We start from the raw sequence: 101,856 nt of genomic DNA, 5'->3' as shown, positions 1-101,856 counted from the left end.
TTAAAAGTGTTTAAGTAAAAAAGTACAAAGTCTTTGTTAGGTTTTAAAATATGCTTAAAATTATTACAAGACCAAAAGCGATTGTGATTGTGTTGAATTGTGATTGGGAAATAAAGATAGAGATGGTTTTAAAACGGTAGTGATAATATTTCATTCAGTACAGACATTTGTAGAATGCTTAACATACCCAGTACTGCGGCTCAATTTACCCCATACCCGAGGTAAATTGTATAAAGAGACCCCTTTTTTTGGACAAACTATGTTTTCAAAACTAATGTTTACATTAATTCAGATTATTTACAGGGATATAAAACATCTTGAAATATATGTAGATATGATATTTCCCTTGACGGAGTGATGCTGAATGTAACAAATGGCTAAATTGACCCAACTCTCCCCTACCTATAGTGTAATATAAATACCCCACTCTCCCCTACCTATAGAGTAATATAAATACCCCACTCTCCCCTACCTATAGTGTAATATAAGCACCCCACTCTCCCCTACCTATAGTGTAATATAAATACCCCACTCTCCCCTACCTATGGTGTAATATAAATACCCCACTCTCCCCTACCTATAGTGTAATATAAATACCCCACTCTCCCCTACCTATAGTGTAATATAAATACCCCACTCTCCCCTACCTATAGTGTAATATAAATACCCCAATCTCCCCTACTTATAGTGTAATATAAATACCCCACTCTTCCCTACCTATAGTGTAATATAAATACCCCACTCTCCCCTACCTATAGTGTAATATAAATACCCCAATCTCCCCTACTTATAGTGTAATATAAATACCGCACTCTCCCCTACCTATAGTGTAATATAAATACCCCACTCTCCCCTACTTATAGTGTAATATAAATACCCCACTCTCCCCTACTTATAGTGTAATATAAATACCCCACTCTCCCCTACCTATAGTGTAAGTATAAATGCCTGTGCGAATCCTTCCTTCCTTATAAATGTGTATATATGTGTGTGAATAACCATCTGTGCCCTCCCAACCTCTGGGTTTACAATAATAACCATCTGTCCTCTCCCAGCCTCTGGGTTTACCATAATAACCATCTGTCCTCTCCCAGCCTCTGGGTTTACAATAATAACCATCTGTCCTCTCCCAGCCTCTGGGTTTACCATAATAACCATCTGTCCTCTCCCAGCCTCTAGGTTTACAATAATAACCATCTGTGCTCTCCCAGCCTCTGGGTTTACCATAATAAACATCTGTCCTCTCCCAGCCTCTGGGTTTACAATAATAACCATCTGTGCTCTCCCAGCCTCTGGGTTTACCATAATAACCATCTGTCCTCTCCCAGCCTCTAGGTTTACCATAATAACCATCTGTCCTCTCCCAGCCTCTAGGTTTACCATAATAACCATCTGTCCTCTCCCAGCCTCTGGGTTTACCATAATAACCATCTGTCCTCTCCCAGCCTCTGGGTTTACCATAATAACCATCTGTCCTCTCCCAGCCTCTAGGTTTACCATAATAACCATCTGTCCTCTCCCAGCCTCTAGGTTTACCATAATAACCATCTGTCCTCTCCCAGCCTCTGGGTTTACCATAATAACCATCTGTCCTCTCCCAGCCTCTAGGTTTACCATAATAACCATCTGTCCTCTCCCAGCCTCTAGGTTTACCATAATAACCATCTGTCCTCTCCCAGCCTCTAGGTTTACCATAATAACCATCTGTCCTCTCCCAGCCTCTAGGTTTACCATAATAACCATCTGTCCTCTCCCAGCCTCTAGGTTTACCATAATAACCATCTGTCCTCTCCCAGCCTCTAGGTTTACCATAATAACCATCTGTCCTCTCCCAGCCTCTGGGTTTACCATAATAACCATCTGTCCTCTCCCAGCCTCTGGGTTTACCATAATAACCATCTGTCCTCTCCCAGCCTCTGGGTTTACCATAATAACCATCTGTCCTCTCCCAGCCTCTGGGTTTACCATAATAACCATCTGTCCTCTCCCAGCCTCTGGGTTTACCATAATAACCATCTGTCCTCTCCCAGCCTCTGGGTTTACCATAATAACCATCCGTGCTCTCCCAGCCTCTGGGTTTACAATAATAACCATCTGTCCTCTCCCAGCCTCTGGGTTTACCATAATAACCATCTGTCCTTTCCCAGCCTCTAGGTTTACTATAATAACCATCTGTCCTCTCCCAGCCTCTGGGTTTACCATAATAACCATCTGTCCTCTCCCAGCCTCTGGGTTTACCATAATAACCATCCGTGCTCTCCCAGCCTCTGGGTTTACAATAATAACCATCTGTCCTCTCCCAGCCTCTAGGTTTACCATAATAACCATCTGTCCTCTCCCAGCCTCTGGGTTTACCATAATAACCATCTGTCCTTTCCCAGCCTCTAGGTTTACTATAATAACCATCTGTCCTCTCCCAGCCTCTGGGTTTACCATAATAACCATCTGTCCTCTCCCAGCCTCTGGGTTTACCATAATAACCATCCGTGCTCTCCCAGCCTCTGGGTTTACAATAATAACCATCTGTCCTCTCCCAGCCTCTAGGTTTACCATAATAACCATCTGTCCTTTCCCAGCCTCTAGGTTTACTATAATAACCATCTCAGCCTACTAATCCCTAATCTAATGACAGCTCCATATTCCACCAGGCGTGACATTATCAACCCCATGACAAATATCCAGCAGGTCACACACACATTCAAACGCACACACGTGTATATACTATAAATGACCAGTACCATTCATACCCCCGAACCCCCCCCCCCCCCCCCACCACCACCACCACACATACCAGCCCATGGGAAGAGTCCCATACAAAGCAGTTGATTAAAAATCACTTAGAGACACAGACATATAAATCTGTCAGTTTTATGGTTTACTCAGGGGACAGGAGAGAGGAGGAGAGGAGGAGGAGGAGAAGACAGGAGGAGAAGAGGAGAGGATGAGAGGAGGAGAGGAGAGAAGGAGAGGATGAGAGGAGGGGAGGAGAAGAGGAGTGGAGGAAGGGAGGTAGTGTTCACCACTAACTGTAGCCGTCATGCGTACTTGACCCTGACTATAAAACGTGGACTATAAAACGTGTGGACTCTGTAACGTGTGGACTCTGTAACGTGTGGACTCTGTAACGTGTGGACTCTGTAACGTGTGGACTCTGTAACGTGTGGACTCTGTAACGTGTGGACTCTGTAAGGCAGGGGTGTCAAACTCATTCCACGGAGGGCCTAGTGTCTGCAGGTTTTTGGTTTTTCCTTTCAATAAAGCCCTAGACAACCAGGTGTGGGGAGTTCCTAACTAATTAGTGATGTTAATTCATCAATCAAGTACAAGGGAGGAGCGAAAACCCGCAGACACTCGGCCCTCCGTGGAATGAGTTTGACACCTGTGCTGTAAGGTGTGGACTACGTAAGGTGTGGACTCGTAACGTGGACTCCGTAATGTGGACTCCGTAACGTGGACTCCGTAATGTGGACTACGTAACGTGGACTATGTAACGTGGACTCCGTAACATGGACTACGTAACGTGGACTATGTAACGTGGACTCCGTAACGTGGGCCCTGTAACGTGGACTCCGTAACATGGACTACGTAACATGGACTACGTAACGTGGGCTCCGTAACGTGGACTCCGTAACATGGACTACGTAACGTGGACTATGTAACGTGGACTATGTAACGTGGACTATGTAACGTGGACTCCGTAACGTGGACTCCGTAACGTGGACTCCGTAACGTGGACTATGTAACGTGGACTCCGTAACGTGGACTCCGTAACGTGGACTATGTAACGTGGACTCCGTAACATGGACTACGTAACGTGGACTATGTAACGTGGACTCCGTAACGTGGACTCCGTAACGTGGACTCCGTAACGTGGACTATGTAACGTGGACTCCGTAACGTGGACTCCGTAACGTGGACTATGTAACGTGGACTCCGTAACGTGGACTCCGTAACGTGGACTCCGTAACGTGGACTATGTAACGTGGACTACGTAACGTGGACTCCGTAACGTGGACTCCGTAACGTGGACTCCGTAACATGGTGTCACGTTCTGACCTTTATTTCCTTTGTTTTGTCTTTATTTAGTTGGTCAGAGTGTGAGTTGGGGTGGGCAGTCTATGTGTGTTTTTCTATGTTGGGGTTTTGAGTTCGGCCTGGTATGGTTCTCAATCAGAGGCAGCTGTCAATCGTTGCCCCTGATTGAGAATCATACTTAGGTAGCCTGGGTTTCACTTTTGGTTTGTGGGTGTTTGTTTCCGTGTGAGTGTTGGTTGCCACACGGTACTGTTTCAGTTTTGTTCGTTTCACGTTTATTGTTTTGTATTTTTGTAGTGTTCAGTTTATGTCTTAAAATAAACATTATGGACACTTACCACGCTGCATATTGGTCCTCCGATCCTTCTCGTTTCTCCTCGACAGAAGAGGAGGACGACAGCCGTTACACATGGACTATGTAACATGGTGTCAGAGTCTATCTAAAAGATAGCGAAGGAGTCAGGCGCAGGACACAGGTAAGAGTAACAATCACTGATTTACTCAATCCAAAACGTAACAAAATCCCGTTCCAAACAAGGACAAAACAGGACTCAAAATACAACACACCGGAATACACGAAAGACAATCACGCACAAAACAGAAAGGGAAACCAGAGGGTTAAATAAGGAACATAATTATGAGATGGGAACCAGGTGTGTAAACAGAAAAAACAAAAGGAAAAATGAAACATGGATCGGTGGCGGCTAGAAAGCCGGTGACGTCGACCGCCTAACAAGGAGAGGGAACAACTTCGGTGGAAGTCGTGACACGTGGACTTGACTTCATACCATTTCGAAACCTTTACCTAAATTAAATAAGCGAGAGAGAGGGTGATTAGAGTAATTAGAGTGGTTGGGAAGGAGTGAGGGAGAGAGAGAGAAGAAGAGGATGAGAGAATGAGAGAATAGAGAACTCAAAAGGAAGAGAAAGAGGAAGGGGGGGGTATAAATCAATTCGTTTTAAATGACATGTCACCACATGGTGGCAGTTACAGGGCTGAGCATGGCCCACTGAGACCTCTGACACAAACACACACAAACACACAGCAGCTGCCAGTGACAGAGGTGAGAAAGCATCCCTCTAACTGTCTCCTGTCTATCACAAACAGATGGTGACACACACACACAATGTAAAGAAGGGGTTGCCGTGAACTTGTCAGTAACATACAGGCAGCTAATTAATTAATCATTAATTATTACATTTCTGTAGCGCTTTTCGAAAGAATCTCAAAATACTTCAAAAGCAAAAAACTAAGAACCAATACATCGTCATGAGTAGCCTAGTTATAGTTAGCTATGTCAACCAATACATTATTATTAGTAGCTTAGCTATAGTTAGCTAGGTCAACCAATACATCGTCATGAGTAGCCTAGCTATAGTTAGCTAGGTCAACCAATACATCACCATGAGTAACCTAGTTATAGTTAGCTAGGTCAACCAATACATCATCATGAGTGGCCTAGCTATAGTTAGCTAGGTCAACCAATACATCATCATGAGTGGCCTAGCTATAGTTAGCTAGGTCAACCAATACATCGTCATGAGTAGCCTAGCTATAGTTAGCTAGGTCAACCAATACATCACCATGAGTAACCTAGTTATAGTTAGCTAAGTCAACCAATACATCACCATGAGTAACCTAGTTATAGTTAGCTAGGTCAACCAATACATCATCATGAGTGGCCTAGCTATAGTTAGCTAGGTCAACCAATACATCATCATGAGTGGCCTAGCTATAGTTAGCTAGGTCAACCAATACATCACCATGAGTAACCTAGTTATAGTTAGCTAGGTCAACCAATACATCATCATGAGTGGCCTAGCTATAGTTAGCTAGGTCAACCAATACATCATCATGAGTGGCCTAGCTATAGTTAGCTAGGTCAACCAATACATCGTCATGAGTAGCCTAGCTATAGTTAGCTAGGTCAACCAATACATCACCATGAGTAACCTAGTTATAGTTAGCTAAGTCAACCAATACATCACCATGAGTAACCTAGCTATAGTTAGCTAGGTCAACCAATACATCATCATGAGTAGCTTAGTTATAGTTAGCTAGGTCAACCAATACATCATCAAGAGTAGCCTAGCTATAGTTAGCTAGGTCAACCAATACATCACCATGAGTAACCTAGCTATAGTTAGCTAGGTCAACCAACACATCATCAAGAGTAGCCTAGCTATAGTTAGCTTGGTCAACCAATACATCATCATAAGTAGCCTAGCTATAGTTAGCTAGGTCAACCAAATACATCACCATGAGTAACCTAGCTATAGTTAGCTAGGTCAACCAATACATCATCATGAGTAGCCTAGCTATAGTTAGCTTGGTCAACCAATACATCTTCATGAGTAGCTTAGCTATAGTTAGCTTGGTCAACCAATACATCGTCATGAGTAGCCTAGCTATAGTTAGCTAGGTCAACCAAAACATCGTCATGAGTAGCTTAGCTATAGTTAGCTAGGTCAACCAATACATTATTATGAGTAGCTTAGCTATAGTTATCTAGGTCAACCAATACATTATCATGAGTAGCCTAGCTATAGTTAGCTAGGTCAACCAATACATCATCATGAGTAGCCTAGCTATAGTTAGCTAGGTCAACCAATACATTGTCATTAGTAGCTTAGCTATAGTTAGCTAGGTCAACCAATACATTATCATGAGTATCTTAGCTATAGTTAGCTCGTTCAACCAATAGAAGCCAAGTATTTGAGTGCATGCTTCCTCCAAAGCTGGACATGGTCAGCTCATTGATTGATCAGAGGAAGGTGGTCAGGGAGATAGAAAAATAGATAGAAAAATTGTCAAGAAGGTTATTGTATTTCGTATTGGTGTACACCTATTGTGATCTAAATACACTAGCAAAGCAAGTAGTGTTTAATGACACAGTTCAATACCTTACAACTGACCCTCATCTACAAATTGGGTCAGCAGAGACTGTGTTTTCTCAAAAAGATGGGATCTTTTCATGTGGACTGTACTATACTGACTGTTTTACAACTCTTTTATTGGGAGCATGTTAACCTTTTGTATTGTTTGTTGCTACTGTTAGTCAGAAGAACATGCCCAGAAGGATTTTCACCACAGCAAGCTAGGTACTCCGAGTCAGACAGTCAACTCCTGGCCCTCGATACAACAGAAGTGGGACAGAGACAGAGATTTCAGCAGCAAGTAGACTTTACCCTTAGGCACAGGGTTATACAAAACTGATCTTAGATCAGTGACTAGGGGCAATGCCACCTTCCTCTGATATATCACTGGGTTAATAATCCACAAGGCAGGCGGCCATATTGTGTGTCTGATCATCTGCTGTTTGAAGATAACTGACAGACCTTTTCAGACCCCTCAGATAATGATGAGCCTACAGACACTCAGTTAGACGAATCACACCTTAAAGGCCTCCTCTCCTTCTGTGACCTCTACCCTTTGATACGTGAGAGCCCCAACTCATCCTGCACCAACCACGTTCCCCCCTCACCTTCTCACTCTCCACCCGAGTCTTGCCTTGTTTGTGTTTGACTACCACAGTTGTACTTTTACTATACATAACAGTTTTACCTGTGACTTTCTCTGAAGTTACCAGTGGCACACTCTAGTATGTTCTCTGGTTCCAGTAGGACAGGACAGGCTATGGAAACCAAGACTGACAATCAATAACACAGCCACCTATAGACATGGTCTCAAGGTGAACCTTGCACCTGAGGGAACACAGTTTGGACGGTTAGAGAGAGAGAGAGACAGAGAGAGAAAGGGAGAGAGAAATTGTGATTGCAAAATGGAGAGGAGTGAGATAAAGTGAAAGAGGGATAGAGGAGAAAAGAAACAGAAAGACAGAGAACGAATGGGACAAAGGCAGAAAGAGAGGGTGAAAGAGAGAGAGAGAGAGAGCGAGAGATAGCACATTCTATTGTGAAACAAAAAGCAATGAACATGGATCTCCCCTGGGTCAGAGAGCAATGTCATCTCCCACACAGGGCCTTTCAGGGTCAGCAGAGACACACGGCTGGCCAACACACTGCCTGTCTACAAACCACACATAACAAGGTTACACCTCACTAGAGAGAAGGAGAGAGAGGAGGAAAGGGAAGGAGAGGAGGAAAAGGAAGGAGAGGAGGAAAGGGAGAGAGAGGAGGAAAGGGAGAGAGAGGAGGAAAGGGAGAGAGAGATAAAGGGAGAGAGTGAGAACGGGAGGGAGAGAGGCCAAATAGAATGCTATTTGGCCCTAAACAGAGAGTACACAGTGGCAGAATACCTGACCACTGTGACTGACCCAAACTTAAGGAAAGCTTTGACTATGTACAGACTCAGTGAGCATAGCCTTGCTATTGAGAAAGGCTGCCATAGGCAGACCTGGCTCTCAAGAGAAGACAGGCTATGTGCACACTGCCCACAAAATGAGGTGGAAACTGAGCTGCACTTACTAACCTCCTGCCCAATGTATGACCATATTAGAGACACATATTTCCCTCAGATTACACAGATCCACAAAGAATTCGAAAACAAACCCGATTTTGATAAACTCCCATATCTACTGGGTGAAATAGCACAGTGTGCCGTCACAGCAGTAAGATGTGTGACCTGTTGACACAAGAAAAAGGTGGCAACAGAAATGGAAGAGCTGATGTTGTTGTACTATTCTGGAGAAAAACCTTGACTTTGTTGGTTGACACCAGACCTGTGTGTGTGTGTGTGTGTGTGTGTGTGTGTGTGTGTGTGTGTGTGTGTGTGTGTGTGTGCGTGTGTGTGTGTGTGTGTGTGTGTGTGTGTGTGTACATATTTACCACAGATCACACAGACCCACAAAGTATAGAAAAATAATAATCAAACATTGGGTGAAATACCAGTGTGCCGTCACAGCAGCAAGATTTGTGGCCTGGGCAACCAGTGAAGAACAATTAACTCTTATTCATGTTTATTTATTTTCCCTATTTGCACATCATTACAACACTGTATATAGACATAATATGACATTTGAAATGTCTTTATTCTTTTGGAACTTCTGAGTGTAATGTTTACCGTTCATTTTTATTGTTTATTTCACGTTAGTTTATTATCTATTTCACTTGCTTTGGCAATGTAAACATATGTTTCCCATGCCAATAAATCCCCCATTGAATTGAGAGGAGATGGGTTGGAGAGGAAGAGTAGAGAGAAGCTGAAAGCCGATTGGATGAAGGAGAGACTTACACACAAGAACACAAACCCCAAAACGTAATCCAAAATGTATTCCATTTCCAAGAACACACACACACACACACACAGACACACACACACACACCAACAACCAGTATATTTGTCCCAGGTTATGATTCTCCATAGTATTGTGCTGACCTGTGTGTGGAGGGTTCAGCAGGACGTCAAGACAATCTCCCAGCGCCCAAACACACGGAATTGAATCACCTCTAAGATGACCTCGTCATGGCAACGCCCCCCATAGCCGTGCCCTCTCCTGTCGGGTGGGGACCATTCAGGGTGCACTATGACCCTCCCAGTTACCCCCCTCGATAACAGACGGGGTCTGTTGGTCAACATGACAGTCTATCCCACGTCCTGTCACTGACTTGATTGACAGGTCTCCGCCCACGTCGGCTCTCAAATTACCCCCACCCCAGACAGACAAACACCATCTCTACTCCCTCTGATCCTCTGCCACAATCACACACTTACGCATGCACACTGGCACGCAGAAAAACACACTCAATTCCCTGTTGTAATGAACAAGTTAATTATATAAAACGATGTCCTCTAATCCTAAAGTAACCCGAAGCAGAACAACAGAAAACACAGCTGATTGGTGGAGGTGTACAGGCGATGAGTCACTCATAATGTGTTAATCCTCTTTACTGAAGTTGAACGAGAACCAACTATCTTTAACTACTAAGACAACATTGTCAAAGGTTTTGATCATTTAGTTACTATTGTCTATTCTAGTATAGCCATTTAAATTCTGAGATACCCACGAGGATATCATTTAGGATTAAGACTACCATCCAATTAGGCTTTTACACAAGTAGTCCTGTCTCAGCTAACCAGTAGACCTGCCTCAGCTAACCAGTAGTCCTGTCTCAGCTAACCAGTAGACCTGCCTCAGCTAACCAGGATTGTGTTCAGTATATAGCAAAACTCGCACACATACAGACTCTCTCTCTCTCCCACACACACACGCACGCACTCACACACACATACACACACACACACACACACACACACACACACACACACACACACACTCTTTCACACAGACACACACACACACACACACACACTTTCACACAGACACACACACACACACACTCTTTCACACAGACAGACTCTCTCACACACATACACAGACAGCAGACTCTCTCACGCACACACACACGCTCAAACAACAAAATGCACACAAACAAAAAGACATGCCTACGTAAATACACATTCAACCAACCACAAACACACACATGCACGCACACATAGTCAAAAACACACAACCCAGACAGAAAAGCTGCCCTGCTGGGAGAAAGAGCCCAGTTCTCCGTGCATCAACAGTGGCCTAGATAAGCACAATAGACTGAACACGTCCATCTCAACCATCACTGCTGCATTTATCTGCTCATAAACAGAGACCAATCTATTCTCTGGGAACACACTCGTTTTCTCATGAAATTACTGCTCTTGGGCGAGACGCGACATGATAGGATAGGTCAAATACACAAACCTTTCCTCTCCATGGCAACAGTTTGTGGTTTGGGTTGGCAGTGTGCGTGTGTGTGTCCGTAACAGTCTGTGACAACCTGCTCTCAGAGTCTCTATTAGCATAGCAGCAGCACAGCTTTGTTTTACCACGACCTGTATAATCAGTGTCACATTAGCAACACAACAAATCAAATACTGGTGTCTGTCCCGTAACCCCCCTCACCTCTCACACACACACACAGGCACCCACTCCCGCGCACACACACACAATGTCCCCAGCTGTCTGCCATGCTGTGTCAATCTGATGCTAAATATGAACATCTATACCTATTACACCACAGAGAGTATAATATGATAACTAATACCTATTATACCACAGAGGTTCATATGTTAATATGATAAATAATACACATTACACCACAGAGAGGTCCATATGTTAATATGATAAATAATACCTATTATACCACAGAGAGGTTCATATGATAACTAGTACCCATTACACCACAGAGAGGTTCATATGTTAATATGATAAATAATACATATTACACCACAGAGAGGTTCATATGATAACTAATACCCATTACACCACAGAGAGGTTCATATGATAATGAATACCCATTACACCACAGAGAGGTTCATATGTTAACTAATACCCATTACACCACAGAGAGGTTCATATGATAATGAATACTCATTACACCACAGAGAGGTTCATATGTTAACTAATACCCATTACACCACAGAGAGGTTCATATGTTAACTAATACCCATTACACCACAGAGAGGTTCATATGAACATCTATACCTATTACACCACAGAGAGTATAATATGATAACTAATACCTATTATACCACAGAGGTTCATATGTTAATATGATAAATAATACACATTACACCACAGAGAGGTCCATATGTTAATATGATAAATAATACCTATTATACCACAGAGAGGTTCATATGATAACTAGTACCCATTACACCACAGAGAGGTTCATATGTTAATATGATAAATAATACCTATTACACCACAGAGAGGTGCATATGTTAGGAGGTGCTGTGAGCCAGGACTCAGCTGTAGGTTAGCTTCCCTGTTGCCTCTCGCTGGCCGTACCATCATGGCTTCCACCACAGATGTTTAGGATGAGGAGGTGCTGTGAGCCAGGACTCAGCTGTAGGTTAGCTTCCTTGTTGCCTCTCGCTGGCCGTACCATCATGACTTCCACCACAGATGTTTAGGATGAGGAGGTGCTGTGAGTCAGGACTCAGCTGTAGGTTAGCTTCCCTGTTGCCTCTCGCTGGCCGTACCATCATGACTTCCACCACAGATGTTTAGGATGAGGACTTATGGACAATACAGGAATATGGAATATGGACAAAACAGTATATGACAAACATGCATACACACACACACACACACACACACACACACACACACACACACACACACACACCTATCCTTTCTTCCATGTAGCATAACTAACTAGTGTAATGAAGGAAGTCATCATCATGAGCTTGTATTTCCTTCTCAACGCTGCATCTTCCTTCCTTCCTTGCTTCTTCCTTCCTTTCATCCGAGAGAGAGAGAAGAGGGAAGGAAGAGAGAGAAGACTGAGGGGCCAGACGGGAAAAGAAACAGAAAGGAATGACTGGAGAAGAGAGCGAGAGAGAGAGAGAGAGGGAGAGACAGAGAGAGAGAGGGAGAGTAAAAGAGGAGAGGTGTGCAGTGTAGAAGGGCCAGCTGAGTTTATGAGTTGTGGTGATTAGCCAGATCTTACTAATCAATGACACATTCACATGGCTGTCTGCTCCGTTGCTAACCCCCCAATACACACTAATTGGTCTATTCTGGGCTAAACATGGTGACGCTGCCTGCCACTTCAGAGTATGTTCACAAACACATCATCTGTGCATGTATACCTCATACATATCTGGTGAAGAGAATGCTGTGTACACTGAGTACACAAAACATTAAGAACACCTTCCAAATATTTAGTTGTACCCCCTCTTTCGCCCTCAGAACAGACTCAATTCATCAGGGCACGGACTCTACAAGGTGTCAAAAGCATTCGACAGGGATGCTGGCCCATGTTGACTCCAGTTGTGTCAAGTTGGCTGGATGTCCTTTGGGTTGTGGACCATTGTAGATGAACACAGGAAACACCTGGGCGGTCTATGTCATGGAAAGACATAGTACACTCTCTGTATATTATCTTTAAAAAAAAGGTCCAATTGAGTCTGATTCAATTTGTGCATGGATAAAGACCAATGGATACCGCCGCGTCTGTACTAACAATAATCAATAATCACATAACAGAATCTAGACGAGGAAAATTTCACAAATTCAATTTCAGTTTGTTTAGTGTTTAGTAGATGCAGCCAAACTGAATGCTGTGCTGTATGGATCCAACAGGCTGCACCACATAGCAACAGAGCCACCAACATCTCAGACCATTACTTACCGGAACATGCTTATGGTTCATATCTGCATGACATATTGGCCTAGTATTATCATTAGATTAGAAATATTATACATTTGAGATCATTTAATTATGTTGGTATTGTGGGGATATAAATAACATAAACCAGCATATTGTACTACTACAATGTAACAGTTGGGACAGGAAGTACTATAGGAGTATGAGAGTAGATAACTGGTAAAGTACTTTTGTGGTGGTAAAGTGTAAAGTCGTTTTGGGGGGGGTATCTGTACTTTACAATTTCAATTTGACAACTTTTACTTTTACTTCACGACATTCATGAAGAAAATAATGTTGTTTTTACTCCATACATTTTCCCTGACACCCAAAAGTACTTTAGAATGCTTAGCAGGTCAGGAAAATTGTCAAATTCACGCACTTGTCAAGAGAACATGCCTGGTAATCCCTACTGCTTCTGATCTGGGGGACTCACTGAACACAAATACTTTGTTTGTAAATGATGTCTGAGTGCTGAAATGTGCCTCTGGCTATCCATACATTTAAAAAACAAGAACATCGTGCTGTCTGGTTTACTTAATATAAGGAATTTGAAATGATTTACGCTTTTACTTTTGATACTTAAGTATATTTTAGCAATTACATTTACTTTTGATACATAAGTAAATATATACAACCAAATACTTTTAGATTTTACTCAAGTAGTATTTTACTGGGTGACTTTCACTTGAGATATTTTCTATTAAGGGATGTTTACTTTTACTGGAGTATTACAATTGGGTTCTTTTTCCACCACTGGAGTTGCTCATTGGAGCACACACACACACACACACACACACACACACACACACACACACACACACACACACACACACACACACACACACCACTTGTGTAGGGTCACCCACAGGGTAAGTTCTTCTCCCAGTGAGTGCTGAGAGTGAACAGCACTTCTAGCTGAGAGGAGGACACTTAAACACACGACCAATGCTACCCAAATATTAGTGTGTGTAGGGGTGTGTGTGTGTGTAGAGTTGTGTAGAGGTGTGTGTGTGTGTGTGTGTGTGTGTGTGTGTGTGTGTGTGTGTGTGTGTGTGTGTGTGTGTGTGTGTGTGTGTGTGTGTGTGTGTGTGTGTGTGTGTGTGTGTGTGTGTGTGTGTGTGTGTGTGTGTGTGTGTGTGTGTGTGTGTCTGTGAAGACATTTGTAGTAAACAACAATGCCATGACTCTTTTAACCAGTGTGTATGTAACAATGCTAGTCCATTCCATGGTAATAGATGTGACTAGTGGAGATCCTCACCCACTGCCTCTCCAGCCACTCTTGACACATATTTACTACATTCAGTGTACAAACAGCCCTGACAAACAAAGCCTAACTGGATCATTCAAATGGCAACGCAAATTGCAGGGTCTGTTATTCTGAATAGCTGGCGTTAGCTGCCCGTATTGGTGGCTAGCAGTGGGTGTTCTGAATAGCTGGCGTTAGCTGCCCGTATTGGTGGCTAGCAGTGGGTGTTCTGAATAGCTGGCGTTAGCTGCCCGTATTGGTGGCTAGCAGTGGGTGTTCTGAATAGCTGGCGTTAGCTGCCCGTATTTGTGGCTAGCAGTGGGTGTTCTGAATAGCTGGCGTTAGCTGCCCGTATTTGTGGCTAGCAGTGGGTGTTCTGAATAGCTGGCGTTAGCTGCCCGTATTTGTGGCTAGCAGTGGTTGTTCGAGAGGAACATTATTTCCTACAAAAAATCAACATTATAAATGTTGAAACAGTTAGTACTTAAAACACACAACAACCAATGCACTCAAACGCACAATATTATCATCCTGGATCACAAACTCAGCAGATCTCACCCATGATAACTCAACACACACACACACACCTGTGTGTGTGTCCTGTCAATAGAACGTGAAGGGTTTTGCCACTAATGACCAGTGTAGAGATAAGAGAGGAGAGGTTAATGTGTTACTGGGAAGAATCTAGATAAGAGCTATCCCTCTGAGGAAGAGACAGAGAGAGAGAGAGAGAGAGAGAGAGAGAGAGAGAGAGAGAGAGAGAGAGAGATGGAGGTGGAAACCGAGCTGCACTTCCTAACCTCCTGCCCAATGTATGACCATATTAGAGACACATATTTCCCTCAGATCACACAGATCCACAAAGAATTCGAAAACAAATCCAATTTTGATAAACTCCCATATCTACTGGGTGAAATTCCACAGTGTGCCATCACAGCAGCAATATTTGTGACCTGTTGCCACAAGAAAAGGGCAACCAGTGAAAAACAAACACCATTGTAAATACAACCCATATTTATGCTTACTTATTTTAACTTGTGTGCTTTAACCATTTGTACATTGTTACAACACTGTATATATTTAATATGACACTCGTAATGTCTTTATTGTTTTGAAACTTCTGTATGTGTAATGTTTACTGTTAATTCGTTTTGTTCGTTTCACTTTTGTGTATTGTCTACCTCATTTGCTTTGGCAATGTTAACACATGTTTCCCATGCCAATAAAGCCCCTTGAATTGAATTGAATTGAATTGAATTGAATTGAGAGAGAGAGAGAGACAGAGAGAGAGAGACAGAGCGAGAGAGACAGAGGCAGAGAGAGAGACAGAGACAGAGAGACAGAGAGAGACAGACAGAGAGAGAGAGACAGAGAGACAGAGACAGAGATAGACAGACAGAGATAGACAGAGAAAGATGGAGAGAGAAAGAGAGAGACAGACAGAGAGAGACATAGACAGAGAGAGAGACAGAGAGAGAGAGACAGAGAGAGACAGAGAGACAGAGAGACAGAGAGAGAGAGACAGAGACAGAGAGACAAAGACAGAGAGACAGAGAGAGACAGAGAGACAGAGACAGAGAAAGAGAGAGACAGAGAGAGGTTATTAATTTAATTAATTACTAAAACTGACAGTTTTGCCTCCTCTCCTTCCTCACAGCGATCACAGCCTCATTGCCTGCGTCCGTAATGGGTCCGCGGTCAAACGACCACCCCTCATCACTGTCAAACGCTCCCCTAAAACACGTCAGCGAGCAGGCCTTTCTAATCGACCTGGCCCGGGTATCCTGGAAGAATATTGAGCTCATCCCGTCAGTAGAGGATGCCTGGTTGTTCTTTAAAAGTGCTTTCCTCACAATCTTAAATAAGCATGCCCCATTCAAAAAATGCAGAACCAGGAACAGATATAGCCCTTGGTTCACTCCAAACCTGACTGCCCTTGACCAGCACAAAAACATCCTGTGGCGTATGGCATTAGCATCGAATAGCCCCCGCGATATGCAACTTTTCAGGAAGTCAGGAACCAATATTCACAGTCAGTTAAGAAAGCCAAGGCTAGCTTTATCAAACAGAAATGTGCATCCTGTAGCACTAATTCCAAAAAGTTTTGGGACACTGTAAAGTCCATGGAGAATAAGAGCACCTCCTCCCAGCTGCCCACTGCACTGAGGATAGGAAACACTGTCACCACCAATAAATCTACGATAATCGAGAATTTCAATAAGCATTTTTCTACGGCTGGCCATGCTTTCCACCTGGCTACCCCTACCCCGGCCAACAGCTCTGCACCCCCTGCAGCAACTTAACCCCCCCCCCCCCCCCCCCCCCCCCGTTTCTCCTTCACCCAAATCCAGACAGCTGATGTTCTGAAAGAGCTGCAAAATCTGGATCCCTACAAAACAGCTGGGCTAGACAATCTGGACCCTCTCTTTATAAAATTATCCGCCGAAATTGTTGCAACACTTCATTTGGCCGCCTTTCCTTCCAGTTCTCTGTTGCCAATGACTGGAACGAATTGCAAAACTTACTGAAGTTGGAGACGTATATATCCCTCACTAACTTTAACTTCTTATGGCTGGAAGGGCAGTATTGAGTAGCTTGGATGAAAGGTGCACAGAGGTGCCCAGAGTAAACGGCCTGCTCCTCAGTCATAGTTGCTAATATATGCATATTATTATTAGTATTGGATAGAAAACACTCTGAAGTTTCTAAAACTGTTTGAATTATGTCTGTGAGTATAACAGAACTCATATGGCAGGCAAAAACCTGAGGAAAAATCCAAACAGGAAGTGGACATTCTGAGGCTGGTCGATTTTCAACCAAGATCCTATTGAAATCACAGCGAGATATGGATGAGTTTGCACTTCCTACGGCTTCCACTAGATGTCAACAGTCTGTAGAACCTTGTCTGATGCTTCTACTGTGAAGGGGGGCCGAATGAGAGGGGAATTAGTCAGGTCTGCCATAACCTGACCATTCTTTGACCATGCGCGTTCACATGAGAGGGAGCTCTGTTCCATCGCTCATCTGAAGTCAATGTAATTCTCCGGTTGGAACGTTATTCAAGATTTATGTTAAAAACATTCTAAAGATTGATTCAATACATCGTTTGACATGTTTCTACTGACTGTTACAGAACTTTTGGACATTTCATCAGCTTTTAGTGAACGCGCTTCCTGACGTTGGATTTGTTTACTAAAAACACTACAAAAATAGCTATTTGGACATAAATAATGGACATCACCGAACAAAATGAACATTTCCTGTGGAAGTGGGAGTCCTGGGAGTGCATTCCGACGAAGATCAGCAAAGGTAAGTGAAGATTTATAATGCTTTTTATGAGTTTTGTTGACTGCACAATTTGGCGGGTAACTGCATGGCTTACTTTTGTGGCTGAATGCTGTTTTCTGATTATTGAATATTGTGTTTTGCCGTACAGCTTTTTGAAATCTGACACAGCATTAAGTTGCATTAAGAACAACAAGTGTATCTTTAATTCTATGTTAAACGTGTATCTTTCATCAAAGTTTATGATGAGTATTTCTGTTATTTGACGTGGCTCTGCAATTTCTCCGGATATTTTAGAGGCATTTCTGAACATGGCGCCATGTTTTTGGAGGTTTTTGGATATAAATATGAACTTAATCGAACAAGACATATATGTATTGTGTAACATGAAGTCCTATGAGTGTCATCTGATGACGATCATCAAAGGTTAGTGATTCATTTGATCTCTATTTGTGCTTTTTGTGACTCCTCTCTTTGGCTGGAAAAATGGCTGAATTTTTTTGTGAGTTGGTGGTGACCTAACATAATCGTTTGTGGTGCTTTCGCTGAAAAGCCTATTTGAAATCCGACACTTTGGTGGGATTAACAACAAGATTACCTTTAAAATTATATAAGATACATGTATGTTTGAGGAATTTTAATTATGAGATTTCTGTTGTTGGAATTTGGCGCCATGCACTTTCACTGGCTGTTGTCATATCGATCCCGTTAACTGGATTGCAGCCATAACAAGTTTTAAGCATCAGCTGTCAGAGCAGCTTACCGATCACTGTACCTGTACACAGCCCATCTGTAAATATCCCACCCAACTACCTCATCCCCATATTGTTTAATATTTGTTTTGCTCTTTTGCACCCAAGTATCTCTACTTGCACATCATCTTCTGCACATCTATCACTCCAGTGTTTAATTGCTAAATTGTAATTATTTTTGCCACTATAACCTATTTATTGCCTTACCTCCCTAATCTTACTACATTTGCACTCACTGTACATCGATTTTTCTATTGTGTTACTGTTTGTTTATTCCATGTGTAACTCTGTGTTGTTGCTTTATCTTGGCCAGGTCGCAGTTGTAAATGAGAACTTGCTCTCAACTGGCCTACCTGGTTAAATAAAGGTGAAATAAATAAATAAAACATCCCTCTCTCTCACCCAGGCAGTTTAGCCTCTTCTCCTTCTCCTCATCCCTCTTTCACTCTCTCATCAATTCTTGTCTCCATCCATCCATCTCTCCCCTCCCTCCGTCTCCATCCATCTATCCCTCCCTCCCTCATCCATCAATCTCCATCCATCCCTCCCTCCATCTCCATCCATCCATCTCCATCCATCAATCCTCCCCTCCCTCCATCTCCATCCATCTCCATCCATCCCTCCCTCCGTCTCCATCCATCCATCCTCCCCTCCCTCCGTCTCCATCCATCTCCATCCATCCCTCCCTCCGTCTCCATCCATCCATCCTCCCCTCCCTCCATCTCCATCCATCCATCCTCCCCTCCCTCCGTCTCCATCCATCCATTCATCCATCTCCATCCATCTATCCTCCCCTCCCTCCGTCTCCATCCATCTCCATCCATCCCTCCCTCCGTCTCCATCCATCCATCCATCTCCATCCATCTATCCTCCCCTCCCTCCGTCTCCATCCCTCCCTCCATCTCCATCCATCCCTCCCTCCGTCTCCATCCATCCATCTGCATCCATCCCTCCCTCCGTCTCCATCCATCCCTCCCTCCGTCTCCATCCATCCATCCATCTCCATCCATCTATCCTCCTCTCCCTCCGTCTCCATCCATCTGCAACCATCCCTCCCTCCGTCTCCATCCATCCATCTCCATCCATCTATCCTCCTCTCCCTCCGTCTCCATCCATCTGCATCCATCCCTCCCTCCGTCTCCATCCATCCCTCCATCCGTCTCCATCCATCCATCCATCTCCATCCATCTATCCTCCCCTCCCTCCGTCTCCAACCATCCCTCCCTCCGTCTCCATCCATCCATCCATCTATCCTCCCCTCCCTCCGTCTCCATCCCTCCCTCCGTCTCCATCCATCCATCCGTCTCCATCCATCTCCAACCATCCCTCCCTCCGTCTCCATCCCTCCCTCCGTCTCCATCCATCCATCCGTCTCCATCCATCTCCAACCATCCCTCCCTCCGTCTCCATCCCTCCCTCCGTCTCCATCCATCCATCTCCATCCATCTATCCTCCCCTCCCTCCATCTCCATCCATCCCTCCCTCCATCTCCATCCATCTCCATCCATCTATCCTCCCCTCCATCCGTCTCCATCCATCTCCATCCATCTATTCTCCCTCCCTCCGTCTCCATCCATCCCTCCCTCCGTCTCCATCCATCTCCATCCATCTATCCTCCCCTCCATCCGTCTCCATCCATCTCCATCCATCCCTCCCTCCCTCCGTCTCCATCATCCCTTCCACCCAACCTTACTCATCCTACAAAAAACAGACCAAGGAAGAAGAAGGACCTGCAGGAAGTCACAGCACCACGAAAGGTCCACTTAAGCCTCTGCTTCCTCCCTCCCTCCCTCCGTCTCCATCCATCACTCCTCCACAGTATTGGTCTGTCTCTAATTGTCATACAGTTCTCACAGGTTTCTCATTCCTCCCGTTTTCCTCTCTCCCTCTACCACCCCCTCTCTCCCTCTACCACCCCCTCTCTCCCCCTACCACCCCCTCTCTCCCTCTACCACCCCCTCTCTCCCTCTACCACCCCCTCTCTCCCTCTACCACCCCCCTCTCTCCCCCTACCACCCCCCTCTCTCCCTCTACCACCCCCTCTCTCCCCCTCTCTCCCTCTACCACCCCCCTCTCTCCCCCTACCACCCCCCTCTCTCCCTCTACCACCCCCTCTCTCCCTCTACCACCCCTCTCTCTCCCTCTACCCACCCCCCTCTCTCCCTCTCTCTCCCTCTACCACCCCCTCTCTCCCCCTACCACCCCCTCTCTCCCTCTACCACCCCCTCTCTCCCTCTACCACCCGCCTCTCTCCCTCTACCACCCCCCTCTCTCCCTCTACCACCCCCTCTCTCCCCCCTCTCTCCCTCTACCACCCCCTCTCTCCCCCTACCACCCCCCTCTCTCCCTCTACCACCCTCTCTCTCCCTCTACCACCCCCTCTCTCCCTCTCTCTCCCTCTACCACCCCCTCTCTCCCCCTACCACCCCCTCTCTCCCTCTACCCACCCCCTCTCTCCCTCTACCACCCCCTCTCTCCCCCTACCCACCCCCTCTCTCCCTCTACCACCCCCTCTCTCCCCCCTCTCTCCCTCTAACCACCCCCTCTCTCCCCCTACCACCACCCTCCCTCCCTCTACCACCCCCTCTCTCCCTCTACCACCCTCTCTCTCCCTCTACCACCCCCTCTCTCCCTCTCTCTCCCTCTACCACCCCCTCTCTCCCCCTACCACCCCCCTCTCTCCCCTCTACCACCCCCCTCTCTCCCTCTACCACCCCCTCTCTCCCTCTACCACCCCCTCTCTCCCCCTACCACCCCCTCTCTCCCTCTACCACCCTCTCTCTCCCTCTACCACCACCCCTCTCTCCCTCTCTCTCCCTCTACCACCCCCTCTCTCCCCCCTACCACCCCCTCTCTCCCTCTACCCACCCCCTCTCTCCCTCTACCACCCCCTCTCTCCCCCTACCACCCCCTCTCTCCCCCTACCACCCCCTCTCTCCCTCTACCACCCCTCTCTCTCTCCCCCTCTCTCCCTCTACCACCCCCCTCTCTCCCCCTACCACCCCCCTCTCTCCCTCTACCACCCCCTCTCTCCCCCTACCACCCCCTCTCTCCCTCTACACACCCCCTCTCCTCCCTCTACCACCCTCTCTCTCCCTCTACCACCCCCTCTCTCCCTCTACCACCCTCTCTCCCTCTACCACCCTCTCTCTCCCTCTCTCTCCCCTCTACCACCCCCTCTCTCCCTCTACCACCCTCTCTCTCCCTCTACCACCCCCTCTCTCCCTCTCTCTCCCTCTACCACCCCCTCTCTCTCCCCCCCTCTCCCTCTACCACCCCCCTCTGTCCCCCTACCACCCCCCTCTCTCTCCCTCTACCACCCCCTCTCTCCCTCTACCACCCCCTCTCTCCCTCTACCACCCCCTCTCTCCCTCTACCACCCCCTCTCTCCCCCTACCACCCCCTCTCTCCATCTACCACCCCCCTCTCTCCCTCTACCACCCCCTCTCTCTCCCTCTACCACCCCCTCTCTCCCTCCTACCACCCCTCTCTCTCCCTCTACCACCCCCTCTCTCCCTCTACCACCCCTCTCTCCCTCTACCACCCTCTCTCTCCCTCTACCACCCCTCTCTCCCTCTACCACCCCTCTCTCCCCTCTACCACCCCTCTCTCTCCCTCTACCTACCCCCTCTCTCCCCTCTCTCCCTCTACCCTCTAACCCACCCCCTCTCTCCCCTACCACCCCCTCTCTCCCTCTACCACCCACTCTCTCCACCCTACCACCCCTCTCTCCCTCTACCACCCTCTCTCCTCTACCACCCTCTCTCCTCACTCTACCACCCCCTCTCTCCCTCTCTCCCTCTACCACCCCCTCTCTCCCCTAACCACCCCTCTCTCCTCTAACCACACACCTCTCTCCCACTACCACCTCTCTCCCTCTACCACCCCCTCTCTCCCCCTCTAATAAGAAAGAACCTCTCAAGAGTTATAAAAAGAGAGAAGAGTACCCTCTACCACAAGCCTCTCAATAAAAGCGAAAGTATAAAAGAAGTATACCACTCACCGACTCTCGCCTTAATAAAAGAGAGAAGAGTATAAAAAGAGAGAAAGAGTAATCAAGCTACAGTAACAAGAAGCGAAAGTTAATAAAAAAAGAGAGATTGAAAGTAATAACAAGATTGAAAGAGTATAAAAACTACCACCCTCTCCGACTCTCCCTCTACCACCCCCTCTCTCTCCCTCTACCACCAAGACTAGAGAAAAAGAGAGAAGAGTAATAAAGAAGAGAAAGAGTAATAAAGAGAGAAAGCGTACCTACAAGAGAGAAGAGTAATAAAGAGAGAAGAGTATCAGACAGTATAAAAGAGAGAAGAGTAATAAAAAGAGAGAAAAGTACTAAAAGAGTCTCTACCACCCCCTCTCCCTCTACACCCCCTCTCTCCCTCTACCACCCCTCTCACCTACTCCAACCTACAAACCTCTCTCCTCTACCACCCCCTCTCTTCCCTCCTACCACCTCCTCTACCCACCCTCCTCTCTCCCTCTACCCAACCTCCTACTCCTCTACCTCCTCTACCCAACCTCCTCTCTCCCTCTACCACCCCCTCTCTCCTCCTCTACCCACCCTCCTCTCTCCCTCTACCCACCCTCCTCTCTCCCTCTACCCACCCTCCTCTCTCCCTCTACCCGACCTCCACTCTCTCCCTCTCTCTCCCTCTACCACCCTCTCTCTCCCCCTACCACCCCCTCTCTCCCTCTACCCAACCTCCTCCTCCTCCATCTCCTCTACCCAACCTCTCTCTCCCTCTACCACCCCCTCTACTCCAACTCTACCACCCCCTCTACCCAACCTCGACCTCCCCTCTCCTCCCTCTACCACCCCCTCTCTCCCCCTACCTCCCCTCTCTCCCTCTACCACCCCCTCTCTCCCTCCTACCGCCTCCTCTACCCAACCTCCTACCTCCCCCTCTCTCCCTCTACCCACCCTCCTCTCTCCCTCTACCCACCCTCCTCTCTCCCTCTACTCTCCCTCTACCCAACCTCCTCCTCCTCATCCCCCTACCACCCCCTCTATCCCAACCTACCTCCCCCTCTCCCCCTCCTCTACCCAACCCCCACCTCCTCTACCCTCCTCTACCCAACCTCCTCTCTCCCTCTACCACCCCCTCTCTCCTCCTCTACCCACCCTCCTCTCTCCCTCTACCCACCCTCCTCTCTCCCCCTCTCTCCCTCTACCCAACCTCCTCCTCGTCCTCCTCCTCTACCCACCCTCCTCTCTCCCTCTACCACCCCCTCCTACTCCCTCTACCTCCCTCTACTCTCAACCTCCTCTCTCCCTCTACCACCCCCTCTCTCCTCCTCTACCACCCCCTCCGTCTCCCTCTACCCACCCTCCTCTCTCCCTCTACCCACCCTCCTCTCTCCCTCTACCCGACCCCCTCTCTCCCCCTACCTCCCCCTACCCTCCCTCTACCCACCCTCCTCTCTCCCTCTACCCAACCTCCTCAACCTCCATCTCCTCTACCCAACCTCCTCCTCCTCCACCTCCTCTACCCACCCTCCTCTCTCCCTCTACCACCCACCCCTCTCTCCCCCTCTACCTCCCTCTACCCACCCTCCTCTCTCCCCCTACCTCCCCCCTCTCTCCCTCTACCCACCCTCCTCTCTCCCTCTACCACCCTCTCTCTCCCTCTACCACCCACCTCTCTCTACCCTCTCTCTCCCTCTACCTCCCCCTCCTCTCCCCCTACCTCCCCCTCCTCTCCCTCTACCACCCCCTCTCTCCCTCTACCACCCCCTCTCTCCCTCTATCCACCCCCCTCTACTCCAACTCTACCATCCTCCTCCTCCTCCCTCTACCCAACCTCCACCTCTCTCCCTCTCTCCCCTAGCCACCCTCCTCTCTCCCCCTACCACCCCCTCTCTCCCCCTACCACCCCCTCTACTCCACCCTCCTCCTCCCTCTACCCACCCTCCTCTCTCCCCTACCCACCCTCCTCTCTCCCTCTACCACCCCCTCTACTCAACCTCTACCACCCCCTCTCTCCCCCTACCTCCCCCTCCTCTCCCTCTACCTCCCTCCTCTCTCCACATCCTACCACCCAACCTCTCTCCTCCTCTACCCAACCTCCTCCTCGTCTACCCTCCTCTACCCAACCTCCTCTCTCCCTCTACCCACCCTCCTCTCTCCCTCTACCACCCTCTCTCTCCCTCTACCTCCCCCTCCTCTACCCTCTCTCTCCCTCCTACCTCCCCCTCCTCTACCCAACCTCCTCCTCCCTCTACCCACCCTCTCTCTCCCTCTCTCTCCCTCCTCTCTCCCTCCTACCACCCCCTCTCTCCCTCTACCACCCTCATCTCTCCCTCTACCACCCCCTCTCTCCCTCTCTCTCACCTCCTACCACCCCCTCTACTCCACCCTCCTCCTCCTCTACCCAACCTCCACCTCCTCCACCTCCTGTACCCAACCTCCTCCTCCTCTACCCAACCTCCTCCTGCTCTACCCAACCTCCTCCTCCTCTACCCTCCTCTACCCAACCTCCACCTCCTCCATCTCCTGTACCCAACCTCCACCTCCTCTACCCAACCTCCACCTCCTCCACCTCCTGTACCCACCCTCCTCTCTCCCTCTACCCACCCTCCTCTCTCCCTCTACCCACCCTCCTCCATCTCCCTCTACCCACCCTCTCTCCTCCCTCTACCACCACCCTCATCCTCCCTCTACTCTCCCTCTACCACCCCCTCATCCTCCCCCTCTCTCCCTCTACCACCCCCTCTCTCCCCCTACCACCCCCTCTACCCAACCTCTATCCTCCCCCTCTCTCCCCTACCACCCCCTCTCTCCTCTTCTACCACCTCCTCTACTCCAAACTCCAGCTCACCGCTCCTCCTCTACCCTCCTCTACCCACCCTCCTCTCTCCCTCTACCCACCCTCCTACTCATCCACTCCTACCACCCAACCTCATCCTCCCCCTCTCTCCCTCTACCACCCCCTCTCTCCCACTACCACCCCCTCGCTCCCCCTACCTCCCCCGCCTCTACCCAACCTACCACCCCCTCTCTCCCTCTACCACCCTCTCTCTCCCTCTACCACCCCCCTCTCTCCCTCTACCACCCCCTCTCTCCCTCTCTCTCCCTCTACCACCCCCTCTCTCCCCCTACCACCCCCTCTCTCCCTCTACCACCCCCTCTCTCCCTCTACCACCCCCTCTCTCCCTCTACCACCCCCTCTCTCCCCCTACCACCCCCTCTCTCCCTCTACCACCCCCTCTCTCCCCCTCTCTCCCTCTACCACCCCCTCTCTCCCCCTACCACCCCCTCTCTCCCTCTACCACCCCCTCTCTCCCCCTACCACCCCCTCTCTCCCCCTACCACCCCCTCTCTCCCTCTACCACCCCCTCTCTCCCTCTACCACCCTCTCTCTCCCTCTACCACCCTCTCTCTCCCTCTACCACCCCCTCTCTCCCTCTACCACCCTCTCTCTCCCCCTACCACCCCCTCTCTCCCCCTACCACCCCCTCTGTCCCTCTACCACCCCCTCTGTCCCTCTACCACCCCCTCTCTCCCTCTACCACCCCCTCTCTCCCCCTACCACCCCCCTCTCTCCCTCTACCACCCTCTCTCTCCCTCTACCACCCTCTCTCTCCCTCTACCACCCCCTCTCTCCCTCTACCACCCCCTCTCTCCCTCTACCACCCCCTCTCTCCCTCTCTCTCCCTCTACCACCCCCTCTCTCCCTCTACCACCCTCTCTCTCCCTCTACCACCCCCTCTCTCCCTCTACCACCCCCTCTCTCCCCCTACCACCCCTTCTCTCCCTCTACCACCCCCTCTCTCCCTCACTGTAATTGTGCTTAAAAGAAAAAACTAGTTGTTAGAAGGGTATTGTGTACATTGTACTGTGTGTGTGCACTAAAATATGGTGGTGTGGTGTGGGGGGGGGGGGGGGGGGGGGGGGTAATACCATTGGGGAAGTGCCCCAATTATCCCACACTGGGGTTCACATGGATAACATGCACTCAACCACACACACACACACACACACAAACACACACCATAACCCGGTAAGTACAGCCTACACTGTTGGTAGAACCATTTACAATATGAACAGAACAGAAATGTTGTATTCTCAGGCAGTTAGGGTGTGTGTGTGTGTGTGTGTGTGTGTGTGTGTGTGTGTGTGTGTGTGTGTGTGTGTGTGTGTGTGTGTGTGTGTGTGTGTGTGTGCGTGCGTGCGTGCGTGCGTGCGTGCGTGCGTGCGTGCGTGCGTGCGTGCGTGCGTGCGTGCGTGCGTGCGTGCGTGCGTGCGTGCGTGCGTGTGTGTGTGTGTTGGAGGCCTTCATTGAGAGATAAGTGGCATAGAGCTACTCTGTGATAAGTGTTCAGTCAACACGTCAGGGGAGACAGGTAGCCTAGAGGTTAAGAGCGTTGGGCAAGTAACCGAAAGGTCACTGGTTCAAATCCCTGACCCGGCAAGTGGGAAAATCTGTCGTTCTACCCTTGAACATGGCAGTTAAAAACCAACAACTGTTCCCCGGGCGCCGTGGATGACCATTAAGGCAGCCCCCCCCACCTCTCTGATTCAGAGGGGTTGGGTTAAATGCGGAAGACACATTTCAGTTGAATGCATTCAGTTGTACAATTGACTAGGTATCCCCTTTGTTTGTAGCTCACAGCATTCTGTCACACACAGTTAGCTTGGATACTCAGTCCCTATAGGTAGTCCTCTAACCATATATCCACTGCTTGGAGTCAAATCTGCTGCTTATGGCTGTTTGATTTGGATTAACATGGTTCATTAACCCAATGTACCAACACTGTCAGACTCATTACACCCACTCCTCCGTCCAATGTTCTCTCCCTCCTTCTATCCCCATCCGTGGACAAGACCTCTCTCTCTCTCCGGCTGGGTTGGAGTAATTCTAGAGATAATTTTAGGATAATCTCCCATCAAACGTCTCGGAGTGCTGCCACCCTGTTTTCCCACTGCCTGATTACCAGCCTCACTGTGCCAGCCACTTCTGCTGACTGTTGTCACACACACATGCTTCCATGCACAAACACACACACTGGGTTTAACTGTGTTACACACACAAACATTGGGTTTAACTGTGTTACACACAGAATTCCAAGCCTGCCAACCATTGGCATTACTGCTACTGCCAACACTCACTCAACTGCATACAAATAAATAAACACACACACATTTTGCTGGGAGGAGTCACTACTGGGATGTTTGTTTGCCACCTAGTGGTAGAATTTACAACATGCATTTTACAACTCATTCTACACTCCTAGAAGGATTTAATTTATTGACCAACACTGCCACCTGGTGCCAAGATATCAGCGTTACTACATGAGTGGCTTCAGATAGCGCTGTAGCTTCATCCTACCCTCCTCCAGTCCTAATCATAGCCGTTAGAGGGAGACAGATGTCCTCTAACTCCAACATGCACATGGAGTGTCTCATGGCTGTTTAAAGACGTACTCAGAAATGTCACATCTCACTCACACAGAACTCTCAGAGATGCTTTCTTCTGGACCACGATACAATGTTCACTCCCTCTTCTCTCCTCCTTTTCTCTCTTCTCCTCTTCCTTCTTGTCTCTCCTCATCTTTTCTCTTCTTCTCTCCTCTCTTCTTCTCTCCTCTTCTCTAGTAATGAAAGGTACAGTCACTGGGGTCTCTCTTTCTTTCAGCTGCATTACACGTTCAACAACACTTTCTTCTGTCCATCCATTGAGAATAGGTCAAGTGAATATTCTCTCTAACTCCCCTGAGTTTAAAGTATGCACATCCAACAAAGTGAAAGCACAACCACAGGTGAAGGGAACACTAAATACCCCATGGGAAGAGAAAAGACATACCGTACCTGCAGACTCTGACTGCTCCGCTCCCATTTCAATCAAAATATATTTTTCAGATTTAATTCCACCTGATATTCTCAGTGAGGGAAGTATCCCATCAGAAGTATCCCGTCATTCAGAAGTATCCCGTCATTCAGAAGTATCCCGTCATTCAGAAGTATCCCATCATTCAGAGGAATCCCATCGGTCAGGGCTGAAGCTTTTTGAATTGAGTGATTCTCTTAACTTTCCAAAGCAGGGAGAAACAGTAACACATGATCAGCTCTATTTCTCTATCTTCAGCCCTGTGTCTGCTCTGACAGAATACACTCAGCCATAGAGCTCACTCTGACCTAAAGTTTAGCTGGAGAGAGTAATGGCAAAGAGAGAGAGAGGAGAGAAAATAACACTGGCAGCAGCTTCTGACCAACCACCAGCTCACGAATCTGTAAGTCTGTCCTTCTGTTATGCCCTGACTCCTTTAATGAAGTCACACATTGTCTTCCCGAGCCCTGTCTGCTCTACACTACATATCATCCAATCATATTTTACTTCTCTCAACTCCTGACTAAGACACTGTCTGCTGTTGTCCAGAGCTACTCACTCGCTATACCTCTGCTGTCCCTGTCTTTCATATCACTCCTCCTATCATCTCTCTTCTTCTCTCCCCATTCTCATATACGCTCCACCAGTGGTCTACTGCCTTCTCTGCCTCTCTCTGTCTCCAGCAGACTGCATATGTTATTATTAATGGCCTCCCTGCCTATTGTTTCTGAATTACCAGCGCTGTCGACCAAACAAAGACTAGTTTCATAAGAAACCTCCATTTCATTTCAGCTCCAATTAGATAGGAGGCTAAAGAATAGAGGTGGACCGGCCGCGGCCTCTAAGGATGGCAGGGCCCATTCAGAGCCATTCAATGGAGCCTTATTGCTTTCCTTGACAAAGGGAGCACGTGGATGGGCTTTTCAGACTAGAAGACACAGAACAGAAGTGACTAAGAAGAGAAGACAGTGTCCGGTACAATAACAAACCTTTAAAGGGAAATACAGTGTGTTCTCTTATCCTTCCATCCATCAATTCATCCTTCACTTCTTCTCTCTCTTTCATTCTTTCTGGTGTGTGTATTGTAAGGACTAGAAATTAATGACAGACCGTTGAAAGAGAGGAAGAGAAAGGAGAAGAGGAAGAGAAAGGACAGCTCAGGTCTTCACAATACATGTAATCTCTAAATGATCAATGGCCGTTTAATACACAGAGAGGAGAATGTGTGTGTGTGTGTGTGTGTTGTGTGTGTGCGTCCACAGCTGATTGATTTACGGCTTTGAAAAGAGAGAAAAAGAAAGAAAGAAAGGAGAGAGTGAGATGCTTTTACAGAACTTCACAATAGTCCAGAGCACATTGTGAAGCTGCCAGTGACTGGCTGGTACTTTCTCTCTGAGTAAAAGGAGGGAGATTGCTAAAAGAGAGAGAGGGAGAAAGAGAGAAAGAGGGAGAGTATTCCAGATCAAATTAAAACACTGTGACTAAGAATGACCCTTTCCAGTCTCTCCTACTGTTAATAAAACTAAAACAAAGAAAACATTTGAGTCCTGGCTAGAATCGATCTGTGTTAGATCTGGGTGTTTCTTTGTATTTATGCAGGAATATTGAACAGAAGACAAAGGATGACTTTAGCCAATCAGGGAACACGGTGATGGAGGTACGTTGATAAAATATGACATCAAAGCCACTGAGGCGACAACAGCAGAATTACAGCATTTCCCTTAGACACCAAAACAGGAGAGTCCGACCACACAAAGGGCTTTGATAGGCTTGTTGCGTGTGTGTGTGTGTGTGCCAACCTTCATTCCTTTGACAGGTAAGAGAGGAAGGATCATCAACATCATCGTTACCAGCCTGCTCCCAAGCCTTCATATCATGTTGCCTCATAAATACCTGTAGAATGCAACTCTTACCTTTCAACCAGACAGACAGTCTACACAACATGATCACATCTCCTGCACTCCCTTAGTACCCAGTCTGTACTCCCTTAGTACCCAGTCTGCACTCCCTTAGTACCCAGTCTGCACTCCCTTAGTACCCAGTCCGTACTCCCTTAGTACCCAGTCTGTACTCCCTTAGTACCCAGTCTGCACTCCCTTAGTACCCAGTCCGTACTCCCTTAGTACCCAGTACGTACTCCCTTAGTACCCAGTCTGTACCCCCTTAGTAACCAGTCTGTACTCCCTTAGTACCCAGTCTGCACTCCCTTAGTACCCAGTCTGTACTCCCTTAGTACCCAGTCTGTACTCCCTTAGTACCCAGTCTGTACTCCCTTAGTACCCAGTCTGTACTCCCTTAGTACCCAGTCTGTACTCCCTTAGTAACCAGTCTGTACTCCCTTAGTACCCAGTCTGTACTCCCTTAGTACCCAGTATACTCCCTTAGTACCCAGTCTGTACTCCCTTAGTAACCAGTCTGTACTCCCTTAGTACCCAGTCTGTACTCCCTTAGTACCCAGTCCGCACTCCCTTAGTACCCAGTCCGTACTCCCTTAGTACCCAGTACGTACTCCCTTAGTACCCAGTCTGTACTCCCTTAGTAACCAGTCTGTACTCCCTTAGTACCCAGTCTGCACTCCCTTAGTACCCAGTCTGTACTCCCTTAGTACCCAGTCTGCACTCCCTTAGTACCCAGTCTGTACTCCCTTAGTACCCAGTCTGTACTCCCTTAGTACCCAGTCTGTACTCCCTTAGGAACCAGCCTGTACTCCCTTAGTACCCAGTCTGTACTCCCTTAGTACCCAGTATACTCCCTTAGTACCCAGTCTGTACTCCCTTAGTAACCAGTCTGTACTCCCTTAGTACCCAGTCTGCACTCCCTTAGTACCCAGTCTGTACTCCCTTAGTACCCAGTCTGTACTCCCTTAGTACCCAGTCTGTACTCCCTTAGTACCCAGTATACTCCCTTAGTACCCAGTCTGTACTCCCTTAGTAACCAGTCTGTACTCCCTTAGTACCCAGTCTGCACTCCCTTAGTACCCAGTCTGTACTCCCTTAGTACCCAGTCTGTACTCCCTTAGTACCCAGTCTGTACTCCCTTAGTACCCAGTCTGTACTCCCTTAGTACCCAGTCTGTACTCCCTTAGTACCCAGTTTGTACTCCACTAGCACCCAGTCTGTACTCCCCTAGAGAGACATACAGAGACAGATAGAGAGATACAGAGACAGAGTCCTAGAGAGTCATACAGAGACAGATAGAGAGACATGCAGAGACAGATAGAGAGATACAGAGACAGAGTCCTAGAGAGTCATACAGAGACATATAGAGAGATACAGAGACAGAGTCCTAGAGAGACATACAGAGACAGATAGAGAGATACAGAGACAGATAGAGAGACATACAGAGACAGATAGAGAGACATACAGAGACAGATAGAGAGACATACAGAGACAGATAGAGAGACAGATAGAGAGACATACAGAGACATACAGAGACAGATAGAGAGACATACAGAGACAGATAGAGAGACATACAGAGACAGATAGAGAGACATACAGAGACAGATAGAGAGACATACAGAGACAGACAGAGAGAGATACAGAGACAGATAGAGAGTCATACAGAGACAGATAGAGAGTCATACAGAGACAGATAGAGAGACATACAGAGACAGATAGAGAGACATACAGAGACAGATAGAGAGATACAGAGACAGATAGAGAGACATACAGAGACAGATAGAGAGAGATACAGAGACAGATAGAGAGTCATACAGAGACAGATAGAGAGTCATACAGAGACAGATAGAGAGTCATACAGAGACAGATAGAGAGACAGATAGAGAGACATACAGAGACATACAGAGACAGATAGAGAGACATACAGAGACAGATAGAGAGACATACAGAGACAGATAGAGAGACATACAGAGACAGATAGAGAGACATACAGAGACAGACAGAGAGAGATACAGAGACAGATAGAGAGTCATACAGAGACAGATAGAGAGTCATACAGAGACAGATAGAGAGACATACAGAGACAGATAGAGAGACATACAGAGACAGATAGAGAGATACAGAGACAGATAGAGAGACATACAGAGACAGATAGAGAGAGATACAGAGACAGATAGAGAGTCATACAGAGACAGATAGAGAGTCATACAGAGACAGATAGAGAGTCATACAGAGACAGATAGAGAGACATACAGAGACAGATAGAGTCATACAGAGACAGATAGAGAGACATACAGAGACAGATAGAGAGTCATACAGAGACAGATAGAGAGATACAGAGACAGAGTGACATACAGAGACAGATAGAGAGACATACAGAGACAGATAGAAAGATACAGAGACAGAGTGACATACAGAGACAGATAGAGAGATACAGAGACAGATAGAGAGATACAGAGACAGATAGAGAGACATACAGAGACAGAGTGACATACAGAGACAGATAGAGAGATACAGAGACAGAGTCCTAGAGAGACAGATAGAGAGATACAGAGACAGATAGAGAGACATACAGAGACAGATAGAGACATACAGAGACAGATTGAGAGACATACAGAGACAGATAGAGATACAGAGACAGATAGAGAGATACAGAGACAGATACAGAGACAGATAGAGAGATACAGAGACAGATAGAGAGACATACAGAGACAGATAGAGAGACATACAGAGACAGATAGAGAGACATACAGAGACGGATAGAGAGACATACAGAGACAGACAGAGAGAGATACAGAGACAGATAGAGAGTCATACAGAGACAGATAGAGAGTCATACAGAGACAGATAGAGAGATACAGAGACAGATAGAGACATACAGAGACAGATAGAAAGATACAGAGACAGAGTGACATACAGAGACAGATAGAGAGATACAGAGACAGATAGAGAGATACAGAGACAGATAGAGATACATACAGAGACAGAGTGACATACAGAGACAGATAGAGAGATACAGAGACAGAGTCCTAGAGAGATACAGAGACAGAGTCCTAGAGAGACAGATAGAGAGATACAGAGACAGATAGAGAGACATACAGAGACAGATAGGGACATACAGAGACAGATTGAGAGACATACAGAGACAGATAGAGAGATACAGAGACAGATAGAGATACAGAGACAGATACAGAGACAGATAGAGAGTCATACAGAGACAGATAGAGAGTCATACAGAGACAGATAGAGAGACATACAGAGACAGATAGAGAGATACAGAGACAGATAGAGAGACATACAGAGACAGATAGAGAGAGATACAGAGACAGATAGAGAGTCATACAGAGACAGATAGAGAGACATACAGAGACAGATAGAGAGTCATACAGAGACAGATAGAGAGACATACAGAGACAGATAGAGTCATACAGAGACAGATAGAGAGACATACAGAGACAGATAGAGAGTCATACAGAGACAGATAGAGAGTCATACAGAGACAGATAGAGAGATACAGAGACAGAGTGACATACAGAGACAGATAGAGAGACATACAGAGACAGATAGAAAGATACAGAGACAGAGTGACATACAGAGACAGATAGAGAGATACAGAGACAGATAGAGAGATACAGAGACAGATAGAGAGACATACAGAGACAGAGTGACATACAGAGACAGATAGAGAGATACAGAGACAGAGTCCTAGAGAGACAGATAGAGAGATACAGAGACAGATAGAGAGACATACAGAGACAGATAGAGACATACAGAGACAGATTGAGAGACATACAGAGACAGATAGAGATACAGAGACAGATAGAGAGATACAGAGACAGATACAGAGACAGATAGAGAGATACAGAGACAGATAGAGAGACATACAGAGACAGATATAGAGACATACATAGACAGATAGAGACAGATAGACATAGTAACTGATGTGTGGTGAGCTTTCTGCTGCAAAACGGATACCAGCAAAACAGATACCATGGCATCACCTAGGTGGGTGTTGCACATCCGTGGTGGATGAGTTGTGAATGTAAAGAGCTTTGAGCACCTGGAAAAGGGCTACATCATCATCATCATCATCATCAGAATCATCAGCATCCCTTTCAGAGTCTTCCTGCAGTACAAACATGAGGGTTGGAGTTGCTCTCCTAAAAACACATGTATTTCTCCAAAGGCACATTCCTAGCAGTGCTCATATTTACATCAATACCGTACCAAAACCAGTCAGTACCAATCAATACCATACCAATACCAGTAGGTACCAATACCAGTCAATACCAATACCAGTCAATACCAATACCAGTCAGTCCATTTCTGTACAAATCCCTTCTGACCCACCGGTCAGTGACAACACAAGGTTTAATAGGCAGGCTGTCAGGGGTCCAGGCCTTACACAGAAGACCACAACACATTACACAATGGCAATACATCCAAATGGGTGGACTTCATAGTAATGAATAACAGTAGACAAGAGGTGAAATGATGAGTTGTTTTTGTACAGTACCATTAGAGCTGTATTGCATTTATAAACAGAGAGAGAGAGAGAGAGAGAGAGAGAGAGAGAGAGAGAGAGAGAGAGAGAGAGAGAGAGAGAGAGAGAGAGAGAGAGAGAGAGAGAGAGAGGAGAGAGAGAGAGAGAGAGAGAGAGAGAGAGAGAGAGAGAGAGAGAGAGAGAGAGAGAGGGAGAGAGAGAGAGAGAGAGAGAGAGAGGGAGGGAGGGAGGGAGGGAGGGAGGGAGGGATACAGTACCTAGTCAGTTTACAACTGAAATGTGTCTTCCACATTTAACCCCTATGAATCAGAGAGGTGCGGGGAGCTGCCTTCATCAACATCCAGTTCATCTGGGCCCAGGAAGCAGTTGTTGTTGGGGGTTAACTGCCTTGCTCAAGAGCAGAACGGCTCAGCGATTCAAATCAGCAACCTTTCGGTTACTGGCCAGACACTCTTAAACGCTTGGCGCCAATCCAGGTCCATGTTAGTTCACGGATGGAACCAAAGACATTCCTCATTAATATAGGTGAGGCTAGGAGTATTTCCTAGCCACATGACCTGAGTGGAAAAAACTTGGGGCCCTAGCTCAACACACACACACACATAACCATGTATCTGCACTCAATCATAAGTTAGTCTCGTCCCAGGTGTGGTTATTCATACTCTGTGACACCCTCCGGACAACCTTATCCAGCTCTTTCCGTGCCCTCTGCTCCTCCTCCAGCGACCTCTTCATCTTCTTATTGTCCTGTTGAGGGGTCAAAGGTCAGCTTAATATGCCACAAAGCATTCGTTTGGTAGTTTTACTACTTCATCTGTCATAACAGTGTAATGTCAAGTGTCGCATGCCGTAATGAGTTGTCATAGGGCTGTCTTAAGCCAGCATAATGGGGACACAGAGGGGACATTCACCTGTTGGAGCTCCTGTACCTCGTCCCTCAGGGCGTACACTACATCCTCCAGGCTCCTTCAACACAACACAGACGGTTAACACCATCCTAGAGAAAAATACATTATCATATACAGTAGGGCTGGGCGATAAATCAATATCAATAATTACCGAGGTAATTACTTCCCTCAACAACAATATAAAAACGTTTAGATTCATTTTGGATAATGTGGATATAGAATAATTAGGTACAGCAGTCCATTTGACCTCTTTGACGCAGCAGGAACGTGCGGAGAAGTGACAATATGCACGTGGAGAGGTAGACGCCCACTAAAAACCACTCAGCACCTCGAGTGATCGAGGAGCCACTATTAACCACGAAAACAGGGGCAGTGATAGCCATGGAGAAGGAGCAGCTTCCAACGAAGAAATGATTGATGAAAAGGGTTCAACTGTTTCAGTTATTTGGAAGTGGTTTGGTTTTTGAAGTCCGACAAAGAGCAGAGCAATGTTCTGTGCAAATTGTGCCGTAGACAGGTGGCTACCAAGTCTGGTAATACGACAAACCTTTTTCAACATCTGAAGCAAAATCACTCTTTGGAACATGCAGGAAGTTTGAGTTTGCGCCACGGTATTGATAAACGCCCCTCAAGCACCAGCCGATCTAGGGATGTTCGCTCGAAGCAGTCTACAGTGACAGTGTTTATGTCCTACAAGCAAACATCGAAAACACAAAGACATCACAAATGCTATTATGCATTGTATTGCTAAGGACATGCTACCAACTAGCACAGTCGAAAAGGAAGGTTTCAAGAGGCTTATCTATGTAATTGACCCCAGGAACGTGCTCCCTGGCCACAAACATTTCTCTCACCACACTGCCTAAACTCTACGCAGAGTGTAGGTGTCACGTTCCTGACCTGTTTTCTGTTGTTTTGTATGTGTTTAGTTGGTCAGGACGTGAGCTGGGTGGGAATTCTATGTTGTGTGTCTAGTTTGTCTGTTTCTATGTCAGCCTAGTGTGGGTTCTCAATCAGAGACAGATGGTAGTCGTTGTCTCTGATTGAGACTCATATATAGGAGGCTTGTTTTGTGTTGGGATTTTGTGGGTGTTTGTTACCTGTCTCTGTGTTTGTGTTCTGCACCAGATAGGTCTGTATCGGTTTTGCACATTTGTTATTTTGTATGTTGTTTGTAGTGTTTCACTTGTGTTTGTATTAAACATGTTTAACACTAGCCGCGCTGCACTTTGGTCCTCTCCTTCACCCCTGGAAGAAAACCTTTACAGAAACACCCACCAAACCCGGACCAAGCAGCGTGGCAACGGGCAGCAGCAACAGCAGCAGCAGTACAAGGAGGAATGGACATGGGAGGAGATTCTGGACGGAGAAGGACCCTGGGCAGAGCCAGAGGAGTGTCGTCGTCCCAAAGCGGAGCTGGAGGCATCTAAAGCAGAGAGGCGGCATTATGAGGCGCTAGCAAGGCAGAGTGGCTGGAAACCCGAGAGGCTCACCCAAAAATTTCTTGGGGGGGGGGGGCTAAAGGGGAGTGTGGCGAAGCCGGGTTGAATACCTGAGCCAACTCCCCGGGGTTACCGTGGAGTGAGAGGGCGTCGTACTGGTCAGACACCGTGTTATGCGGTAAAGCGCACGGTGTCCCCAGTACGCGTGCTTAGCCCAGTGCGGGCTATTCCACCTTGCCGCACTGGGAGGGCTAGGTTGGGCATCGAGCTGGATGTCATGAAGCCGGCCCAACGTATCTGGCCTCCAGTACGTCTCCTCGGGCCGGCGTACATGGCACCAGCCTTACAGGTGGTGTCCCCGGTTCGCCTGCATAGCCCAGTGCGGGTTGTTCCACCTCGCAGCACTGGCAGGGCTACGGGGACCATTCAACCTGGTAAGGTTGGAGAGGCTCGGTGCTCAAGAGCGCGTGTCCTCCTTCACGGTCCGGTATATCCGGCGCCACCTTCCCGCCCCAGCCCAGTACCACCAGTGCCTACACCACGCACCAGGCTTCCAGTGCATCGCCAGAGCCCTGTTCCTCCTCCCCGCACTCGCCCTGAGGTGCGTGCCCTCAGCCCGGTACCTCCAGTTCCGGCACCACGCATCAGGCCTATAGTGCGTCTCAGCCGGCCAGAGTCTGCCGTCTGCCCAGCGGCGCCTGAACTGCCCGTCTGCCCAGCGGCGCCTGAACTGCGCGTCTGCCCAGCGGCGTCTGAACTGCGCGTCTGCCCAGCGCCGTCTGAGCCGTCCGTCTGCCCAGCGCCGTCTGAGCCGTCCGTCTGCCCAGCGCCGTCTGAGCCGTCCGTCTGCCCAGCGCCGTCTGAGCCGTCCGTCTGCCCAGCGCCGTCTGAGCCGTCCGTCTGCCCAGCGCCGTCTGAGCCGTCCGTCTGCCCAGCGCCGTCTGAGCCGTCCGTCTGCCCAGCGCCGTCTGAGCCGTCCGTCTGCCCAGCGCCGTCTGAGCCGTCCGTCTGCCCAGCGCCGTCTGAGCCGTCCGTCTGCCCAGCGCCGTCTGAGCCGTCCGTCTGCCCAGCGCCGTCTGAGTCGTCCGTCTGCCACGAGCCATTAGAGCCGCTCGTCTGTTCCGAGCCATTAGAGCCGTCCGTCAGTCAGGAGCCGCTAGAGCCGTCCGTCAGTCAGGAGCCGCCAGAGCCGCCAGCCAGTCAGGAGCTGCCAGAGACGCCAGCCAGTCAGGAGCTGCCAGAGACGCCAGCCAGTCAGGAGCTGCCAGAGACGCCAGCCAGTCAGGAGCTGCCAGAGACGCCAGCCAGTCAGGAGCTGCCAGAGACGCCAGCCAGTCAGGAGCTGCCAGAGACGCCCTACAGTCATGAGCTGCCCTACAGTCATGAGCTGCCCTACAGTCATGAGCTGCCCTCCAGTCATGAGCTGCCCTACAGTCATGAGCTGCCCTTCAGTCATGAGCTGCCCTCCAGTCATGAGCTGCCCTACAGTCATGAGCTGCCCTACAGTCATGAGCTGCCCTACAGTCATGAGCTGCCCTACAGTCATGAGCTGCCTTCCAGTCATGAGCTGCCTTCCAGTCATGAGCTGCCTTCCAGTCATGAGCTGCCTTCCAGTCATGAGCTGCCTTCCAGTCATGAGCTGCCTTCCAGTCATGAGCTGCCTTCCAGTCATGAGCTGCCTTCCAGTCATGAGCTGCCACTCAGTCATGAGCTGCCACTCAGTCCGGAGCTTCCACTCAGTCCGGAGCTGCCACTCAGTCCGGAGCTGCCACTCAGTCCGGAGCTGCCACTCAGTCCGGAGCTGCCACTCAGTCCGGAGCTGCCACTCAGTCCGGAGCTGCCACTAGTCCGGAGTTGTCCCTCTGTCCTGAGCTACCTCTCTGTCCTGATCTACCTCTTTGTCCTGAACTACCTCTCTGTCCTGAGTTGTCTCCTCTATTGTAGAGGGGAGTTGGTGAAGGTTCCTGGACCATGGTCGGGGGCGAGGGTCGCCACTCAAGGGACGCTAAGGAGGTGGACAAAGACAATGGTGGAGTGGTGCCCTCGTCCACCGCCGGAGCCGCCACCGCGGACAGATGCCCACCCAGACCCTCCCCTTGAGTTTTTAGGGGTGCGCCCGGAGTTCGCACCTTGAGGGGGGGGTTCTGTCACGTTCCTGACCTGTTTCCTGTTGTTTTGTATTTGTGTTTAGTTGGTCAGGACGTGAGCTGGGTGGGAATTCTATGTTGTGTGTCTAGTTTGTCTGTTTCTATGTCAGCCTAGTGTGGGTTCTCAATCAGAGACAGATGGTAGTCGTTGTCTCTGATTGAGACTCATATATAGGAGGCTTGTTTTGTGTTGGGATTTTGTGGGTGTTTGTTACCTGTCTCTGTGTTTGTGTTCTGCACCAGATAGGTCTGTATCGGTTTTGCACATTTGTTATTTTGTATGTTGTTTGTAGTGTTTCACTTGTGTTTGTATTAAACATGTTTAACACTAGCCGCGCTGCACTTTGGTCCTCTCCTTCACCCCTGGAAGAAAACCTTTACAGTAGGGGAAAGTTGAGGAACAGCTCAAGACAGATTTGATGTATTTTGCTACTACTACCGATCTGTGGTCTAGTCACACGTCAGAGCCTTACATTAGACTCACTATCCACTATATTGACAAAGAGTGAAATCTTCTAAATAAATGCCTTCAAACATCATACTTTCCCGACGACCACCCCGGTGAAGCTACAGCGGAGGGGCTCATTGATGCTCTCGCCTCCTGGAGACTCAGTCAAGACAGACAGGTCTGCATTACAACAGATAGTGGTGCGAACGTGGTGAAGGCCGCTCAAATCAACAAATGGACCCGACTGCAATGTTTTGGACATCGTCTGCACTTGGCCATTGGTAAGTAACCTTGTCAATTGTGTATATTGAAGTGATTGGTTAGATGAAACTAAATGTGCATTTTTTTCCATTAACTGATTAAGTTAAATATTACATTTGTACACAATTAAAGGGATTATTGTGATTGTAACATTTTCTTAATTTCTCTTAGAGAAAGGGTAGAGACAAACGGGTGGATTGAGCAATTGGAGTGTGTAAGAAAGTGGTAGGTGCTTTTTCCTATTGGTGGACAAAGAAGAGACCTGGCAGTTGGTCAGAAAGAACACAACCTACCCCAGGACAAGTTGGTGACAGAGTCGCCTACCAGGTGGGATCACTTCGAAAGATGGTGCAAAGAGTACTGGAGCAGAAAGCCATTTCACAGGTCTGGTCCAGTGACAAGAAGACCCGGCACATCCTCCCACCTACACAGATATAGATGTTCTTGAGTCCTTCAACCAGGCATTCACCCCACTCCTAGAATTCACAGATGCTCTGTCTGGTGAGTCTTATGTCTTACATGAAGCCAGTACTACACCTGTTTAATACAGAGGTCATGAAACCTGATGGTGAAACAGAGGTCACACAAACCATCAAAACGGTAGTCTTGGACTTTCTGAATGAGAAAGGTCTTACTGAAATCCAGCTGGTAGACAAGGAACTCAGCTGCTACCTTCAGTCTCCTGATGCTCACAGTGAAACCAATCAAAACACTTTCCCAAAGTCATCCACCTGGCAAAGCGCTGTGCATTCCTGCCACCAGCCCCCCCTAAGAGCGTGTTTTTAGCACCGGTGGCAACATGGTGACCTGCCATAGGGCAGCTTTAAAGCCAGAGACCGTAGACAGACTTGTCTTTCTTGCTTGTAACTTGTAAGACAACAACTACCCCAACTTCAACTGTGATGTACCATTAGTCTAACAGTTATAAACATCTACCCAACATCAACTGTGATGTACCATTAGTCTAACAGTTATAAACATCTACCCAACATCCACTGTGATGTACCATTAGTCTAACAGTTATAAACATCTACCCAACATCAACTGTGATGTACCATTAGTCTAACAGTTATAAACATCTACCCAACATCAACTGTGATGTACCATTAGTCTAACAGTTATAAACATCTACCCAACATCAACTGTGATGTACCATTAGTCTAACAGTTATAAACATCTACCCAACATCAACTGTGATGTACCATTAGTCTAACAGTTATAAACATCTACCCAACATCAACTGTGATGTACCATTAGTCTAACAGTTATAAACATCTACCCAACATCAACTGTGATGTACCATTAGTCTAACAGTTATAAACATCTACCCAACATCAACTGTGATGTACCATTAGTCTAACAGTTATAAACATCTACCCAACATCAACTGTGATGTACCATTAGTCTAACAGTTATAAACATCTACCCAACATCAACTGTGATGTACCATTAGTCTAACAGTTATAAACATCTACCCAACATCAACTGTGATGTACCATTAGTCTAACAGTTATAAACATCTACCCAACATCAACTGTGATGTACCATTAGTCTAACAGTTATAAACATCTACCCAACATCAACTGTGATGTACCATTAGTCTAACAGTTATAAACATCTACCCAACATCCACTGTGATGTACCATTAGTCTAACAGTTATAAACATCTACCCAACATCCACTGTGATGTACCATTAGTCTAACAGTTATAAACATCTACCCAACATCAACTGTGATGTACCATTAGTCTAACAGTTATAAACATCTACCCAACATCAACTGTGATGTACCATTAGTCTAACAGTTATAAACATCTACCCAACATCAACTGTGATGTACCATTAGTCTAACAGTTATAAACATCTACCCAACATCAACTGTGATGTACCATTAGTCTAACAGTTATAAACATCTACCCAACATCAACTGTGATGTACCATTAGTCTAACAGTTATAAACATCTACCCAACATCAACTGTGATGTACCATTAGTCTAACAGTTATAAACATCTACCCAACATCAACTGTGATGTACCATTAGTCTAACAGTTATAAACATCTACCCAACATCAACTGTGATGTACCATTAGTCTAACAGTTATAAACATCTACCCAACATCAACTGTGATGTACCATTAGTCTAACAGTTATAAACATCTACCCAACATCAACTGTGATGTACCATTAGTCTAACAGTTATAAACATCTACCCAACATCAACTGTGATGTACCATTAGTCTAACAGTTATAAACATCTACCCAACATCAACTGTGATGTACCATTAGTCTAACAGTTATAAACATCTACCCAACATCCACTGTGATGTACCATTAGTCTAACAGTTATAAACATCTACCCAACATCCACTGTGATGTACCATTAGTCTAACAGTTATAAACATCTACCCAACATCAACTGTGATGTACCATTAGTCTAACAGTTATAAACATCTACCCAACATCAACTGTGATGTACCATTAGTCTAACAGTTATAAACATCTACCCAACATCAACTGTGATGTACCATTAGTCTAACAGTTATAAACATCTACCCAACATCAACTGTGATGTACCATTAGTCTAACAGTTATAAACATCTACCCAACATCAACTGTGATGTACCATTAGTCTAACAGTTATAAACATCTACCCAACATCAACTGTGATGTACCATTAGTCTAACAGTTATAAACATCTACCCAACATCAACTGTGATGTACCATTAGTCTAACAGTTATAAACATCTACCCAACATCAACTGTGATGTACCATTAGTCTAACAGTTATAAACATCTACCCAACATCCACTGTGATGTACCATTAGTCTAACAGTTATAAACATCTACCCAACATCCACTGTGATGTACCATTAGTCTAACAGTTATAAACATCTACCCAACATCAACTGTGATGTACCATTAGTCTAACAGTTATAAACATCTACCCAACATCCACTGTGATGTACCATTAGTCTAACAGTTATAAACATCTACCCAACATCAACTGTGATGTACCATTAGTCTAACAGTTATAAACATCTACCCAACATCCACTGTGATGTACCATTAGTCTAACAGTTATAAACATCTACCCAACATCCACTGTGATGTACCATTAGTCTAACAGTTATAAACATCTACCCAACATCAACTGTGATGTACCATTAGTCTAACAGTTATAAACATCTACCCAACATCCACTGTGATGTACCATTAGTCTAACAGTTATAAACATCTACCCAACATCAACTGTGATGTACCATTAGTCTAACAGTTATAAACATCTACCCAACATCAACTGTGATGTACCATTAGTCTAACAGTTATAAACATCTACCCAACATCAACTGTGATGTACCATTAGTCTAACAGTTATAAACATCTACCCAACATCAACTGTGATGTACCATTAGTCTAACAGTTATAAACATCTACCCAACATCAACTGTGATGTACCATTAGTCTAACAGTTATAAACATCTACCCAACATCAACTGTGATGTACCATTAGTCTAACAGTTATAAACATCTACCCAACATCCACTGTGATGTACCATTAGTCTAACAGTTATAAACATCTACCCAACATCCACTGTGATGTACCATTAGTCTAACAGTTATAAACATCTACCCAACATCCACTGTGATGTACCATTAGTCTAACAGTTATAAACATCTACCCAACATCAACTGTGATGTACCATTAGTCTAACAGTTATAAACATCTACCCAACATCAACTGTGATGTACCATTAGTCTAACAGTTATAAACATCTACCCAACATCAACTGTGATGTACCATTAGTCTAACAGTTATAAACATCTACCCAACATCAACTGTGATGTACCATTAGTCTAACAGTTATAAACATCTACCCAACATCAACTGTGATGTACCATTAGTCTAACAGTTATAAACATCTACCCAACATCAACTGTGATGTACCATTAGTCTAACAGTTATAAACATCTACCCAACATCAACTGTGATGTACCATTAGTCTAACAGTTATAAACATCTACCCAACATCCACTGTGATGTACCATTAGTCTAACAGTTATAAACATCTACCCAACATCCACTGTGATGTACCATTAGTCTAACAGTTATAAACATCTACCCAACATCAACTGTGATGTACCATTAGTCTAACAGTTATAAACATCTACCCAACATCAACTGTGATGTACCATTAGTCTAACAGTTATAAACATCTACCCAACATCAACTGTGATGTACCATTAGTCTAACAGTTATAAACATCTACCCAACATCAACTGTGATGTACCATTAGTCTAACAGTTATAAACATCTACCCAACATCAACTGTGATGTACCATTAGTCTAACAGTTATAAACATCTACCCAACATCCACTGTGATGTACCATTAGTCTAACAGTTATAAACATCTACCCAACATCAACTGTGATGTACCATTAGTCTAACAGTTATAAACATCTACCCAACATCAACTGTGATGTACCATTAGTCTAACAGTTATAAACATCTACCCAACATCAACTGTGATGTACCATTAGTCTAACAGTTATAAACATCTACCCAACATCAACTGTGATGTACCATTAGTCTAACAGTTATAAACATCTACCCAACATCAACTGTGATGTACCATTAGTCTAACAGTTATAAACATCTACCCAACATCAACTGTGATGTACCATTAGTCTAACAGTTATAAACATCTACCCAACATCAACTGTGATGTACCATTAGTCTAACAGTTATAAACATCTACCCAACATCAACTGTGATGTACCATTAGTCTAACAGTTATAAACATCTACCCAACATCAACTGTGATGTACCATTAGTCTAACAGTTATAAACATCTACCCAACATCCACTGTGATGTACCATTAGTCTAACAGTTATAAACATCTACCCAACATCCACTGTGATGTACCATTAGTCTAACAGTTATAAACATCTACCCAACATCAACTGTGATGTACCATTAGTCTAACAGTTATAAACATCTACCCAACATCCACTGTGATGTACCATTAGTCTAACAGTTATAAACATCTACCCAACATCAACTGTGATGTACCATTAGTCTAACAGTTATAAACATCTACCCAACATCCACTGTGATGTACCATTAGTCTAACAGTTATAAACATCTACCCAACATCAACTGTGATGTACCATTAGTCTAACAGTTATAAACATCTACCCAACATCCACTGTGATGTACCATTAGTCTAACAGTTATAAACATCTACCCAACATCAACTGTGATGTACCATTAGTCTAACAGTTATAAACATCTACCCAACATCCACTGTGATGTACCATTAGTCTAACAGTTATAAACATCTACCCAACATCAACTGTGATGTACCATTAGTCTAACAGTTATAAACATCTACCCAACATCAACTGTGATGTACCATTAGTCTAACAGTTATAAACATCTACCCAACATCAACTGTGATGTACCATTAGTCTAACAGTTATAAACATCTACCCAACATCAACTGTGATGTACCATTAGTCTAACAGTTATAAACATCTACCCAACATCCACTGTGATGTACCATTAGTCTAACAGTTATAAACATCTACCCAACATCAACTGTGATGTACCATTAGTCTAACAGTTATAAACATCTACCCAACATCAACTGTGATGTACCATTAGTCTAACAGTTATAAACATCTACCCAACATCCACTGTGATGTACCATTAGTCTAACAGTTATAAACATCTACCCAACATCCACTGTGATGTACCATTAGTCTAACAGTTATAAACATCTACCCAACATCCACTGTGATGTACCATTAGTCTAACAGTTATAAACATCTACCCAACATCCACTGTGATGTACCATTAGTCTAACAGTTATAAACATCTACCCAACATCAACTGTGATGTACCATTAGTCTAACAGTTATAAACATCTACCCAACATCAACTGTGATGTACCATTAGTCTAACAGTTATAAACATCTACCCAACATCAACTGTGATGTACCATTAGTCTAACAGTTATAAACATCTACCCAACATCAACTGTGATGTACCATTAGTCTAACAGTTATAAACATCTACCCAACATCAACTGTGATGTACCATTAGTCTAACAGTTATAAACATCTACCCAACATCAACTGTGATGTACCATTAGTCTAACAGTTATAAACATCTACCCAACATCAACTGTGATGTACCATTAGTCTAACAGTTATAAACATCTACCCAACATCAACTGTGATGTACCATTAGTCTAACAGTTATAAACATCTACCCAACATCCACTGTGATGTACCATTAGTCTAACAGTTATAAACATCTACCCAACATCCACTGTGATGTACCATTAGTCTAACAGTTATAAACATCTACCCAACATCAACTGTGATGTACCATTAGTCTAACAGTTATAAACATCTACCCAACATCAACTGTGATGTACCATTAGTCTAACAGTTATAAACATCTACCCAACATCCACTGTGATGTACCATTAGTCTAACAGTTATAAACATCTACCCAACATCAACTGTGATGTACCATTAGTCTAACAGTTATAAACATCTACCCAACATCAACTGTGATGTACCATTAGTCTAACAGTTATAAACATCTACCCAACATCAACTGTGATGTACCATTAGTCTAACAGTTATAAACATCTACCCAACATCCACTGTGATGTACCATTAGTCTAACAGTTATAAACATCTACCCAACATCCACTGTGATGTACCATTAGTCTAACAGTTATAAACATCTACCCAACATCCACTGTGATGTACCATTAGTCTAACAGTTATAAACATCTACCCAACATCAACTGTGATGTACCATTAGTCTAACAGTTATAAACATCTACCCAACATCAACTGTGATGTACCATTAGTCTAACAGTTATAAACATCTACCCAACATCAACTGTGATGTACCATTAGTCTAACAGTTATAAACATCTACCCAACATCAACTGTGATGTACCATTAGTCTAACAGTTATAAACATCTACCCAACATCAACTGTGATGTACCATTAGTCTAACAGTTATAAACATCTACCCAACATCAACTGTGATGTACCATTAGTCTAACAGTTATAAACATCTACCCAACATCCACTGTGATGTACCATTAGTCTAACAGTTATAAACATCTACCCAACATCAACTGTGATGTACCATTAGTCTAACAGTTATAAACATCTACCCAACATCAACTGTGATGTACCATTAGTCTAACAGTTATAAACATCTACCCAACATCCACTGTGATGTACCATTAGTCTAACAGTTATAAACATCTACCCAACATCAACTGTGATGTACCATTAGTCTAACAGTTATAAACATCTACCCAACATCAACTGTGATGTACCATTAGTCTAACAGTTATAAACATCTACCCAACATCAACTGTGATGTACCATTAGTCTAACAGTTATAAACATCTACCCAACATCAACTGTGATGTACCATTAGTCTAACAGTTATAAACATCTACCCAACATCAACTGTGATGTACCATTAGTCTAACAGTTATAAACATCTACCCAACATCCACTGTGATGTACCATTAGTCTAACAGTTATAAACATCTACCCAACATCAACTGTGATGTACCATTAGTCTAACAGTTATAAACATCTACCCAACATCAACTGTGATGTACCATTAGTCTAACAGTTATAAGGCATATTGACTTGCACGATTTGTTTTTGTCTTTTTTATTTCTTGTTCATGACTTGTCAGGGTTTACAGCTTTAATAAAAAGTGGAGTTAATGTTATTTGTGAGTTCTTCTACTTCTGACAATAAATAAGAAACATTAAAGTCTTTGGGTTGTCCAGGCAGGCTTGAGTCTGAAGCAGAAATGACCCCTTTAAACATTATTGGATTAATATCGTGATAATTATCATTATCGAATGAAAAGAAAAATGTGATCATGTATTTGCCATATCGCCCAGCCCTAATATACAGTGCATTGGGAAAGTATTCAGACTCCTTAACTTTTTCCACAGTCTGTGACGTTACAGCCTTATTATAAAATTGATTAAATTGTTTTTCCCCCCACTTCAATCTACACACAATACCCCATAATGACAAAGCAAAAACAGGTTTTTAGAGTTTTTTGCTGATTTATAAAAAATAAAGAACTTAAAATATCACATTTACATGAGTCTTCAGACCCTTTACTCAGTACTTTGTTGAAGCACCTTTGGCAGCGATTACAGCCTTGAGTCTTCTTGGGTATGTAGCTACAAGCTTGGCACACCTGTATTTGGGGAGTTTCTCCCATTCTTCTCTGCAGATCCTCTCAAGCTCTGTCAGGTAGGATGGGGACTGTCGCTAAATAGCTATCTTCAGGTCTCTCCAGAGATGGATGTAAGTCTGGGCTCTGGCTGGGCCACTCAAGGACAAGCTCGAGACTTGTCCCTAAGCCCCTCCTGCATTGTCTTGGCTGTGTGCTTAGCGTCATTGTCCTGTTGGAAGGTGAACCTTCGCCCCAGTCTGAGGTCCTGGGCTGGTATCCATCGAGGATCTCTCTGAACTTTGCTATGTTCATCTGCCGCTGAAAAACATCCCCACAGCATGATGCTGCCACCACCATGCTTCACCGTAGGGATGGTAACAGGTCTCCTCCAGACGTGACGCTTGGTATTTAGGCCAAAGAGTTCAATCTTGGTTTCATCAGACCAGAGAATCTTGTTTCTCATAGTCTGAGAGTCTTTAGGTGCATTTTGGCAAACTCCTGTGCCTTTTACTGAGGAGCGGCTTCCGTCTGGTCACTACCATAAAGGCCTGATTGGTGGAGTGTTGTAGAGATGGTTGTCCTTCTGGAATGTTTTCCCATCTCCACAGAGGAACTCTAGAGCTCTGTCAGAGTGACCATCGGGTTCTGGGTTCGAGTCCAGGCTCTGTCGCAGCCGGCCGTGACCGGGAGACCCATGGGGTGGCGCACAATTGGCCCAGCGTCGCCCGGGTTAGGCCTGCAGGGATGTCCTTGTCCCATCGCACACTAGCGACTCCGGTGGCGGGCCAGGTGCAGTGCATGCTGACACGGTCACCAGGTGTACAGTATTTCCTCCTCCACATTGGTGTGGCTGGCTTCCGGGTTAAGTGGGCATTGTGTCAAGAAGCAGTGCAGCTTGGTTGGGTTGTGTTTCGGGGGACGCACGGCTCTCGACCTTCACCTCTTCCGAGTCCGTACGAGAGTTTCCGCAATGAGACAAGACTGTAACTACCAATTGGAAACCATGAAATTGGGGAGAAAAAGGGAAAAAATAAATAAATAGTTTAATAAATAAAAAGACTGACCATTGGGTACTTGCTCCTCCCTGACCAAGGACCATCTCCCCCCGATTGGTCAGTTTGGCCGGGCAGCCAGCTCTAGGATGGGTCTTGGTGGTTCCAAACTTCTTCCATTTAAAAATGATGGAGGTCACTGTGTTCTTGGGGACCTTCAATGCTGCAGAAATGTTTGGTACCCTTTCCTAGACCTGTCTCGGTGCTCTATGGACAATTCCTTCAACCTCATGGCTTGGTTTTTGCTCTGACATTCACTGTCAACTGTGGGACCTTATATAGACAGGTGTGTGCCTTTCCAAATCATGTCCAATCAATTGAATTTACCACAGTTGGATTCCAATCAAGTTGTCGAAACATCTGAAGAATGATCAATGGAAACAGGATGCACCTGAGCTCAATTTTGAGTCTCATAGAAAAGGTTCTGAATAGTTATGTAAATAAGGTATTTCTGTTTTTCATTTTTAATACATTTGCCAAATTTTCTGAAAACCTGTTTATTCGCTTTGTCATTATGGGGTATTGTGTGCTAAACATTTTTATTTATTTAATTAATTCTAGAAAAAGGCTGTAACGTAACAAAATGTGGAAAAAGTCAATGAGTCTGAATACTTTCTGAAGGCACTGTATGTATGCACACAGTACTGCACTAGTCTACACACTAACTAACACACTTAACCATCCAGAAACAGAAGCCTTGTGATGAGAACACCATCTCACTGCAGAACATGATGACTGAAACTGTGAGGGGTTACCAAGATATTCAGCCCTGACCAAAACAAAGAAGGGGGGAGGAGGAGGAGGAAGGGGATGATGAGGTGGAAAGGAGATGGGAGAGGTGGGGAGTAGGAGAAGATGGAAAAGGGAGGAAGAAGAGGAGGAAGTGAGGTGGGGAGTAGGAGAAGGAGGAAGAGGAGAAGGAGGAGGAGGAGGAAGACAAGGAGGAGGACGAAAAGTAGGAGGGAGAAGAGGAGGGTGAAGAAGAGGAAGAGGAGGGAAGGAGAAGGTCTTACTTCTCTCCAAACACAGAATGTCTGTTGCTCATCGTCTCCTCCATGATGATCTCCTCTCCAGGGATGATGACCTGCAGTCCTGTGTCACTCCGCGTCGCCCCTGTTCCAGACAAACACAACACACTAGATACACTGATCTAAGGTCTGTTTGGACTTCCAACCCCTAATGGCTGGTTAGAATTGTGGGAGAGTAAGCTGATCCTAGATCTGTGCCTGAGGTCAACTTCCACCCACAGCAGTTTAGCTAACATAAGTGACTGAGTTCCTGGTTGGTGATTGATTACATGATAAGAAAAGCAAAACGAGGACACAAACACATGAGACTGGAGAGGCCGTGGGTTAGTTAGTCATGCACAGAACGACGAGACACAATGACAGAAGGACAGAGGAGCCATGTTGGAGAGGAAGAACAGCAGGAGGATGAGAGAGAGGCGTATTACTTCTTCATCATCCTGATCCATTCACCCCTCATTGGTTTTACCTCACCACACCCCTGGCTGTTGCAGACACAAATAAAACAACAACAAGAATACAGCGTATACTCATGAGAGAAAAGATACCATTTTGTTTTCACATTTCCTGTTCTAATAGTTTAGCCTGGAGTCTTGTTGACAGTGACATCCAACACAGTGAAATAAGGTTCTGACAAACACCCCAAATACCAACCGCTAACAAAAGACAGATTTATTCACAACTCAATGATACAGTGTTTGGGACCTCTTGTCATATACAGTACCAGTCAAAAGTTTGGACACACCCACTCATTCAATGGTTTTTCTTTATTTTTACTATTTTCTACATTGTAGAATAATAGTGAAGACATCAAAACTATGAAATAACACATATGGAATCATGTAGTAACCAAAAAAGTGTTAAACGAATCACAATATATTTTAGATTCTTCAAAGTAGCCACCCTTTGCCTTGATGACAGCTTTGCACACTCTTGGCATTCTCTCAACCAGCTTAATCTGGAATGCTTTTCCAACAGTCTTGAAGGAGTTCACACATATGCTGAGCACTTGTTGGCTGCTTTTCCTTCCCTCTGCAGTCCAAATCATCCCAAACCAACTCAATTGGGTTGAGGTCGGTGATTGTGGAAGCCAGGTCATCTGATGCAGCACTCCATAACTCTCCTTCTTGGTCAAATAGTCTTTACACAGCCTGGAGCTGTGTTTTGGGTTATTGTCCTGTTGAAAAACAAATGATAGTGGGACTAAGTGCAAACCAGATGGGATGCTGGTGAAGTGTGCCTTTAATTCAAATAAATCACCAGTGTCGCCTGAAAAGCACCCCCACACAATCACACCTCCTCCTCCATGCTTCACAATGGGAACCACACACGTGGAGATCATCCGTTCACCTACTCTGCATCTCACAAAGACACAATGGTTGGTAACAAAAATCTCAAATTTGGGCTCATCAGTCCAAAAGGACAGATTTCCACCGGTCTAATGTCCATTGCTCGTCTTTCTTGGCCCAAGCAAGTCTCATCTTCTTATTTGTGTCCTTTAGTAGTGGTTTCTTTGCAGCAATTCAACCGTGAAAGCCTGATTCATGCCGTCTCCTCTGAACAGTTGATGTTGAGATGTGTCTGTTACTTGAACTCTGCTAAGCATTTATTTGGGCTGCAATTTCTGAGGCCGGTAACTCTAATGAACTAATCCTCTGCAGCAGAGCTAACTCTGGGTCTTCCTTTCCTGTGGCGATCCTCATGAGAGCCAGTTTCATCATAGCGCTTGATGGTTTTTGTGACTTCACTTGAAGAAACTTTTCTTTAAATTTTCCAGATTGACTGACCTTCATGTCTTAAAGTGATGATGGACTGTCATTTCTCTTTGCTTATTTGAGGTGTTCTTGCCATAATATGGACTTGGTCGTTAAGAAGGAAATAAGTTCCACAAATTAATATTAAGAAGGCACAACTGTTAATTGAAATGCATTCCAGGTGACAACCTCATGAAGCTGGTTGAGAAAATGCCAAGAGTTTGCAAAGCTGTCATCAAGGCAAAGGGTGGCTACTTTGAAGACTCTCAAATATAACATATCTTTTGATTTGTTTAAAACTTTTTTGGTTACTACATGATTCCATATGTGTTATTTCATAGTTTTGATGTCTTCACTATTATTCTACAATGTAGAAGATAGTAAAAATAAAGAAAAACCCTGGAATGAGTAGGTGTGTCTAAACTTTTGACTGGTAGTATACATCAGTCTGTATATATTGTAGGTTTCTAGGTAGGTACAGTAGGTATGTAGATAAGATAGGTAGGTAGGACATTTTGATCACAGGTGTGGGATAGGTCCTATACATCATTGGAGCATACAGAGGACACAGTTGGACAAAGCAGTCACTTCACCCTGCCTCTCACTTTTTGCATTTCTTTAGTTTTTTTCCAACCACAGAATACACTGCAGTCACATGACCTGACCAACCACAGAATACACTGCAGTCACATGACCTGACCAACCACAGAATACACTGCAGTCACATGACCTGACCAACCACAGAATACACTGCAGTCACATGACCTGACCAACCACAGAATACACTGCAGTCACAAAGTAGAAGACACAACACGAGGACAGTCATATTCTTAGCTCAAATACTGATAGAACCACTGTTTGGTTTATTATTTTGTTCTATTGACATCCACTATGTACAAAAAGGAGATCATTTGTTCTAGTTCATGTTGATCTGTGTTGATGAATAAGTATGTGACATATGACCTCTCCCACAAGACTAAGTTCTATTTTGGTTGACACTTCCTCAACACTGACATTTTAGATTTACAGTATGGATGAGCTGTACTGTACAGGGGCACTCAATATCTATGGCAAGCGTAGTTACTAGGCTACAGCATCCACAGTTTGATGTTATACACACACTGGGGTGGTTGGCTGGTAAGAGGAGGTACAGAAACTGTTCATAGTTAACACATTTCAATGCTCTACCACAGAGGTGGTGCACAAATGAATCCCAACCTCACATGCTCAATGCCCAGTATAAACGCTGATACCATTTCACCATCATGTAGACAGAGGTTAACTGTATGTTCCTACTAATCGGTTGTAGACATTGACATACACGATGAAATTAAAATAATACTAATCACATATGTTATACAAAATAATTTAGGTAAAATAAAAACCAATGATTTGTAGAAATATATAAATAACAAAGCCATTTATTCCATATATTGTTAGAATAACTGTGGAGAGAGAGGGCTAATCTGCAGAGAGAGAAGACTGAACTGCGGAGAGAGAGAAGACTGATCTGCAGAGAGAGAAGACTGATCTGCAGAGAGAGAGAAGACTGATCTGCAGAGAGAGAAGACTGATCTGCGGAGAGAGAAGACTGATCTGCAGAGAGAGAGAAGACTGATCTGCGGAGAGAAGACTGATCTGCGGAGAGAGAGAAGACTGATATGCAGAGAGAGAGAAGACTGATCTGCAGAGAGAGAGAAGACTGATCTGCGGAGAGAGAGAAGACTGATTTGCGGAGAGAGAGAAGACTGATCTGCGGAGAGAGAGAAGACTGATCTGCGGAGAGAAGACTGATCTGCGGAGAGAGAGAAGGCTGATCTGCAGAGAGAGAGAAGACTGATCTGCGGAGAGAGAAGACTGATCTGCAGAGAGAGAAGACTGATATGCGGAGAGAGAGAAGACTGATCTGCGGAGAGAGAAGACTGATCTGCAGAGAGAGAAGACTGATCTGCAGAGAGAGAGAAGACTGATCTGCGGAGAGAAGACTGATCTGCGGAGAGAGAAAACTGATCTGCAGAGAGAGAGAAGACTGATCTGCGGAGAGAGAAGACTGATCTGTAGAGAGAGAAAAGACTGATCTGCAGAGAGAAGATTGATCTGCAGAGAGAGAAGACTGATCTGCGGAGAGAGAAGACTAATTTGAAGTGGACAGTAAACTGGGCCCAGTTTTTCAAAAGTTATCTATCTGGAATTCGGCTATCGGATAGGATTAAATGCATAGGAATAGAATAAATTGAACGGGTGTCCCCATTCAAGTCAATGATCTGTCCGTTCTATATCTATGCATTTAATCCTATCCAATATCGGATCCAATAGCCGGAATCCAGATAACTTTTGAAAAACTGTTCCCGGGGAATTCTTACCATGGCATAAGGAAATCCTTTCTCAGGAAAAGAGTTCTTACTAATGCCTGGAAGAGCATGGTAATGTGGTGAAGGACACAAACCAATGTTTCCTACTTGGGATATAGAAACTGGACCTGCCAGGCTTGTGGCTCTGCTTAGGGCCTAGAGTTGTACTGCTTTTGAGAATATCATTGTTTGCCGGTTGAAGGAATATTGAGTTCAAAAGTACTGCATCTTGGATTGGGGTAAAATCTGATAAGAGTGTAAATCGTCACCCTGGGAATGAAGCATGCATGCTGTTTATAGGGGAACTTTGATCTCATATCCTATATAATATCCTATTAATACCAATATCGTAGAAATACTACTGTCGATGCTGTGTCCTGTGTGTGAAATACTGCAGGGGGTACTGCAACAGGGGTAAGAGCCTTAAGGCAGTCCTAGTAATAACAAAAGTATATTGATTCATTGGATGTCCTAAGGAAATGTCACAGGTCAGCACAACATTTGCTACTGTAATATATGTGGAAGCAGGAGCTAGGTCAGAGAACATGGTCAATAGAATGCCTTCCTCCCTGAATCACATCTGAATATCAGACACACAGAACCACAGACGATGCCCAACACAAGCTACCTGACAAATACGGAAAGAGAGAGGTCAAGGTAACATGGTAGATTTTCAAACAAAGAGAGTACAATCTCCCAAAATTTACAAACACAAATAAAAATAAAATGAACACAATAATAATTACAAATAAATTAAATAAATAAACTTAAAAACGGGTTGGTTTTCCTCTAGACCACAGGTGAAGAGGTAAACGCGCTGTACTGTGCTGTGTGGTATCGCGCTGTACGGTAGGGTACGACCACCGTGGTTTTAGGGGTTTAGTTCTGGTGAGAGATGCAGCTCTTACGCGACACTGAGCCCATCCTGTAACTGTGGGTCGTCCACACAGAGTCGTAGTCAGAGTCCTCCGACAGGTCTGAGCCAGTCAAGTCAGGTCGCGACATGCTGCTACGATGGCCCGGAGAGTCCACACTGGACCGCTCCATGTTCCCCAGTACGTGGTTGTGCATCAGGTCAGTACCCTGCCAGGCTGATGGGGAATGGTGCAAACGCATGGGGAGGGGAAAGGGGGGTGTAGATGGTGCAAACAATGTGGATGACGAGGGCAAACCATAACCAATGAGGAGTGGATGACGAGGGCAAACCATAACCAATGAGGAGTGGATGACGAGGGCAAACCATAACCAATGAGGAGTGGATGACGAGGGCAAACCATAACCAATGAGGAGTGGATGACGAGGGCAAACCATAACCAATGAGGAGTGGATGACGAGGGCAAACCATAACCAATGAGGAGTGGATGACGAGGGCAAACCATAACCAATGAGGAGTGGATGACGAGGGCAAACCATAACCAATGAGGAGTGGATGACGAGGGCAAACCATAACCAATGAGGAGTGGATGACGAGGGCAAACCATAACCAATGAGGAGAGGATGACGAGGGCAAACCATAACCAATGAGGAGTGGATGACGAGGGCAAACCATAACCAATGAGGAGTGGATGACGAGGGCAAACCATAACCAATGAGGAGTGGATGACGAGGGCAAACCATAACCAATGAGGAGTGGATGACGAGGACAAACCATAACCAATGAGGAGTGGATGACGAGGGCAAACCATAACCAATGAGGAGTGGATGACGAGGGCAAACCATAACCAATGAGGAGTGGATGACGAGGGCAAACCATAACCAATGAGGAGTGGATGACGAGGGCAAACCATAACCAATGAGGAGTGGATGACGAGGGCAAACCATAACCAATGAGGAGTGGATGACGAGGGCAAACCATAACCAATGAGGAGTGGATGACGAGGGCAAACCATAACCAATGAGGAGTGGATGACGAGGGCAAACCATAACCAATGAGGAGTGGATGAACGAGGGATTAAATCAGAAAGGTAAGATGTAATCATAGTAATAGAACAACCCCAAAAAACAAATGAGGAAATAAAGGGAAAATGAGGAACAAACGTCAACAGAAGATTGAAGGAGTGGTGAGGAGCGAAGAGAGAAACAGAACAGAGACTGTTAAAAAGACAATTAATAACTAACAGCAGAGTAAACAATACTGATCCTAGAATGACAACATGACCTGACATCAACAAGTGTGTGTGTGTGTCTCTCTCTGTGTGTGTGTGTGTGTGTGTGTGTGTGTGTGTGTGTGTGTGTGTGTGTGTGTGTGTGTGTGTGTGTGTGTGTGTGTGTGTGTGTGTGTGTGTGTGTGTGTGTGTGTGTGTGTGTTCTTACTGGAGTTGAGGGTCTGTCTGGTCTTGGCGCTGGTACAGTAAGCTTCTATCACCTTCAGGATCTGAGCATCTTCCTCTAGAGCAGCTGTACCTGGAGACGAGAGGAGAGAGGTTAGAACACACACATGCACACGCACACACACACACACACACACACACACACACACACACACACACACACACACACACACACACACACACACACACACACACACACACACACACACACACACACACACACACACACACACACAGAGACACAAACAGAATGAACATACTCTTCCTCAGGGCAGACTCCTCTTCTGACGGTTTCCTCTCAGGCTTTCGTTTAGGAAGAAGCTTCTTTACACTCTTAGGACTCTTACTGAGGTCCTGGAGACAGAGATAGGGAGAGAGAGAGAAATGAGAGAGAGAGAAGGGTAAGAGAGAGAGGGGTAAGAGAGAGAGAGGTGAGAGAGAGAGAGGGGTAAGAGAGAGAGGGGTAAGAGAGAGAGAGGTGAGAGAGAGAGAGGGGTAAGAGAGAGAGAGGTAAGAGAGAGAGAGAGGGGTAAGAAAGAGAGAGGTAAGAGAGAGAGAGAGGTAAGAGAGAGAGAGGTAAGCGAGAGAGTGGTAAGAGAGAGAGAGGTAAGAAAGAGAGAGGTAAGAGAGAGAGAGAGGTAAGAGAGAGAGGGGTAAGAGAGAGAGAGGTAAGCGAGAGAGTGGTAAGAGAGAGAGAGAGGTAAGCGAGAGAGTGGTAAGAGAGAGAGTGGTAAGAGAGAGAGTGGTAAGAGAGAGAGGGGTACGAGAGAGAGAGGGGTAAGAGAGAGAGGGGTAAGAGAGAGAGTGGTAAGAGAGAGAGAGGTGAGAGAGAGAGGTAAGAGAGAGAGAGGGGTAAGCGAGAGAGTGGTAATAGAGAGAGAGGCGTAAGAGAGAGAGAGGTAAGAGAGAGAGTGGTAAGAGAGAGAGAGGTAAGAGAGAGAGAGGTAAGAGAGAGAGAGGTAAGAGAGAGAGTGGTAAGAGAGAGAGGTAAGAGAGAGAGAGGGGTAAGAGAGAGAGAGGTAAGAGAGAGAGTGGTAAGAGAGAGAGTGGTAAGAGAGAGAGGTAAGAGAGAGAGAGGGGTAAGAGAGAGAGAGGTAAGAGAGAGAGAGGGGTAAGAGAGAGAGTGGTAAGAGAGAGAGTGGTAAGAGAGAGAGAGAGAGAGAGGTAAGAGAGAGAGTGGTAAGAGAGAGAGAGAAGGGAAGGGTAGACACAGGAAAACCTGGCTCCCTGTAGAGGAAAGGCTGTGCAACCACTGCACAACAGCAGAACCTGAGACAGAGCTGCATTTCCTGACAAAATGTCAAAAATATAAAACAATTAGAGAGTGTCATTTTCCCAAATTTGAAACCCTTATTCAAGGTTTCAAAGACCTCTCTGATGAGAATAGGCTACCAGTCCTGTTGGGGGAGGACGCAGAGAGCTGTGGGTTGGCAGCGCACTACATTGCTGTCTGCCATAAGATGAGGGACAGTGTCTGACAGACCAATCAACCTGCACATGTCCTCTACTGTATGCTTAGTTATTGTGCAATGTATGGTTATTTTGACACTTGGTTATTGTTGTTACTGTTGTCCCGTTGACAATTTTGATTCTCTTTTTTTATTTTTATATTGTAAATATCCAAAATAAGCTTTGGCAGTATGTACATTGTTACGTCATGCCAATAAAGCAAATTGAATTGAATTGAAATTGAGAGGTAAGAGAGAGAGAGTTGTAAGAGAGAGAGAAAGCACACATCCTCCCTCCCCATCACACACATCCTCCCTCCCCATCACACACATCCTCCCACCCCACCCCATCACAAACATCCTCCCTCCCCATCACACACACATCCTCCCACCCATCACACACATCCTCCCTCCCCATCACACACATCCTCCCACCCCATCACACACATCCACCCACCCCATCACACACACAACTCTCCCCATCACACACATCCTCCCTCCCCATCACACACATCCTCCCTCCCCATCACACACACAACTCTCCCCATCACACACATCCTCCCTCCCCATCACACACATCCTCCCTCCCCATCACACACATCCTCCCTCCCCATCACACACATCCTCCCTCCCCATCACACACATCCTCCCACCCCATCACACACATCCTCCCTCCCCACCACACACATCCTCCCTCCCCATCACACACATCCTCCCTCCCCATCACACACATCCTCCCTCCCCATCACACACATCCTCCCACCCCATCACACACATCCTCCCTCCCCATCACACACATCCTCCCTCCCCATCACACACATCCTCCCTCCCCATCACACACATCCTCCCTCCCCATCACACACATCCTCCCTCCCTATCACACACATCCTCCCTCCCCATCACACACATCCTCCCACCCCATCACACACAACTCTCCCCATCACACACAACTCTCCCCATCACACACATCCTCCCTCCCCATCACACACATCCTCCCTCCCCATCACACACATCCTCCCACCCCATCACACACATCCTCCCTCCCCATCACACACATCCTCCCTCCCCATCACACACACAACTCTCCCCATCACACACATCCTCCCTCCCCATCACACACACAACTCTCCCCATCACACACACAACTCTCCCCATCACACACATCCTCCCTCCCCATCACACACATCCTCCCTCCCCATCACACACATCCTCCCACCCCATCACACACATCCTCCCTCCCCATCACACACATCCTCCCTCCCCATCACACACATCCTCCCTCCCCATCACACACATCCTCCCACCCCATCACACACATCCTCCCTCCCCATCACACACATCCTCCCTCCCCATCACACACATCCTCCCTCCCCATCACACACATCCTCCCTCCCCATCACACACATCCTCCCTCCCTATCACACACATCCTCCCTCCCCATCACACACATCCTCCCACCCCATCACACACAACTCTCCCCATCACACACAACTCTCCCCATCACACACATCCTCCCTCCCCATCACACACATCCTCCCTCCCCATCACACACATCCTCCCACCCCATCACACACATCCTCCCTCCCCATCACACACATCCTCCCTCCCCATCACACACACAACTCTCCCCATCACACACATCCTCCCTCCCCATCACACACACAACTCTCCCCATCACACACACAACTCTCCCCATCACACACATCCTCCCTCCCCATCACACACATCCTCCCTCCCCATCACACACATCCTCCCACCCCATCACACACATCCTCCCTCCCCATCACACACATCCTCCCTCCCCATCACACACACAACTCTCCCCATCACACACATCCTCCCTCCCCATCACACACACAACTCTCCCCATCACACACACAACTCTCCCCATCACACACATCCTCCCTCCCCATCACACACATCCTCCCTCCCCATCACACACATCCTCCCTCCCCATCACACACACATCCTCCCTCCCCATCACACACACATCCTCCCTCCCCATCACACACAACTCTCCCCATCACACACATCCTCCCACCCCATCACACACACAACTCTCCCCATCACACACATCCTCCCTCCCTATCACACACATCCTCCCTCCCCATCACACACATCCTCCCACCCCATCACACACACAACTCTCCCCATCACACACATCCTCCCTCCCCATCACACACACAACTCTCCCCATCACACACATCCTCCCTCCCCATCACACACATCCTCCCTCCCCATCACACACATCCTCCCTCCCCATCACACACATCCTCCCTCCCCATCACACACACAACTCTCCCCATCACACACATCCTCCCTCCCCATCACACACATCCTCCCTCCCCATCACACACATCCTCCCTCCCCATCACACACATCCTCCCTCCCCATCACACACATCCTCCCTCCCCATCACACACATCCTCCCACCCCATCACACACACAACTCTCCCCATCACACACACCCTCCCTCCCCATCACACACATCCTCCCTCTCCATCACACACATCCTCCCACCCCATCACACACACAACTCTCCCCATCACACACACCCTCCCTCCCCATCACACACATCCTCCCTCCCCATCACACACATCCTCCCTCCCCATCACACACATCCTCCCTCCCCATCACACACATCCTCCCACCCCATCACACACACAACTCTCCCCATCACACACACCCTCCCTCCCCATCACACACATCCTCCCTCTCCATCACACACACAACTCTCCCCATCACACACATCCTCCCCATCACACACATCCTCCCTCCCCATCACACACACAACTCTCCCCATCACACACATCCTCCCTCCCCATCACACACACAACTCTCCCCATCACACACATCCTCCCTCCCCATCACACACACCCTCCCTCCCCATCACACACATCCTCCCTCCCCATCACACACATCCTCCCTCCCCATCACACACACAACTCTCCCCATCACACACATCCTCCCTCCCCATCACACACACAACTCTCCCCATCACACACATCCTCCCTCCCCATCACACACACCCTCCCTCCACATCACACACATCCTCCCTCCCCATCACACACACAACTCTCCCCATCACACACATCCTCCCTCCCCATCACACACACAACTCTCCCCATCACACACATCCTCCCTCCCCATCACACACACAACTCTCCCCATCACACACATCCTCCCTCCCCATCACACACATCCTCCCTCCCCATCACACACATCCTCCCTCCCCATCACACACACAACTCTCCCCATCACACACATCCTCCCACCCCATCACACACATCCTCCCTCCCCATCACACACATCCTCCCACCCCATCACACACATCCTCCCTCCCCATCACACACACAACTCTCCCCATCACACACATCCTCCCACCCCATCACACACATCCTCCCTCCCCATCACACACATCCTCCCACCCCATCACACACATCCTCCCACCCCATCACACACATCCTCCCTCCCCATCACACACACAACTCTCCCCATCACACATATCCTCCCTCCTCATCACACACACAACTCTCCCCTACCTCCTTGTAGCAGAGTGCTGCAGAGGGCCTGAGGGGGGGTGCAGGGCGGAGGCAGCTGAGGCTCCAGGGTTTGGGGGTGTTGGGGGGCTCCAGTGGCCCCCACATCATGGTGCTGTGTGGAGCCCCGTGTGATGAGGGGTGGGGCAGGGTGTGGTAGGCTGGGGCCACAGTCATCGCACGGCCCTCTGCATGACGGGACGGAGTCAAAGGGTGGGAGGGCAACTGATGGAGGGAGGAGAGGAGAGAACGAGAGAACGAGAGAACGAGAGGAGAGAGAAGTTTTATGAAATTCAAATGTATTTCCCAGAGCTTGGAGATTACACACATGACCAATTCACTCGAAGTTTGCATGCTTGTGTGTTACTGACCGTGTGACAGGGGACCGTGAGGGGTTTGTGGCTGGGGGCGGTGGCTTGTCTAGTCTGACGGGTCAGATGGTCCACCCAGTCCTGCAGGTCCTGCTGACTGTTACACACCACCTGTAGACACTCAAATAGACTGCCTGGAAACAAACACACATTACACACATTAAACACACATTATACACAACACACATTATACACACAACACATAGCCTCCAAAACTCTACTCAGCAAACTGGATGCAGTCTATCACAGTGCCATCCGTTTTGTCACCAAAGCCCCATATACAACCCACCACTGCGACCTGTACGCTCTCGTTGGCTGGTCCTCACTACACATTCGTTGCCAAACCCACTGGCTACAGGTCATCTATAAGTCTTTTCTAGGTAAAGCTCTGCCTTATCTCAGCTCACTGGTCACTATAGCAGCACCCACCCGTAGCACGCGCTCCAGCAGGTATATCTCACTGGTCACTATAGCAGCACCCACCCGTAGCACGCGCTCCAGCAGGTATATCTCATTGGTCATCCCCAAAGCCAACTCCTCCTTTTCTTCCAGTTCTCAGCCAATGACTGGAACACATTTTTTTAAATCACTGAAGTTGGAGACTCATATCTCCCTCTCTAACTTTAAGCATCAGCTGTCAGAGCAGCTCACAGATCACTGCAGCTGTACACAGCCCATCTGTAAATAGCCCAACCAACCAACTACCTACCTCATCCCCATATTTGTTTTTGTTTTTCTGCTCTTCTGCACACCAGTATTTCTACTTGCACATCCTCATCTGCACATCTATTACTCCAGTGTTAATTTGCTAAATTGTAATTACTTCGCCACCATGGCCTATTTATTGCCTTACCTCTCTTATCCTACCTCATTTGCACATGCTGTATATAGACTTTCCTACTGTATTATTGATTGTATGTTTGTTTATTCCATGTGTAACTCTGTGTTGTTGCTTTATCTTGGCCAGGTCGCAGTTGTAAATGAGAACTTGTTCTCAACTGGCCTACCTGGTTAAATAAAGGTGAAATAAAAATAATACACACATCACACACACATTATACACACACACGATACACACATCAAACACACACACATTATACACAGAACACACATTATACACACATCACACACACACATCATACACAAAACACACATTATACACACACACAATACACACATCAAACACACACACATCATACACACACACACATTATACACACACACGATACACACATCAAACACACACACATTATACACACACATTATACACAAAACACACACATCAAACACACACACACATATTATACACACATCACACACACACACACATATTATACACACACACCACAGTAGTCTTACCAGAAAGCTGAAAGGAGTTTTTGTGGGCCTCACTGTCCTCTAGTGTGGTCACAGTCATACCAGACAGCGGCAGCTTCCCCTGTAGACAAGAAGCCATCAACACCATCTGACTCCACACTAAACATGGTGGTCCATCATCACCATCTGACTCCACACTAAACATGGTGGTCCATCATCACCATCCGACTCCACACTAAACATGGTGGTCCATCAACACCATCTGACTCCACACTAAACATGGTGGTCCATCATCACCATCTGACTCCACACTAAACATGGTGGTCCATCAACACCATCTGACTCCACACTAAACATGGTGGTCCATCAACACCATCTGACTCCACACTAAACATGGTGGTCCATCATCACCATCTGACTCCACACTAAACATGGTGGTCCATCAACACCATCTGACTCCACACTAAACATGGTGGTCCATCAACACCATCTGACTCCACACTAAACATGGTGGTCCATCAACACCATCTGACTCCACACTAAACATGGTGGTCCATCAACACCATCTGACTCCACACTAAACATGGTGGTCCATCAACACCATCTGACTCCACACTAAACATGGTGGTCCATCAACACCATCTGACTCCACACTAAACATGGTGGTCCATCAACACCATCTGACTCCACACTAAACATGGTGGTCCATCATCACCATCTGACTCCACACTAAACATGGTGGTCCATCAACACCATCTGACTCCACACTAAACATGGTGGTCCATCAACACCATCTGACTCCACACTAAACATGGTGGTCCATCAACACCATCTGACTCCACACTAAACATGGTGGTCCATCAACACCATCTGACTCCACACTAAACATGGTGGTCCATCATCACCATCTGACTCCACACTAAACATGGTGGTCCATCAACACCATCCGACTCCACACTAAACATGGTGGTCCATCAACACCATCTGACTCCACACTAAACATGGTGGTCCATCAACACCATCCGACTCCACACTAAACATGGTGGTCCATCAACACCATCTGACTCCACACTAAACATGGTGGTCCATCAACACCATCTGACTCCACACTAAACATGGTGGTCCGTCATCACCTTCTGACTCCACACTAAACATGGTGGTCCATCAACACCATCTGACTCCACACTAAACATGGTGGTCCATCAACACCATCTGACTCCACACTAAACATGGTGGTCCATCAACACCATCTGACTCCACACTAAACATGGTGGTCCATCATCACCATCTGACTCCACACTAAACATGGTGGTCCATCAACACCATCTGACTCCACACTACACATGGTGGTCCATCAACACCATCCGACTCCACACTAAACATAGTGGTCCATCAACGCTGGGTCTTAGTCACTAAGGAACGCCGTAGCAAAAATGTGTGTTTCTTATTGGACAAGTTCATGTTGTCCCTTCCGTGTTTCAGTCCATTTTATTCCATTTGGTGCCAAATGAATATGACCCTGGTAATAGACTAGGGGGTTAGGGGTCAGGGGTCATACCTGGAATATAAAGCCACTCATCCTTGGAGTGGCAGACAGCATGAGGAGGACATGAGGGAAGAGCATGAGGTAACGCTCCCACTTCTCCTAGAGAGAGAGAAAGAGAGAGAGACAGAGAGAGAGCGAGGTAAGAGAAGAGAGAGAGAGAGGTAAGAGGAGAGAGAGGTAAGAGAAGAGAGAGAAACAGAGAGAGAGAGAGACAGAGAGAGAGAGAGATAGAGGTAAGAGAAGAGGGAGAGGGGTAAGAGAAGAGAGAGATAGAGAGAGAGGAAAGAGAAGAGAGAGAGAGGTAAGGGGAGAGAGAGGTAAGATAAGAGAGAGGTAAGAGAAAAGAGAGAGACAGGAGAGAGAGAGAGAGAGAGAGAGAGAGAGAGAGAGAGAGAGAGAGAGAGAGAGAGAGAGAGAGAGAGAGAGAGAGAGAGAGAGAAAAGAGAGAGAGTGAGGTAAGATAAGAGAGAGAGAGACAGAGAGAGAGAGGTAAGAGAAAAGGGAGAGGGGTAAGAGAAGAGAGAGATAGAGAGAGAGGTAAGAGAAGAGAGAGAGAGGTAAGAGGAGAGAGAGGTAAGAGAAGAGAGAGAGACATAGAGAGAGGGGTGAGAGAAGAGAGAGAGAGGTAAGAGAAGAGAGAGAGAGAGAGGTAAGAGAAGAGAGAGAGAGGTAAGAGAAGAGAGAGAGACAGAGAGAGAGAGGTAAGAGAAGAGAGAGAGGGGTAAGAGAAGAGAGAGAGAGCGAGGTAAGAGAAGAGAGAGAGAGACAGAGAGAGAGAGAGAGAGGTAAGAGAAGAGGGAGAGGGGTAAGAGGAGAGAGAGAGGTAAGAGAAGAGAGCGAGACAGAGAGAGAGAGAGGTAAGAGAAGAGAGAGAGGGGTAAGAGAAGAGAGAGAGAGCGAGGTAATAGAAGAGAGAGAGCGAGGTAAGAGAAGAGAGAGAGAGACAGAGATAGAGAGAGGTAAGAGAAGAGGGAGAGGGGTAAGAGGAGAGAGAGAGAGCGAGGTAAGATAAGAGAGAGAGAGACAGAGAGAGAGAGAGAGAGGTAGGAGAAGAGGGAGAGGGGTAAGAGAAGAGAGAGAGAGCGAGGTAAGAGAAGAGAGAGAGAGACAGAGAGAGAGAGAGAGAGAGGTAGGAGAAGAGGGAGAGGGGTAAGAGAAGAGAGAGAGAGCGAGGTAAGAGAAGAGAGAGAGAGACAGAGAGAGAGAGGTAAGAGAAGAGAGAGAGAGGTAAGAGGAGAGAGAGGTAAGATAAGAGAGAGGTAAGAGAAGAGAGAGAGACAGAGAGAGAGAGGTAAGACAAGAGAGAGAGAGGAAAGAGAAGAGAGAGAGAGGTAAGAGAAGAGAGAGAGGGGAAAGAGAAGAGAGAGAGAGGTAAGAGAAGAGAGAGAGGTAAGAGAAGAGAGGGGTAAAAGAGAGAGAGAGGTAAGAGAAGAGAGAGAGAGAGAGAGAGGTAAGAGAAGAGAGAGAGAGGTAAGAGAAGAGAGAGAGACAGAGAGAGAGAGGTAAGAGAAGAGAGAGAGGGGTAAGAGAAGAGAGAGAGAGCGAGGTAAGAGAAGAGAGAGAGAGACAGAGAGAGAGAGAGAGAGGTAGGAGAAGAGGGAGAGGGGTAAGAGAAGAGAGAGAGAGCGAGGTAAGAGAAGAGAGAGAGAGACAGAGAGAGAGAGAGAGAGAGGTAGGAGAAGAGGGAGAGGGGTAAGAGAAGAGAGAGAGAGCGAGGTAAGAGAAGAGAGAGAGAGACAGAGAGAGAGAGGTAAGAGAAGAGAGAGAGAGGTAAGAGGAGAGAGAGGTAAGATAAGAGAGAGGTAAGAGAAGAGAGAGAGACAGAGAGAGAGAGGTAAGACAAGAGAGAGAGAGGAAGAGAAGAGAGAGAGAGGTAAGAGAAGAGAGAGAGGGGAAAGAGAAGAGAGAGAGAGGTAAGAGAAGAGAGAGAGGTAAGAGAAGAGAGGGGTAAAAGAGAGAGAGAGGTAAGAGAAGAGAGAGAGAGAGAGAGAGGTAAGAGAAGAGAGAGAGAGGTAAGAGAAGAGAGAGAGACAGAGAGAGAGAGGTAAGAGAAGAGAGAGAGGGGTAAGAGAAGAGAGAGAGAGCGAGGTAAGAGAAGAGAGAGAGAGACAGAGAGAGAGAGAGAGAGGTAAGAGAAGAGGGAGAGGGGTAAGAGGAGAGAGAGAGGTAAGAGAAGAGAGCGAGACAGAGAGAGAGAGAGGTAAGAGAAGAGAGAGAGGGGTAAGAGAAGAGAGAGAGAGCGAGGTAATAGAAGAGAGAGAGCGAGGTAAGAGAAGAGAGAGAGAGACAGAGATAGAGAGAGGTAAGAGAAGAGGGAGAGGGGTAAGAGGAGAGAGAGAGAGCGAGGTAAGATAAGAGAGAGAGAGACAGAGAGAGAGAGAGAGAGAGAGGTAGGAGAAGAGGGAGAGGGGTAAGAGAAGAGAGAGAGAGCGAGGTAAGAGAAGAGAGAGAGAGACAGAGAGAGAGAGAGAGAGAGGTAGGAGAAGAGGGAGAGGGGTAAGAGAAGAGAGAGAGAGCGAGGTAAGAGAAGAGAGAGAGACAGAGAGAGAGAGGTAAGAGAAGAGAGAGAGAGGTAAGAGGAGAGAGAGGTAAGATAAGAGAGAGGTAAGAGAAGAGAGAGAGACAGAGAGAGAGAGGTAAGACAAGAGAGAGAGAGGAAAGAGAAGAGAGAGAGAGGTAAGAGAAGAGAGAGAGGTAAGAGAAGAGAGGGGTAAAAGAGAGAGAGAGGTAAGAGAAGAGAGAGAGAAGAGAAAGAGGTAAGAGAAGAGAGAGAGAGGAAAGAGAAGAGAGAGAGAGGTAAGAGAAGAGAGAGAGAGGTAAGAGAAGAGAGAGACAGGTAAGAGAAGAGAGAGATAGAGAGAGAGGAAAGAGAAGAGAGAGAGAGGTAAGGGGAGAGAGAGGTAAGATAAGAGACAGGAGAGAGAGAGAGAGAGAGAGAGAGAGAGAGAGAGAGAGAGAGAGAGAGAGAGAGAGAGAGAGAGAAAAGAGAGAGAGCGAGGTAAGATAAGAGAGAGAGAGACAGAGAGAGAGAGGTAAGAGAAGAGGGAGAGGGGTAAGAGAAGAGAGAGATAGAGAGAGAGGTAAGAGAAGAGAGAGAGAGGTAAGAGGAGAGAGAGGTAAGAGAAGAGAGAGAGACATAGAGAGAGGGGTGAGAGAAGAGAGAGAGAGGTAAGAGAAGAGAGAGAGAGAGAGAGAGGTAAGAGAAGAGAGAGAGAGGTAAGAGAAGAGAGAGAGACAGAGAGAGAGAGGTAAGAGAAGAGAGAGAGGGGTAAGAGAAGAGAGAGAGAGCGAGGTAAGAGAAGAGAGAGAGAGACAGAGAGAGAGAGAGAGAGGTAAGAGAAGAGGGAGAGGGGTAAGAGGAGAGAGAGAGGTAAGAGAAGAGAGCGAGACAGAGAGAGAGAGAGGTAAGAGAAGAGGGAGAGGGGTAAGAGAAGAGAGAGAGAGCGAGGTAATAGAAGAGAGAGAGCGAGGTAAGAGAAGAGAGAGAGAGACAGAGATAGAGAGAGGTAAGAGAAGAGGGAGAGGGGTAAGAGGAGAGAGAGAGAGCGAGGTAAGATAAGAGAGAGAGAGACAGAGAGAGAGAGAGAGAGAGAGGTAGGAGAAGAGGGAGAGGGGTAAGAGAAGAGAGAGAGAGCGAGGTAAGAGAAGAGAGAGAGAGACAGAGAGAGAGAGAGAGAGGTAGGAGAAGAGGGAGAGGGGTAAGAGAAGAGAGAGAGAGCGAGGTAAGAGAAGAGAGAGAGAGACAGAGAGAGAGAGGTAAGAGAAGAGAGAGAGAGGTAAGAGGAGAGAGAGGTAAGATAAGAGAGAGGTAAGAGAAGAGAGAGAGACAGAGAGAGAGAGGTAAGACAAGAGAGAGAGAGGAAAGAGAAGAGAGAGAGAGGTAAGAGAAGAGAGAGAGGGGAAAGAGAAGAGAGAGAGAGGTAAGAGAAGAGAGAGAGGTAAGAGAAGAGAGGGGTAAGAGAAGAGAGAGAGAGGTAAGAGAAGAGAGAGAGAAGAGAAAGAGGTAAGAGAAGAGAGAGAGAGGAAAGAGAAGAGAGAGAGAGGTAAGAGAAGAGAGAGAGAGGTAAGAGAAGAGAGAGACAGGTAAGAGAAGAGAGAGAGAGGTAAGAGAAGAGAGAGAGAGGTAAGAGAAGAAAGAGAGAGGTAAGAGAGAGAGAGGTAAGAAAAGAGAGAGAGAGGTAAGAGAAGAGAGAGAGAGGTAAGAGAAGAGAGAGAGAAGAGAGAGAGAGAGAGGTGAGAGAGAGGTAAGAAAAGAGAGAGAGAGGTAAGAGAGAGAGAGGTAAGAAAAGAGAGAGAGAGGTAAGAGAAGAGAGAGAGAGGTAAGAGAAGAGAGAGAGAAGAGAGAGAGAGAGGTGAGAGAGAGGTAAGAAAAGAGAGAGAGAGGTAAGAGAAGAGAGAGAGAGGTAAGAGAAGAGAGAGAGAAGAGAGAGAGAGAGAGGTAAGAGAGAGAGAGGTAAGAGAAGAGAGAGAGGTAAGTGAGAGAGGTAAGAGAAGAGAGAGAGGAGAGAGAGAGAGGGGTAAGAGAGAGAGAGGTAAGAGAAGAGAGATAGAGGTAAGAGAAGAGAGAGAGAGGTAAGAGAAGAGAGAGAGAAGAGAGAGAGAGAGAGGTAAGAGAAGAGAGAGAGAGGTAAGTGAGAGAGGTAAGAGAAGAGAGAGAGAGAGGTAAGAGAAGAGAGAGACGTAAGAGAAGAGAGAGAGAAGAGAGAGAGAGAGAGGTAAGAGAGAGAGAGGTAAGAGAAGAGAGAGAGAGGTAAGAGAGAGAGAGAGGTAAGAGAAGAGAGAGAGAGAGGTAAGTGAGAGAGGTAAGAGAAGAGAGAGAGGTAAGAGAGAGAGGTAAGAGAAGAGAGAGAGAAGAGAGAGAGAAGAGAGAGAGAGAGAGGTAAGAGAGAGAGAGGTAAGAGAAGAGAGAGAGAGGTAAGAGAGAGAGGTAAGAGAAGAGAGAGCGAGGTAAGAGAGAGAGGAAAGAGAGAGAGAGGTAAGAGAAGAGAGAGAGAGGTAAGAGAGAGAGGTAAGAGAGAGAGGTAAGAGAGAGAGGTAAGAGAAGAGAGAGAGAGGTAAGAGAGAGAGAGGTAAGAGAAGAGAGAGAGAGGTAAGAGAGAGAGGTAAGAGAGAGAGAGGTAAGAGAAGAGAGAGAGAGGTAAGAGAGAGAGAGGTAAGAGAAGAGAGAGAGAGGTAAGAGAGAGAGGTAAGAGAAGAGAGAGAGAGGTAAGAGAGAGAGGTAAGAGAGAGAAGCCACTGTTAACAGTGTTTCCTCATCAGGAAAACAACAGTTATTATTCTAATGTTACTGTGAGGTTGTTGTTAGGTTTTCCTCTGACCTCTGCTCCAGGGCTGTTAACCAGAGCCTGACTCATGTAGAGAACGGAGCCTAGTGTTCTGATGTCCTCTCCCTCCCACAGCCTGATGGACTCAGTCACTATCTGCAGCTCCAGCTCCTTCCTCTTCCTCACCTCCTGGCACTGGGCCTGTCGCCACGGAAACCCCATCAGCCCCACACCACGGGTTGCCATTGGAACAGCATCAGCACCATGACCACAGAAACAATGTAACAATGTGCATCCATAGATACATAATGACTGTGTGTGTACAAGTGATACATCCTGATATTACAGTATAATATGTTGACTCATGACTCATGACACTGCTAATGAAGTAACCATGGAAACAAGAGGCCATGTTGGTGTGTGTGTGACTCACCGAAAGACTGTTGAATGTTGTCATACACTTCTGGATGTCTGGCCGGTCGGGGTGACTCTCCTACAGTTATACACACACACACGCACACACACACACACACACACGCACACGCACACGCACACGCACACGCACACGCACACGCACACGCACACACACACACACACACACACACACACACACCTCATCAGTGATTGAGGTCATTCTATTACGAACACACACCTACACGTGTCACACACACACACACCTCCATGTGTCTCTCCAGTTCCTTCGTTAGTGTGGGGTATGTGTCCAGCCTCATGAAGGGTTTACTGAGACCTGTGGTCAGGGTCAGGATACCTGGACTACTGGCTCCCTTCCCCTCCATAAACTCCCCCAGCTCCTCACTGGAGAGAGAGAGCAAGAGAGAGAGAGAAAGGGGGGGGCAGGAGAGAGAGGGGGAGAGGAGAAAGGGGGAGAGGAGAGAGAGGGGGAGAGAGGAGAGAGAGAGGGGGGAGAGGAGAGAGAGAGGGGGAAGAGGGGAGAGAGGGGGGGCAGGAGAGAGAGGGGGGAGAGGAGAGAGAGGGGGGCAGGAGAGAGAGGGAAGAGGAGAGAGAGAGGGGGAAGAGGAGAGAGAGGGGGGCAGGAGAGAGAGGGGGAGAGGAGGGGGGGCAGGAGAGAGAGAGGGGGGAGAGGAGAGAGAGAGGGGCGAGGAGAGAGAGGGGGGAGCGGAGAGAGAGAGGGGAGAGGAGAGAGAGGGGGGAGCGGAGAGAGATAGGGGAGAGGAGAGAGAGGGGAGAGAGAGAGAGGGGGAGAGGCGAGAGAGGGGGAGAGGAGAGAGAGAGGGGGAGAGGAGCGAGAGAGGGGGGCAGGAGAGAGAGAGGGGGAGAGGAGAGAGTGAGGAGAGGAGAGAGAGGGGGGAGAGGAGAGAGAGAGGGGGAGAGGAGAGAGAGGGGGAGAGGAGAGAGAGAGGGGAGGAGAGAGAGGGGGAGCAGAGAGAGAGAGGGGAGAGGAGAGAGAGGGGGGAGCGGAGAGAGAGGGGGAGAGAGAGAGGAGAGAGAGAGAGAGGGGGAGAGGAGAAAGAGAGGGAGAGGAGAGAGAGAGGGGGAGAGGAGAGAGAGGGGGAGAGGAGAGAGAGAGGGGTGGAGAGAGAGGGGGGAGCAGAGAGAGAGAGGGGAGAGGAGAGAGAGGGGGGAGCGGAGAGAGAGGGGAGAGGAGAGAGAGGAGAGAGAGAGGGGGAGAGGAGAGAGAGGGAGAGGAGAGAGAGGGGGGGACAGGAGAGAGAGAGAGGAGGAGAGGAGAGAGAGGGGGAGATGAGAGAGAGAGGGGGAGAGGAGAGAGGGGGGGCAGGAGAGAGAGGGGGAGAGGAAAGAGAGAGGGGGACAGGAGAGAGAGAGGAGGAGAGGAGAGAGAGAGAGAGGGGGAGATGAGAGAGAGAGAGGGGGAGAGGAGAGAGGGGGGCAGGAGAGAGAGGGGGCAGGAGAGAGAGAGGGGGAGATGAGAGAGAGAGGGGGAGATGAGAGAGAGAGAGGGGGAGAGGAGAGAGGGGGGGAGGAGAGAGAGGGGGGATAATTGAATTGACAGGTCTAATTATAGCCTCTACACTAGCTGCTTGTGTAACAATACATCCTTGTTATATTGTAGGGATGCTATAACATCAGGTTCATGCTGCATAGGGTCTAGGTTACCTGTGCTGGGTGAGCACGTTGACTGCCGAGGGGTGGTTGGAGCAGTAACCCATATAGAGAGCCTTCATCTGGGGCATGAGGTTCAGGAAGAAGCTCCCTACCTTCTGCTGGCTCTCCGGAAGTCTGCACATGGGAAAACACACACAAGATGTATGTATGACAAGCTGACTGAATTAAGGACCACTGTAGTACCACAACTGACCACTGGATGTCCCTATATCCTTTATTTACCTCAAAGGGAAACTTGAAATTTCCCAAGTAGCAGCAGGACAGGTCTGATTGGATTAGACCAGCAGTGACAGGCTCTTTCTCTGATCCCTGTGATGCTGATTGGTGGAAAGGTATGTGAGGGGGCAGGACTTACTTGGTGCACTCCTCCAGTGATTGGACGAGCATCTGCTGGAAGGTGCTGATCTCCTCCAGGTTCCCCAGGATCAGATACACATCTGTACTGCTCAGTCTGGAGAGAGAGGATCAGATACACATCTGTACTGCTCAGTCTGGAGAGAGAGGATCAGATACACATCTGTACTGCTCAGTCTGGAGAGAGAGGATCAGATACACATCTGTACTGCTCAGTCTGGAGAGAGAGGATCAGATACACATCTGTACTGCTCAGTCTGGAGAGAGAGGATCAGATACACATCTGTACTGCTCAGTCTGGAGAGAGAGGATCAGATACACATCTGTACTGCTCAGTCTGGAGAGAGAGGATCAGATACACATCTGTACTGCTCAGTCTGGAGAGAGAGGATCAGATACACATCTGTACTGCTCAGTCTGGAGAGAGAGGATCAGATACACATCTGTACTGCTCAGTCTGGAGAGAGAGGATCAGATACACATCTGTACTGCTCAGTCTGGAGAGAGAGGATCAGATACACATCTGTACTGCTCAGTCTGGAGAGAGAGGAGAGGGGAGGGGAGAGGAGAGATGAATAGGAGAGGGGGAGAGGAGGATGAGAGGGGGAAAAGAGAGGGGGAGAGGAGGAGGAGACGGGGAAAATAGAGGGGGAAAGGAGGAGGAGAGGGGGAAAGGAGAGGGGGAAAGGAGGATGAGAGGGGGAAAGGAGAGGGGGAAAGGAGGAGGAGAGGGGGAAAGGAGAGGGGAAGAGGAGGAGGAGAGGGGGAAAAGAGAGGGGGAAAGGAGGAGGAGAGGGGGAAAAGAGAGGGGGAAAGGAGGAGGAGAGGGGGAAAAGAGAGGGGGAAAGGAGGAGGAGAGGGGGAAAAGAGAGGGGGAAAGGAGGAGGAGAGGGGGAAAGGACAGGGGGAAAGGAGGATGAGAGGGGGAAAGGAGAGGGGAAGAGGAGGAGGAGAGGGGGAAAAGAGAGGGGAAGAGGAGGAGGAGAGGGGGAAAAGAGAGGGGGAAAGGAGGAGGAGAGGGGGAAAAGAGAGGGGGAAAGGAGGAGGAGAGGGGGAAAGGGCAGGGGGAAAGGAGGATGAGAGGGGGAAAGGAGAGGAGGAGAGGAGGAGGAGAGGGGGAGAGGAGGAGGGGAGGGGGCAGAGGGGAGAGAGAGCAGGAGTTTTGGAATGAGGCCAGTAGATCCAATCCAACCAGTGTCCATATGTCATCATAGACAGACAGACATAGTAAGGTTGGTTGACTACAGTACTACTAGTGGACCTTACTTCTCTGTGCTCTGGAGAGATCGCAGGTAGTTAGTCAGAAGGCTCTGGAGGTCCTTGGAATATTCTGTCTCTGTTTCTAGAATGTTCTGCAGCACCTGGTGGAGAAAGAGAGAGAGAGACAGAGTGTCTTTGTAACTCTGAACACTTTCACTCCCTCTGACTCCTAACCCCTCACCCTTGTCCTCCCATTGGCCCAGGGCCTCTAAACAGTATCTCTGACAGGGAGATACTCCAGGACTAGACAGGTCTCTCTGACAGGGAGATACTCCAGGACTAGACAGGTCTCTCTGACAGGGAGATACTCCAGGACTAGACAGGTCTCTCTGACAGGGAGATACTCCAGGACTAGACAGGTCTCTCTGACAGGGAGATACTCCAGGACTAGACAGGTCTCTCTGACAGGGAGATACTCCAGGACTAGACAGGTCTCTCTGACAGGGAGATACTCCAGGACTAGACAGGTCAGGGAGATACTCCAGGACTAGACAGGTCTCTCTGACAGGGAGATACTCCTGGACTAGACAGGTCTCTCTGACAGGGAGATACTCCAGGACTAGACAGGTCTCTCTGACAGGGAGATACTCCAGGACTAGACAGGTCTCTCTGACAGGGAGATACTCCAGCACTAGACAGGTCTCTCTGACAGGGAGATACTCCAGGACTAGACAGGTCTCTCTGACAGGGAGATACTCCAGGACTAGACAGGTCAGGGAGATACTCCAGGACTAGACAGGTCTCTCTGACAGGGAGATACTCCAGGACTAGACAGGTCAGGGAGATACTCCAGCACTATACAGGTCAGGAAGTTACTCCAGGACTAGACAGGTCAGGGAGTTACTCCAGGACTATACAGGTCAGGGAGATACTCCAGGACTAGACAGGTCAGGGAGTTACTCCAGGACTATACAGGTCAGGGAGATACTCCAGGACTAGACAGGTCTCTCTGACAGGGAGATACTCCAGGACTAGACAGGTGTTGTGAGAGGTGTTGTGTACAGAGGAGAAATAGAGAGGTGTAGTGAACAGAGGAGAAATAGAGAGGTGTCGTGAACAGAGGAGAAATAGAGAGGTGTTGTGTACAGAGGAGAAATAGAGAGGTGTTGTGTACAGAGGAGAAATAGAGAGGTGTAGTGTACAGAGGAGAAATAGAGAGGTGTAGTGAACAGAGGAGAAATAGAGAGGTGTTGTGTACAGAGGAGAAATAGAGAGGTGTTGTGTACAGAGGAGAAATAGAGAGGTGTTGTGTACAGAGGAGAAATAGAGAGGTGTAGTGTACAGAGGAGAAATAGAGAGGTGTTGTGTACAGAGGAGAAATAGAGAGGTGTTGTGTACAGAGGAGAAATAGAGAGGTGTAGTGTACAGAGGAGAAATAGAGAGGTGTTGTGTACAGAGGAGAAATAGAGAGGTGTAGTGTACAGAGGAGAAATAGAGAGGTGCTGTGTACAGAGGAGAAATAGAGAGGTGTAGTGTACAGAGGAGAAATAGAGAGGTGTTGTGTACAGAGGAGAAATAGAGAGGTGTAGTGTACAGAGGAGAAATAGAGAGGTGTTGTGTACAGAGGAGAAATAGAGAGGTGTAGTGTACAGAGGAGAAATAGAGAGGTGTTGTGTACAGAGGAGAAATAGAGAGGTGTTGTGTACAGAGGAGAAATAGAGAGGTGTAGTGTACAGAGGAGAAATAGAGAGGTGTTGTGTACAGAGGAGAAATAGAGAGGTGTAGTGTACAGAGGAGAAATAGAGAGGTGTTGTGTACAGAGGAGAAATAGAGAGGTGTAGTGTACAGAGGAGAAATAGAGAGGTGTTGTGTACAGAGGAGAAATAGAGAGGTGTTGTGTACAGAGGAGAAATAGAGAGGTGTTGTGTACAGAGGAGAAATAGAGAGGTGTTGTGTACAGAGGAGAAATAGAGAGGTGTAGTGTACAGAGGAGAAATAGAGAGGTGTTGTGTACAGAGGAGAAATAGAGAGGTGTTGTGTACAGAGGAGAAATAGAGAGGTGTAGTGTACAGAGGAGAAATAGAGAGGTGTTGTGTACAGAGGAGAAATAGAGAGGTGTAGTGTACAGAGGAGAAATAGAGAGGTGTTGTGTACAGAGGAGAAATAGAGAGGTGTAGTGTACAGAGGAGAAATAGAGAGGTGTTGTGTACAGAGGAGAAATAGAGAGGTGTTGTGTACAGAGGAGAAATAGAGAGGTGTAGTGTACAGAGGAGAAATAGAGAGGTGTTGTGTACAGAGGATAAATAGAGAGGTGTTGTGAACAGAGGAGAAATAGAGAGGTGTTGTGAACAGAGGAGAAATAGAGAGGTGTAGTGTACAGAGGAGAAATAGAGAGGTGTTGTGTACAGAGGAGAAATAGAGAGGTGTAGTGTACAGAGGAGAAATAGAGAGGTGTAGTGAACAGAGGAGAAATAGAGAGGTGTAGTGTACAGAGGAGAAATAGAGTGGTGTTGCGTACAGAGGAGAAATAGAGAGGTGTAGTGAACAGAGGAGAAATAGAGAGGTGTAGTGTACAGAGGAGAAATAGAGAGGTGTTGTGAACAGAGGAGAAATAGAGAGGTGTTGTGAACAGAGGAGAAATAGAGAGGTGTTGTGAACAGAGGAGAAATAGAGAGGTGTAGTGAACAGAGGAGAAATAGAGAGGTGTAGTATACAGAGGAGAAATAGAGAGGTGTAGTGAACAGAGGAGAAATAGAGAGGTGTAGTGAACAGATGAGAAATAGAGAGGTGTAGTGTACAGAGGAGAAATAGAGAGGTGTTGTGAACAGAGGAGAAATAGAGAGATGTAGTGAACAGAGGAGAAATAGAGAGGTGTTGTGTACAGAGGAGAAATAGAGAGGTGTAGTGTACAGAGGAGAAATAGAGAGGTGTAGTGTACAGAGGAGAAATAGAGAGGTGTTGTGTACAGAGGAGAAATAGAGAGGTGTAGTGTACAGAGGAGAAATAGAGAGGTGTAGTGTACAGAGGAGAAATAGAGAGGTGTTGTGAACAGAGGAGAAATAGAGAGGTGTAGTGTACAGAGGATAAATAGAGAGGTGTTGTGAACAGAGGAGAAATAGAGAGGTGTTGTGTACAGAGGAGAAATAGAGAGGTGTTGTGAACAGAGGAGAAATAGAGAGGTGTAGTGTACAGAGGAGAAATAGAGAGGTGTAGTGTACAGAGGAGAAATAGAGAGGTGTTGTGAACAGAGGAGAAATAGAGAAGTGTTGTGTACAGAGGAGAAATAGAGAGGTGTTGTGAACAGAGGAGAAATAGAGAGGTGTAGTGTACAGAGGAGAAATAGAGAGGTGTTGTGAACAGAGGATAAATAAAGAGGTGTTGTGAACAGAGGAGAAATAGAGAGGTGTAGTGTACAGAGGAGAAATAGAGAGGTGTAGTGTACAGAGGAGAAATAGAGAGGTGTAGTGTACAGAGGAGAAATAGAGAGGTGTAGTGTACAGAGGAGAAATAGAGAGGTGTAGTGTACAGAGGAGAAATAGAGAGGTGTTGTGTATAGACTCCCTCTCTGTCTAGTATAGTATGTATTTCCGTGTTCTTTCATCTCCATAACCCAGAGCATGGACAGATTAATGTCAGGGAAACACACACATACAGAGAACTAGGTCAAGCTACAGCATTAAGAGTAATGTCCATCGAGCCAGAAGGAAAGAGAGACATGATGATCAGGTCGTACCAGGTTGTAGTAGGTCTTGCTGATGGCTGTAGTGTCAAAGCCTTTTGGGGGACTCTTCAGGGTCCCAGATTTGGGAGACACTTGTTTGTCTGAGAGGGAGAGGGGGAGAAAGAAAGAGAGTAGAGAGAGAGAGAAAGGGAGAAATGAGTTATCCCTCCACATCAGACACCATCCTTTTGTTTCTGATACTATGTGAGATCCAGTTGCAGAAATACAGACGGGACACCTACCACAGCCTTTAATCTCACGGACATAGTTGCTAGGGAACCATCCGGTCTTGCCGTTGAGGTTCCCCTCCCACCAGCCGCCCTCCTCCTGGCGTGTCACGTTGATGACATCACTCTTGTTGAAGGACAGCTCGTCCTCATTGGTCTGCTCAAAGTTGAAGCGAGCCTTGACCAATAGCTGTGTCCGGCTGCCCTCAGACATGTCCTATAGGGGAGGTAGGGAGCGGAGCAGAGGGGTAGAGAGGGGAGGAGGGGAGAGGGGTAGAGAGGGGAGGAGGGGAGAGGGGTAGAGAGGGGAGGAGGGGAGAGGGGTAGAGAGGGGAGGAGGGGTAGAGAGGGGTAGAGAGGGGAGGAAGAGGTAGGGAGGGAGGAGGGGGATAGAGGGGAGGAGAGAGTTAGAAAGGGTGGGTCGAAGCTTCAGTAAGGGCTGAAGAAGGGCCTGAATCCTGAAGCTTCACTAAGGGCTGAAGAAGGGACTGAATCCTGAAGCTTCAGTAAGGGCTGAAGAAGGGCCTGAATCCTGAAGCTTCAGTAAGGGCTGAAGAAGGGCCTGAATCCTGAAGCTTCAGTAAGGGCTGAAGAAGGGCCTGAATCCTGAAGCTTCATTAGGGGCTGAAGAAGGGCCTGAATCCTGAAGTTTCAGTAAGGGCTGAAGAAGGGCCTGAATCCTGAAGCTTCAGTAAGGGCTGAAGAAGGGCCTGAATCCTGAAGCTTCAGTAAAGGCTGAAGAAGGGCCTGAATCCTGAAGCTTCAGTAAGGGCTGAAGAAGGGCCTGAATCCTGAAGCTTCAGTAAGGGCTGAAGAAGGGCCTGAATCCTGAAGCTTCAGTAAGGGCTGAAGAGGGGCCTGAATCCTGAAGCTTCAGTAAGGGCTGAAGAAGGGCCTGAATCCTGAAGCTTCAGTAAGGGCTGAAGAAGGGCCTGAATCCTGAAGCTTCAGTAAGGGCTGAAGAAGGGCCTGAATCCTGAAGCTTCAGTAAGGGCTGAAGAAGGGCCTGAATCCTGAAGCTTCAGTAAGGGCTGAAGAAGGGCCTGAATCCTGAAGACAAGCCCACATAATCTCCATTTGACAAAGATACATACCTTTTAGAAGTTGGGAACTAAGGCCGGTGTGTGTGTGTGTGTGTGTGTGTGTGTGTGTGTGTGTGTGTGTGTGTGTGTGTGTGTGTGTGTGTGTGTGTGTGTGTGTGTGTGTGTGTGTGTGTGTGTGTGTGTGTGTGCTTGTGTGTGTCTGTGTGTGGTGTATGCGTGTCTCACCAGGCTGCGGTTCTGAAGCAGCTTGGAGGAACGGCCCAATGATGACTGGGAGGCCAGAGACTCAAACGACTTGATCCGATGGGCCGCCGAGTGACGGGCGCAGACACTGTCACTGCCCACTCCAATGTCTAGGGATAACGAATAGAGCAGTTACACACACACACACACACACACACACACACACACACACACACACACACACACACACACACACACACACACACACACACACACACACACACACACACACACACACACACACACACACCTTTAGACTAACCTGCAGTCACTTTGTTCAGAGCCACCAGACTGCTGAGTATCTTGGAGAAGTTCAGTCCTAGGAGCAGATCACTGGGCTCAAACGGCTGGGGGACAAGAGAAAGACAGGTCGTCAGTGTGTGTGTGTGTGTGTGTGTGTATGCACATCATTCCTGTGTGTGACATGGTGTTAGTGCCAAAGCTAAAATACGTGGAGACATGCCAAAAAGTAAGCGGAAAACCCATTTCCCCAAATACTGGAGCTGGGTCACACTGCCTGCCAAGCCCATCAATAAAACTCACTAACACAGCAGTTAGGACAAAACCCAGCAGCATACAGACAGCTCTCTTCACAAACTACTGTCAACTACTGTCAAGGGTACTGTGTACTGTGTACTGTGTACTGTGGAAAGTGGCAGGCGAGCACAAGAAGAAGTAGTTGACTGGAGTTGATAGATTGGAGTTACTGGGCCTGTGGAGTCAATGTGATTACTGTAGTTTTATTTTCTCCCTGTTAATGTGCATCATTCTCACCCTTTCCCTCCCTCCAACTCTACCTCCCTCCCCCCATCTCTACCTCCCTCCATCTCTACCTCCCTCCATCTCTACCTCCCTCCATCTCCACCTCTGGGATATGCTTAACACCCCGGCAGTCCTACAATCTAAGCTTGATGCCCTCAATCTCACACAAATCATCAAGGAACCCACCAGGTACAACCCTAAATCCGTAAACATGGGCACCCTAATAGACATTATCCTGACCAACTTGCCCTCCAAATACACCTCTGCTGTCTTCAATCAAGATCTCAGCGATCACTGCCTCATTGCCTGTATCCGCCACGGGTCCACGGTCAAACGACCACCCCTCATCACTGTCAAACGCTCCCTAAAACACTTCTGCGAGCAGGCCTTTCTAATCGACCTGGCCCGGGTACCCTGGAAGGATATTGACCTCATCCCGTCAGTTGAGGATGCCTGGTCATTCTTTAAAAGTTACTTCCTCACCATATTAGACAAGCATGCTCCGTTCAAAAAATGCAGAACCAAGAACAGATATAGCCCTTGGTTCACTCCAGACCTGACTGCCCTCGACCAGCACAAAAACATCCTGTGGCGAACTGCAATAGCATCGAAGAGACCCCGCGATATGCAACTGTTCAGGGAAGTCAGGAACCAATACACGCAGTCAGTCAGAAAAGCAAAGGCCAGCTTTTTCAAGCAGAAATTTGCATCCTGTAGCTCTAACTCCAAAAAGTTCTGGGATACTGTAAAGTCCATGGAAAACAAGAGCACCTCCTCCCAGCTGCCCACTGCACTGAGGCTAGATAACACGGTCACCACTGATAAGTCCGTGATAATCGAAAACTTCAACTAACATTTCTCAATGGCTGGCCATGCCTTCCACCTGGCGACTCCAACCTTGGCCAACAGCCCCCCCCCCCCCCCCCCCCCGCTGCTACTCGCCCAAGCCTCCCCAGCTTCTCCTTTACCCATATCCAGACAGCAGATGTTCTGAAAGAGCTGGAAAACCTGGACCCATACAAATCAGCTGGGCTTGACAATCTGGACCCCCTATTTCTGAAACTGTCCGCCGCCATTGTCGCACCCCCTATTACCAGCCTGTTCAACCTCTCCTTCGTATCATCTGAGATCCCCAAGGATTGGAAAGCTGCCGCTGTCATCCCATCCCCCTCTTCTAAGCTTCTAAGGGGGAGACACCCTGGACCCAAACTGTTACAGACCTATATCCATCCTGCCCTGCCTAGCTAAGGTCTTCGAAAGCCAAGTCAACAAACAGATCACTGACCATCTCGAATCCCACCGTACCTTCTCCGCTGTGCAATCCGGTTTCCGAGCCGGTCACGGGTGCACCTCAGCCACGCTCAAGGTACTAAACGATATCATAACCGCCATCGATAAAAGACATTACTGTGCAGCCGTCTTCATCGACCTGGCCAAGGCTTTCGACTCTGTCAATCACCATATTCTTATCGGCAGACTCAATAGCCTCGGTTTTTCTAATGACTGCCTTGCCTGGTTCACCAACTACTTTGCAGACAGAGTTCAGTGTGTCAAATCGGAGGGCATGTTGTCCGGTCCTCTGGCAGTCTCTATGGGGGTACCACAGGGTTCAATTCTCGGGCCGACTCTTTTCTCTGTATACATCAATGATGTTGCTCTTGCTGCGGGCGATTCTCTGATCCACCTCTACGCAGACGACACCATTCTGTATACTTCCGGCCCTTCCCTGGACACTGTGCTATCTAACCTCCAAACGAGCTTCAATGCCATACAACACTCCTTCCGTGGCCTCCAACTGCTATTAAACGCTAGTAAAACCAAATGCATGCTTTTCAACCGTTCGCTGCCTGCACCCGCACGCCCGACTAGCATCACCACCCTGGACGGTTCCGACCTAGAATATGTGGACAACAATAAGTACCTAGGTGTCTGGCTAGACTGCAAACTTTCCTTCCAGACTCATATCAAACATCTCCAATCCAAAATCAAATCTAGAGTCGGCTTTCTATTCCGGAACAAAGCCTCCTTCACTCACGCCGCCAAACTTACCCTAGTAAAACTGACTATCCTACCGATCCTCGACTTCGGCGATGTCATCTACAAAATAGCTTCCAATACTCTACTCAGCAAACTGGATGCAGTTTATCACAGTGCCATCCGTTTTGTTACTAAAGCACCTTATACGACCCACCACTGCGACCTGTATGCCCTAGTCGGCTGGCCCTCGCTACATGTTCGTCGTCAGACCCACTGGCTCCAGGTCATCTACAAGGCTATGCTAGGTAAAGTGCCGCCTTATCTCAGTTCACTGGTCACGATGGCTACACCCACCCGTAGCACGCGCTCCAGCAGGTGTATCTCACTGATCATCCCTAAAGCCAAAACCTCATTTGGACGCCTTTCCTTCCAGTTCTCTGCTGCCTGCGACTGGAACGAATTGCAAAAATCTCTGAAGTTGGAGACTTTTATCTCCCTCAACAACTTTAAAAATCTGCTATCCGAGCAGCTAACCGATCGCTGCAGCTGTACATAGTCCATCTGTAAACTACCCACCCAATTTACCTACCTCACCCCAATACTGCTTTTATTTATTTACTTTTCTGCTCTTTTGCACACCAGTATCTCTTCTTGCACATGATCATCTGATGATTTATCACTCCAGTGTTAATCTGCTAAATTGTAATTATTCGATTTATTGCCTACCTCATGCCTTTTGCACACATTGTATATAGATTCTCTTCTTTCTACCATGTTATTGACTTGTTTATTGTTTACTCCATGTGTAACTCTGTGTTGTTGTCTGTTCACACTGCTATGCTTTATCTTGGCCAGGTCGCAGTTGCAAATGAGAACTTGTTCTCAACTAGCCTACCTCTAGCTCCATCTCTCCCTTCATCTCTCCCTCCAGCTCCATCTCTCCCTCTAGCTCCATCTCTCCCTCCATCTCTCCCTCCATCTCTCCCTCCATCTCTCCCTCCAGCTCCATCTCTCCCTCTAGCTCCATCTCTCCCTCTAGCTCCATCTCTCCCTTCATCTCTCCCTCCAGCTCCATCTCTCCCTCTAGCTCCATCTCTCCCTCCATCTCTCCCTCTAGCTCCATCTCTCCCTCCATCTCTCCCTCTAGCACAATCTCTCCCTCCATCTCTCCCTCTAGCTCCATCTCTCCCATCCTCCCTCCATCTCTCCCTCTAGCTCCATCTCTCCCATCCTCCCTCCATCTCTACCATCCTCCCTCCATCTCTCCCATCCTCCCTCCATCTCTCCCATCATCCCTCCATCTCTACCATCCTCCCTCCATCTCTCCCTCCAGCTCCATCTCTCCCTCTAGCTCCATCTCTCCCTCCATCTCTCCCTCCATCTCTCCCTCCATCTCTCCCTCCATCTCTCCCTCCAGCTCCATCTCTCCCTCTAGCTCCATCTCTCCCTCCATCTCTCCCTCCAGCTCCATCTCTCCCTCTAGCTCCATCTCTCCCTCCATCTCTTCCTCCAGCTCCATCTCTCCCTCCATCTCTCCCTCTAGCTCCATCTCTCCCTCCATCTCTCCCTCCATCTCTCCCTCCAGCTCCATCTCTCCCTCTAGCTCCATCTCTCCCTCCATCTCTCCCTCCAGCTCCATCTCTCCCTCCATCTCTCCCTCCAGCTCCATCTCTCACTCCAGCTCCATCTCTCCCTCCATCTCTCCCTCTAGCTCCATCTCTCCCTCCAGCTCCATCTCTCCCTCCATCTCTCCCTCTAGCTCCATCTCTCCCTCCAGCTCCATCTCTCCCTCCATCTCTCCCTCCAGCTCCATCTCTCCCTCCATCTCTCCCTCCAATTCCATCTCTCCCTCCATCTCTCCCTCCAGCTCCATCTCTCCCTCCAGCTCCATCTCTCCCTCTAGCTCCATCTCTCCCTCCATCTCTCCCTCCAGCTCCATCTCTCCCTCCATCTCTCCCTCCAGCTCCATCTCTCCCTCCATCTCTCCCTCCAGCTCCATCTCTCCCTCCAGCTCCATCTCTCCCTCAAGCTCCATCTCTCCCTCCAGCTCCATCTCTCCCTCCAGCTCCATCTCTCCCTCCATCTCTCCCTCCATCTCTCCCTCCAGCTTCATCTCTCCCTCTAGCTCCATCTCTCCCTCCATCTCTCCCTCCAGCTCCATCTCTCCCTCCATCTCTCCCTCCAGCTCCATCTCTCACTCCAGCTCCATCTCTCCCTCCATCTCTCCCTCTAGCTCCATCTCTCCCTCCAGCTCCATCTCTCCCTCCATCTCTCCCTCCAGCTCCATCTCTCCCTCCATCTCTCCCTCCATCTCTCCCTCCATCTCTCCCTCCAGCTCCATCTCTCCCTCCATCTCTCCCTCCAGCTCCATCTCTCCCTCCAGCTCCATCTCTCCCTCTAGCTCCATCTCTCCCTCCATCTCTCCCTCCAGCTCTATCTCTCCCTCCATCTCTCCCTCCAGCTCCATCTCTCCCTCCAGCTCCATCTCTCCCTCCATCTCTCCCTCCAGCTCCATCTCTCCCTCCAGCTCCATCTCTCCCTCCATCTCTCCCTCCAGCTCCATCTCTCCCTCCAGCTCCATCTCTCCCTCCAGCTCCATCTCTCCCTCCAGCTCCATCTCTCCCTCTAGCTCCATCTCTCCCTCTAGCTCCATCTCTCCCTCCAGCTCCATCTCTCCCTCCATCTCTCCCTCCAGCTCCATCTCTCCCTCCAGCTCCATCTCTCCCTCCAGCTCCATCTCTCCCTCCAGCTCCATCTCTCCCTCCATCTCAATCTCTCCCTCCAGCTCCATCTCTCCCTCCAGCTCCATCTCTCCCTCCAGCTCCATCTCTCCGCCTAGCTCCATCTCTCCCTCCAGCTCCATCTCTCCGCCTAGCTCCATCTCTCCCTCCAGCTCCATCTCTCCCTCCAGCTCCATCTCTCCCTCCAGCTCCATCTCTCCGCCTAGCTCCATCTCTCCCTCCAGCTCCATCTCTCCCTCCATCTCTCCCTCTAGCTCCATCTCTCCCTCCATCTCTCCCTCTAGCTCCATCTCTCCCTATAGGTCCATCTCTCCCTCCAGCTCCATCTCTCCCTCCAGCTCCATCTCTCCCTCCAGCTCCATCTCTCCGTCTAGCTCCATCTCTCCCTCCAGCTCCATCTCTCCCTCCAGCTCCATCTCTCCCTCCATCTCTCCCTCTAGCTCCATCTCTCCCTCCATCTCTCCCTCTAGCTCCATCTCTCCCTATAGCTCCATCTCTCCCTCCAGCTCCATCTCTCCCTCCAGCTCCATCTCTCCCTCCAGCTCCATCTCTCCCTCCAGCTCCATCTCTCCCTCTAGCTCCATCTCTCCCTCTAGCTCCATCTCTCCCTCCATCTCTCCCTCCAGCTCCATCTCTCCCTATAGCTCCATCTCTCCCTCCAGCTCCATCTCTCCCTCTAGCTCCATCTCTCCCTCCATCTCTCCCTCCAGCTCCATCTCTCCCTCCAGCTCCATCTCTCCCTCCAGCTCCATCTCTCCCTCCATCTCTCCCTCTAGCTCCATCTCTCCCTCTAGCTCCATCTCTCCCTCTAGCTCCATATCTCCCTCTGGCTCCATCTCTCCCATCCTCCCTCCATCTCTCCCTCCAGCTCCATCTCTCCCTCTAGCTCCATCTCTCCCTCTAGCTCCATCTCTCCCTCCATCTCTCCCTCCAGCTCCATCTCTCCCTCCATCTCTCCCTCCAGCTCCATCTCTCCCTCCATCTCTCCCTCCAGCTCCATCTCTCCCTCCATCTCTCCCTCCAGCTCCATCTCTCCCTCCATCTCTCCCTCCAGCTCCATCTCTCCCTCCATCTCTCCCTCCAGCTCCATCTCTCCCTCCATCTCTCCCTCCAGCTCCATCTCTCCCTCCAGCTCCATCTCTCCCTCCAGCTCCATCTCTCCCTCCAGCTCCATCTCTCCCTCCAGCTCCATCTCTTCCTCTAGCTCCATCTCTCCCTCCATCTCTCCCTCTAGCTCCATCTCTCCCTCCACCTCTCCCTCCATCTCTCCCTCTAGCTCCATCTCTCCCTCCATCTCTCCCTCTAGCTCCATCTCTCCCATCCTCCCTCCATCTCTCCCTCCAGCTCCATCTCTCCCTCTAGCTCCATCTCTCCCTCTAGCTCCATCTCTCCCATCCTCCCTCCATCTCTCCCTCCAGCTCCATCTCTCCCTCTAGCTCCATCTCTCCCTCTAGCTCCATCTCTCCCTCCAGCTCCATCTCTCCCTCCAGCTCCATCTTTCCCTCTAGCTCCATCTCTCCCTCCAGCTCCATCTCTCCCTCTAGCTCCATCTCTCCCTCCATCTCTCCCTCTAGCTCCATCTCTCCCATCCTCCCTCCATCTCTCCCTCCAGCTCCATCTCTCCCTCTAGCTCCATCTCTTCCTCCAGCTCCATCTCTCCCTCCAGCTCCATCTCTCCCTCCAGCTCCATCTCTCCCATCCTCCCTCCATCTCTCCCTCTAGCTCCATCTCTTCCTCCAGCTCCATCTCTCCCTCCAGCTCCATCTCTCCATCTAGCTCCATCTCTCCCTCCAGCTCCATCTCTCCCTCCAGCTCCATCTCTCCCTCTAGCTCCATCTCTCCCTCTAGCTCCATCTCTCCCTCCAGCTCCATCTCTCCCTCCAGCTCCATCTCTCCCTCCAGCTCCATCTCTCCCTCTAACTCCATCTCTCCCTCCAGCTCCATCTCTCCCTCCAGCTCCATCTCTCCCTCTAGCTCCATCTCTCCCTCCATCTCTCCCTCTAGCTCCATCTCTCCCTCTAGCTCCATCTCTCCCATCCTCCCTCCATCTCTCCCATCCTCCCTCCATCTCTCCCTCCAGCTCCATCTCTCCCTATAGCTCCATCTCTCCCATCCTACCTCCCTCCCTCCGTCTCCATCTCATACACACATTCAATGGTTGAGGTTTAGGAGGTCAAATAATACATAGAGAAAAAAGTGAAAGTGACATCACATAAAAAGTGACATCACAATGTGATCTATGCTCCAAAGTGGTTCATGAAACAACATGTTGACCGTTAGGGTTTAATAAGAACTGAAAGCCTAAGGACTAGATTCTCCGTGGCCCTTCCTTCCTGCCTTACGGAAGGCAATCCCAGACCTGACATGGTAGATGAAGGCAGGGTCCCACTACATGGCTTTCACTTATCCAGAAAATCACATCAGATCGGTGAGAGAGGAAGATCCAGTTCAAATCCACTATTCTATCTGGATCGATGACTAGAGGGGGCATGGGAACTCTTAGGGTCACTTCCTGAGGTCAACAGGTCAGGGGTCAGCTAACAGCTGCACAGAGTAGAGTGTGTGTGACATGTTTCCAACCAGTCTGACTGACCTCTGTAAGGGCTGTCGTTCTCCTCATCCTCGGATGAGGAGAGGAGAGAAGGATCAGTGGACCAATACGCAGCATTTGGGAAATAAGCCATCTCTTTATTTGTAACGACGATGGCAACACGAAAAAATCATCAAGCCTTTGTTTATTGGAATGAGGTGTGTTAGTGCTAGGGCAAAACACGAACCTGTATCAGGACCAGCATTGACAAACGCTTAGCATCTCTATTCCAGTGTTATTCTGTCTCAATGTATACAGTCATAATGCGTCAGTGATAAGCCAATTCAAATGATTACTTTTTAAAATCAATAAGACCTATTCCAAAAGGAGTGGCTTGGTCTTTAGGCGAGGGATGAATGTGCGGGTAAATTCAAGTTACAACCCATCCCATAGCCATTCTTTTGCACTGATGATCATTAGAAAACTGTTATCTGAGGGGAGAAGGCTTGTATTGACAGTCAACACCAAGCACAAGTAAGCCATTAACAAAATGATACTACCCCCCTGTGTTCCACAGTGCCCTCTCTTTCTCTCTCTTCTCTCTCTCTCTCTTCTCTCTTCTCTCTCTCTCTCTTCTCTCTCCTCTCTCTCTCTCCTCTCTCTCTCTCTCTCTCCTCTCTCTCTCTCTCTCTCTCTCTCTCTCTCTCTCTCTCTCTCTCTCTCTCTCTCCTCCTCTCTCTCTCTCTCTCTCTCTCTCTCTCTCTCTCTCTCTCTCTCTCTCTCTCTCTCTCTCTCTCTCTCTAATTCTTTCCCTCTCTAATTCTTTCCCTCTGCTCCTGCAGTGTTAGTGGGGAAAGTAAATGGTGAAGATGAACACTGAGCTGTTTTGTCCAGACTGGGGGGGTTCAATGACTCCTCTATGCAATGACACAGTACCAAACTCTCTCTGTGTGTGTGTGTGTGTGTGTGTGTGTGTGTGTGTGTGTGTGTGTGTGTGTGTGTGTGTGTGTGTGTGTGTGTGTGTGTGTGTGTGTGTGTGTGTGTGTGTGTGTGTGTGTGTGTGTGTCCTCAGCTCACTCTAGATAAGCTTTAAGCTCCCGAGTGGTGCAGCGATCTAAGGCACTGCATCTCAGTGCTAGAGGCGTCACTACAGACCCTGGTTCGGTCCCGAGCTGTATCACAACCGGCCGTGATCGGGAGTCCTATAGAGCGGCGCACAATTGGCCCAGCGTCGACCAGGTTAGGGGAGGGTTTGGCAGGGGGTGCTTTACAAGTAGGCCGTCATTGTAATTAAGAATTTGTTCTTAACTGACTTGCCTAGTTAAATAAAGGTTAAATAAGAAATAATTGTCCTCAAACCACAGATTTAGTATCAGATCTTCAACCCTAATCAATGTTGTCAAAGTCTCTGTGATATAATTGACAGCATCGGTGCTGATGTAAGAAAGAAACACCAAAACATCCCAATAACAATTCATGAGGGAGACTGAAGACTTCCTATATAGTGAGTTTGAAGACCACACATTCTGACAACAACTAGAAGAATCCTCGGGGTGGATTCATTGACCAAGCATAGGTATCTGGATACCTAGCTCGAGTTTCAAAATCAAGAATGGGGGACAAAAGAGCAACGCCACGCACTACTGGGACAGAGAGGAAAGACAACGATTTACATCATGTCAAGGCATCAGTCTGATAGCCCGATTATCAAAATGTATCACATAACTACAAACTATCTGTGCTTGAAGCCTACTTACAAGAATGTTACATTGACTGTTACTGTTTTAAACGATGGCGTCAGAGAAATGCTAAATGATTGTTACATTGTTACGATCGTGGATGGCGACAAGCAAGGCAGCTTCACAGCCGGCGGTAGGTGATTGTTCTCGGCTCGCAGTCCAGCCTCCCCCACGTTGTCTTTGTCTCACACTGGATATTAAATAACATTTAACGTAATTTCTGTCGCATATCTTTCGTATTAATGTTGTGTTTGTGGGGTTATTTTACGGAGAACTTACCTCGACGCGAAACGAAGTGCAACCTTTGAGAAACTCCTTTATGTTGTACAAGCGGTCGCCGTCGTTCTTCGGTTCTTGGTAGATCTGGCAGAACAGAAATGCACATGAGAAACACGAATTTCGATATATATTTTTTTTATTCTTCTCTTTGAAGCTCTAGAGTCTTGTGCGCTTTTTGATTTGGATGAGAAGCCCACATCCCCTCTTCTTGACTTGCTTCTACAATAGGCCAGCTACAAAATACAAATCCTCTAGCAGGGAAGAAGGCATTGGATTGAGAGAAAAGACGTTGGCGAATGGGAGCTCAGTGAGCCTTCAACAACACACAGCATGAGTGAGGGGATGACGCTGGCGACTCCTCTGTGAACATAGAGGCGGAATGGATAAAATGTGTCTCTCCCACCAACAACAAAACAGCCTATAAAAGAACGGGTGGGAAATAAATAGGTGAAACTAACCACACTGCCAATGTGAATGGATGTAATCCAGCCGATGAATCTTGAATTAGATCTGACGTTTATCTCCCAGTCTATAACCATATGGCTACATGACTGTCATGAGATATCATCCCAGAGAAAATATAGCACTGCTGAAACATTGGAAGTATAGATCTAATACCAGAGTAATGACCTAGGCCTGTAACAGTCTAGTCCATGCAGTTACAGAATATAATAGTACACAAATTAATAGAATATAACAGAACATAATATAATTTAACCAAACAGAACAGAATAGAATATAACCAAACAGAATATAATAGATTATAACCAAACAGAATATAATAGATTATAACCAAACAGAATATAATAGATTATAACCAAACAGAACAGAATAGATTATAACCAAACAGAATATAATAGATTATAACCAAACAGAACAGAATAGATTATAACCAAACAGAATATAATAGATTATAACCAAACAGAACATAATAAATTATAACCAAACAGAACAGAATAGATTATAACCAAACAGAATATAATAGATTATAACCAAACAGAACAAAATAGATTATAACCAAACAGATTATAATAGATTATAACCAAACAGAATAGAATAGATTATAACCAAACAGAACAGAATAGATTATAACCAAACAGAATATAATAGATTATAACCAAACAGAACAAAATAGATTATAACCAAACAGATTATAATAGATTATAACCAAACAGAATAGAATAGATTATAACCAAACAGAACAGAATAGATTATAACCAAACAGAATATAATAGATTATAACCAAACAGAATATAATAGATTATAACCAAACAGAACAGAATAGATTATAACCAAACAGAATATAATAGATTATAACCAAACAGAACAGAATAAAAAATAATAGATAATAGTAAGTACATTTTTTCCAAGAGGGTGGACTTAATAATAATAATAATAACACATGGGACTTATATAGCTCTTTTCAAGGACCCAACGTTGCTTTACAATTATAGAAATTAACAAGAAAAACAACAAAACAAGAGTCAAAACAAAATATCAGACTAAACAAGACATGAATAAAGCGAGGTGTGGGCTCAACAAAGGGAAAGAGTGTGAGGTATCAGTGTATGGGGAAGGGAGGATTGGGATTTGGATATGAACCCGGTTTAGTGTAAGAGGTAGAGGAAGAGGTAGGGTAAGAGGTAGGATAAGGTTTAGGGTAAGAGGTAGGGTAAGAGGTAGATTAAGGTTTAGGGTAAGAGGTAGGGTAAGAGGTAGGATAAGGTTTAGGGTAAGAGGTAGGGTAAGAGGTAGGGTAAGGTTTAAGGTAAGAGGTAGGGTAAGGTAGGATAAGAGGTATGTTAAGAGATAGGGTAAGGTTTAGCGTAAGGTTTAGGGTAAGAGTTAGGGTAAGAGGTAGGGTAAGGTTTAGGGTAAGAGGTAGGGTAAAGTTTAGGGTAAGAGGTAGGGTAGGAGGTAGGGTAAGGTTTAGGGTAAGAGGTAGGGTAAGGTTTAGGGTAAGAGGTGGGGTAAGAGGTATGGTAAGAGGTGGGGTAAGAGGTAGGGTAAGGTAGGGTAAGAGGTAGGGTAAGAGGTAGGGTAAGAGGTGGGGTAAGAGGTATGGTAAGAGGTGGGGTAAGAGGTAGGGTAAGGTAGGGTAAGAGGTAGGGTAAGAGGTGGGGTAAGAGGTAGGGTAAGAGGTAGGGTAAGAGGTGGGGTAAGAGGTGGGGTAAGAGGTAGGGTAAGAGGTGGGGTAGGAGGTAGGGTAAGAGGTAGGGTAAGAGGTGGGGTAAGAGGTAGGGTAAGAGGTAGGGTAAGAGGTAGGGTAAGAGGTGGGGTAAGAGGTGGGGTAAGAGGTAGGGTAAGAGGTAGTGAAAGAGGTGGGGTAAGAGGTAGGGTAAGAGGTGGGGTAAGAGGTAGGGTAAGAGGTAGGGTAAGAGGTGGGGTAAGAGGTAGGGTAAGAGGTAGGGTAAGAGGTGGGGTAAGAGGTAGGGTTAGAGGTAGGGTAAGAGGTGGGGTAAGAGGTAGGGTAAGAGGTGGGGTAAGAGGTAGGGTAAGAGGTGGGGTAAGAGGTAGGGTAAGAGGTAGGGTAAGAGGTAGGGTAAGAGGTAGGGTAAGAGGTAGGATAAGAGGTGGGGTAAGAGGTAGGGTAAGAGGTAGGGAAAGAGGTAGGGTAAGGTAGGGTAAGAGGTGGGGTAAGAGGTAGGGTAAAAGGTAGGGTAAGAGGTGGGGTAAGAGGTAGGGTAAGAGGTAGGGTAAGAGGTAGGGAAAGAGGTAGGGTAAGGTAGGGTAAGAGGTAGGGTAAGAGGTGGGGTAAGAGGTAGGGTAAGAGGTGGGGTAAGAGGTAGGGTAAGAGGTAGGGTAAGAGGTAGGGAAAGAGGTAGGGTAAGGTAGGGTAAGAGGTAGGGTAAGAGGTAGGGTAAGAGGTAGGGAAAGAGGTAGGGTAAGGTAGGGTAAGAGGTGGGGTAAGAGGTAGGGTAAGAGGTAGGGTAAGAGGTAGGGTAAGAGGTAGGGTAAGAGGTAGGGTAAGAGGTAGGGTAAGAGGTGGGGAAAGAGGTAGGGTAAGGTAGGGTAAGAGGTGGGGTAAGAGGTAGGGTAAGAGGTAGGGTAAGAGGTAGGGTAAGAGGTAGGGTAAGAGGTAGGGTAAGAGGTAGGGTAAGAGGTAGGGTAAGGGTTAGGTGCTACTTTCACTCTCACTGTTTGATATTTTAAAAACAGAACACTACACATCCCTCTTTACCCTCCTTTGTACCTGTGACCAATACCTCATCATCAGGTGGCCATCAGGGGCAGATAATAACCAATAATCTATCTATCGGACCATAAGAACAGAATCAATGGTTGGGCTGAACCCTGTTAGATTAGGCTATAGGTGATGTTCTCCTATAAGGTGATATAGGTGTCTCTCTCTCCCAGATGCGGCCACTGTCCAGACAGCATTAGGTTTGTTGTCAGAGAGCCATTTGGTTGCCAAGGGAACGCCCAACCTGTCCAATCCGTCTAAAAAGCTACACAATACAGTACAAGGCTGTACTGAGTGGAGGTGCTGATAGACATACATTACAAATACCGCACTGTTGCTTTAAGTGTGGAGAGGGTCCCTGTCTGTGCGCTTTTGCTTTCAATGGAGGCCGCTCTTGTGGTTTCTGTCTACCCTCATCTCCAGCTGTTGATCCGGGTCATATGTGTCACTGTCAAACATACATATAACTAGGCCATAGGCTAGAGGCCTTTAGATCATGTACATTAACGTAATGCCGCGTAATGTGCTTTGGATTCCAATCTCACACCGCATCTGTAGACTATCTGTGTCCTTTTGTGTCCACCCCCCTAAAAAATCCAAAGGTTACACCACTCCCAAACCATAGAGCTCGTGAAAATAATAGTTAGTTTGTAAAAAAAAACGTTTGTCTTAAGAATCTACAAAGGGTACTGATAATTTGCGCACAGAATAGATCGTGACTAGCATCGGCCACAGCGAACGGTCTGCTCTGTCTGTCTGTAGGTCCTATAGCCTATCACACGCGTAAGAGTACTGACATATGTGCCACCATTTGGTACTGTTTTTAGGGACGATAACCCACGTTCTCGTGACCTACAAAATAATCTCTTCATGGACCAGTTGGCAAAGAAAAGCGAGGTGACGAACCGCGTCATGTCACGTTCACCGCGGCATAGACAAGCCGATGAAGGGAAGACAAACAGCAGTTCTGCCCTTACTTTGTCAGTGGAGCCCGGGCTCAGTCTCTCCAGCAGTCTGCACAAGACAACCCCATCTTTGAGGGAGGTCTGGAGAAATGCCTCGGGATCCGAAATGTTCTTTTTCGGCGATTCCAGCACCCCCAGTGTGATCAGCCAAGTGACCGTCTGCTCTGCCGAATTCATGGCCTCAGTCGCGGTGAAAAATACAACGAAGCGGTGTGTTTTTGCTTGCGTATTTCAATATCTACCCCTGGTACACAATCATCCCGGACATTAAAACAAAAACATTATCCTTTCATACATGCGAGCTTTGAGGGGGGACGGCCACAACGAAAGATCTCTCCTTCCTTTTCCTTCTCATCTATCGGGTGAATGCAGGTGACTCTGGGCTTGTGGAAATCCAGCGGGTCTGGTTTTCTCTCTTCTGTGTTTGGTCTTTTTTTTTGTTCTCCAACCTGGCAAGCTGTCAGATGCAGTTCGCTGTGATGCGTTCGAGCAGCAGACTGCATGCATAGTCCTACATGCGCATCGCTGCCGCCAGCACAGCCGCTCATCCGGCAGCGAATGACATCACAGCAAGAAGGACACAAGCAGTCCAACCAGTTCTGTGACATGAGTACCTCAGCATGGCTTTGCATAGCCCCAGCATAATCCCTTTATCACAGTGTAGATGTAACAGTTTTGCTTCCGTCCCTCCCCTTGCCCCAACCTGGGCTTGAACCAGGGACCCTCTGAACACATCAACAACTGCCACCCATGAAGCATCGTTACCAGGACTAGTTAGACTGGACCCATATCCACATGGAATTAGCCAGCATTGGCCATTTGACAATAAATAAAAACAACTCCCCATGAAGACCATTAACATGCCCATTTTACCTGTCTACTAAACTAAATCCATTATACCTGTCTACTAAACTAAAGCCATTTTACCTGTCTACTAAACTAAAGCCATTTTACCTGTCTACTAAACTAAATCCATTTTACCTGTCTACTAAACTAAATCCATTTGACCTGTCTACTAAACTAAATCCATTTTACCTGTCTACTAAACTAAATCCATTTTACCTGTCTACTAAACTAAAGCCATTTTACCTGTCTACTAAACTAAATCCATTTGACCTGTCTACTAAACTAAATCCATTTTACCTGTCTACTAAACTAAAGCCATTTTACCTGTCTACTAAACTAAATCCATTTTACCTGTCTACTAAACTAAATCCATTTTACCTGTCTACTAAACTAAAGCCATTTTACCTGTCTACTAAACTAAATCCATTTTACCTGTCTACTAAACTAAAGCCATTGACAGAATCTCCTATCCCAGTAGCCTAGTTGGAGAGCAGTGGTTGGACTCTCATGCAGTTCACATTTTGGCCACTAGGTTATGCTCATAGAGCATGCAAGTGTCCTCCCTCTCTGTCTGCCGTGTAGTAAAACCAAACAAGTTGTGTAACCAGCTATACCCATGCCAGTGGCAGACTGTAGGCTAAACAGCATGCTATTTCAAACAAAACCACTCATGGTAATGTGTAAACGGAACCCAACTAGTAGTAACTACAAAAGTCACACAAATAAGGCCTATCAGGTAATGCCCCTTAAAACATTAATCCCGCCGTAATCCATTTACCACAGTTAACATAATGGTTACAGTGACATGGAGTTAGGCCTAATGCCATTAAACATGATGTGTTATATGGTAAATTAGGCTGTCACTGAAAGTGCCACTCCCTGAATATGTTGTATAGCACAACAGGTTCACTATCTATCAGATTGCCTACCTGGAGGAATCTGGAATCCCTGAGGGTCTCCATGGATACCACTGGAAACTGTAGTCGTCCGTAGATCTCTCTGGAGAACTCTGTGTGTGTGTGTGTGTGTGTGTGTGTGTGTGTGTGTGTGTGTGTGTGTGTGTGTGTGTGTGTGTGTGTGTGTGTGTGTGTGTGTGTGTGTGTGTGTGTGTGTGTGTGTGTGTGTGTGTGTGTGTGTGTGTGTGTGGTGAGGAAGTTGTACTTCTAAGGCCCAGGTGCTTATCATGGTGTCTAAACAGGCATTGTCGAGGGACACCCCAGAGCCCTAAGGTCCTGTCACCACCAGCCCGTTACCAAGGCTGCTACTGTGGGGACTGCCCCAGTTCTCTCCCTCCACTTACATCTCTCTATTGCTCTCTTTCTTTCCCTCCATCTCTTTCTCACTCCCTCTGCTCCGCTTTCTATTTTCCTCTGTGCCTGTCAGATTTTTGCTAACTGTTTTTTTCTCTAAAGTAACATCCCACTGGGCACAAACTTGTTGAATCAACGTTGTTTCAGTGTAATTTGTCAACGTATTGTGACGTGGAATCTACATGGGAAATTCATTGGATTTGAAAAAAAGTCATAAATTTAAAGTGTGGATTTTTAGGGTGAAATTTCAACCATGCGATTATGTCATCATGTTAACCAAATTTCAACATAAACAAACCTGTATAAAAAATATGTTGAATTTGTACCTTTAAAACAATGTCAGATCTTCAACGTTATATCCACTATCAGAAAAAAAACAGGCTGCGCAGCACCTCCTACTGGAGAAATGATCTATCTACAGCTACCATTTGGTGTCCCATCCAGGGTTTTAACCAAGCCCAGCCCTTCTTAGCTATGATATTTTTCACTGACTATTACCAATGAGAATGATTGTTGAGGGATCTCCACTTAAAAATGAAGTAGGGCAGGGTGAACAGAGCAAATGAAATGTGACCATACTGTATCACTCGTACTGTATATAATCAATGATGCTATTTATACATCTATAGCATTTGTAAAGTCATCAACAGTTATTGATTTAATTTATAGGCAATACATAGGCCTAGGATTTCAAGCTCTGGTTCATTTAAAATGTAATGATATTTAGTGATATTTAAATGTGTTTGGTTGTCAACACAACCAAATATCAACATTTGAAGGAGATGCATCTTAGACAGAACGGGTTGAAGCCAGTGGCTCAGACCGATCTCCTATAAATGTTATATTTGGTTGCATTGTCAACCAAACACAATTAAATACAGCTTTTGTAATCCAGAATCCAGAAATCCAGAATCCAGAAAATAGCCTAAAGTTAAGGCCATCTTACAAACTAACATTCAACCTTAAAATAGTTATCACTTCCATGGCCACATTTTGAGGTTACTGTAACTATACATGTCTTGTCATGTAATCATATAAAGCATGGATGTTCAAGATTGAATGCATAGCTCGTTGCAGGTCTGTGGAGATCTTCACAATTGCTGTAATTATCTATGCAGAATCTTAAACAGCATTGATATCTTGCACCATGTACTTTTAATGTAATCTCAACTGCATTCCAGGTCACTTGGTTCTGCTATTAGATGAAACTCAGTGATAACACATTCATCTGTTGGATAAATAAACAAAGCATCTGACATGTATTCCCAATTGATCAATGACATTGCATTGTATAAAGTGACTAGTGATCCATTTATTAAAGTGACTAGTGATCCATTTATTAAAGTGACTAGTGATCCATTTAATAAAGTGACTAGTGATCCATTTATTAAAGTGACTAGTGATCTATTTATTAAAGTGACTAGTGATCCATTTAATAAAGTGACTAGTGATCCATTTATTAAAGTGACTAGTGATCCATTTATTAAAGTGGCCAGTGATCTATTTATTAAAGTGACTAGTGATCCATTTATTAAAGTGACTAGTGATCCATTTATTAAAGTGGCCAGTGATTGGGTCTCAGTATAGGCAGCAGCCTCTCTATGTTAGTGATTGCTGTTTAACAGTCTGATGGCCTTGAGATAAAAGCTGTTTTTCAATCTCTCAGTCCCAGCTTTGATGCACCTGTACTGACCTCGCCTTCTGGATGATAGTGGTGTGAACATGCAGTAGCTCGGGTGGTTGATGTCCTTGATTATCTTTTTGGCCTTCCTGTGACATCGGGTGCTGTAGGTGTCATGGAGGGCAGGTAGTTTGTCCCCGGTGATGCGTTGTGCAGACAGCACCACCCTCTAGAGAGCCCTGCGGTTGCGGGCGGTGCAGTTGCCGTACCAGGCTGTGATACAGCCTGACAGGATGCTCTCGATTGTGCATCTGTAAAAGTTTGTCAGGGTTTTGGGTGACACACCAAATTTCTTCAGCCTCCTGAGGTTGAAGAGGCACTGTTGTGCCTTCTTCACCACACTGTCTGTGTGAGTGGACCATTTCAGTTTGTCTGTGATGTGAACGCCAAAGTCCACTCTCAATGAAATATTACCCAATTATCCACATTGGTTGAAATGACATGGTGTGCCCAGTGGGATGATATAATCTTATTTATTTTCTTACTTGACTTACAATATTTTTACTTCCTTGCTTTTTGTCCTTCAGAAGAAAAATAACAGTCAGATTCCATGAATACATGAATAGGGCTAGGAGTTCATGGTGAGGTCATAAAGGACCTGTTTAATTCAGATCAGGGGAAGTCCACAGACAGACAGGGCTTATTAGTAGTAGAGGAAGCAGAGAGAGTGAAAGAGAGAGAGAGAAAGAAAGAAAGAAAGAAAGAAAGAAAGAAAGAAAGAAAGAAAGAAAGAAAGAGAGAGCGGGAGAGAGAGAGAGAGAGAGAGAGAAAGACAGACAGGAAGAAAGAGAGAGGGGAGAGAAAGAGAGAGAGAAAGAAAGAGAGAAAGGGAGGGATGGAGAAAGAGAGAGAGAGGGGGAGAAAGAAAGAGAGAATGAAAGAGAGGGGGTGGGGGAGAGAGAAAGAGAGAGAGAGAAAGAGGGATGGAGAGAAGACATGAGAGCTGAGAGACGAGCGTCAGTAACATCTGGATCACCTGCTGTGGGCAGACCTGCCCAGGAGGAAAGAACAGACACTCAGCAACATAAATATGAGCTATTAACATGTCACACACTGAAACACCATACGAGTTGTTACCAATGATCCTGTCACAGCGCGCAAGCACGTGTGCGCATGTATTTGTGTGTGTGTGTGTGTGTGTGTGTGTGTGTGTGTGTGTGTGTGTGTGTGTGTGTGTGTGTGTGTGTGTGTGTGTGTGTGTGTGTGTGTGTGTGTGTGTGTGTGTGTGTGTGTGTGTGTGTGTGTGTGTGTGTGTGAGAGAGAGAGAGAGAGCGAGTAATAAGAAGAGTGTGTTTGGGGGGGTAAGTCTCTGAGCATAAAACTAATCTCCCCCTCTCCTTTCTTCTCCTCTCCTCATCCCCCTCTTCCTCACCATCTTGCCTCTGCAAGAAGAGGATATGTAAACAGCTCTTTATTGATTTTTATGACTATTTTATGACCAACTTCCTCATGATTTATCATAATGCAGAAAGTGGCCTGTTCTTCACTACTATTGTGTGGGAGAGATAATAACTTAATAACTCATAATATGATCCTCTGACACAACAAACATATGTACACACACACATTTCCTTGTGGCGACCGGCAAAATGTCCTCACTTTTCCTTTTTTTACTATCCTTTTTTTACTATCCTTTACTATCCACACAAACACCCACAGACACACAAACACCCACAGGCACACAAACACCCACAGACACACAAACACCCACAGACACACAAACACCCGCAGACACACAAACACCCACAGGCACACAAACAGTAGAAAAGGTGTGGCTAGTCCTGTTCTGTGCATTCAAATGAACTGAGAACTGAAAGGAGTGCAGGGACAAGACAAGACCAGAGTGAAACAGTGGCAGGTGTACACACTCCTCTGGATTCTCTCTCTCTATCTCTCCAAAGTTCCTATCCTTTTTTCACTCTCTCTATCTCTCCGAAGTTCCTATCCTTCTCTCACTCTCTCTATCTCTCCGAAGTTCCTATCTTTCTCTCACTCTATCTCTCCTAAGTTCCTATCCTTCTCTCACTCTCTCCATCTCTCCTAAGTTCCTATCCTTCTCTCACTCTCTCCATCTCTCCTAAGTTCCTATCCTTCTCTCACTCTCTCTATCTCTCCTAAGTTCCTTTCCTTCTCTCACTCTCTATCTCTCCTAAGTTCCTATCCTTCTCTCACTCTCTCTATCTCTCCTTAGTTCCTATCCTTCTCTCACTCTCTCTATCTCTCCTAAGTTCCTATCCTTCTCTCTCTATCTCTCCTAAGTTCCTATCCTTCTCTCACTCTCTCTATCTCTCCTAAGTTCCTATCCTTCTCTCTATCTCTCCTAAGTTCCTACCCTTCTCTCACTCTCTCTCACCTTTTACTCCTCTCTGTCACTCTAAGCGTAGTTCAGACCACTCCAAACAGTTAGTGTGTCCAGATGTGTCTTCTAACGTCTCCACCATCTTTATCATCAACTATAATACACACACACACACACACACACACACACACTACCTCCCCCTCTTTCCCTTAGATCTATAACTCACCCAGTGACCTCGCTGTCATCCTCCAACCCCACAGGGAACAGAGAGGCCACATGACACCTGGATAACAAACCGACACACACACACACACCAAGGCCTGTCCATGGTCTGATAACCATAAACATGTCACCATGGTTATATTAAAAGTGTGGTCTCTGAGGGGTTCAACCAGGAGAGGCAAGACACATCCCTCTGAAGTCCATGGCTTCCTCTCCAGAGGAGAAACCTTAAACTACTACTCAATTGGCTATCAGTGGCCTGTGAGTTTTAAGCAAATATACTGAACAAAAATATAAATCTAACATGTAAAGTGTTGGTCCCATGTTTCATGAGCTGAAATAAAGATCCCAGAAATGTTCCATACACACAAAAAATGTATTTCTCTAAAATGTTGTGCACAAATTTGTTTACATCCCTGTTAGTGAGCATTTCTCCTTTGCCAAGATAATCCATCCACCTGACAGGTGTGGCATGTCAAGAAGATGATTAAACAGCATGATCATTACACAGGTGCACCTTGCGCTGGGGACAATAAAAGGCCACTCTAAAATGTGCAGTTTTGTCACACAACGAAATGCCACAGATGTCTCAAGTTTTGAGGGAGCGTGCAATTGGCACGCTGACTGCAGGAACGTCCACCAGAGCTGTTGCCAGAGAATATAATGTTTATTTCTCTACAATAAGCCGAGGCTTAGAGAATTTGGCAGTACATCCAACCGACTACGTGTAACCACGCCAGCCCAGGACCTCCACATCTGGATTGTCTGACCAGCCACCCGGACAGCTGATGAATTCATTCATATAATGGCACCAGAGGGAATGGCTGCCATTTTACTGGCTCCTAACCAACTGTGCTATTACATTTGTTTTTTCCCATTGTTTGTAACTCATTTTGAACATAAAGTTGCTGCTACCGTCTCTTATGACAGAAAATAGCTTCTGGATATCAGAACAGCGATCACTCAACTTGAACAGCACAAAGATTTTTTCTTTAATGAGTCCGACACGAAGGATATACTGTTTCTCCGAGACCAGGATCAAATCCCAGTCATTCTTGTAAAGAAAGTAGGAAATACAGGGGGCGGAGATCGGGTGCCTTGTGAGAATTTATCGGTGTGTGGGTAACCCGCTTCTACCATCCGTTTTATTGGCCAAAGTGCAAACACTGGAGAATAAATTGGATGATCTCTGTTGGAAACTATCCTACCAATGGGACATAAACAATTGTAATAACTTATGTTTCACTGAGTCATGGCTTAACGATGCCACAAATAATGTACAGCTGGTTGGGTTCTCTGTGCGTCGGCAGGACAGAACATCTACGTCTGGTAAGACGGGGGTGGGGGTGTGTGTCTATTTGTCAATAACAGCTGGTGCGCGATGTCTAATATTAAAGAAGTCTCGATGTATTACTCGCCTGATGTAAAGTACCTCATGATAAGCTGTAGACCACACTATCTACCAAGAGAGGTTTCATCTATATTATTCATAGCCATCTACTTACCACCGCAAACCAATGCTGGCACTAAGACTGCACTCAACGAGCTGAATAAGGCCATAAGCAAACATGAAAATGCTCATCCAGAAGCGGCCTGCTAGTGGCCCGGGGACTTTAATGCAGGCAAACTTAAGTCCATTTTACCTAATTTCTACCAGAATGTCACATGTGCAACCAGAGGGAAAAAAACTCTACACCACCTTTACTCCACACACAGATACACATACAAAGCTCTCCCTCGCCCTCCATTTGGCAAATCTGACCATAATTATATCGTCCTGATTCCTGCTTACAAGCAAAAACTAAAGCAGGAAGTACCAGTGACTCGCTCAATACAGAAATGGTCAGAGGCCTACGCTACAGGACTGTTTTCTAGCACAGACTTGAATATGTTCCGGGATTCAGCCAATGGCATAGAGGAGTATACCACCTTAGTCACTGGCTTCATCAATAAGTGCATCAACGACGTCGTCCCTACAGCCGACCGCGCGTACATATCCCAACCAGAAGCCATGGATTACAGGCAACAGCCGCACTAAGCTAAAGGCTAGAGCTGCCCCTTTCAAGGAGCGGGACACTTATCTGGACGCTTATAAGAAATCCCACTATGCCTTCAGACGAACTATCAAACAGGCAAAGAGTCAATACAGGGCTAAGATTGAATCCTACTACACCGGCTCTGAAGCTCGTCGGAGGTGGCAGGGCATGCAAACTGTTACGGACTACAAAGGGAAACCCAGCCGTGAGCTGCCCAGACCCACACAAGCC

At 46.9% G+C, this 101,856-nt stretch overlaps 1 protein-coding gene across 5 annotated transcripts; it reads right to left on the bottom strand.

The window, feature by feature from the left end:
• Positions 1 to 34,915: 34,915 nt before the first annotated feature.
• Positions 34,916 to 93,916, bottom strand: LOC129820740 (rho guanine nucleotide exchange factor 7-like). Of its 5 annotated transcripts, none has more exons than XM_055877656.1 (22): positions 93,244 to 93,916; positions 89,083 to 89,166; positions 79,317 to 79,401; positions 79,037 to 79,164; positions 77,784 to 77,985; positions 77,554 to 77,642; positions 73,887 to 73,981; positions 72,622 to 72,717; positions 72,258 to 72,380; positions 70,838 to 70,976; positions 70,594 to 70,653; positions 70,215 to 70,361; positions 64,909 to 64,992; positions 63,393 to 63,471; positions 62,034 to 62,167; positions 61,666 to 61,887; positions 56,936 to 57,029; positions 56,659 to 56,748; positions 55,254 to 55,436; positions 50,229 to 50,328; positions 35,618 to 35,672; positions 34,916 to 35,453 (listed from the first exon to the last, which is right to left on the bottom strand). In XM_055877656.1, exons 1-22 carry the CDS (start codon positions 93,406 to 93,408, stop codon positions 35,331 to 35,333), a joined length of 2,577 nt encoding a protein of 858 aa, XP_055733631.1. In that variant the 5' UTR covers positions 93,409 to 93,916; the 3' UTR covers positions 34,916 to 35,330. The 5 variants fall into 5 exon arrangements, 4 of the variants coding, with proteins under 4 accessions (XP_055733631.1, XP_055733629.1, XP_055733632.1 ...); XM_055877654.1 differs by having other exon boundaries at positions 64,909 to 64,995; positions 93,244 to 93,915; XM_055877657.1 differs by lacking the exon at positions 93,244 to 93,916 and adding an exon at positions 89,541 to 89,914 and having other exon boundaries at positions 64,909 to 64,995.
• Between the last annotated feature and the right edge of the window lie 7,940 nt (positions 93,917 to 101,856).

Source organism: Salvelinus fontinalis, chromosome 23 (genome assembly GCF_029448725.1).
Source record: "Salvelinus fontinalis isolate EN_2023a chromosome 23, ASM2944872v1, whole genome shotgun sequence".
NCBI lineage: Eukaryota > Metazoa > Chordata > Actinopteri > Salmoniformes > Salmonidae > Salvelinus > Salvelinus fontinalis.
The sequence above is the reverse complement of the archived record's forward strand: the minus strand, read 5'-3'. Positions and strand labels throughout refer to the sequence as shown.

What these genes read in the sequence shown, in the direction of transcription:
- LOC129820740 (XM_055877654.1), bottom strand. Translation starts at nt 93,408, where the DNA reads ATGAATTCGGCAGAGCAGACGGTCACTTGGCTGATCACACTGGGGGTG. An exon ending in GCAAGACCTACTACAACCTG is followed by an intron (nt 73,982 to 77,553) that starts GTACGACCTGAT and finishes TTTCTCCACCAG; the next exon opens with GTGCTGCAGAACATTCTAGA. An exon ending in CAGGATGGGCTCAGTGTCGC is followed by an intron (nt 50,329 to 55,253) that starts GTAAGAGCTGCA and finishes TGTCTGGAACAG; the next exon opens with GGGCGACGCGGAGTGACACA.